Consider the following 111,843-nt stretch of genomic DNA (forward strand, 5'->3'; position numbering starts at 1 on the left):
TCCTGTGACCCACCACTCCTAACCAGGTCACCTCACTGCAGAGAACAGCTCGTTCTAACCCACACCCTCCATCTACACACCCTAGCCCACAAAGCTCCTGTCAGGTCAGCATCTGCCAGCATGGGAGACACTCGGCTGTGTAAGAGGCTATGTTGACATCACCCCTCCCTTGGGTCAGCAAAATACCATTGTGTGAAAAACTCCCCAGATCAGCCAAACACAAATGGAGGAGGCACCCCAATGGCAGTAAAATGCCAGTAGAGGAGGCATACTCTGCACCCCAAGTCAGCAGAATGCTGACAGGAGAGATACTGCCACAGTCAGCAAAAGGCCAGGGTGAGAGACACTTTTCTACACCTCCTCTGCCTGGGCCTATCACATGGGTGGGGTGTACAGAGAGTCTTCCCAGGTGGGGCCCCTGGGATGGGAGGAACTCCTTGGGCTGCTGTTGCCTGGGGGAGAAGCCTGTGGCTAGGGAGTGGGGGCAGACTCAGGTGAGAGTTCTCACATGGCACTAATGAAATCAACCACCAGCCTGCCCCCCCCCCCCCTTCCCCAGGGACCCTCCAGGCTCCAGCTGATGCAATGCCCAGGCTGGGTAATTGTTTTCTTCACTCCTTAAAGGGCCAGCTGCTGTTACAACTGCAGACATAACCCAGACCCCCAGACAGACAGACAGACAGACAGGCAGGGAGACAGGCACACACACACACCCTCAACCCCCAGAGCTCAGCACCTGGGCAGAGAAAGGTGGAGCCCAGAGAGTAGCAACGTCCAGTGTAGGCTCTGCAGAGTAAAATCCAATTAATGTTCGGCAAGCAAGGAGGGAGAGAGAATAGTAAAGACAGTGACACAGACCACATGCCCCAAGGGAAGAGAACATAGTCCCTGCTGGGTCCTCAGCTCCTGGTTCCTGCAACCCTTCCTCAGCAAGCACTTGGCATATGGCTATTTGTAGTTCAGCAGTTATCCACTGAGCTCTCCTGCATGCCTGACACTGGCTAAGCAGCTCAAATCCATCATTTCATTTACTCCTAGTAGGTAGGTCTGTTTTATTAAGAGAGGCTCAGAGAGGGGAAGCGATTTCTTTAATAGCACACAGCCAGAAAGTGGCAGAACCTGGATTTGAAGCAAGGTTTAGTAGACTCTGGGCTTCATAACCTGCAAAGGGTGGGATAAGTGTAGATCCTCAGGAAGTCTGTGAGTCAGGCAGAAGTAGGAAAACGACCCATTATCCCTAAATAAACTCCAAAGGGCCTGGTGTTTGGTTTAGGCACATGTTGTGTGGACCTCCTCCCCAGAAGACCCCTACCCAATCAGAGAATGCCCCATTAGCTGCCCATAAACCCAAGGGACAGTTGGCAGTTACACGATCACAGACTAATTGGTGGTTGGCAGCAATAATGGAGATGGCTTTTAACTCACTGATGACCAGGCCCAACCCAGAAAGGCCCCTCTCCCACCTTGGCCCCAAACGCAGAGATCTTGGGAAGTCATCATGGGTAGAGGCCAGGATCTAAGGGTAAAGGAATAGCTTTCCTCCTCATTTTCAAACAGCATCTCTGGGTCCAAGGTTAGATGTAACATTCACCCATGCTCCAGGCCCTGAAGGACTACATTCGAATTGCCCCTGGCTAGGGCTGCCAGCCAGGGCCCCTGGTTCTCTTGCCTTAGGTTAAGTTATTGCCCACCTCAGTCAAGGGCCATAGGAGCCATGGACTCTTGTTGAACTTACAGGCCCAGTACACTGAAAAGAGACACACATGCCCCAGGACTGGGCTATCCCGAGGTGGTGATGGTCCTCACACCAGGAGGCTAGCCCCATGAATAGGAGGATGCCCAAGTTGCCCATGAAGAATCTTGCCAAGCCTCCCTGAACGCTGGACTCTCCACCATGCTATCCACCAACTATCTTTTCCAGCTTCCCAGAAGCCCCCTCTTTCCAACCTAAGGCTGGAGTGAGCACCACCCTTTCCTTTCACGGAGTGGAGGGGGTGGTGGGGGAATCTCTAGGTACCACAATGGTGGGTGTCACGTTGGAAGGAAGGAAAAAGTGGCCACTTCTCAGCCAGGGCACAGGCAGGAAGGGAGAAAGGCAGGCTGCTTTCCAGCTCCCTTTCCAGGAGGGATGTTAAGCACTTTCCAAAAATGCCATGCGAGGTAATGCTGTTGAAGACAAGGGCCCCAGGTGCTGGGAGCATCAGCGAAGAACTCAAGACTCTGGGGCTCCTACCCCATTTTCCAAGCTTTCCTCAAGCACCCCATGTCCCCCCCCCCCGTACGAGCCCCCGCCCCAGAGCGACCACACGCCCCGAGCTCATCCTTGGGCCCCCGCCCCCCAGATCCCGCACGTTCGCATCCCTACGTGGCTTCTTCACCGCCCGAACCCCTCTGGCTCCGCTATCCCCCCCGACCGCAGCCCCCTCCCCACGCCCACTCCCGGGCCAGCAAGGCCTTCCGACTTACCTGGAGGTGGGGCCGGGGTCCCGGCAGGGTGGGGGGCTCGGCAGGCCTCCGCAAGGCGGGGCAGGTGCTGCCCCGGGATCCCGCCCCGCGGACTCGGCGGTAGGCGCGGCCCGGCCGCAGGCGGGCACCGACTCCGAGGGGGTAGGAACGAGGGGCGGGGAGGGGCGGCGACACACTCACGGGGGCATCGCCCACCCCCGGGCCGGGCAGCGCTCTCCGCCCGCCTGCGTTGCCAGCTCCGCAGCCGCCACCGTTCTCAGTCGCCGCCGGGTGCAAAGCCCAAGCCCCGGCTGGCGGGAGGCGAAGAAGGAGGCGGGGCCTGTGGGGCGGGGCCTCTGACCTGAGGGCGGGGCTACTGTGATAGGGCGGGGCACACGGGGGCCGGGTCTGGGCAGTGGGCGGAGCCTCGGCAATCCAGCCTCGTTGGGGCGACCTAGGTGGAGGAGGCCTCAAAAAGGTACGCCTGTAAGAAGCAGGGACTGGAGACCCTTCAAGCCTCTCCCTGTGCCTACGGCGCTCCTGCCTTACCTAGCCACCTTCCACGATCACTCCTGCCGTTTGATCTCTCTGATCCTTCCTTGTCTTTGGGGCACCTCCCACGACCCAACTGGCATTATTGTGCCCCCTGCTCTTTTCCTGGACCAGGCCTAGAAACCTCAGAAGATGAGAGAAAGGGAAACAACTGACAACATGTCCATCTTAAAGAAGACAAAATGGAAGCTCGAAGAGAAGAAAAGATTTGCCCATGTGCTGCTGGGAAAAGGAAGAATTACTTTTACAAGATCCCCTTCAGAGAGTAAGGGAGTCGAGTTTTGCCCTGTGACCTAAGTTAACCTACTCTCCCCCTCTTCACCCCCCCCACACACACACCTAAAGTTTATCAACCCTCCCCCCCACACACACACCTAAAGTTTATCAACCCTGGGGCTATTTTGCTCCCAGGGGACATTTCACAATGGCAAGAGACATTTTTTGGTTTTTCTTCACCTGAGGAGTTTTTCCTGGCATCCAGTGAGAAGAGATCCTAGAGGATGAACAAGCCAACCCCCACCCTAAAGAATGATCAATTTCAAAATATCAATGCACAGGAGGCCCTGCCATGTGCAGAGCCTAGTGCTGGGTCCCATAGCTGGGCACCAGTAAAGCTGGGGCTCCTAAATTTATTTACGTATGAATTAAAATGTTATCATCCAATCTACAACAGAGGCAGATCTGAGGCCTGTATGGTAGAACAGTTACTTTGGGAGAATTCTTTTTTTTTTTTGGGGGGGGGGGGGTCCGGTCTTGGGACCTGAACTCTGGACCTGGGCACTGTCCCTCAGCTCTTCAGCTCAAGGCTAGCGCTCTACCACGTGAGCCACAGTGCCACTTCCAGCTTTTTTTCTTTTTGCTTATGTGGTGCTGAGGAATCGAACCCAGGGCCTCATGCATGCAAGGCAAGCGCTCTACCACTGAGCCACCTTCCCAGCCCTAGAACAGTTACTTTGGATCAACTAGTGGAGTTACATTAGGGGAGACAAGATAAGGACCAGGAGGGTATCTGGAACAGTGGTGGGAATGAAGGGTTAGGAGGACTGGCAGAGCCTGGGACTATTGGGATTGAAGGAGAGAATTGGGTTTCTTCCTTGCCCTGCCCTTGCCAACACACACATTAGCCAGGAATTCCCGTTAGTATCGTGGGCTTTCTCTCTGTAGAAATACATAAATGTACCTATCATTTTAGAGACTAAAGATCCCTATTTGTTTACAAAAGGATGAGGTAGATAAAGAGTTGGTTTTAAATTTGCAAGACTAGAAATATTTTAGAAAAAAATTATAGCAGGTTCATCTTCCCTAATATTAACGTGTATTATCACATCAATGTAAGCTGAGAATGTGGCTCAGTGGTAAAGTGCTTGCCTAGCATGCCTGAAGCCCTGGGTTTGATTTCTCAGTACCACACACACAGAGAAAAAGTCAAGTCAATGTAGTTAAGGCAATATGGTATTGAAGCAGGACTAGATAAATTAGTGGAACAGACTGGAGGACAGAAACCACTTGTGGTAGTTCCACACTTACAGTTCTACCTACCCAGAAGGTAAATATTAGGACTGTAGTTCCAGGCCAGCCCCCAGGCAAAAAGTTCAAGAGATCTGCATCTCAGTCAATGAAAGCTAGGCATGGTGGCAAGTGCTTCTCATTTCCAGTTATGTGAGAGACATATATAAAAGGATCACAGTTAAGTCCAACCTTGACATAAATATAGGACTCTGCTAAAAAGAATAACTTATGCAAAAAAGAAAAAAAGGAAGGAGAGAGAGAGAGAGAGGAGTAGACTCAAGTGACAGAGCACCTGACTCAAGTGACAGAGCACCTGCCTAGCAAATGCAAAGCTCTGAATTCAAAACCCTAATACACAAAAACAAAAACATAAATGGAGGTTTCGATGATACTGGAAATGGAAAATGCTTTTTATAGGCATGATGAAACCCAAAAACCATAATGGAAAACATCCAGAAGTTTGACTATTAGCGCTCTCTCTCTCTCTCTCTCTCTCTCTCTCTCTCTCTCTCTCTCTCTCTCTCTCTCTCTCTCTCTCTCTCTCTCTCTCTGATCGATTTGAAAGACAAATCACAATCTGGAAGAGATAGATTAAGCAGGGAAGGAAATCGCTGGAGGGACTGATGGAACTGAGAGTCGAGACAGAGCACGAAGCAGAGGCTCCCTGGTCTGCGCCAACCTGTTCAAGTACTGGAAAGACCCGGAAATCCCAGCCTTGCCATCTGGGTCCTCAGCAGGTGACAGCATCCCGGAGCCAGTCTGCCTGCAAGTTGCTCACCACTTCCCTCTCATGGCCATCCTTGGAACTGCAATCTTCGGTTCCTGCACACGCCAATGACGTTAGAGAATTTTTTTTTTCTTAAAATAAATAAAAGCTATTTTCTGAAGGTGCTAACCATGTTCCAGACATGTGCTAAAACCACTTGCGCCACAGCTCCACTTTCGGTTTTTTTGGTGGTTAGTTGGAGATCAAGAGTCCCACAAACTTTCCTGCCCCTGCTGGCTTTGAACTGTGAGCTACAGATCTCACCCTCCTGAGTAGTTAGGATTACAGAAGTGAGCCACTGGTGCCCAGCTGACATTCCTCCAGCTTCAGTGAGGAGCGTGGATCAGTACCAAAGAGCAGACTTGGAGAAACTAATGAGGTGATTTTTACCAGGGTCCTTTAGATGCTGTAGACTTAATAGAGATTGGATTTGGGCAGTAGAAAGAAAATGGAGACAGTTTGTGATTTTAGTGATCCACAGACACTTCCGGACTTGATATTTTACTAGTGGTTGGAGCTTATATGGGATGGAAAGAGGATTTCCCAGTTGTTGTTGTTGTTGTTGTTTTAAATCTCAACAGCAGTGTGGGTGATAACTTTCTTCATCAAGACCAGTGAGCCTAGAGAAACAGTCCTGGGGAGATGCTAAGTCCAGTCCTGACATGTCTAGATGCAAATTCTTTAGAACACCCCAAATGATGGCTGTGTAGGCAGCTGATTAGATGTGAAGCTCAGTGGAGGAGTTGTGGCTAGGTACCTATGTAATTCAAGCTATAAAACTGGGATTGTTAATGAAAATAAGTGATAGCTGGGGTCTGGAGACTGTGGCTCACACCTGTAATTTCAACTACTTGGTAGGCAGACATCAAAAGGATCAAGGTTTGAGTTCATCCCAGGCAAAAAGTTAGAAAGACTCTCATCTCAACAAACAAGCCAGGTATGGTGGTGTTTGTCTATAGAATCCCAGCTACATGGGGGGCATAGGTAGAAGGATGTCTGTCAGAGGCCAGCCCAGGCAAAAAAAAAAAAAACCCTTGAAACCCCATCTGAAAACAAAAAAAAAATAATAAAGCAAAAATAGCTAGCCACTTGGGGTTCAAACTCAGCAATGCAAAAACAAAATTTCTAGCTGGATCTGAATTACCCTATTTGCTAAGTAAGAGAGAGGAGATAGCCTGAAGTTTTCATTAAAGTTTGAGGTGAGTTCAGTAGTACCCGATAGCCAGAAAAATCCATCTGGCCTGGAAGACTTAGCAGAATCCCTGGAGACTAATTATCCTTTCATTTGTCTTTTACTGAGCAGCTACTGAGAGCCACATGCTCTACTAGGAATGACAAAGTGAACAAGATCCAGCTCCAGTGCCATAATCTCAGCTGTGCTGGAGGTGGAGATGGGAGGGTCACCTTTCAAGGCTGGCCTGGGCAAAAGCCAGAGACCCTATCTGAAAAATAAAAACGCTGGGGGTGTAACTCAGGTGACAGAGTACCTGCCTAACTATGAAAAAGCCCTGGCCTGGGAAGGTGGCTCAGTGGTAGAGCGCTTGCCTTGCATGCATGAGGCCCTGGGTTTGATTCCTCAGTACTACATAAGCAAAAAGAAAAAAGCTGGAAGTGGCGCTGTGGCTCAAGTGGTAGAGTGCTAGCCTTGAGCTGAAGAGCTGAGGGACAGCGCCCAGGCCCAGAGTTCAGGCCCCATGACTGGACCCCAAAAAAAAAAAAAAAAAAAAGAAAAGAAAAAGAAAAAGCCCTGAGTTCAAAACCTAGAACCACCAAAATAACTACATAGAAAAACAACAACTTGGGCTGGGAAGGTGGCTCAGTGGTAGAGCGCTTGTCTTGCATGCATGAGGCCCTGGGTTCGATTCCTCAGCACCACATAAGCAGAAAAAAATAAAGCCACAAGTGGCGCTGTGGCTGAAGTGGTAGAGCGCTAGCCTTGAGCTGAAGAGCTGAGGGATAGCACCCAGACCCAGAGTTCAGGCCCCACGACCGGACCAAAAAAAAAAAAAGAAAAGAAAAGAAAAACAACAACTTACAGCAAATTCTTCAAAGAATTTACAACTGGGTGAGGACACAGAGAAGGCCAAGGGCAATTCTAATCAGTTTCCCAAGTTCCCTAGACTGAGGAAGCCTTCCTGAAGGAAGTAACACCTAAGGCAAGACTTAAACGTCAGTGGCAGAACAAAGGGAAGTGGGTACAGGAAATGTTGGGCACAGAGGGTTGTTAGTATTGATTTCACACACACACACACACACACACACACACACACACACTCACACTCAGGACTTTGTGTCTGCTAGGCAGGTGCCATGCCTCCAGCCCTAGTATTGATATTTGAAAGATCCTTCTTCACTTTGGACTCTATCCATGTACCCTTGAAAGTCCATTCCAAGGTCAAGGTCCAAGCAATAACAATTGATCCCTTGAGGTCTGTTGAGTTTGTAGTCCTCTCTTCCACACTACCCTAGCCTCATCTTCACCTTCCCTGTGGGGCAATCTGAGTCTGATAGATAGAGAGTTCATAGGGAAGTTGGCAAGGTGAAACAGGAAAACATATGTCCTCCACAGGGACTGGTGCACAGAACTTAGTAAGCAGTAGTTGTTGGTGCCAGTCCTGGGCTTGAACTCAGGGTCTGGGCACTGTTCCTGAGTGTTTTCTGTTTGTTTTGCTTAAGGCTGGCACACTACCATTTGAGCCACAGCTCTACTTCTGGGTTTTTTTTTGGTGGGATTTTTATTTTTTTTGGCAGTTTATTGGAGCTAAGAGTCTCACAGACTTTCCTACCCGAGCTGGTTTGGAACCGCAATCTTCATATCTCAGGTAGCTAGAACCACAGGCATGAGTAACCAGGGTCCAGCCCTTCTAATGCAATCTTGTGTCCTAATTCTTTTGCTGGATTTTTCTTCTCTACCTCATAGATTCCAGAGGATAAGGGACAGTAGGAGATCCATAATGGTATTTACCATAGCATTGACAACTTTTTTGAGGTGCTAGTGGCTTATACCTGCAGTCTAGCTACATAGGATGCTGAGATCTGAAGATTGTGGTTTGAAGCCAGACTGGTTGGAAAATTCCATGAGACTCCATCTCCGATGAACCTGTAAAAAGTCAGAGATGTGGCTCCAGTGGTAGAGAACCTGCCATGAGCAAGAAAGCTGAGCGAATGGCTTAAGTTTAAGCTCCAGAAAAAGAAACAAACCAATAACCCTCACCTCTGAGGAACTGTCTGCTATATAAATAAATAATGAGCCATGACAATTCCATGGAAGTTCCAGGCAGGAAATTTGGACTTTGGATTTCAATCATGGCCCCAGTGATAGTGAGGTTTCAAGCCCAATCAGGAAAAGCTGCCCAGCTCATAAATGTTGGCATGCTTTCTATCACTTGGCCCCTTCTGCTTCTAGACTTGAGCAATGGGGCCAACACCTGAAGTGAAGATCACCATTTCTTATCTAAGCTGCTGACCGCTAACCAATTGGCCTCATCAGCCACCTGAGACACACCAATCAGACCTCTCTAGGACCATGGGGCCGAAGGAAATTGCCATGTAACTAAGAGAGCCAGGCAATTGGGCCTTGGTCAGGAAAACCACTTGATAGCCAATAAAAGAGAGAAGAGAACCACCAGCACATTAGCATACCCCTGAAGTCCTAGCCACTTAGGAAAGTAACACAGGAGGATCACAAGTTCTAGCTAAGCTTGGGCAACATAATGAGACTGTCTAAACAGGAGAAGGAAGAGGAGAAATAAGAAAAGAAAGAGGACCTAAAGACAGAGAAAGCATGGCTGGGAATGTGGCTTAGTGGTAGAGTGCTTGCCTAGCAAGAATGAAGCCCTGGGTTCGATGCCTCGGTACCACATAAACAGAAAAAAACAGAAATGGCGCTATGGCTCAAGTGGTAGAGTGCTATCCTTGAGCAAAAAAGAAGCTCAGGGACAGTGCCCAGGCCCTGAGTTCAAGTCTTAGGATTGGTTAAAAAAAAAAAAAAAGGATAACAGAGCTCTGAGTTTAGGTAGTGGAGAAAGGAACAATCTTGTCCAAAGATGGATAGAGCAAGCAAGACTGAGCAAGAACAGAGCAAGAGAATGGCTAGAACAGTGAGTCTTTTTATGGGCCTAAATTCTGGGCCTGTGGGCTGACCCTCAGCTCTCCAACATAGTGCTCTACCATTTGAGCCACAGCGCCACTTCCAGCTCTTTCTGCCTATGTGGTGCTGAGGAATCGAATCCAGGGCCTCATGCAAGCAAGGCAAGCACTCTACCACTAAGTCACTTTCCCAGCCCTAGAACATTGAGTCTTAGAGCTGCCTTCTCCCTTGCTGGCCTTTCTAGTTCCAGCTCTCACAAAACATTTTTTGTAGGGGAACATGATTGCATGGGTTTCCATATCTTGCAGTCCAATGGTTCTGACTCATCTGTATTATCTTAGCAAGTTTCTGCCTCTCTCTGGGCCTCAAGCCTCTGCCCTGTGACTGGATTATCTCTAAAGCCCCTTCCAGATCAAAGTTCTTTTTAAACCTTCTACATCAAGAATGTTGTTTTTTAGGTGGTTGGCAAGTGAATTCAGTCTTAGTGTGCTCTTGACATCATTGCTCCCAAAATAGCTTAGTGACTGGTTAAAGAGCTTGTTAAAGAATCCAGTACATACCTGGCTTTCAACCTGAGCCCTGCTGATGTAACCTACCTCCCTCTTCCATTGTATCCTTTTGTTGACTCCCAAAAGGAACGGAAGATCCAAGGCTGCAGTTTCTCCAGTGTCATCTGGCTGCAAAATGCTCTCTCTGCCCCCTAAACACCTTCCTGTATCCACTTCAGCATCTCAGAAGGTTTCAGTGCCAGCTCTGCTACAATGAAAGTGCCACTTCAGGAGGAATTAGAACAAAGAAAGTTTTCTTCTTTAGTATTAAGATTTCCAGCCTACCCTCCAGCTGTTTGGCTCTGGGCCTGTGCCCTGCCTTTATTATCTTAGGCTAAAAACTATGTTGATTATAATACTTCCTTCCTTTTGTAAGGTGCTTTGTACATCCCACCTCATTTGCATACCTATTATCCTATTTGTACTCATAAAACCCCAGGCATGATGGGCAAAGACGTGAGGTAGAGGAAAATACTGATCATTTCTCCCAACCCACCACCCCCTTGAAACAATTTATTCTAAAATATTTTAATTACCTTTGTGTGTGCTATTTTTTAAAGCAGATGGAAATATTGAGATTGAGCTTGTTAAGTGACTTGAAGATCATGAACAAGTTAATAGCTGGGTAGGATCTAGAAAGGTTTCAGGGGTTGGAGGTTATGGCTCAGGTAGTAAAGCATCACCCAATGAGCAAAAGCATCAGATTAAAAGTTAGAATCCGGGCTGGGAAGGTGGCTCAGTGGTAGAGCGCTTGCCTTGCATGCATGAGGCCCTGGGTTCAATTCCTCAGCACCACATAAGCAGAAAAAAAAAAACAAAAAACCGGAAGTGGTTCTGTGGCTCAAGTGGAGTGCTAGCCTTGAGCTGAAGAGCTGAGGGACAGTGCCCAGGCCAAGTGCAGGCCCACGACCGGACCAAAAAAATAAAAAATAAAAGTTAGAATCCAAGTCTTAGACAAAGAAAGAAAAAGAAAGAGAAAAAGGCAGGCAGGAAGGCAGGCAGGCAGACAGGCAGAAAGGAAGGAAGGAAGGAAGAAAGAAATGCAGGCTGGGATGGTGGCTCAGTGGTAGAGCGCTTGCCTTGCATGCATGAGGTCCTGGGTTTGATTCCCCAGCACCACATAAGCAAAAAGAAAAAAAAAAAACGGAAGTGGCCCTATGGCTCAAGTGGTAGAGTACTAGCTTTGAGCTGAAGAGCTGAGGGACAGCGCCCAGGCCCAGAGTTCAGGCCCCATGACTGGACCCCCCTCCCCCCCCCAAAAAAAAAGAAAGAAGGAAAGGAAGGAAGGGAAAGAGAGAAAAGAGATAGTTTCCAATCATGGTCTTATTTAAATGTATAGTTCTACTCCTTGGGACATAACCAAAATGTACTCTCTGACTTGGTTAGAGACTGCTAAGAGAAGGTTATTGCCACTGATATACCTTTGGGGCCAGTCATGGTCATTCACAGTCATTTCCTACAGAGACTTAGTAATCTCACAGAGGCTTGGGTAGCACCGAGAGGCTATAGAGGTAAAGTTTGTTAGTCTTTTCTTTCTTTGTTTTTTTTTGGTGGTACTGGGGTTTGAATTCAGGGCCTTGTGCTTACAATTCTGCCACTTGAGCCACATGCCCAGCCCTTTTTTATTAAGATTATTATTGTTATAAGGGTTTTGTGTTTTTACCTGGAACTGTCTTGGACCACAACCCTCCTACTGATGGCATTTCATGTAGCTGCAACTACAGATGTGAACCATGATGCCCCACAGTGCCCAGTTTGCTTGTTAAGATGGGGGGTCTCAGTACTTTTTTTCCTGTACTGAACTCAAACCATGATCTGCCTGATCGCTACCTTATATGTAGCTGGGATTACAGGTATATGTACCGCACTTGGCTGAAGTAAAGGTTTTGTAATAATTCTATGGTGTTCGCATAGATAAATGCTATTAGAATGCTTTTTTCTTGTTTTGCTTGCAGGGAAATTGGGTCAAAGGATGACAGAATTTGGAGAACCATCTATCTATCCCTCCAATAACAGCCCTGAAAATATGACCTGACTTTGTAGCCAGAACATCCTTCCCTTTTTTTTTATCAGTCATGGGGCTTGAACTCAGGGCCTGGGTGCTGTCCTTGAGATTTTTCTGGTCAAGTTTAGTGCTCTACCACTTCGAGCCACAGTTCCACTTCTGGTTTACTGGTGGCTAATTGGAGATAAGTGTCTCATGGACTTTCCTGCCCAGACTCGCTCTGAACCTCAATCCTCAGCTCTCAGCCTTCTGAGTAGTTAGACATGAGCTACGTGTCTGGCAGGACACCCTATTTTGTACCTTCTGTTTTGGAGCCCTCTTGCCAATTTATTCTCATTGCTGTCCTCCCACCTATACTAGAGTTCAGGCCTTTGACTGGCAATAGAGTCAAGGTGTCTTAGGAGAAAAGCAATAAGCTCTCCATCAGAAAGCTCAGATAGGGGCTGGGAATGTGGCTTAGTGGTAGAGTGCTTGCCTACCATGCATGAAGCCCTGGGTTCGATTCCTGAGTACCACATGAACAGAAAAAGCCAGAAGTGGCGCTGTGGCTCAAGTGGTAGAGCACTAGCCTTGAGCACAGAGAGGTTCCCAAGGACAGTGCCTAGACTCTGAGTTCAAGCTCCAGGACTGACAAAAAGCAAGCAAGGAAGGAGGGAAGGAAGGAAGGAAGGAAAGAAGCAAGCAAGCAAGCTCAGGTAGTTAGGGGGAGGTACAAGGCATGGGCAATGCCTTGTAGGAGTGCTTAGAATTTTATTTTATTTTTTAATTAATTTACTTTATTGTTACTATAAAGGTGATATACAAAGGGATTACAATTACATGAGTCAGGTAATTACATTTCCTTCTGTACAGTGTCTTCTGCTCCTTCACTCACTCCCAGTCCCTTCCTCCACCTATGAGTTGTATAGTTCACTTTCATCAGTGCCCAGTGAGCTCTATTGCTACACTTCTTCACCTTTTTTTTCCTTTATGCTTGGAATTTTAAATGAAGGAAAACTATTTCAGAGAACAGTTAGAAATGTGCTAGAAGGCATGAAGGAGTGGAAGGGTAAGTGGAATACGCTAGAGATTGTCCCGCTCCAAGGCCTGGACAATCCAATGGGAGGGGATGATTAGATGCTGAAGTACTTTTGTTGCAGACACTACTAGAACATTGTTTTCATAATGCTGGTGCAGGCAGAACTGCCAGCGGTCCCTGGAGCCTACGGGTAGCCACTGCTGCCCCTCCCCTCTGTGTGACCAACACTGCCTGTGGCAGTGGTCCAATGCCACCACTGCTAGAGACACTGAAGGTCTCCAAATCCTAACTGCTAGCTGATGGCAGTCTCTAGCAGGTTCAAGAGAATAATGGCTTCTCTCTTTCTCCAGTCACACAATTTCCTACCTGTATTTTATACTTCCATTAAGTCCAATCTGACTGGAAGCCAGAAGAGTCTGGGAAATGTAGGTTTGGCAGTCTAGTGCTGTTTAGTACAAAACAGCATAGGAAGTCTTGAGTAGAGCTCATAGGAAACAGACAAATGAATAACAGGACAAATTCTTAAACTTTCAACTCATCATTTTTTTTTTTGTTGATTATGGGGCCTGAACTGGGGCCTGGGCGCTGTCCCTCAGCTCTTCAGCTCAAGGTGAGCGCTCTACCTCTTGAGCCACAGCACCACTTCCGGTTTTCTAGTAGCTTATTGGAGATCAGAGTCTCCTGGACTTTTCTAGGCTGGCTTTGAACTGTGATCCTCAGATCTTAGCCTCCTGAGTAGCTAGGATTACAGGCGTGAGCGACCAGTGCCCGGCTTCTACTTCCGGCTTTTTCTGCTTATGTGGTGCTGAGGAATTGAACCCAGGGCTTCATGCATGCAAGGCAAGCACTCTACCACTGAGCCACCTTCCCAGCCCCTGGCATCATTATTAAAGGCCATATATATTGGATATTAATCATTTCTTCATTTCTCCCTTTTAAGCAGGCATTCTACCACTTGAAAGAACAACTCCCACCCTATTCAATCCTAATAGCCCCTCTGTCAGGTAGAGCAGGGTTGAACTTACCACGAACCAAGGCATTCAATTCCATTAGCCACAATGATTGGTCAAGCAGTCATGTGAACTCAGGTAATCCAATCACAGTGATTCTAAGGATATGCGATGGGAAGTCTGCCACAGAGATTTTTTTTTTTTTTGTCAGTCATGGACTTGAACTCTGGGCCTGAGTGCTGTCCCTCAGCTCTTCAACTCAAGGCTAGCACTCTACCACTTGAGCTACAGCACCATTTCTAGTTTTCTTGTGGTTTATTGGAGGTAAGAGTTTCACGGACTTTTTTGCTCTGGCTGGCTTTGAACCGTGATCCTCAGATCTCAGCCTCCTGAGTAGATAGGATTACAGGCATGAGCCACCGAGGCATGGCTTGCCACAGAGATTCTTATCCTTACTAATTGTAAATAGGAAAATGTAATTCCCAGGAGCCATTGGCAGTCATCTTAGGAAAATAAGCGGGAACAAGGGAGGAAGAGTAGCCCTGAACACCAGGAGATTAATTTTTGGCACATGTGTAAACCACATGCTATAACTACTACTTTAGGAGTATTGGCAGTGTTGATTAGTAGGCAAATGCTGGATCACTGAGCTTAAAGCCCTTGGTCTTTAGGAAGGCAGGGTCTTGTTGTGTAGTTCAAGCTGGCCTCACCTATAGAGTGCTAGGAATACAGACTTGTACCGCTGCACTAGGCTAGATTTAAATGAAATGACATGGCTTTAAAAAGCTCTGGTGTAAAATTCTGTCTTCTGATCTCTTTACACAAAGAGAGACAAATTTCCCTTTATTCTCCAGTTGTGGAGAGATATTGGTCTGCCCAACCTCTACTAATTTTCTGGAAAGTGTTACTCTATCCTCTTCCTCTCAGTACACTTTAATTCATAGAATGGCAGCCTTGCCACACTTGGCCAAAGCTAACCTAAGCAATTCCTCCCTTTAGGAATTTGAAAATGATCCTAAGAATCTAGTCATCTGGACCATCATTTTTTATAGTTTTTTTTTTTGGGGGGGGGGTTATCACTATGTGGCCTAGGAACTCATGATCTTTCTGCTTCAATCCCCCAAGTACTGGTAGTATAGTTGTATACCACAACACCTGGCTTTAGGATGGTCTTTGGAGTATAAGTGACCTGGGCTTCATGAATGGCAAGTTTTTATATGGTAAGAATTGGGGAAACTGGTCTTCAGAGAGATCAAAAAGTGACCAAACAGATACAGGTACTTTGACTCTGTCTCCTGAGCTCTGCCTTCCTCAGATGCCTTCATGCTCAGTCAAGGCTTTGTCAATGAAGTAGAAATGATAGCTACCCTCAGCTCCTCATGGCTCAAGATATCCAGAAGAAAAAATCCTGTCTCTCTAACATCTATATTTCAAATTTTAGGAAAGCTTTGCTTTGCTCAGTTGGGTCTTGTAGCCATCTGTCCAGAAGAGGTTACCTGGTAAGGTTAGTTTCCTAGAAAACCAAGGCTGAAGGAATTAAGTCCTTCAGCCTCCTGTGGGAGCTACATGAAGGAACAAGGGAAAACTAGAAGTGATGGAAAGCAAGGTAATGAAATGTTTGCTGGTTTCTTTACAATGAGCCGTGAAGAGACAGTTTTGGCAGGTACACCCTTGTGGCCATATGGACAGTCTCTGGACAGGTTATATGTAGAATTAAGCCTTGAAACATCAGAGTCCATCAAAAGAAGAAAAGGAGAGTAGGTTGTTCTGTCTTGCTTCCCAGTAATCAATTTGTTCTGTACATAGATGACTCTCTTGACTTAGGTGGCTCCATTGACTCTATTGTCTCCTTTGCTTAGGAAGCCCAGTACCATGGTCTATGAGGTGGCATGCCCATTAGGTCAGGAAGTTGCAGGTGAAGGCATAAATACATATCTCTCACCAGCTGGGCCCAGGCAGCAGCATTGCAAGCCTGTGCTCACTTTGTCAGTCCTGTCTATGGTGCAAGTTGATCAAGTGGCTAATGTTCTAGGAGCTAAATGATGCTGAGACCTCATGAGGAGCCACTTAGACAAGGTGTGGGGCTCATTTATTGGCCAGGTGGGGTCATGTACCTATTCCTGTGGCTGACAGGGAACACTAGAAGTACTATGGTAGGAATCATCCCATCCTTCCTACATTCATGTCAGCTTTACATCCTCAGAAAATCAGACACCACAAGACAAGGTGAAATGCAAGGAATTTATTGTTAAAAGGCCCTGTGAGAGAAAACAGGCACCAACTAAGTGGTAGTAATATCATTTTTTCCACCCTCCCCCCTTTCTTTTGGTACCTGACTTGGGCTTGAACTTGGATGTTATCCCTGAGCTTTTGTGCTAAAGGCTAGCACTCCACCACTTGAGTCACAGCTCCACTTCTGGCTTTTTGGTGGTTAAGTGGAAATAAGAGACATAAGGACTTTCCTGCCACAGCTGGCTCAAACTGTGATGCTCAGATCTCAGCCTCCTGGGTAACTAGGATTATAGGTAAGAGCCACTAGTACTTGGCCATCTTTACTTTGACCTCCAAACTAGGATTATAGGTAAGAGCCACTAGTACTTGGCCATCTCTATTTTGACCTCCAGCAGCACAAGACCTTTGGCACTAGTGGTTTTTCTTTTTTTGTCAAAGGCAGCACATAGTAAGGTAAAAGGCACATGGCTTCAGGAAGTCTGGCTGGCTATTGTCCCCACAAGTCTATTGTGCTGTAATCTAGAGTTTATCATAGTGATCATTAAAGTAATTTTTTTTTTGTCGGTCATGGTGCTTGAACTCTGGGCCTGGGCACTGTCCCTCAGCTCTTCAGCTCAAGGCTAGCACTCTACCACATGAGCCACAGCATTACTTCTGGCTTTTTCCGCTTATGTGGTGCATGCAAGACAAGCACTCTACCATTGAGCCACCTTCCCAGCCCTCCATTAAAGTACTTTTTTTTTTGTCGGTCATGGGGCTTGAACTCTGGGCCTGGGCACTGACCCTCAGCTCTTCAGCTCAAGGCAAGTGCTCTACCATTTGAGCTACAGCGCCACTTCCAGTTTTCTGGTGGTTTATTGGAGATAGGAGTCTCATGGTCTTTCCTGCCAGGGCTGGCTTTGAACCGCGATCCTCAGATCTCAGCCTCCTGAGTAGCTAGGATTACAGGCGTGAGCCACCAGCACCCGGCTAAAGTACTTTTAATAGAAGGCAGAATGGAAAAACGGGCTTGGCGCAAGGGTGTGTGTGTGTGTGTGTGTGTGTGTGTTCACTAAACACACAGAAACATATAAACTAGAATCTGATTTACAATGAAAAATACAATTACTGGGAAAATTGGTGGGCTAAGGTGGTCCTAGCTACTTTGGAGGCTGACATGAGACAATAACTTGAATCTAGGAGTTTGAAGACCAGCCTTTACAATAGAGTAAGGCTATATATCAAACATTAATTGGGTGAGCATGCACATGCAATCACATCAGGAAAGCGTACTGAGCCAGGTGCTGGTGGCTCATGCCTGTAATCCTAGCTATTCAGGAGGCTGAGCTCTGGCTCTGAGGATAGCAGTTCAAAGCCAGCCTGGGTAGGAAAGTCAGTAAGACTCTTATCTCCAATAAACTACTCAGAAAAAGCCAGAAGTGGAGATGTGGCTCAAGTGGTAGAGCGCTAGCCTTGAGCTGAAGAGCTCAGGGACAGCACCCAGGCCCAGAGTTCAAGCCCCACGAACAAAAAAAAAAAAAAAAGAAAGAATACCATTTGAGCTGGGCACTGGTGGCTCACACCTGTAATCCTAGCTACTCAGGAGGCTCAGATCTGAGGATGGAGCTTCAAAAGCTAGCCTAGGCAGGAAAATCTGTAAGACTCTTATCTCCAATAAACCACCAGAAAAACCGGAAGTGGCGCCATGACTCAAGTGGCAGAGTGATAGCCTTGGGCTGAAGTGTTTAGGGACAGCTCCCAGGTCCAGATTTCAAGCCCCAGGCTGGGAGGTGGGGGAAAGGGAAGCCATTTGAGCTAGATGAAGAACCAACCATCAAACCTTAGTACTGGGGGAAAAAAATTCATTATCTGAGGCAGTTTGAGATAATCTCACTTATCACACAGGTGACAGAGACACAAGGATGAATATTTAGTGTGGCTTCACTGAGACAAGGCCCTGAAGGGCAGTGTTAGTGCCAAGGTCAAGCCTACAATCCTAGTTACTCAGGAGGCTGAGATCTGTGGATTGTAGTTTGAAATCAGATGGGGCAGGAAAATCTTTGAGACTCTTATCTCCAATTAACTACCAAAAAGCTGAAGGTGTGGCTCAACTGGTAGAGTAGCAGCCTTGATCACAAAAGCTCAGGGATAGTACCCAGGCTCTGAGTTGAAAGCCCCAGAACGGGCACAAAAACAACAAAAAAAAATCTCTCTCAAAGAAATAGTGATGGGTTGACAAGAATGATTATTTGGCTTCCATTTATTAAATTATAGTCACATTTGCCTTTTAATTTTTTTTTTAAGAGTCTTGCTATGTAGACAAAGTTAATCTGGAACTTACCTGGTTACATAGTATTTTCTTCCTCAGCCCCTGGAATTTTGAGATTACCGGAGTGTGTGACTTCACTGAACTTTCTTATCTGACTACTTAACATTTCTCCTAGTAGAATCAGGACTAGTGGGTTTATCCCCCTCACCCATGTGGATTAACTCCAAGGCTTTGGGTATGCTAAGAAAGGGCTCTACCTTTTGACAGATGCTCTACCTTGCTGATCTCTTGTTTTTTGATCCTGTTTATAGACAAGTTCTAGGTTTATTCTCAGGGACAACTAATTTTAGGACTATATTAGATTAGGCTAGTTAGGTTGTACTGTGGTAACAACCAAATATGTTGTAGCAGTTTACAATAAAGGTTTATTTTCTGCTCATGTTACATGTTATGTAGAGCTGTGGTTCTATGTATCTTCATTTTGGAAAAGTGGCTTTTTGGGGGGACATACTGCTCTCCCAGCAGAGAAAAAAAAACAATATGGTGAATCATGGGATGGCTCATAAACTGTTGCTCAACAGTTGCTCTTAACATTTCTATTCATATTTCTTGGTCAAAATAAGGCCAAACTTGATGAGAATAAGATGTGGAAGGTAATTCCCTAGGGAAAGGATTCTGGAAAGGGAAAATATTGATAAAAATCCATTGTACAACAAACACTAATGCTCAGCTTGTATGCACCAGAATATTAATATACTATCAAAATACTGGCCTTGTGCATGGGATGCACATGCTCTAGAAGCTCACTCTAGGCTACATCATCAGTTCTTGAGCAATACAAAATTGGAGTTTCAGGCCACAGTTTCAAACTTCAGGAGTTCCATGTCAGGTATGGGCACTCACCCCTATATTCCAAATCGAAGGACAGAGAAAAGATTATATTGCAATCATGGGAAGACAGCACTTCAGTCAGTACATCTTCATCTGTCTTTTGGGTTACAGACGTGAGATATACACTTAGACAAGAAACTGGGAATGGGGGAAGAAATATATATATATATATATATATATATATATGTATATATTAAACCATGCAGTCAAAGAATGACCTGGTAGATCATTTCAGTCCTTGTTTTAGGAGGGATCCATAGAAGTTATCACGGTCAGAATAAAAAAGTGCCTGAGGAAGCTCTATTACTCCTTAGGGGTAGTTTTGTCCCCTATAAAGATGTTATTGATCAGTGATAAAATCCTGGATTCCAAGGTGATTCTATAGTAACCACACAATGGTTTAAAGCAGAGACACATACAAAATGAAAGCAGACATATCAATCTTTTCTCTTGCTTTTAATTTATGTGCCCAGCAAAAGTATCTTTTTTTTTTTTGGTCCGGTCATGGGTCTTGAACTCTGGGCCTGGACACTGTCCCTCAGCTCTTCAGCTCAAGGCTAGCACTCTACCACTTGAGCCTAGCGCCACGTCCGGCTTTTTTTTTTTTTGCTTATGTGGTGCTGAGGAATTGAACCCAGGGCCTCAGGTATGCAAGGCAAATGCTCTACCACTGAGCCACCTTCCCAGCCCCCAGCAAAAGTATCTTTTAAGCACCTCTTATATTTAGTTTTCTCTACTATATAGATTTGTATTTAATTTTGAGGGCAATCTATTTTCAGGCTCTTGAAGAAAGCAATGGCTGTTCCTATATGTTGTTATTTATTATAGTGCAACAATATCACTTCTTCCTTTTTGTTTGTGGTTCTAGGGATTGCGCCCTCTACCACGGAGACAAGTCCTTGGCCCTAACAATAATCACGTTTAGCCAGGTGCTGGCAGGTCACGCCTAAAACCCTAGCTACTCAGGAGGCTGAGATCTGAGGATCACAATTCAAAGCCAGCCTGGGCAGAAAAGTCCATGAGACTTTTTGTGTGTGTGTGTGTGCCAGTTCTGGGGCTTGACTCAAGGCCAGGGCACTGTCCCTGACCTTTTGCTCAAGGCTAGCACTCTACCACTTGAACCACAGTGCCACTTCCAGCTTTCTCTGTTTATGTTGTATTCAGGAATCAAACTCAGGGCTTCATGCATGGTAGGCAAGCACTCTACCACTAAGCCACATGCCCAGCCCACCCACGAGTGTCTCATCTCCAATAAACCCTCAGAAAAAGCTAGAAAAGGTGCTGTGGCTCCAGTGATAGAATGCTAACCTTGAGCACAAAAAGGCTTAGTGACAGTGCTTAGGCCCTGAGTTCAAGCCCCAGGACTGGCAAAACAAAAACAAGAAAAACCAATAATCACTTTTAATACTAATTTGAGCTGTTTTTTTTCTTTTTTTTGGGTCCGGTAGTGGGGCCTGAACTCTGGGGCCTAGATGCTGTCCCTCAGCTCTTCAGCTCAAGGTTAGCGCTCTACCACTTGAGCCACAGCGCCACTTCTGGCTTTTTTTTTGTTTTTTCTTTTTTGCTTATGTGGTGCTGAGGAATCGAACCCAGGGCCTCATGCATTGCAAGGCAAGCGCTCTACCACTGAGCCACCTTCCCAGCCCCTTACATCTTTTTTTTTTTACTTCTTTCACAAACAAATCTTTTCACATACCAATGTAATAATTCTCCAGTAAATACGTATACAAAGTCTTACCTAGCTAGGTTAATTTCTCTGAGATCTCAATATACTATTTTTTCGCCCAGTGTTGGGGATTGAACCCAGGGCATCTGAAATGCAAATCATTGACTATGCCACAGAGATGTCTAGAGACTCTCAATATACATTTTGAAATTACTTTATAATGCCAACATTCTTGACATGAAGGCTGAATAGTGAGTTCAAGGACAGCGTGAAGTACGTAGCAAAACCCTGTCTCAAAAACCAAACAAATAAAAAATGTTCTGTTTATTTGTAAAAGTCAAGGTTACTGTCAGTAAGAGCAGTCCCATTCCTTTCTGCACTACTACTGTTGTCTTGCTGTAGATGTCTGTCTAGTACATATTTGATGAATGTGACTATAGGTTTTGAAGTCCAAATTTTGGTGTGACACTTAGTAGTTGTGGAGTTTTGATCAAGTTGCTATACCCTTTTGCATTTCAGTCTTCCTACCTGTGAAATGGAAATACTACTAATGCTGCTTTATATTAGGAGAACATGGAGAGACAGAAGGATGAAAAAGTAGATGGCTACTTTAACCGTGGTTTCCAATTGTCTTCATTTATGTTTTTCACTCTGCATTCATTCAAATGACAAAAACTAATGTCCGTAAGTCGTCATTCTTGACAATTTTTTTTCCTTGCAAATCCTGGGACTTGAACTCAGGGCCTGGGCACTGTCCCTGAGCTTCTTTTTGCTCAAGGATAGCACTCTACCACTTGAGCCACAGTGCCCCTTCTGGCCTTTTCTGTTTATGTGGTACTGAGGAATCAAACCCAGGGCTGGCTTTTTTTTTTTTTTATTTTTAGTTGGTCATGGGGCTTGAACTCTGGGCTTGGGCACTGTCCCTGAGCTCTTTAGCTCAAGGCAAGCAAGCACTCTACCACTTATGCCATAGCACCACTTCCAGTTTTCTGGTGGTTATTTGGAGATAAGAGTCTCATGGACTTTCCTGCCCAGGCTGGCTTTGAACCGAGATCCTCAGATCTCAGCCTCCTGAGTAGTTAGGATTATAGGCATAAGCCACTGGCGCCCCACTTCATTTTTTTTTTTTAAAGACAAGAGTCATGTTATATAGCTCAGGCTGGCCTCAAACTCATGATCCTTCTGGCTCAGCCTCTCCAGTGCTTGAGTTACAGATGTATACCACCATTCTCTTGTCCTAGTAGTAATATATATATATATGTATATGTATATATATATATTTTTTGAGGGGGTGGGTTGGGGATTTAGCTCAGTGGAAGAGCACTTGAGGGAACAGATGACACTGTAGAAAACGAAATGTACTCATTACCTGATGCATGTAAATGTATCTCCTGTGTATATCACCTGTATAATAATACATTTTAAAAAAATTGTGGGGCTGGGATTTAGCTCAGTACAAGAGCACTTGGTTGGCAAGTGCAAGGCCCTAAGTTCTTTTTTTAATTGTGAAAATACCGTATAGAGGGGTTACAATTACATGGGCAAGATAATGAGTACATTTCTTATCAAGCATTGTTGCCTCCTCCTGTTTCCCTTCCCATCCCTCCTCATCTACCCCCCTCTTCCCCCCAAGGCCCTAAGTTCTGTCCTCAGCTCTGCCAAGAAAAAAAATTACATATCATTACGTTTTGGTGTTAAGGGCTCTGAATTCATAGTTTATGGTTTTGTGTGTGCCAGTATCAAGGTTTGAACTCAAGGCCTCAGGCTCAAAGCTGGAACTTTACCACTTGAGTGAGGCCTCCTATCCAGCTTTTAGGTTGGTTAACCAGAGGTGGAGTCCCACAGGCTTTTGTGCAAGGGCTGGCATGGAAGCACCATCTCCACATCTTAATTTCCCAGGCAGCTAGAATTTTGGGTACTAACCATCTAGTAGTACTAGCTGGCTGTAGCTTTTTTATTTTTTGGTGCTAGTCCTGGGGCTTGAACTTGGGGGCTGGGTTGTCCCTGAGCTTTTCTGCTCAAGCACTCCACCACTTGAGCCACAACTCCACTTTAGGCGGCTTTTTGGTAGTTAACTGGTGGTGAGAGTCTCACGGACTTTCCTGTTTCCTGCGGGCTGGTAAGGGAAGTGGGGGAGGTGAGCTGGCTTCAAACCACGATCCTAAATTCTCAGCTTCCTGAGTAGCCAGGGTAACTGGCGCGAGCCACAGGCGCCCGGCGGTAGCAATCATTTTATTTTTTAAATTTTTTTATTGTGGTTAAGTAGTTACATAATTTCCCAAATTTCAGATAGCAATCTTTCTAAACAACAAGTTCAACAGGGCAACCGAGGTCTTCCTTCGTTCCTCCTCATCCTTCTTCCTCTCCAAACTGAAAAGAAAAAAAACAAAACTATAATCACTTATTCTCTAAAATTCAAAATCGAGCGCTCTGCAGAAATCCCCGGGGCAGAACGCCCGCAGAGGTCACCAGGCAACGCCTCCGGATGCCCGCGAGAAAGGGGCGGAGCCAGGAGACTCAAAGCAATCCTTTCACTCCGGCCTACAGTCGTTCCTCCCCAATTCTCGCGAGACCTCGGGCCACTCAGCTTCTGCGCACCACACAATACTGGAAGTCAAGGAGCCCGGGGAGGGGGAGGGGAGAGGAGAGACGGTGCGAACGGCGTGGCCGCCATCTTGTTTGTGACCCCACTCCGCGCGCTCCGTTCTCCGTGACACACGCTTCCCCGCCCCTCGGCCGTGCCCGGGCCTCTGCGCTGCCGGACACCGCAGGAGAGCGGGGGCGGCTCCTGCTCCTCCCTAGACCCCGGAGCTGAGGTGTGAGTGCGCGGGAGCTTGGGGACGGAGGGCGAAGGGGGCGCGGCGGGGGGAGGGGAGGGGAAGCGTTTCCCGCCTTTGGCGGAGACCTCACTTCCCTCCGCGGCCGCCGCTGCAGTTCGCTCCGCACTGCTGCCGCCATGTTGTGTTGTCGCCGAGCCCTCCTCAGTCGCCTCCGCCGCCGCCGCCGCGCTCCCGGGGCCGGTGCGCCTGGTCGACCGGGCCCGCGGGCTTTCTCCCATTGGCGGAAGGCGATGGCGGGGGGGCTCGCTCGTGATTGGTCGGTGGCGGGGAGGCCGCGGACCTGACACCTTATTGGTCGCGACGGCTGCGGCCTTGGGGGTGATGCTGGATGGGCTGCTGTGGGGACGGGCCGGGCTTGGGTTGGGGTAGTTAGTGGGGGTCATGGCACTTGTGGTGGAGGCGTGAGGAGGAGGCTGGAGGCGAAGCTGGAAATCCCAGGAGAGGGTGGTGGCCTGGCAGGCCCTTTGGCGGTGACCTGGGTAATGGCCTGCAGTGGGGTGTGCTTCTAATCCTAGAGGCGCTCTCCCTGGTACATATATGTACAGGATAGGGACATGCAAGACTCTGAGGTTCCTCCCAGGCGTGGAAATCCTGGCACCTGATTTAAGGATGGAGAAAGGATTTCCAGATCAAGGGGTGGCAGGCATGGAGTGTCACCTCATTTGTAGTGATTCTGAAATCTCTGGTTGTAGTACTGGATATGGGAAGAGAAGGGCATTTGAGCTCCAGGGACCAAAACAGATTAGGGATTTTGTGGTAGAGTGTGAGCTTCAAAAACAGACAAAAAAACCCAAAACAAAAAAAACCCATAGGTTTTGACAGAGCCCTGGAGTCCACTTACCACACCTGGGATATGATGCTAGGATCCAGGTAATTGGGGAGAGAGGGATTCTAGATACTGTTTGGTCCACGAGTGCTGGGTCGTAGTGACTGGTGCCAAGCTTAAGCACAGTGTTAAGTACTATCAGCTATAAGTGAGAAAATCTGATGCAGACTTTCTAGCATTTTGGGGAAAGTTTGCATACTTGAGATATATGTCAAGAGCAGTTAGAGATCTTGGATCTTAAGACCATCCCAGTTTTGATATGTGAATGAAAGTTTTCTGTTCTAGGAAGGATACATATAGGTCAGTGCTGTATTTTCCAGCTCTGTTTATGTACTTGACTGTTAGTGGATATTGTTCTTTTCCCCCTTAGGAGGAAGAGCTAACCAGGGATTATGGATCTTGTTTTTTTTCCTTTTATATATGCCTAAAGAAATTCTCATATGTATTCAATTCTTTTTGGTCCTGGGGATTGAACTGAAGACCTCATCCTTGCTAGGCAAGGTTCTGTACCATCTGAGCAATGTTCTCAGTCCTGTACTTTGAACTTTGATTATGTAACCCCCCCCTCGCCCCCCCCCCCAAATAAAATAAACCAATGCATACCATCTTGCATCTTGCCTGAAGAGGATTTATCAACACTTTCTGGTTCCTATTTCAAAAAGCTTTTGTTTCAGTCAAGTTTGTTAGAGTTGGCTTGTTAAGGGGCTCATTCCTTTTCCATTGAACTGTTGCTTGTATTGGTATACATTTGCTCCTCCTCAAGATTTGGGGTTCGTGGAAACATTTGTTGTAAACTTCTTTTTCTAGTCTTTAAATGGTTCTTTTTAGCTTTAGATAGATGTTGCACTTACATTTTCATAACAATTTCAAGAAACAGCTGTGTTTTTCAAAATTTGGTCACTTATGTGAATATGCAACTCAATTTCAAGAGTAAAGGGGAAGTTAGTAGAGAATGAGAATTGCAGATACATGTCCAGTTTCTCTCAGTAAGTACTTAAGCTGGAATTGAAACCTATTTCCTAGTGCCAAAGCACATAGTTCTACCTAAACTTTGAATGTAAGTCTTCTAGTCAAATTCCCAGAGAGCTTGTTTCTAAGGGACTGTCTCCTGTTTTTTGTTTTTGTTTTTTGTCGGTCATGGGGCTTGAACTCTGGGCCTGGGCGCTGTCCCTCAGCTCTTCAGCTCAAGGCTAGTGCTCTACCACTTGTGCCACAGACTCCTTCTGGTTTTCTGGTGGTTTATTGGAGATAAGAGTCTTACAGACTTTCCTGCCCAGGCTGGCTTTGAGCTGCGATCCTCAGATCTCAGCCTCCTGAGTAGCTAGGATTATAGGTGTGAGCCACTGGCACCTGGCTTTTTTTTTTTTTTTTTTTTTAATTTGGCAGTACTGGCATTTTGAATTCAGTCTTGTGCTAGTGGTACTCTGTCACTTGAGCCATCCCTCAGGTACATGGCATTCCAAGTAGACTATCTTATTTCTTTTTCCTTTGTTTCTTTCTTTTGCTCTTGGGGCTTGAAATCAGGTCTGGGCTCTATTCTTCAGCTTTTGTGCTCAAGGCTAGTGCACTACCACTTTGATCCATTTGTGGCATTTTGGTGGTTAATTGGAGGTAAGAGTGGCAAGGACTTATCTGCTTGGGCTAGATTTAAATTGTGATAATCAAATACCAACCTCGGGAGTGGCTAATATTATAGGCAGGTGTGAGCCAGCAAGGCCTGAATGAGTGTTGTTTATTAAGTGTCCAGGCATGGTCACTCAAGCTTGTAATCCTTACTACTTGGGAGGTAGAGGTCAGGAGATTATGGTTTGAGGCCAGCCTGGGCACTAAAGTTTATGAGACTCCATCTCTGCGAATGAATGGCTTGGTGCAATGTTGAACCTATTATTGTAGCTCCAGGGGAAGCACAGTGACTGGGTGAAATGGTGTGCACCTGGTGACACAGGGAAAAAAGATGGTAAGGATTGGTTATTTTCTAGGTAGAGTGACCTGGAAAATAACCAGTAAAAAGCAAACTCCAGGAAATGGAAACAAGAAGATTTTTTCTTTGTCGTTTTGTTTACTTTTTTGTCTTTAGCTGTCTTGGGAGGATAAAAGGGGCAGAGAAATAGAGGGACAAAGGGTAGAAAAATGCAGTAATGGTACTCAGTAGACACTGTTGAAAATGAACTATACAACTTGTGGATGAGGATGGGAGGGAAAAACTTCCTTCCCTTCCTTTCCTTCCTTCCCTTCCTTCCCTTCCTTCCTTCCCTCCTTCCCTCCCTCCCTCTCTCTCTCTCTTTCTTTCTTTTTTTCTTCCCTCCCTCCCTCTCTCTCTTTCTTTCTTGTGATACTGGAGTTTGAATTTAGGCCCTTGTGCAGTAGGATCTCACATTTATGTCTAGGCCAATTGGACCAAGATCTCCCTGTTTATATTTCCTATTTATGCTTCTCATGTAGCTGGGTGGCAGGCATGTACCACCACATACTGTTAAAAAATACTGGTTGAGATGGAGGTCTAAGTTTTTGCTTGGGCTGGCTTTTTTTTTTTTTTGGTGTATGTGTGTATGCTGGAAGGGTCTCACTTAGCTTTTTTACTTATGCATGGTGTCCTATGGTTTGAGGCCAGCCTGGGCATTAAAGTTGATGAGACTCCATCTCAGCCAATGAATGGCTTGGTGCAATGTTGAGCCTATTATTCTAGCTCCAGGGGAAGCACAGTGACTGGGTGAAATGGTGTGCACCTGGTGACACAGGGAAACTAGATGGTAAGGAACCATGCTTCTAGCCTACCATTTGCTGGTTAATTGAAGATGGAGTCTCACAGACCTTTCCGCCACAGCTGGCTTTGAATATCTATCATCGGATCTCAGCCACCTGAGTAGCTAGGATTACAGGCATGAACTATCAGCACCCTATTTGTTCTTAAATCTTATTCCTCCTTATTTCCCACCTCCTAAATAGCTAGGATTACAAGTAGTCATGCTGACCTCTGTGAGAAAAGGCTTCTTTTCTATCAAAGTGGATTGCTTTGACCTGGTGGCTTAGCTCTTTTTGTTTATCCTGCTGAGACAGTGTCAGCAAGTAAAGAAAGGAAAATAACTGCTTTGGGATAATAAGGAAGTATTTTTGAAATAATAAGGCTTTAACTTGTTCCAAGCTAGAATTGACACGTCTCAGAAGACATACCTCAGATTGTTCAAGAAACTGAGAATGTGGTTATGCTTTGAGTACTGTTCATCTTTTTTCTAAGTCTTTTAATGATCACCTTATATAAATGCACCTTACCCTCTTCAAACTAGCTAATCACGAACAGGTTGTGAACCTGAGTCCAATCAATCAAAGCAGAGGGGTAAGCCTGTTGTGTTAGAGATAAATAGGGAGCAGCCTGCCTGCCCCTGTGAGCTTTCTTACTGATTTTTGTAAATTTTGCCTTGTTGAGACAATTCTTTGTTTTCGTGTCTGTTGTGACAAGGGTGGTTCTTAGAGAGTACATCACCTCCAATTTGTGATCCTCCCAAGTCTTAGGATTAAGGCGTGTATTGCCAGAGGTGACTAACAAAGTTACCTCTAGAGGCTACCAGAGTGATAAAGGCAGAGAACATTATTAGGATTACAGATAACCTTGAGGTTTACTCTAGCCTCAGGCATATGTAAAATTGAGGAAGAATATTCTTTAGCCAGCAAGTTGTTAAATTTTATTTCTTGTTCTCAGAGGAAACTGATTGTGAGTTATTTGATGTCTTTTTATTGTTTACTCAGTTTTTCATGTATGAACTGCAACAAGTTAGGAAGGTTACAGGTCATTTGAGTGTTTGCCCACAGAGACTCAAAGCACCCAACATAATTCAAGTAGGTGAATTGCGGGAGGAAATGGATGTCAAAAACTTTGACCACAAAGTGCCTTTGGGAGGGGTGGTTTCTGTTTTGTAATCAAAACTAAGAAGGAGTTCTGTCTCTTCAGGGCATTTGCCTTGTGTATGTGCCGGAGTATTTTCTGTCTGTGCCTTAGTTTCTTTCTTTTTTGGGTCAGGTTGTGGGGCCTGAACTCTGGGCCTGGGCGCTGTCCTTCAGCTCTTCAGCTTAAGGCTAGCGCTCTACCACTTGAGCCACAGCGCCACTTCCAGCTTTTTTCTTTTTTCTTATGTGGTACTGAGGAATTGAACCCAGGGCCTCATGCATGCAAGACAAGCGCTCTACCACTGAGCCACCTTCCCAGCCCCGCCTTAGTTTCTTAAACCTATGTAGAGGCAATAATACCTACCTAACACATGAATACAGTAGTGTGTGGTAGGTACCTATTACTGAGTGGACCTAATAGATGAGAGAACACATATTTTCTGTTTGGAACAGCATAAAATCTGTTCTGACTGCCAGAGAAGATCTTTTGCAATTACCTGCTGTTACATGCATCAAGATTTCCCCATTGAAATGAAAGAAATAACCTAATTTAGTTATGCTATTGTGTCTTAGGAACTGATTTTCAGTTGGCCAATGAAAAAGTCAGTCTTAAACTTTTAAACTCCCAAGTTAGTAGGATGGTTTGTTTCAGGGAACAGTTGTCTCATGATCTGTTAATCTCCATTTGCTGATTGATAATGATGTTGATGAAATGAAAGCTTTTTCATATTTGCTAAAAGCAGTGCCTTTTAAAATTAGAACAACCAAGTTGGGTGCGGGTGGCTCACACCTGTAATCCTAGCTTCTCAGGAGACAGATCTGAGGATTGCAGTTTGAAGTCAGACTGGGCAGAAAAGTCCCTGTGAGACTCTTTATCTCCAGTTAGCCACTCAAAAACCAGAAGTGAGCTGTGGCTCAGGTGATAGAGCTCTAGCCTTCAGCACGGAGAGGCTCAGGGACAATGCCCAGGCCCTGAATTCAAGCCCACGACTGATACCTGCCTCTCCCCCCCACCAAAAAAATTTTTAGAACCACCAGTATTATCCTTCTATCCAGAAGGAGAGATTTGCATATAGTAGTTTAGTTTTTCTAACTGTAGAAATTGTCAGTTGCAGTATAACTTAGTTTGGTGTATGTGAACTGTAGTTACCTGGGCAATGTTTTCTTTGAAGTAAGCTGGAAGAAATCTCTGGCTGAAAAATTCTTGCCAGGTTGCAAGATGTGTGGCCCCTTTTCACACTTTGTGTTGTAGCAGTGTTGTGCCTGGTACAATGAGGCAGCACCTAAACCTGTTTTCAGTATGGGGTATATATTTCCATTTTGAGACTTCCCAATCTCCACAGATTAGTTCTAAATCCATTGTTGCTTTTTAGAAAGTCAGAACTTTCTCATGGATAGACCTTCAGTTGCAGTTTAGAGTGAGAGATGAAATAGTTTAACCTTTGCATTTGAATATTTTCAATCTAGGTTTAAATTTGAATCTTCATGTTTATTTATTTATTTATTTGGGTCCGGTCGTGGGGCCTGAACTTTTGGCCTGGGCGCTGTCCCTCAGCTCTTCAGCTGAAGGCTAGCACTCTACCACTTGAGCCACAGAGCCACTTCAGGTTTTTTTTCTTTTTGCTTATGTGGTGCTGAGGAATCGAACCCAAGGCCTCAGGCATACAAGGCAAGCACTCTACCACTGAGCCACCTTCCCAGCCCCTTCATGTTTAAGGTATATAAATGTGTCCTCTTTAAATGGATAGTCACCAGTTAGAGTAGATCTGTATCCTTAAAAATAAGGATTCCAGGATAGCCTGTTCCTTAAGTAGTTAGTTCATGGGTTTGAAACATAGTTCTTGAGAGTGGAAAGAGGAGGAATAGGATAACTCCTAAGAAATGATACTAGGGTAGAATTTATTTTGTGTCATGTCATAGGCTTAAAAAATAGGAGTTTTGAAGGTTTTTCACAATACCTAATTATTGTTATCTCTAAACTCAGAAGCCATAAATTGTCCGGGGTTCTGAAGGAAGAGTCTTTGCCCAGTATTAGGAAAACCTTCCTCCAACACTAGCATATTGTGTCTATTTGAAAACCAAAAGAGCTAGTAAATTAAGTATATGCCCTTGAACAGGAAAAATTATTCAAAACAAGCGAAGGTCAGCAGGCCCAGAAGACAGGAAGTTACTAGTTGTACCAGTGATAAACCTAGGACCCATTTCAAAAGCCCCACTTTGGCTAGCGATAACCAGCCATTTCTGCTTCTGTAAATAGACTTCCCACAAGCTTCTCATTGCCCTATCCCCTGTTCCCACTTAAGCAACCTTTAATTTAAACCTACCTATTAGTAGCCCTTGTGACCTGACCCCTTGTACTGCCCTATAAAAACCCTGTAACACTGCTACTTGGGACCCAGAAGTTCCAGCGTGAGCTCATGTGGGTCTGCAAATAAGCCAGACTTCTACTTCTCTGAGTGTAGCTTGGTTTCACTCTAGTCTATCTTTCTGCAACATCTCTGGAGGTCCCAGTGAAATTTTTTTTTTTTTTGCCAGTCCTGGGGCTTGAACTCAGGGCCTGGGCACTGTCCCTGTGCTTCTTTTGCTCAAGGCTAGCACTCTATCACTTGAGACACAGCAGTGCCACTTCCAGTTTTTCTGTTTATGTGGCACTAAGGAATTGAACCTAGGGCTTCATTCATGCTAGGCAAGCACTCTCCTGCTAAGCCACAATCCCAGTTCAGTCCCAGAGAGATTCTAATCCTTCTGGCCCAACTGCTCAGGAGTAGAAAGGGACTCTGGATTGAAAGAGGAGACACTCCATCTGATGGTATTCTGGATCCTCCTTCACCCTGGAGTTCCAACCCTCTGGGTAGTCTTGCCCTAGTTGGACTCCAAGAAGTGGACCAACTTGCCTGGCAACTTGTCTCAGTAAGCCCCCAGGGAAAGTTAGTCTTTGGGTCCCATCAAAGGGAGTTTGATCATTACCCAGGAAATTCTGAAAAGAATTCCAGTGGCCAGGGACTTCCAAATGGGGGTGGAACTGTAATAACCTCTTATGGGTGAATGTGCATGTGAATGAGGCCTGACTTTGCTTGTGCCTGTTTCTGGATCCATGGCCAAAAGCTGTGGCATCTGGATAGGTCTGTTCTGCTATCCCATTGTGATTCTCCTATAGCTTAAGGTGTTGTTGGAGCATTCCTATCCAGAGTCACAGGCTGATCCTACCATTGATGCCAAGAGGCACCTGAGCTCCTTCTGGATATGGCCATGCAGACATCTGATTGGTTTCTTCTCTGAAGGGGCATCCAATCTTGTCTTTGTGCTATTGCTGCAAGGAGGTAGGGGAAGACACATAGAGTAGGACATAGGGAGTACTTTTGACCACCATGGCAGAAGTTTTTCAAAACCTACAGTCCTAGAGTATATGCTTTAACATGTCAGAAAGGGATTTTCTGCAGTCTGTGGGACCAGAATGTCTCTAGGAAAATAGTGCATGTGATGTGAATTGGAATGGCCTGCTTTGGGGATTAGGTGGCCCTCTATAGGTACCCTGGAGGTACCTACTGTCAGGGCTATCCATCAGGTTTTAATAGGAACCCCTGGACTCCCAGATCAATTTCCCTGTATTAACCCTGGCTCCTGATAGCCTAGACCTTGTTCCCCACTGGGTCCAGTTCTGTGCCAATGAAAAGGGACAGAGCACAGTTTTTATGACCCAGACAAAGAATCCCAAAGACCAAAGTCTGTTTTGCAAGGGGACCCAGAAGATGAACCACTTATGCCCTGCTGTATGCCCCCAGAGCATAATGCCACAGAGCCACTAATACTGACATCCCGCTGCCTTCATTGAGCCCCCCTCAACCCTTCAACAGCATCCCAACCTGGATGGCTTCCCAAGCCTCCCCCGTCCCAAAGCCCAAGTCTGCATGAGCCAGTGCCTTTGCTCATACCAAGCACCAGCCCCTCTGACCATAGCCCTTCAGATGCCTCTTTGGGAATTGCAGGGACCACAGCAGATCAGTGCTGATGGCATGGTCCAGCACAGGTGCTCTATCCTTTACTTACCACTGACCTTCTAAACTTGAGAAATCATACCCTGTCATATTCAGAGAAGCCCCAGGCTATGATTGACCACCTAGAGTTCATATTCCAGACCTACCAGTTTACTTGAGATGATTGCTACCAGATCCTTCTGACATTCTTCAACATGGAACAGTGACGATGAAGTCCTGACGGAAGCTTGCCACTGGTTTGAAGGAACCCAGGCAGGAACCCTCGATGCCAAGGCTTGAGTGACAGAGGTGTCTCCCAATGCTCAGCTTGCCTGGGACATCAATACAGCAGATGGATGAGGTGCCCTCTACCTCTATCACACTGCCCTCCTACATGGGAGCTAAGAAGCCAACCACAAGTCCAAAACCATAGCAGTCCAGAAATTAGAGGAGTCACCAACTGACTTCTATTAGAGACTGTGTAAGGCCTTCTGGGTGTACACTCTTTTTGACTCAGAAGTACCAGAAAACCAGTGAATGATCAATACATTCTACATGGCCAATCATATTCTGTAGTTTCTGGAAACTATAGAAACTTGAAGACTTACCTAGGATGAATACCACCTAACTGGTAGAAAAGGCAAACAAGGTTTTTGTAAATTGAAACTATGAGGCCAAGTGGGAAGTCAATAGAAGAATGAAATCCAAGGTTATTGGCTGCAGCACTGAGAAGACCAGACCTGACCAAGCTGCCAGCCCCACCACCAAAGGGGAGACCCAATAGAAGGACCCTTCTCTAACATGACCAATGTGTGTATTGCAAGGAGACAGGCACCTGGAAGAATGAATTCCTCACTGTAAGGGATCAACACGAGGACCTAACAAAATTGCTTTAGGGAAGAAGACAAAATGGCAACAGGAATGAGGGACCTAGAACCTCACTGGTATAGCTGGAATCGAGTCAGATTGGGAAGATCCAGCTCCTTACTAACAGGTCCCAGAGAGACCTTGGTCAAAATGAAAGTAGGAGGCCCATCAGTGACTTATGGCAGGTACAGGTGTTGGAACATTCCGTGGTCACCAGACCTTTGATCCCACTTACTAAGCTCAGGGTCATAGTCAGTGCTACCGTCATCCTAACTACCTGGCAGTTCTGTTGACCCTGGACATGCCAGCTAGGAGGACACATGGTAACTCATGAATTCTTGGATATGCCAGAATGCCCAATTCCCCTGCTGGAAAGAGAAGTACTAACAAAACTTGGAGCCCAAGTCACCTTCATGGGGCCTAAGGGGTAGCGGGCAGGCATAAGCCTTACATTGAGAGAACCAAACACCTTCATCATGGCAGTGCCTGTGCTAACAGAAGATAAATGGCAACTCCACCACCAGGAGGAGTGGGACCTGGTGAAGCCCACCTGCATGTTGGAGATTACTGATGTCTGGGTTGAGGAGCTCTCCCCTCTGCCCACCATCTAGGTCTGGCTTGCCACCATGCACCCATAATGGTAGATCTCAAACCTGGTGCTGTCTGCTTTTCCTGTTGGGCAGAGACAATATCCAGTGCAGAGGGAAACATATCTTGGGATTCAGGCCCACTTGGAGCAACGTTAAGGATGCAAGAATACTGATTGAATGACATTTATGGAACATCCCACAGTTGCCTGTCAAGAAGGCAGGAAGAAAAGACTACTGACCTGTCGTAGGACCTATGAGCTGTCAGCAGTGCCATCCTGTTTACTCTGCTGAGCTTTCTACTACCACAAGCAAAGTAGTTTACCTGTTTAGATTTGAAGGATGTTTTTTTTCTGCTTCTGTGTGGCTCCAGCTAGCCAACCACTGTTTGCCTTTGAATGGGAAGATTCTTACACTGGGAGAAAGACATAGATGAACTTGTCTCAGCTGCTGGTTTCTGGTGGTTAATTGGAGATAAGAGTCTCACGGTCTTTCTGGGCTGGCTTTGAACCACAATCCTCACATCTCTGCTTCTTTAATTTTTTTTTTTTTTTTTTGTCGGTTGTGGGGCTTGAACTCTGGGCCTGAGTGCTGTCCCTCAGCTCTTCAGCTCAAGGCTAGCCCTCTACCAATCTGCTTCTTGAGTAGCTAGGATTACAGGCATGAACCACCAGTGTTCAGCCCCAGAATACATTTTAAAAGCCCTGCTTGAGCAAGCGATAACCAGCCATTTCTGCTTCTGTAAACAGGTGTCCTTCCACAAGCTTCCTTCACTGCTCTAACTCTTGTTCCCTCTTGAGCAATCCCCATTTAAACCCTATTAGCTAGCAGTGACCAGACACCTTACACTGCCCTATAAAAATCCTGTAAGCCACGAATGCCTGGCTGGAAATGTATTTCTTTACTCAACAGTTGTTGAAAAGTAAATGAACAGGAAGCCAGGTATGCATTTATAATCCTGGCAGTCAGAGGCTATGACAAGAGGATCAAGAGTTAAGGTCAGTCTGAGCTACATAGCAAGACTATGTCAAGAAGGGAAAAGAGCCTTTGTGCTCATGTGCCATATGACCCTTTAAGGAGGAGGAGAATAGATATTATGTAGTGTTATCAGCCTTACTTAGCCATGGAAGCTTGTTTGTGAGACCATCTCATGTTATGTATGGTGTCCAGTGGAGCCCAGATGAGCAGTTCTTTTGTAGTCTATGAATTTAAAAAGAACCAAGCTCTGTAGGATAGCTTGACATATAATAGGAAAGGACTCCTTGGAGCAAGTTTAAATGTCCCAAAAATGACTCTTAGGACTAATATGACTTCAAAAGTTACTTGATTCAGTTAGTAGTAGTAGTAGTAGTAGTAGTAATAATAATAGCAGCTGTCATTGTTTATTAAGCAGTGTTGTTATCTTACACGTGTATTAATCACTGAGTTGTACTGCCTTTTTTTTTAAGCCATCTTCCTAATATTTTGTTTCCTTTTTTTCCTATCCTTTTCTTCCCTCTTCCCCTTCTGTATTCCTTCTTTCCCTGAGCTTTCTTTCTCATTCCTTTCCTTTTCCCTTCTTGACATGGTCTTGCTATATAGCTGAAACCTTAACTCTTGATCCTCTTGTCTCAGCCTCTGACTGCTGGGATTATAGGTGTATGCCATCATACCTGGCTTCCTGTTCATTTGCTTTTCAACTTTTAGTATGGTGTATTTAGTATTTCAACTTTTTTTTTTTTTTCTGGTCGTGGGGCCTGAACTCTGGTGCTGGGCACTGTCCCTCAGCTCTTCAGCTCAAGGCTAGCACTCTATCACTTGAGCCTCAGTCCCACTTCCGGCTTGCTCTGCTTATGTAGTGCTGAGGAATCGAACCCAGGGCCTCATGCATGCAAGGCAAGCACTCTACCACTGAGCCACCTTCTCAGACCCTAGTATTTCAACTTTTAATAGAGTGTTGCCACCATACTAAATTTCAGCCTTCCCAAGCCTTTTGGCATATAGTTGATTTGTTTTAGTAGGCTCCTATTCTTAGGATTTAAAATAGCCAGCCTTACATTTAGATAGGACTAAGGCGAGGTCCTCCACTTATGTTTGTCTATACCATTATATATTTGCGTCTGTCTTGTAAATCTTTTTTTATTTCTTTGTGGTACTTAGATTTGTACTCAGGGCCTATACACACGCTAGATAAGTACTCTACTACTTGAGCCATGATGCCCCCTATACCTTTTTGCTTCTATTTTCTGAATAAGGCATCACTTTTTGCTTGGGTAGGCCTGGACTGTGATCCTCCTGTTTATAGTTCTCATGTAGCTAGGATGAGAAGTGTGAAGTCCTGTGCCTAGCTTTTTATTAAGATGGGAAACTTTTTATTGAGATGGCAAATCTCAAAAGTTTTTTTCTAGGATACCTTGATCTCTGCCTTCTGAGTAGCTAGAATTACAGGTGGGTGCCACTGCACCCAGCTGTGTTGTAACTCTTAAAACATCTCTGTGGATACCTATTTTTAACTGTCTTCCTTACAAGACTTTAACCTTTTCCTTGAGAATGACAGGGATTATGTCTTGTTTAGGATCAAGGGCTTAATTATATTGTCTAGATTATAAGTGTTTATTGAACAAATTAAGTTATCCTACTCTTTTTTTTTTTTTTTGTCGGTCGTGGGGCTTGAACTCTGGGCCTGGGTGCTGTCCCTCAGCTCTTCAGCTCAAGGCGAGCGCTCTACCACTTGAGCTACAGCGCCACTTCCGGTTTTCTGGTGGTTTATTGGAGATAGGAGTCTCACGGTCTCTCCTGCTTGGGCTGGCTTTGAACCGCGATCCTCAGATCTCAGCCTCCTGAGTAGCTAGGATTACAGGCGTGAGCCACCAGCGCCCGGCAGTTATCCTACTCTTTACAACCTTGTATGATATTTTACAGTATAGGAGGCTGGCCCCAGTGGGGTTTTAAATAACTAGTATGTTGTTGCTCAGCTCAAAAGTAGTGAGGAGGAGGGATTAGAATATAAATACATTTAACTGAAAAGACATAGCTGCTCTTTCTCTTTCTGTCTTTATGTATCCTTGTCAAGTATTGAAGCAGCCCGTGCCTAACAATCCCATTCAGAGCTTTCTAGGCAGCTTGTCTTATTCTTATCTTTGGACAGATCTGAGAGCGGAAGTAGGTCCTGCTAGAATAAATTTCCATTCATTGGTCTTTATGCTGTGAAGAATATAATTTATTTTTAAAAAAAAATTTGGAATTGTCATCTACATATAGTGCCATTTACTGGTTTACTTCACGCATTACTTGAGCACCATTTACTAAGCACCAATGTTGAATTAATTCCTTTATTCTAATGATGTTCATTGCTCACAATATTTCTAGGTGTTCTTTGGGGATTATCTTCAGAACTGTCAGATTCTTCTTTTCTCTCTCTCTCTCTTTTTTTGCCAGTCCTGGGTCTTATACTCAGGGCCTGGGTACTGTTCCTGAGCTTCTTTTGCTCAAGGCTAGCACTCTACCACTTGAGCCACAGTGCTACTTCCAGCTTTTTCTGTTTATGTGGTACTGATGAATTGAATCCAGGGCTTCATGCATGCTAGGCAAGCAGTCTACTACTAGTACCTTCCTAAGCCTGCCAGATTCTTTTTTTTTTTTGTCGGTCATGGGGATTGACTTGAACTCTGGTCCTGAATGCTGTCCCTCAGCTCTTCAGCTCAAGGCTAGCACTCTACTACTTGAGCCACTGCACCACTTCCCAGTTTTCTGAGTGGTTTATTGGAGATAAGAGTCTCACATACTTTCCTGCCCTACCCGGGCAGGCTTTGAACCATAATCCTAAAATCTCAGCCTCCTGGGTAGCTAGGATTACAAGTGTGAGCCACTGGCCCCAGCTCACCTTCTTTTGAAAATGTACTGATACTTTTTTTTTTTTTTTACTTTGAGATGGGTTTAGTTTGGGAAGTTGTTTAGGAGTAAATGAAAACAAGCCTGTAATCTGGTAGACCTTTTAAAAAATGTATTTTTGACTTATTAAAAAAAAAAACACAGGGCTAGGAGGGTGGCTCAGTGGTAGAGCACTTGCCTTGCATGCCTGAGGCCCTGGGTTCGATTCCTCGGCACCACATAAGCAAAAAGAAAAAAGCCAGAAGTGGTACTGTGGCTCAAGTGGTAGAGCTCTAGCCTTGAGCTGAAGAGCTGAGGGACAGTGCCCAGGCCCAGAGTTCAGGCCCCACAACCGGACCCAAAAACAACAACAACAACAAAAACAAAAAAATTCCACAGATTTGAAACAGGGCACAGATTGTTCATGCCTGTAATCCTAGCTGCTCAGGTGTTTCTGAGAATCATGGTTCTAAGCCAGCCTGGGCAGGAAAGTCTATGAGACTCGTATCTCCACTAAACTACCAAAAAGAAAGCCAGAAGTGGAGCTGTGGATCAAGTGGTGGAGTACTAACCTTTAGCAAAAAAGAAGCTCAGGGATAGTTCAAGCCCCAGGATTGATACCAAGAAACAAAACACAAATAAAAAGAAAAGAGTGCTTCATGCCTGTAATCCTGCTCAGGAGGTTGCTATATGAAGACTGTGGTTCAAAGCCAGCAGGGGCAGACAAATCCAAGAGACTCTTTATCTCCAGTTAGCTTGTAAAAAGTCAGAATTAGAGGTATGGCTCAAGTAGTAAAGCACCAGCCTTGAACCAAAAGCTAAGCAAGAGCATGAGACCCTGAGTTCAAGCCATAGTGCTGACACACAGAAATACTCTCCCCACCCCCAATAAACAAAACAACAGCCTTGAGCCAGGAGCTTATGTCTCACACCTTTGAAGGCTGAGGTTGGATTGTGATTAGAAGTAAACAGGCCTACACATAAGACCGTTGCTTAACCTATAGCTGTGTGCGGTGGTGGGTAATTGTCATACTCAGCTAAGGCTGAGATAAGGAGGGAAGGATCATAGTTCCAGGCCAGCCTGGGCAGAAAAGTACATGAGACTCATTCTCAACAGAAGCTTGGTAATGGCTATGCGTTCCTGTAATCCTAGCTATGATGGGAAGCCTAAAATACAGTAGTGGATCATGGTTCAGTCATGCTCCTTGACAGCCGTTGTGGCCCTCCCTAAAAAGTAAGTAACATGTGCACTGGGCACTGGTGGCTCATGCCTGTAATCATAGCTACTCAGGAGGCTGAGATCTGAGGATCACGGTTCAAAGCCATCCCCCCCATGGGACTCATTATCTCCAATAAACCACTCAGAAAACCGGGAAGTGGTGCAGTGGCTCAAGTGGTAGAGTGCTAGCCTTGAGGTGAAGAGCTGAGGGACAGCGCCCAGGCACAAACTGGTAGATCACTAACCTTGAGCAAAAGAGCTCAGGGACAGTGCCCAAGTCCCAAGTAGAAGCCCCGCGACCGTTGACAAAAAAAACAAACAAACAAAAAACTAATGTGCAGATGGCTCAGAAAAAGGAGTGTCTAGTGAACTTGAGTCCCTGAATATGGATACCAGTACTGTTAGATAAAGAAAACCAGTTGCTTTGATGCTTTCTTTCTTTATTTTTGTTATTATAAAGGTGATGTACAGAATGGTTAAGTTACACAAGTCAGGTAAAGAGTATATTTCTTTTTGGACAATGTCACACCTTCCCTAGCTCTCACAGTTTTTTCCTCCTGTCCCCACCTGCAAGTTGTATAGTTCATTTTCAAGGTAGTGTCTAGTGAATACCACTGCTGCATTTGTTCACCCTTCGCCCCTCCATTTCTGTGCCCTCCCTACCCTCCCAAACATAGACAAACAAGACAAACAACAACAAAGAAAATAGGTCCTGTTTCCATTTCCTAGAGTTCATTTTATAAGTATTATGTGGTCCGAGGCACACAGACATTGCACCTTTGTGTTCCTTCCCTAATAGTATCTTCCTTTGGTCTCACTGTATGTCAATGCCTAGAGTCCTGTACAATTGATCATGTCCCAGTGTATTTTAGATCTAGCTTCTGCATATGAGAGAAAATATGCACCATTTGTGTGTCTGAGCTTGGCTTACCTCACTTACCATGATTTGTTCTAGGTCTGATGCTTCTTTTAAAGAATGAAGTACTTACTGCAACAGACTGGTATTCTTTTTTTTTAATTTTTTAATTTTTTTCATGTTTAGATTGTTTTTATTGGGAAAATACTGTACAGAGGGGTTACAATTACATGGGCAAGATAATGAGTACATTTCTTATCAATCATTGTAGCCTCCTCCTCTGTTTCCCTTTCCCATCCTCCTCCCACCCCCCATTCACCCCTCCTCCCCCCACCAAAGTTGTAAAGTTCGTTTTCAACATAACGACTTGTACGTCTCATTGTTGCAATGGGTCCACCTGTATCCCTATTTAAACGATTTGTTTTTTCCCTTCCCCTCCACAAATTATAACAACATCAAATACAGTGAAAGCAGAGGTTATACTGTGGGGGAGGGACATACAAAGCAACAAAGAAATCATCTTATAAATGTGTTAGAAACAATTGCATGAAAGAAAAAAACATTTGAATACATATCTAAGGGTTCATTTCCCTAACATCAACTTAACTGACCTTTTCTGCTTGACTCAGGCATGTACTAGTTATTGCAAATAAGGGAAACCATGGGACCTATGTTTCTTTGGGCCTGGCTTACTTCACTTAATATAATTTTTTCCAAGTCTTTCCATTTCCTCACAAATGGAGCAATATTATTCTTTCTGATTGAAGCATAGAATTCCATTGTGTATATATACCACATTTTCTTGATCCCTTCATCTACTAAGGGGCATCTGGGTTGGTTCCATATCTTAGCTATGGTAAATAAGGCTGCAATAAACATAGTCATGCTGGTAGCTTTAGTGTAGTCTTGTTTGTGAGTATTTGGGTAAGTGCCCAAAAGTGGGATTGCTGGGTCATAGGAGAGCTCTATGTGGAGTCTTTTGAGGAACCTCCATACTGCTTTCCAAAGTGGTTGAACAAGTTTACACTCCCGCCAACAATACAGTAAGGTTCCCTTCTGTCCACATCCCCTCCAGCATCTGTTGTTATTGAAGTTCTTGATTATAGCCATTCTAACTGGGGTGAGGTGGTATCTCAATGTTGTTTTGATTTGCATTTCTTTTATGGCTAGAGAGGTTGAGCATTTCTTCATGTGTCTATTGGTCATCCTTCTTTCCTCTTCAGAGAAGTTTCTCTGTAAGCCCTTTTTTTTTTTTTTTTTGGTCCAGTTGTGGGGCTGGAACTCTGGGCCTGGGCGCTGTCCCTCAGCTCTTCAGCTCAAGGCTAGCGATCTACCACTTGAGCCACAGCGCCACTTCCAGTTTTTTTCTTTTTGCTTTTGTGGTGCTGAGGAATCGAACCCAGGGCCTCATTCATGCAAGGCAAGCGCTCTACCACTGAGCCACCTTCCCAGCCCTCTCTGTAAGTCTTTAGCCCACTTATTTATTGGGCAGTTGTTTCTTTGAGGATTTGTTGTTGGGGGATTTAATTTTTTGAGTTCCAGGTATATTTTAGATATGAGACCCTTGTCTGTTGTATGGCTAGTGAAGATCTTCTCCCAATCCGAGGGCTTTCTATTGATTTTGCTAGCTATGTCCTTCGCCATGCAGAAGCTCTGCAATTTCATGCAATCCCATTTGTCCAACCTTTTTTGGTTTGTTGTGTTTCTGAGTCTCTATTAAGAAAATTTCGGCCTGTGCCAAGGAGACTTGGGGTTTCTCCTATTCCATCCCGTAATGTTTTCAGAGTGTCTGCTTTGACTCCGAGGTCTTTGATCCATTTGGAGTTGATTCTGGTGCAGGGTGATATATAAGGATCTAGCTTTAGTTTTCTACAAGTAGTTAACCAATTTTGCCAGCACCATTTACTGAAGAGGCTGTCTTTCTTCCATTCTATTTTTTTAGCTCCCTTATCAAGGATTAGATGGCTCTAGGTCTGTAGGTTCATTTCTGGGTTTTCAATTCTATTCCATTGGTCCTAAGGTCTGTTCTTGTGCCAGTACCAAGCTGTTTTGATTACTATGGCTTTGTAGTAGAGTTTGAAATTTGGTATTGATATTGAGGATCGTTTTTGCTATTCGGGGTCTTTTATTGTTCCATATGAATTTTTGGATTGCCTCTTCTATTTCCTTGAAGAATGAGGTTGGAATATTGATAGGTATTGCATTGAATTTGTAGATAGCCTTGGGAAGTATTGCCATTTTCACGATGTTGATCTTTCCAATCCAGTTGCATGGGAGTTTTTGATTTCCTGTTTTGATTTCCTTTTTCAAGTTTTTAAAGTTTTCATCATAGAGGTCCTTCACTTTCTTTGGTTAAGTTAATTCCTAGGTATTTTATTTTTTTTGTGGGGCTTTTACGAATGGAGTTGCTTTTCTAATTTCAGCCACACTTTTCTCATTGTTGGCATACAGAAAACCATTGATTTTTTTAGGGTTAATTTTATACCCTGCTACTTTGCCAAAGTTTTGAATCAGCTTGAGTAATTTAGGAGTGGAGTCTATGGGATTTTTTTTTTTTGGGGGGGGGGGTCTGGTTCGTGGGGCCTGAACTCTGGGCCTGGGCACTGTCCCTCAGCTCTTTAGCTCAAGGCTAGCGCTCTACCACTTGACCCACAGCGCCACTTCCGGCTTTTTTCTTTTTGCTTATGTGGTACTGAGGAATCGAACCCAGGGCTTCATGCATGCAAGGCAAGTGCTCTACCACTCAGCCACCTTCCCAGCCCCTCTATGGGATTCTTTAAATACAAGATCATGTCATCTGCAAAGAGGGAGAGTTTTACTTCTTCTTTCCCTATTTGGATCCCCTTTATGTTTGCATCTTGTCTTATTGCTGTAGCTAGGCATTCTAATACTAGATTGAAGAGAAGTGGAGAGAGTGGACATCCTTGTCTCGTTCCTGAGTTAAGAGGAAATGGCTTTAGTTTTTCACCATTAAGTATAATGCTGGCTGTCGGTTTGTAATATACAGCCTTTATTGTATTGAGGAATGTTCCATGGATTCCTATTTTTTCCAGAACCTTCATCATAAAGGGGTGTTGGATCTTGTCAAATGCATTTTCTGCATCTATTGAGATAACCATGTGGTTCTTATCCTTGCTCCTGTTGATGTGATGAATTATGTTAATTGATTTGCGTATATTGAACCAGCTTTGATATGAATCCTGTTTGATCATGGTGTATGATTTTTTGGATGAATTGTTGAAGTCGATTGGCCAGAATTTTGTTGAGAAGTTTTGCATCAATGTTCATCAAAGAAATGGGTCTATAGTTCTCTTTCTTTGATGAGTCCCTGCCTGGTTTTGGGATGAGGGTTATGATTGCTTCATAGAATGAGTTCGGTAGTGAACTTTCTCTTTCAATTTCATTGAAGAGTTGGAGGAGTATTGTTGTGAGCTCTGCTTTGAAGGCCTTGTAGAATTCCGCTGTAAAGCCATCTGGTCCTGGGCTTTTCTTAGATGGGAGGTCTCTTATTGCTGTTTCTATTTCAATGCTTGATATGGGCCTGTTAAGATGGTTTAGCTCATCTTGGTTTAGTTTTGGCATGTCAATAGGAAAAGGTCCATTTCTGCCAAGTTCTCAAACTTATTAGCATAGAGTTTTGAGGAGTATTCCCTTATAATGTTCTGAATCTTGGTTGTTTCTGTGGTGATGTTTCCATTCTCATCTCTGAGTTTATTTATTTGGGTGTGTTCTCTTCTTTTTCTGATAAGATTTGCTAAGGGTCTGTCAATTTTGTTAATTTTTTCGAAGAACCAACTCTTTGTTTTGTTGATTCTTTCTATAGTTTTTTTGGATTCTAATTCATTTAATTCTGATTTAATTTTAATTATTTCTTTCCATCTACTGGATTGGGGTTTATCTTGCTGCTCTTTTTCAAGGAGGTTCAGATGTCTCATTAAATTGTTGGTTTCAAATCTCTCCAATTTGTTGATGTAGGAACTCAGAGCTATAAACTTGCCCCTGAGTACTGCCTTTGCTGTGTCCAGAGGAGCTGGTAATTTGTGTGCTCATTTTTGTTGAATATCATGAACATTTGAATTTCCTTTCTAATCTCTCCCATGACCCACTCATGATTCAGCAGTGTGTTGTTCAGCCTCCATGTGTTACAGGACTTTCTTTGGTGGCTTTTGGTATTGAGTTCTAATTTTATTCCCTTGAACAAACTGGTATTCTTAACCATGGCCCTTTTCATGTACTGATGGTGGTTATCCATTTAGAAAGGACATCTCTCTAGTTTTCCTCAATTCCCAATACTGTGATTTCATTGTCACTGTGGCTAAAATTGGGTTTGATTTATGTCTTTGTGTGATCCCTGGGATATCTATCTTTGTCTGTCTATAGAGATATAGACATAAAGTAAGACAATTGCTAACTTCAATAAATCCTCTGATAATAAAGATGTGTTACAAAGTAATTATAATCTTTGTGAGGGCTACAGTAGAGGCTGTATTTAGATATTTATTGAGCATCTGCTACATTCCAGGTATACTAAATGCTTTTACTTGCCTCAGCACTACTGTAAATCAGTTTTTTTTTTTTCATTTTATACATGAACTTAAGAATGGTTAAATAACTGGTCAAGATCATACAGTTGGTAAGTAGGTAGGTAGCTAAGATAAAAGAATCAGCCTTCGGCCTGGGAAGGTGGCTCAGTAGTAGAGCGCTTGCCTTGCATGCATGAGGCCCTGGGTTCGATTCCTCAGCACCACATTAAAAAAAAAAGAGGGAAGTGGCGTTGTGGCTCAAGGGGTAGAGCGCTAGCCTTGAGCTGAAGAGCTGAGGGACAGTGCCCGGGCCCAGAGTTCAGGCCCCACGACCCGACCCCCCTCCCCCCCAAAAAAAAGGCATGTGCACATGTGTACTCACCAGTATTGGGGTTTGAAGTATGTTCCTCCACTTTGAATCTGAAAGTTTTTCTTTCTTTCTTTTTTTTTTTTTTTTTTTGGTCCTGTTGTGGGGCCTGAACTCTGGGCCTGCGCGCTGTCCCTCAGCTCTTCCGCTCAAGGCTAGCGCTCTACCCCTTGAGCCACAGCGCCACTTCCCGCTTTTTTTTTTTAATGTGGTGCTGAGGAATCGAACCCAGGGCCTCAGGCATGCAAGGCAAGCGCTCTACCACTGAGCCACCTTCTCAGCCCCACAATCTGAAAGTTTTTAGGGTGACAAGATACTTTTGTCTGTTGTAGAGGGCTGTTGAGATCCGGAAAAGGGAAGGACGGGAATTAGGGTCCCATAGATTGAAGCCCTGGTCCACAGTAATGACAGCTAGAAAAGAGAAAGCTACAGTAACCGAATGGGTCAGCCTGCCAAATGGAAATTCATGAATAATTTGAATTCTTTTCCCACTGGTTTGAATTCTACTATGGTAACTGTTCATGAGAAATAGGAAATGAAATGTTTTTCTTGCAAACAGCTAAGAACTAATGAAAACTTCGTGGAAGACCTTTACAGGGGAGCAAAGGACATGATTGATTTAGTTTGCTACATCAAAAAAGCAAGATTAGCCAGGCACTGGTGGCACACACCTGTAATACTAGGTATTCAAGAGGCTGAGATCTGAGGATCATGGTTTGAAGCCAGCCTCGGCAGGAAAGTCAGCGAGACTCTTATCTCCAATTAACCTCTAGAAAACCAGAAAGTGGTGCTGTGGCTAAAGTGGTAGAATTCTAGCCTTGAGCTGTAGAGCTCAGGGACAGCACACAGGTCCTGAGTTCAAGCCCCACGACCAAAAACAACAACAACAACAAAAAAAAAAGCAAGAGTTGAAGGGCACACTTTGGAACAATAACAGACTTCAGCTGGGATTGGTGATGAAAGACATGGATTTCTGGCATAAAAACTGTAGATTTTTAGTGCCAGCTAGAAGTCTTCCCCTACTTCCTCTCATAGGGAGGAATTGTTTGCCACCAAATTTCAGGGTATGCTGGTGATAGAAAAGACATTCCATCAAAGTAGCTTTTGTGCCTTAATGAAGGTCATGTCTCTTTTCTGTATCTCAGCAACTCTGTAAAACGAGGATGCAGGACTAAATGATACTTAGCACTCCCTCTTTTTTTCTCCTTCATTTCCTCCCTCCTTCCCTCCCTCCCCTCTCTACTTCCCTACCTACCTGTTTCTACTTCTGTGTGATTGAGGTTTAAACTCAGGGCTTGCTAGGCAGGTAGTCTGCTGCTTGAGCCATACCCCTAGCTTTTTTTTTTTCCTTTGCCAATCCTGGGGTTTGAACTCAGGGTGTGGGCACTGACCCTGAGCTTCTTTTGCTCAAGGCGTCATGCATGTTAGACAAGCATTCTACCACTAAGCATATTCCCAGCCAAACCCTAGCCTTTATAAAGGTTTAGTTATTTTTCAGGTAGGCTGTTGTGTTTTTGCCTGGGACCTGGGTTAAGGGAAAAATTCTACTACCAATGTTCCTAAGTAATTGAGACCATAGGCACACCCAGCTACATATGACTTAGTTGAAGAAAGAGTCTTGCTTAGTTTTTTCCCAGGCTTGCCTAAATATATATATATATATATATAATTTTTTTTGGGGGGGGGGTCCGGTCATGGGGCCTGAACTCTGGGCCTGGGCGCTGTCCCTCAACTCTTCAGCTCAAGGCTAGCGCTCTACCACTTGAGACACAGCGCCACTTCCGGCTTTTTTCTTTTTGCTTATGTGGTGCTGGGGAATCGAATCCAGGGCCTCAGGCATGCAAGGCAAGCACTCTACCACTGAGCCACCTTCCCAGCCCCGCCTAAATATATTTTTAAGTGCTTATTCTAGCACAGTAAAAATATTTTTCATATATTAGTTAATGTAATCCTACTATTACTCAGTAATATAGTTGGTAATATCTGTATATTACAGATAAGCAAACTGAGACTCAGGTTTAGTTCAGTGTTTTACAATTAGTACAAGAACTAGAGTTTGAAATTAGCTCTGATTTTAACTCTGCTTAGTTGTTTTGCAGCTGTGTATAGTATAGTTGTGAGCATGTTTTCTTTATTCTTCTGCCCTTATCCCAGAAATGAACTATCTTCTTGCAGCTGATTTGTCCCTTGCTGGTTTGGGATTGAGAGGCTCTAGGCTGGGCATGGTGGTACAGGTCTGAAATCCTAGCACTCCAGGGTCTGAGGGAGGAGAATGGAAAGTTCAAGGCTAGCCTGGGAACTATATAGTGAGGCCTTGTCTCAAAAAGCCAAGGGGTCGGGGTTGTACCTCAGTAGAGTGTTTGGTTATCATAAGTATAGTTCTAGGTTTGATCCCCAACATGAAGAAGATGGGGTAGAGAAAGAAGAGGGTTTGGTAGGTCTTCTCTTGGGAATGGCTATTCCAAATTGGTGGGCTAAACTTTTGAGAAAAAATTTTTACCTGTAACTTTGAGGCTTCAGGAACTGTCCAGTAACACATCCTGTTAGCATAATCAAATTCTTCTTTGAATGCCATAGTGAAATTGCCTCACAAAATCCCTTAATATTTTAATATATACTGTTGTTAACAATTTAGTTGTTCCAAGTCTAGATAAACTGCAAGTATCAGTAACAACTGACTCTTAATAATTTAGCAATAAAATTTGCATCAACTTATAGGATCCTATTTTGTCAGATACTTAACTAGGTCTCTAATGGGAAAATCAAATTTAACATAAACTAGATTTCTATTTTTTCAATTAGTGAAGTTGGATAATGGTCTGTGGTATTTACACACACACACACACACACACACACACACACACACACACACACACACACACACACACACACACACACACACACACACACACACACACACACACACACACACACACACACACACACACACACACACACACGGCCCCCTAAGAATTTTTTGTGGCATATCCTGATGTGTTCCATGTCCTAGTAGTCAGTGTGATGGAGTGGAGAGCACTCTCGATGGGGCCTGAGTTTACATGTACATACATGGCCAGGGGCCAGTTAATTTACTTCTCTGAACCTCTTTCATTCTCACAAGTAAATGAGAGTTGTGAAAATTAGAGAGGTAAAGCTTATAAAGAACATACCATAGAACTTGATGTTAGTTCATATTCAGAAATTACTTCATTTAATAGTGGAAGATGAATGGAGGTGTGAAGAGTATGGCAAAGTCATAAGCAGGATAAATCACCCTTGCTTCTATTCCAGCCCTCTGCTGAAATCACTACATATTACAAGGAGTGCTAAGGTAAAGTCAAACTAGGAATTTCTGTAAAAGATCTCTCACCTGCCTGGCAAAACAACTGTACATTTTAGCTTAGACTTAGGATATTAGCTTTGACAGGAAGAAGCATATTTAAGGAGATTGTTAAATGCCTCAGATAGTGGTGACTCCCTTCCTTCCTGCCAGCCTGCCTTCCTGCCTTTCAGCCTTTCTTCCTTTCTTCCTCTTTACTTCTTCCTTCTTTCTTTTCATACTGGATCTGGGTCTTGAACTCTGGGCCTTGAGTTTTTGTTTGACATTTCTGCTCATAGTTGTATTCTACCATGTGAGCCACATCTCCAACTCCGGCTTTTTTGCTAATAAATTGGAGATGGAGGCTCATGGACTTTTCTTCCCATGAACCATGATCCTTAGATCTCACCCTCCTGAGTAACAAAAATTACAGGGGTGAGCCATGGTGTTGGGCTGGATCCCACTTTTTTTTGTTGTTGTTGTTGTGGGGCTTGAGCTCTGGGCCTGAACACTGTCTCTCAGCTCTTAAGCTCAAGGCAAGCACTCTACCAGTCGAGCCACAGTGCCACTTGTGGTTTTCTGGTGGTTTATTAGAGATGAGTCTTATGGACTTTCCTGCCAGGGCTGTCTTTGAACTGCAATCCTCAGATCTCAGCCTCCTGAGTAGCTAGAATTACAGGCGTGAGCCATCAGTGCCTGACAGTTTGTGTTTTTAAAACAGAGCAAAATGCCTTTTCTTGAATATTAGACCAAAAACTAAAAAACTTAAGGAAAGCAGTGACAGCAACTTAGCAACCTTGTGCACATTTGCTCCTGTAGTTTATTGCCATAGAATACTGTAGCAGTATCTTACAGACATCTCTGGTGGCCAATGAAAAGCAGTTAAATTATCTTAAAAATTTTCAATGGAACTCTGACAGCCAATAAAAAATATTTTGGGTGGAAACTATAACAACCTTTCGTTTGGTTTTAAGAACAGTTCTAAATTTGTAGTGCCGGGTTTTGGAAGCACGTGAGGCTCATTGAATTTGCTAGGTGTATTTGCTGGGCATTTCCAACCCTTAAATTTTCTGTACTTTGAAGTGTAGAATCTGACCCCTGTTCTGCTTCTCAAGGTAACTTTAAAACAGGAAGTGTACAAAGGAGGTAACTGATGACGTGAACAGCCAATCATGGCTTTGTGTTCTTAGCTGATAAAGCAGCTCAGCCAATAGGACTGTGCTGGAGGCAAGGTTTGGTGTCAAATAGCAGGCTAGATTGAATGCCTTTGACTGTTAAAGTGGAAGGAGGCTGCAGGGCTTCATTGGAGCCTCGGAGTTTTTCACTGAGGCAGGGGTCAGCTGAAAGACAAAGAAAAATGGCGAATAGTTTGCTGGGGGGTGGGAGGACAGCTGTTCGGGTTTTCACTGGAGTGGACATTCCAGACTCAGGTTTCTGCATCTCCTGCTGTCTTTTGTTTCCTCCATCCTTTGGTGGGGGGAGGGATAGGAGTGACTTAAATTCTCCTTGTCCGAGGAGGTATAAATAACTACATGTAAAATTAATGCAGTTCCCGGTAAGTTTAATTCTTTGTTTTGTGTTGAAATGGTAGAAACTGTTTAGTTTCAGAGTGTGGACAAGTTGCACTGTTTGAGAAAATGGCCACTTTACATTCCATGCATACCTTTTGGTGCACCTAGAATACCTTGCTCTGTTTAGATTTTGCATGTCCTTTTATCTAGGATTTCTTTTCCTTGTTGAACATCGGCAAGATCAGATACATGGAGGGCAAATCATTTTTCAGGGCACACAGAAGCAGAGCACTTTCTCTTTTCGTTGGGTAAACTTAACTGTTTTCCAAATAATTTTCCTTTGTTCAAGTGCACTGAAGCTTTCCTACAGAATAAGCTGAGTTGTTCTAGGAGTTTTTCTATTTTCATGCAATTTGATGACATCTGCATTTTCAGAGATAGAAGCCACACAGTTGCTATTTGAAATTTGTGTAAAAATATGATTTGCAACTGGTGCAGGTTCTAATGGTGAAGGCCCGCATACTAATGTGAATTTCTCCCATAACTTTCTTGATCTACCTGTCTCATTCAGAATTCTAGTAAGTATTAAGGACAGTTTTTGTTTTAAAATGAACATTTTAATTTATAATGCTGATTAGTAACACAGTTATATTGGCAGTGACAAAAGCAAATCTGTTTCTACAATTTCAAATGTTTTGTCAGGTGTTGATTTGGTTCTTTAAAAGGATATGAGAAAAATGCTTTTCATTTTCAGTATGAAATATTAAAATACTAATTTACATCCAGTCTGCAGAAAGTTAAGAGTATAGGCACCCTATCTTTTGCCCTTGATACCCTCCCCCCCCACTCCCTGGGGATATGTATCTAATATAGATTGCTAATCAGTAACTAGTCAGTTCTTCCTAATAGTGAAATTGTCAATGCCAAGGACTAAGATCTGTAATAGGCTTGGTTTTTAAAAAAACACTTCTTTGTTTTCTTTTTTGCAAATAAGAGAATGAAGGTCATTGGAACATTTCTGCAGCAGACTGTAGAGCAGCGAGGCAGCAGCATTCAGCCTCGGGATAGGGAAAAGGAGCAGGCCCTGTGTTAGAGGAGAACTTTGGAGGGTGTTGATTTGCTTTCCCTTGAGTAAAAGATTTACTTGAAAGGATCCATTAGGGGCTTAGATTTTGGGCTCTCTGAATTGGAATGGTGTAGCAGCCAAAGTTCCTGGATGCAGGCCTCTGTCGTTGCTCAGAAAAGTGACCTTGAAAAGCTGCTGAGGAGTTGAAAGATTGAAGGACAAAGTTTATTTATATAGATTTGAACTGAAAAGCTCTGTTTAAGATGAAAAGAAACTGTACTTCTGATGTTCAAGTCCAGTAGTTACTGGAATCTATTACAGATTCATATTCAGAGTTTTTAAGCTGCAAGACAATAGGGCTGCATTCATTCTCTCTCCTACTCTTCTTTCCTCCCTCTCCTCAGCAGAAAAAATTAAATCCTGGTATGATAGTTGAGTGAACTGCCCATGAGATTCAGAATTCCTTGCACAGATTCCTTAGTGAATACCATTATTAGTGAAGAATGGTATTTTACAAGTTCAAAGTAGTTATGTTTGTGAAACTCCATTTGGGAGACTAAAATGCTAACAGTAAGAAAATGTTCATTCTGACAGTTTGAGTGTGAAAAAAAAGGGGTATGAGTTAAGCATTACAATTTGAGGGAGAATTATTTAAGTTTAAATTTATAGACTTGAATTATATGTTATTTGTGGTTTCAAGTCATTTATGATGTAAAAAACTGTTGTAGACACTGACTCCATTGGTTCCAGAAGAGGACCCTGGAACAGCGGAGGTAAAAGTTTGAGGCCCAGATAAAACTCTTCATAAACTTGAGACTTTGTGGATTTACCTGCTTAGAAAGACATCTAATCAACTCTTCATCTTTTAGGGGTCATTGACTGTTATAGCATCTGCCCCTCTATCTGGAAAAATGCACATAGGTGTCCTATACAAAGTCTAGTGAGTCTTCTGTTTATTGAATATCATTTATATGATCCTGTCACTAACACTTTAGACAGGTAAATATTTTCCAGAGAAATAATACAAACTTATTTTAAGAAAGAATATAGAAAGGCCTTCTAGAACAAATTGTTAATTTAGATTGGGGGATAACTGGATATTGGGAGGAGGCTTAGATGTAGTCTGAGATTTGGTAACAGTAATTTGAGTCAGCACAGCACAAGCCATTTAAAGTCAAGCGTTCTGTGTTCAAGTTTCACTCAGCTCTGTTGCCCAGCTTTGTCAGTGTGGGCAAGTCAACCATTTAGTGTCAGCCTCCTCACATGTAAAATGGGACCTAAAAATAGCACCTTCTTATTTTGTGGTGAATCTTGAAAGAGGTGTTATGTATGTCAATGTGCTTTTGCACTTTATGAATTACTGTATAAAATATTAGTTATTGATCCAAATTAATTGAGACAGTTTATGTTTATGGAGATACGTGTGGTATCAAACAAAAAATGCTGATATTTTAATATATTGACAAAGGAGTTTGTTTGCCACACATGGCTTCACCTGCCTATTCCTATCTGTTAATAAGGATCCTATGTATTTAATGCGTATGTTGAGAGCATCAAACTATCTTTCAAGATTCCTTTTTTGTATGTATATGCTAGTATGGTGGCTTAAGCTCAGGGCCTCACAATGACTAATTGGAGGAAGTCAATCTCCCAGACTTTTCAAAGTTCTATCCTCTGTTCTCAGCCTCTTGAGTAGCAGGTGTAAGTCACTGATACCTAGTGCCATCAAAATTCTTCTTCCTTTCCATTCCCTTTCCCCTACCCTTTTCCCCTTCCTTTTCCCTTTCACTTCTTTCCCTCTTTTCCTCCTTTCTCCCTTCTTTTTTTCCTTCCTCCCTTCTTGAATGTGTGTGTGTGTGTGTGTGTGTGTGTGTGTGCATCCTTTCTCCCTTCTTTTTTTCCTTCCTCCCTTCTTGAGTGTGTGTGTGTGTGTGTGTGTGTGTGTGTGTGTTCCTGTCCCTGAGTGCTGTCCCCAAGCTATTTTGCTCATGGCTAGCACACTCCCACTTGAGCCAGAGCTCCACTTCCAGCTTTTTGGTGGTTAATTGGAGATAAGAGTCTCAGATTTTCCTGCCTAGACTGGCTTTGAGCCATCATTCTCAGATCTCAGCCTCCTGAGTAGCTAGGATTACAGGCAGGAGCTACTGGTGCCAACTTCCATCAAAGTTCTTCAGAGAAGTATTTTAATCCCTTCATTCAAATTTAAGGGCATCCAAATAAGATAAAGTCAGAATGCTTAGAGTTAGGAACCTTTAAGAATAAAAACTGGAAGCCTGTTCTGATTAGATACTGAGATTTGCATTTTATATAATGCTAGTAAGTTATAATGGTTGCTGGTTTTTATCTAGCAGGGTAGGGTGGGGAGAAGGTGTGTGTTAGGGCACTAAGTATTTATTGGAGCTGTTTTTAGTTTACTTTGTGGTCTTACCTCCCTTCTGTCAGTGTTCAGGAGGAAGGCAGTCATAGCTAGGAGTAGTAGCAAGTAAGTAAATGTTGGAGTGAAGACTTTTTTTTAAAAAAGGCCTCTCATTGAATTCTAAGCAGTAGCATGGATTTTGCACAGTTGAGACTATGAGATACATCTTTAAAATAAACAATGGAAACCTATGGAGATTTCTTACCCATGATAATTCTTTCGCACCCATTTTATTTGCCTAATGTTATTTATTTTTAGGACTTCTTGGCTTCTGTGCACCGTCCATACCTCCTCCCCCATAGTTTGTGATTCTGTCCTATTAAATCACTTCCTCTTTGGTATTGTCAGTCTGCATTGATGTTTTATGTATTGTCATATTCAGACAGAAGAGTTTTTGCAAAGTTAGCACTAATCTTCCAAATAAAAGGCCAGTTCCAGGGATGCATATGTTTGGGAAAAGCAATCAAAAGAAGCTGTGTACTTTTGCATGGGTTTAATTAACCTAAAAAACATTCTTTATAGCCCCCCCCCTTTTTTTCTTTTTTTCTTTCTTTCTTTTTTTTTTTTTCAGTACTTGGGGTAGTACTCAGACCCTGGCATGCTAGCAAGCACTGTAACACTAAGCTACACTCCTAGCCCCTAAAAAGCATTCTTGAAGGTAATCATGCTCATCTTCAATTATTTTTGTTAATCCCTATTATACTATCCTAATTAGGCTGATAGAAATCATCCGTGGTCTACCACGGAGCCATCTCTTTAAACATTTGGAATCATTTAGGGATCTAGTCTAGTTCCTTTCTTATAAAACAGAAATGGAGGCTCAGAGAGATCTGGTATTCTTGTTAAGATCTTTCAGCTTTTTAGTGACTGGCCTGTCCAAGATGAGAGATTCACCTTCCACGGAATTAATTGTATGTTTCTTTTATTCTGAGTTGTTTTTACTTTTTTTTTGGGGGGGGAGGGGTTGGTCATGGAGCTTGAACTCTGGGCCTTGGTGCTGTCCCTGAGCTTTTCAACTCAAGGTGAGTGATCTGCACTTGAGCCACAACATCACTTCTGGCTTTCTGTTGGTTAATTGGAGATAAGAGTCTTATGGACTTTTCCTGCCTGGGCTGGCTGTGAACTGTGATCCTCAGATCTCAGCCTCCTAAGTAGCTAGGATTAGAGGCGTGAGCCACCAGCACCTGGCTATTGTTTTTACTTTTCATTTTGATGTTTCTCTTTCTTTTAGGGCATCTGTACAGATTTGCTATTTGGACACTGAGGAAAGGAGAGAAAATAGGCCATGAGGAGGATCAGAAGTCTACATGTAGAATCTTGTTGGTTAGAAATTTTGCTGTGACAGCAGACTTGGTGTCTCTTTTGGGATCTGAGGAACTCTTGCCTCAGCCAATTACTTATTCAGAAACATGAGAATCAGCAAGGAAGTTAATAGTGCCCACCTGGCTGAGGTGTCCCAGAGAGCTGGGTTACTTTTATGCATTACAAAGAAATAAATGATTATATAAAAACACCACCTGCACTCCAGCTAGTAATTTTTTTATTTATTCAAGTTATTTATATAACTTGTGTAATATGTATATTGTGATTGAAAATTCTATAGACACAACTGGCTAGAATATACTTCATTTATGCTGGATGTTGGTGGATGATGCCTATAATCCTAGCTACTGAGGATGCTGAGATCTGAGGATCACAGTTTGAAGCCAGCCCGGGCAGAAATGTCCTTGTGATAGGATAGACTCTTATCTTCAATTAACTACTTAAAAGCTGGAAGTGGCACTGTGGCTAAAGTTTGTAGAGCGCTAGCCTTGAGCACAAAAAAGCTCAGAGACAGCACCTAGGCCCTCAGTTCAAGCCCAAAATTGACCCCCAAAAAAGAATATACTTCATTTCTACATAGTGCAAAGGTTAGTTTCCTTTTAAATCTTCTTTCTGCAGTTTCAGTATTGGGGTCAGTTCTTCAAGATTTGGTCAGTTCTTTTGGTATTATTACCCTTATCTTTATATCTCTTCCTTGGTATCTCAAAGACATTCAATAATTGATCAAAGTTTTTCTCTACTTAGAATATTACAAATTGAATTGAGTTTAGCACCCTAAAGTGAAAAAGTAAGTAAATTCTACTGTAAAAGAAGGGGTAAGGGCTGGGAAGGTGGCTCAGTGGTAGAGCACCTGCCTTGCATGCCTGAGGCCCTGGGCTCGATTCCTCAGCACCACATAAGCAAAATGAAAAAAAACAGAAGTGGTGCTGTGGCTCAAGTGGTAGAGCGCGCTAGCCTTGAGCTGAAGAGCTGAGGGACAGTGCCCAAGCCCAGAGTTCAGGCCCCACAACCGGACACCCTCCCCCCCCCCCCCCAAAAAAAAAAGAAGGGGTAAAAAAAAGTCTTGTAAATGCTTAAAGTAGCATAGCATGGTTTGTGAACTTGTGAAGAAAGAAGACTAAAATATCCTCAGGCAACTAAGGTACTGATTCACTTACACTTACAAATCCTTTTTCTCTTGGAAGTATTATTATTTTCACCTTTGTCCATCATTTCAATTATTGTTTGACTAGAAATACTCAGATAAAGCTGGTTTTTCACTTATTTATCTAAGCTGTGTACTTTCTTTACCTTTGAGTAAATTCTAAAGTTGTTTGCTTTATAGTTCCTTCACCAGTTTATGACCCATGCATGTCTTTCATGTGGAGACCTTAAAAAGGAACTGAACAGGTCATGATTCAAAAGTACAGCTTGAATGAACTAATACACTTCAAGTAACTGTGCCACTCTACTTGGAACATAAGGAGATGGGTAAGAGCAAGAAGGAGTGGTAAAAGAAAGAAATGTAGAGAGGTTGGAATAAGAAGTTAGAAGGCCTTGCCTGGCAGACTAAGAAGTGTGAATAGATTTTTTTGTTTGTTTTTTTGGGTCTGGTCATGGGGCCTGAACTCTGGGCCTGGGTGCTGTCCCTCAACTCTTCAGCTCAAGGCTGGTGCTCTACCACTTGAGCCACAGCGCCACTTCCGGCTTTTTTCTTTTTGCTTATGTGGTGCTGAGGAATCGAACCCAGGGCCTCTGGCATGCAAGGCATGCGCTCTACCACTGAGCCACCTTCCCAGCCCCAGTGTGAATAGATTTTTAACATTGGTGATCATCCAAAATTTAGTGTAAAGCCAGGCGCCAGTGGCTCATGCCTGTAATCCTAGCTACCCAGGAGGCTGAGATCTGAGGATCATGGTTCAGAGCCAGCCCAGGCAGGAAAGTCTGTGAGACTCTTATCTCCAATAAACCACCAGAAAACTATGGCTCAAATGTTAGAGTGCTAGCCTTGAGCTGAAGAGCTGAGGGACAGCGCCCAGAGTTCAAGCCCCACAACCGAATCCCCCCCCCCCCAAAAAAAAAAGATTTAGTGTAGTTGACTGAAGCAGTTTTATTAGAGCTGTACTTTTATAAAATGTAAGTATGCTAAATGAATATGAAAGATATGTGTGTGTATGTATGCACACACTCATATGTGCCAGTACTGGGGCTTGAACTCAAAGCCTTGTGCTCTTGCTTGACTTTTTTGCCAAGGATGGTGTTCTACCATTGGACCACACCTTTGGAGGATCCAGGCAATGGGGACTCTTGCCTATATAATCCTGGCTACTTAAGAGGCTAAGGTCTGAGGAACAAGATTCCAAGCCAGCCCGGGCATACAAATTCAAGAAACTCTTAACTGCAATTAATCAGCAAAAAACTGCAAGTGGAACTCTAGCTCAAATGGTTAAAGCACCAGCTATGAGTAGAAAAAGCTAAGCAAGACCCTGAATTCAAGCCCTAGTACACACACACAAACACAGACACACACACACACCAGTGAATAAAATAAAATGAATATGAGTAGAAGGCACTAGAAATTTCTAACAACATAGTCCTTTAGAAGATTGTGTGCAAGATTAAAGTAGTAATGTAAAGGACTTGGAACTGTACCTCATGCACAGTTATCATTAAATGGATTTTAGTAATTATCATCATCATTATCATTTTTATTGTTGCAGGAAGGTAATGAGGATCTAAACAAAGATAATGGCAGTATAAAGATAAGCCAGGAGATGTACACTGTTATTATAGAATTTAGCAGTTGATTAGAATTGAGGAATAGGAGAGAAGAGTCTGGGAGATTATAAGCTTGCGTGACTGGCAGAAACAAAATTTAGAAGGAGCAGATTGAAGAAGAAGATAAATTGGAGTTTGTATATAGTGTTTTCTAGTTAATTTCCAGTTGGACTGAAGCTTTGGAAAAATGTCAAAACTGTTGATGTATATGTGGAATTTAAACTCATTATGCTGAAGATAGGGGCTAGATGGGAAAGAGTCAGAAGGGTCAGAAAAAAAGCTTAATGTCAATAAAAGTTTAACACTACAGTTGATAAATCCAGAAACAAGGATGGTGGAAACCTCTAACTACATTGCTGTTGTCTAAGCTTTTTTTTTTTTTTTCTTTCTGTGTATCCTTGTTGCCTGTTCAGCTCACATGTGGAAAAATTACTCTCAAATGTTATTGTTTTGTGTGTGAGTGTGGGCCCTGGTCCTGGGGCTTGAATTTAGGGCCTTGAACTTAGGACTTTGGTGCTGTCCCTGAGTTTTTATGCTCAAGGCTAGTGCTCTGTCACTTGAGCCACAGCTCCACGTCTGGCTTTTTGATGGTGAACTGGAAATAAGAGTCTCATGGATTTTCATGCTTGGGAGCTGGCTTTGAATCACAATCCTTACAGCTCAGCCTCCTGAGTAGCTAGGGCTACAGGAGTGGGCCTCCAGCACCCTACTTGTTCATTTCTCAATATTAGTTTTACTAAAATTAGAGACTATTTCCTATTCAGGAATATACAACAGAGTAAAAGTATTATTGTTAGCCCACATTTCCTCAGGGTACTCTGAGAAATTGGGCACCAATATCAGCTTATATGTTAAATATACATAGGTTTAATGATGTTATTGTTTTCTCTGTATGCTTTAACATGTAAAAAATTAGAAATATTGCCCAAGAATCTGGTAGACATCACTTGAAGTTGTATTGGTATTTCCTTGAGATCTGTGTGCATGTGTGCAAACACATGACCAAAACATGTACATTTCTAACCAGTGCTATATTATATTACATTTGAGTTGCGTTGAATTTTATGTAACTGATATTAGTTTTGTGAAGTCTCAAATGGCAGCAACCTGGGCTGGGAATGTGGCTTAGAGGTAGAGTGCTTGCCTAGCATGCATGAAGCCCTGGGTTCGATTCCTCAGTACCACATATACAGAAAAGGCTACAAGTGGTAGACTGCTAGCCTTGACCAAAAGAAGCTCAGGGGCAGTGCCAAGGCCCTGAGTTCGAGCCCAGAACTGGCAAAAAAAAATAAAGACTCCCCCCCCCTCTCCAACAATGGCAAATCCAACCAGAAACATATATGTAGGAATTTAGCAGTATTTGCTTAGCGAGAATTTATAGCCACATGATCCTGGTAACACCAATCAATGAATAACATAAACAGTTTCAAGGGGTGAGACACACACACATCTATATTCTTTAGTATAAGACACCTATGTTTAATTTTTAGACTCTGTATGTTGTAATTATCCTTAATAAAAAATAAAGTCAATAAGAAACTGTTCACTAGAGAAATACTTGTAATTTTCTAGCCATTTTACATGGTTATTTATAGCCTGAACTTCATTTTTTTCTCTCCTGGTTGGCCAAATGTACATATAGCAACTATAGGTAAGCTATATAACAGTATGCAGAATTTATATGATGCACAGTACTTTACAGTTAATGAAGTGATTTTATAGTCATCCTCTTATTTGTAATTAGTTAATGTAGGTAGGACAGAAGGTTATCATCCCTGTTTTGATGATGGATGGGTGAAGGAGGCTGAGCCTAGGGAGACAAGCCCTTTGCTCTGCATGGCACCTTGCTAATTAATGCATGTAAAAAGAGTCTGTAGCTTTGTCTATTTTATGCAACTTACTCCTACCAGCTTTCCTTTTTCTGAGCTCACTCTTTGCACACATTAAATCAGGTGCTCCTGGCTCATGCCTATTATAATCCTAGCTACTCCAGAAGCTGAGATCTGAGGGCTGTGGTTTGAAGCCAGCCCTGGCAGGAAAGTCTCTTACCTCCAATAAACTACCAAAAAGCCAGAAGTGGAACTGTGGGCTCAAGTATTAGAGCACTAGCATTAAGCAAAAAGAAACTCAGGGATAGTGTATAAGGCCCGAGTTCAAGCCCTAGAATTGACACACCAAACAAAAAAGGCACACATTTAAAATAAAAGAAAAAATCTCCCCACAGTTCCCACAGCCATGTATATAAAACCATTTAACAGATTGACTATAGAATGGTCAAATACGTAGTACTGTAGAATTACTTTTGAAGTTTTGTCAAAAGAAGGGTGACCATAGCCACTCTTCAGAACAAAGCAATATACCAATTGATATTACAGAGCATTACCAATGCTTTAGGAATTGTCTTTCTCAAATCCTAAATTCACTTCAGTGAAATAGTTAAGTGACTTCCAAAATAGATACACTGCAAGAATTGTTTTAAGAATTTTGTAATATTCCTTGGCTATGCACATGCATGCTTTGGAAAGTTCCCCAATTTGTATTTAACGAGAAAGATTAGTATTTTTTAGATGCGTCATGGTATTCTTTTTTTTTTTTTTGGCCAGTCCTGGGGCTTGAACTCAGGGCCTGGGCACTGTCCCTGAGCTTCTTTTGCTCAAAGTTATCACTCTACCACTTGAGCCACAGTGCCACTTCTGGCTTTTTCTGTGTATGTGGCACTGAGGAATTAAACCAAGATCTTCATGCATGCTAGGCAAGCATTCTACTACTAAGCCACATTCCCATCCCTGAGTCATGGTATTCTTATTCAGTTGCTTTAGAGTTCTTAGTTGTGGTTTATAATCCTTCCTACCTACCTCTGGTGAGGTAGTTAAAGGAAATTTGATTACTTAGTGATGGCCACATAATTAAGATAACATTTTCACTATGTTTATGGTGTAGCAATAGTTGTAATTTTGGAACACTGTGTAGAACTTAGCCTGATGAAGTCCTGTAAGTGGGCAGCTATGGAACATCTCCAACAAGGGAATGGGGCAAAAGATATTTGGAGCTCTAACAAGCTCACCAGATCCCCATCATTATTTTCCATCACCACTATTAGTGGGTAATCTAGTGGTCTGGTTTCACTCCTTGGAGGAAATGGCAGTTTACCAGACTTAGAACTTTTCATCTTTCTTGTTCAAGTCTTCCATCTTGAAATGTGTAAGAATCTGGCATCTGTGCATTGTGGGGTTTCCATTTCTAGGAGAATGAGCAGGAAACGTAAAGGTAAAAAGTTTGGTGGGTTTGGTGGATTTATGTTCTAAATTGAGGTAATCCATAGGTTCTTAAATTACCAGTTCTAAAGGAGAGTATTTGGTGATAAAGCATCAAATTGAGAATTAGGGGACATAGGTTCAAATTTCAGCTCTGTCATATACTACCTTATGGCTGTGGTGGAGTCCTCCAATCGTTCTAGATAAAGTCTGCCATTTGAGAAACTTTATACCTCTGCTCACTGTTTATGTGTTTGTAGTGTGAATAAAATGAGATAACATGAAGCTGTTTAAAAAAGTGTAAAAAGTACATATAAATGTTAGGAATTGGCCCAGGCTCATGCCTATATTCGTAGCTACTCAAGAGGCTGAGATTTGAGGATCATGGTTCAAAGCCAGCCCAAGCAAGAAAGTCCCTGAGACTTCTATCTCCAATTAACCACCAGAAGTGGTGCTATGGATCAAGTGGTAGAGCGCTAGCCTTGAGCCGAAGAGCTGAGGGACAGGTTCCCAGGCCCAGTGTTCAAGACCCACGACCAACAAAAATAAATAAATTCTTAGGAATTAGTGTTGTTGTGCATGGAGGTGGGAAATCATAATATGTCTATGAATCAGCAGATTCTATACTCTAAAAAGTTCATATTGACAATTTATATACCACTTGGTAGCTTTTTAACTGAAGGTCTGCTTTCCCACAGGTTTTAGACTGATTAACTAACCATCACAGTCTTCCATTTTTCAGTGAAACCTTTGACTAGATAGTTGTCTATGTGTTTTCTAAAGTAGAACAGGGTTTCTCTCCATCATTTCTTTTTCTGTTTTCTTTTTCGGTGGCTCTAGGAAGTTGAACTCAGAGCCTTTTTAAAATTATTATTATTTTTATTTTTTGTCAGTCATGGGCTTGAACTCTGGGCCTGGATGCTATCCCTCAGCTCTTCAGACCACTTGAGCCACAGCTCCACTTCCAGTTTTCTGAGTGGTTTATTGGAGATAAGAATCTCACCGACTTTCCTGCCTGAGCTAGTTTTGATCCTCAGATCTCAGTCTCCTGAGTAGCTAGGATTACAGGCATGAGCCAGTGTGACAGCACCCAGCCAGAGTCTTGTTCTTTCTAGGCAGGTACTCTGGTATTTGAGCCATACCCCATCTCTTTTTTGCTTTATTTTTTAAAATAGGGTCTTGTGTTCACTGGCCTCCTGAGTATCTGGGGTGATAGGCATATGCCACGCACAGAACTCTTGGTTGCCGTAGTGGTAGTGGGATGTCTCCACTGTCTTTTGCATGGACTAGCTTTAAGCCTCCTCACAGGTAGCTGAAATTATAGACCTAAGCTACAGCACCCAGACTGTTATCATCACTCTTAATTTTACTTTTCCATTGGATTATTGCACAAAAGATTGCTGTACAGCTGAATATAAATACTGAAGAAGGGATGTCTTCATGTACAAGTTTCAGGAATGAGGCCAGGGATACTTGAAATATTACAACAGTTCTTGAGCTTGTTTTTGGCTATTCAGTAGATATATATTGAACCCCACTTTCTGCAAGGCATATTTGCCTTGAGGATATGCTAGCAACAAAGATGGTAATTAATATAAAAACTAGGGAGAAAATAGGAGTTTGGAAATTTTAGGCCTAAAAAATAAAGTGTCAAAAAAATAACTAGCCTGGCTCATGCTTGTAATTCTGAGTACTAAAGAGGCTGATATTTGAGGATGGAGTTTTGAATACAGCCTGGGTAAAAAGGTACACGAGACACTATCTCCAATTAACCAGCAAAATGTCAAACTGCAGGTGCAGCTCAACTGGTAGAATACTAGCTTTGAGCAGAATGTTGAGTGAGAACGCAAAGCCCTAGTTCAAGCCCCAGTGCTGCTACAAAAATAAACATTGATAATAGTAATATGGCATATAATTATAAAAACACTACTTATAGAAATAGATTTGTTTTGTGCCAGGAATGGTTTCTTGTGGAGAAAAAAATATTATGGAAGCTCATGAATGTGTATATTTAATTTTCTTAGCAAATTTCTTGCTAAAATGCTGTCCTAAAATACCTTTAAGTGTTCCTTATAATCCATCAGATAGTCTCAAAAATTAATACTTTCTGGAATGTTTCCTTTACCCAGTATCTTAGAGATAGAACCAGCTAGAGCTCTCTCCAGAGCTCAAACCGAATCTTTAAGCAATGGGGCTAGGTAGGACAGGGTAGAGTAGGAAGCTGCCCTGGGCTCCAGGTTTTGATTCCTTCCTCAAGATAAACAGCCATATATTCCTACTTCATAGAAGACTGAGATGTTAAGAGAGACATGGTTTAAGTAAGAATTTATATGTTTTTGAATCAGAGTCTAGAGGGAAAACTTGCATAGCCTGATCGTTGATATTCACAAAGGATTTAAACTTGAAGCATTCCTAGTCATTGTTAACTTTAATTCTTTGCTTATTTGAAACTAGAACATTTGTTCTAACTTTAAGACAAATTAGGTTGAAAGGGATTTAAAGTTTATTTCATGTTTATAAAAGCCAAAAGACAGGAGAAGTCTTTTCTCTATTTTTAATAGGTATTTTTATACATCTGCAGCTGGACTTTTTTTTGTCTTTTGGTATTGGGGATGGAACTCAGAATGTTGCACTTGCTAGGCAAGTGCTTTGCCACTGAGGTACATCCCAGCCCTGAAGCTGGGCTTTTAAAGAAACTTTTTTTTTTTTTTTGTCGGTAGTGGGGCCTGAACTCTGGGCCTAGGCGCTGTCCCTCAGCTCTTCAGTTGTAGGCTAGCACTCTACCACTTGAGTGTCAGCCCCACTTCCAGCTTATTTCTACTTATGTGGTGCTGAGGAATGGAACCCAGGGCCTCATGCATGCAACGCAAGCACTCTACCACTGAGCCACCTTCCCAGCCCCTTAAGGAAACATTTTAAAAACAAAGTAAGTAGTCTAAATAAAAAAGGAAAAGCAGTTCCTTATGTTGTTGCTACAGTACTTTTTTTTATTGTCAAGGTGATGTACAGAGGGGTTACAGTTACATAAGTAAGGTGATGAGAACAGTTCTTGTCAAACTTGTTATCCCTTCCCTCAGTTTTCTCCCCAACACTCCCCCCCCCTCCCCGCAGTTGTACAGATCATTTCCAACATATTGTCTTGTGTGTATCATTGTTGTATTGGATCCTCCCTTGTCTTTTGTCTCACCATTCTGTTATTCCCCTTCTCTTCCCTAATTCAGTACTTTATTTTTATAGCTTAGTTTCTTTTTTAAAGATTTATTGTTAGTACAAAAGTGATGTGCCCTGGGGCTGGGAAGGTGGCTCAGTGGTAGACTGCTTGCCTTGCATGCATGAGGCCCTGGGTTCGATTCCTCAGTACCACATAAGCAGAAAAAGCTGGAAGTGGTGCTGTGGCTCAAGTGGTAGAGCACCAGCCTTGAGCTGAAGAGCTCAAGTGCCCAGGCCCAGAGTTCAGGCACCATGACTGGCAAAAAAAAAAAGTGATGTGCACTTACATAAGTCAGATAAAGAGTATGTTTCTTTTAGGAAAATGTCACCCTTCCCTCACTCTCAGTTTTTCCCTCCCATCCCCACCCACATGTTGTATAGTTCATTTTCAACATACTGTCCAGTGAGTACCATTGTTGTATTGTTTACCAGCTGTAGTACTTTAAAGAGAATTGTTGGTCCTTAGGTTTGGTACTGCTTCTGGGAATGTTCTGGCAAGGAATTAGGACTTGAGGTGTCTTGTCCAGCTCTAAGCAGTGATAATGATATGATACCATCTGGCACTGAGCTGAGAAGCTGGATGCTTTTTGAGGCTGTCCAACTATATTTTTCTATTTGTTGTAAATGATGAATAGTGGCCCTAGAAAGTAATTTGCCCAAGATCCCAGCAAGTTAGCTGAAGCCCCTGGGTCCAATACATTTTCTTTTCCTTGTACTTTACTGCCCTCCACTGTTCACATCTAAGTATTCATAGGTGCTATTGACCAGCCTAGAATCATGGGAAGGGGAAGGTTAAAGCAAAAAATGGACAGAGAGATAGGGAATGTAGGCCTGGGGGGTTATGCCTATAGATCTAACACTAGCAGGCTGAGATGGGAGGATCACTGATCCCATTAAGTTCAAAACCATCCCTGGACATAAGATGACTTACCTTCATGGAAGGAAGAGGAGAAAATGAATATGAATGAATCAGAAGAGAGATGCTTATGGGATATGATATAGTGCTTCCATCATCTCTCTTCTATGTTGGCTACAGAGATGATGGAAACAAGTAGATAAAAATAATTCATTTAGCCGGGCGCTGGTGGCTCACGCCTGTAATCCTAGCTACTAAGGAGGCTGAGATCTGAGGATCGCGGTTCAAAGCCAGCCCGGGCAGGAGAGACCGTGAGACTATAAACCACCAGAAAACCGGAAGTGGCGCTGTAGCTCAAGTGGTAGAGCTCTCGCCTTGAGCGGAAGAGCTGAGGGACAGCACTCAGGCCCAGAGTTCAAGCCCCATGACCGACCAAAAAAAAAAAAAAAAAAAAATTCATTTGGACCAAGGAATTGAGTCATTGATCCAAGCTGAGAATACACATCTCTGAACAGTTTGAATGTACAGTAACAAAAAGCGAAAATGAACAAGTAATATTGAGTAACACAATTTCAGAGCTTTTGCATTCTTACTCTACTATTTAATGAATTGTGACCTGAAGCAAGTAACTTCAAAGTACCCTAGCCTCGAATCTTATGTATTAAATCAGAATGATACTCTTGATTATAAAATTATCACTGAGCTCAGTAAAAACCAAAGTGAGTCTTTACAGTGAGTATAATATATATGGCAAATACTTTTTTTGGGGGGGGGTCCGGTCGTGGGGCCTGAACTCTGGGCCTGGGCACTGTCCCTCAGCTCTTCAGCTCAAGGCTAGTGCTCTACCACTTGAGCCACAGCACCACTTCTGGCTTTTTTCTTTTTTGCTTATGTGGTGCTGAGGAATCAAACCCAGGGCCTCAGGCATGCAAGGCAAGCACTCTACCACTGAGCTACCTTCCCAGCCCCAAAAATGTCCTAGTCCTTTTTTCTTTTTTTTTTTTGGTTGGTCATGGGGCTTGAACTCTGGGCTTGGGCGCTGTCCCTGCACTCTGCTCTTCAGCTCAAGGTGAGCGCTCTACTGCTTGAGCCACAGCGCCACTTCCTATGACAAATAATTTTTAAAGCTCTTAAGTTGTCATCTTTGACATATTCTTTAGAATTATACTTCTCCCTTCTAAACACTGAAAGACATCCTGCCAGAAACTGGGCAAGATGTTGTTTGTAAGTCTTAGAAGGGACCATGAAGCAAAATGGCTGTTTGTTCTAGGACACAACTTAACCTAGGCCACAACTCAGTTTCTTCCAGCTTACCTTAGAATTCCCTTTCAGTTTCAGGGCCTGAAAAACTAGTTACTCTCCATTCTTCCTGAAAAACTATTTATTGTCATTTGGCTGGAGGGTCAAAGATACTGAAATTTCTTGTTGTGGGGCAGAGAAGATGGCCTAACTCACTATTTTATGTGTTTGCCAGTCCTGGGGCTTGAACTTAATGCCTGGGCCCTGTCCCTTAGGTTTTCTACTCAAAGCTAGACCACCTGAGCCACACCTCCATTTCTTTCTTTTTGATGGCTTATTGGAGATAAGAGTCTCAGGGACTTTCATTCCCCAGCTGGCTTCAAACTGTAATCCTTAGATTTCAGCCTCCTGAGTAGCTAGGATTACAGCTGTGAGCCACTAGTTCCCAGGTCCCAACTTACTCTTAATTTAGGCAAGCTTCACAACTTTTGGTGTTTACTTTCCCTTTTCGTAAATGAAACAGGATTCTAAATAATATTTTTTTTTTTCCACTATGGAGTAAAATCATACTTATGGCTTCGTCTGTTATGTGGTTTATGTTGTAATGCAGCAACATAAATAAATGAGAGTTGTTATCTTCTAGGGAAATTTCATTCACAAAAACATTCCAGAGCTTTATTTCTCTAGTGGACTATAGTTTTGGGGCTCAAGCTTTTAACATTCTTAACTATCTATACTTTTTTGGATCCAGTCGTGGGGCCTGAGCTCTGGGCCTGGGCACTGTCCCTCAGCTCTTCAGTTCAAGGCTAGTGCGCTACCACTTGAGCCATATCTCCACTTCTGGCTTTTTTTCCCTGCTTATGTGGTGCTGAGGAATCGAACCTAGGACTTCATACATACAAGGCAAGCACTCTACCCCTGAGCCACCTTCCCAGCCTCTATACTTTTTTTTTGGTTGGTCATGAATTCAGCCTTGAGTACTGTCCTTCATCTCTTTAACTCAAGGCTAGCACTCTATCACTTGAGCCACACCCACTTCCAGCTTTTTCTGCTTATGTGTTGCTGAGGAATTGAACCCATGGCCTCATGCATGCAAGACAAACACTACCACTGAGCCATCTTCCCAGCTCTATTTATACCTTTTATATCATCCTACAAAATGCTAATAGTATTTTACTGCTGTCATAAATGCAAAATCGTTTATTCATGAAGGGATGAGAAAGTTGTGGTAAATAGATGCCTTTTTTTACTCCACAGAAACAAAATTTGAAATGTTCTATCTATACCTTTTTCTATCACTTGAATTACTTATATTGGTTATTGTGCCTTATTATTTCCTGTGATAATACAATTGTATATCTGTTTTAGAGAGCATCTTGTAGTGATAGCAAACAAATGTTTTTGAAGGAAAAGTGGCTTTGTTGCCAGTTTGAAAATATGTTTTGAAAATATGTCCCTGTGAGCAGATCTTTTTTTTTTTTTTTTCAAGTCTTGGGGCTTGAACTCTGGGCCTGGATGCTGTTCCTGAGCAATTAAGCTCAAGGCTAGCCTCTACCACTTGAGCCACAGTGCCACTTCTGGTTTTCTGATCGTTTATTGGAGATAAGAGTCTCATGGACTTTCCTGCCCAGGCTGGCTTTGAACTGCAATCCTCAAATCTCAGCCTCCTGAGTAGTTAGGATTACAGGCATGAGCCACTGGCACCCGGCTTGTGAGCAGATCTGTAAGAAGAGTTTGTTGGCAGTTCCAACCCCTTATCTTTTGTGAAGCCTGGCTATTCATTAGATTTTTTTTTTTCTAGTCTTGAGGCTTGAACACAGCACCTGGGTACTGTCCCTAAGCTGCTTTTTTGCTCAAGGCTAGCACTGTGCCACTTGAGCCCACAGTGCCATTTCCAACCTTTTCTGTTTATGTGGTACTGAAGAATTCAACCCAGGGCTTCATGAATGTAAGGCAAGCACTCTACCACTAAGCCACATTCTCAGCCCTTCATAAGATATATATATATTTTTTTTTTTTGGCCAGTCGCTGGTGGATCATACCTGTAATCCTAGCTACTTAGGAGGCTGAGATCTGAGGATTGTGGTTCAAATCCAGCCTGGGCAGGAAAAGTCTGTGAGATTCTTATCTCCAATAAACCACTCAGAAAACCAGAAGTGGCACTGTGGTTCAAGTGGAAGAGCGCTAACTTTGAGCTGAAGATCTGAGGGACAGTGCCTAAGTTCAGAGTTCAACCCCACAACTGACAAAAATAAATAAATAAATTAATTAATTAATTAAATTTAAATACATATATAATAGCATTTTCATACTTAGCTTCATGTAACAGAGACATACCCTCAGATGTTGAATTTGATGTTAGAATTGGGGAAAGTAAGACTTCAGGAGAGAGAGAGAGAGAGAGAGAGAGAGAGAGAGAGAGAGGCTAGTCATCTCTACAAAGATACTAGAAAACATGTTCCAAACTTTTTTCTTTTTCCTGGGGAGAAGATCTGGTGTCCCAAATAGCAATAGTACCTAGTACCTTTGTCTTTTGTAATCAATTAAATAAAAAAAATAGAGGTTGCTGGATGGCAAAATCATAAAAGGCTTTTCAAAAATCTAAAGTTCAGCTGGAACTTCATTTGTAAACTAAACTTAATGTAAAGAATAGTTAGAACTGTCTGAAGATGGAAAAAAGATAGAGTTGTGGAAGCTAGCCACCAGTGGCTACCTATAATCCTAGCTACTCAGAACCTGCGGGACTCAGTAGGAAGCCATAGATAAATCTGTGAAACTCTTATTCTCCAATAAGCCATCAAGAAGCTGGAACTCTACCACTTTGAGCCACCTTTCCACTTCCAGTTTTCTAGAGGTTAATTGGAGATGAGTCTTAAGAACTTTCCTGCCAGGGCTGTCTTTGAAGAGTCATCCTCAGATCTCAGTCTCTGAGTAGCTAGCATTACAACAGCACCTGGCTTATTTTGAACTTTTTGATAACTGTTTTTGTTTCTAGGAAGATTTTTTTTCTCCATTTAAAAAAAGAGGAGTCTCAACTAGGCACTGGTGGTGCACCTCTGTAATCCTAGCTACTCAGGAGGCTGAGATCTAAAGATCTCGGTTTAAAGCCAGCCCAGGTAGGAAAGTCCGTGAGACTCTTGGCTCCAGGTAACCACCAGAAAACAGGAAGTGGGGCTGTGACTCAAAGTGGTATAACCTTGAGCAAAAGAGCTCAGGGACAGCACCCAGACCACAACCCACGACCAACTCCACTCCCACCAAAAAAAAAAAAAAAGAGTCTCATTTTTCTTTATCTTTTAGGAAACTAGTAATAAAATTCTTTAGATTGCCTTGATTTTTATATTTTGACTACAACTATTATAGTGTATATAGGCCATGTGCAAGTAGTGATAGGTAAAAATATCATTAGAGCTGATTTGAGGGGATTTCACCAGGTTATTTGGGACTTAAGGTTTTATGTAGTGATTCAACACTTCCCTTTAACTCCCACTAGAAATTCCAAGATCAAATTACTTCCCAGATACTTAAAAGAGTTCTGTTGATGTGTGGAACTGTTTATAGGCCTCAGACACTAGAAGTTGGCTCCAAACCTTTTCCCATTACATCATTACTAACCAATGTAATTTACATCAGAGTGAAAATCTGCTTTAAAGATTGTACTTCCCTTTTCCTTCCATTTCTTTTGAAGAAAAAAAGAAAAAAATTAGAGACTAAGACAATCCCAGACAGAACAGTCAAGAGTGAATCAAACATTCTCAGTCTAAACATGTTTCTTAGCCCTCATTCCACTACAGATGAAGAGTGATCTGCCAGGCATGCATATGTACATAGAGCCTGGAAGGTTATACATTTGATCATTTGACATTTAGTTTTGGTACTTGCAGCACTTCAGAATTAGTTCTAAATGACTTACACAACTCTCTGCTAGCAGCCTGTCACTGGTATATTAAGCCTTTTAAATAATTTCCTAGAATAGGAATTCTTAGATCACTTAAGTTTCTTATGCATTGTGTTTAGCTAAACTGGTTCTCACATATTTTTATTTTTGGCCAGGTAAACAAAGCCTTTTGGAGTTTGTTGTTTTTTACTTTTTAACCTTCCCTCTAATTAAAGTCTTTTAAAGACATTACAATATTATCTCCACAGTTGTAGCTAATGTGGGGATCATTTTTGATCTTACCTCCTTCATCACAAAGCTGTTGGCCAATTGCAAGTTCTGACCCTCTTGTCATGATCTTAAGTTTACTACTTCCCCATTGTTTTTAGCTACCTTTAAGCCTCTTTTTGTTTTTATTTTTTCCTTTTTTGTTAGTATTGGGCCTTGGACTCCGGACCCTTTGCTCTTGCTTATTAGTTTTTTAGCTCAAGGGTGACACTACCACTTGAGCCATTCTTTCACTTACAGCTTTTTGCTGGTTAATTGGAGATAAGAGTTTTTCAGATTTGTCTTCTAAACCTTGACTGTCAGATCTCAGCCTCTGGAATAGCTAGGATTACAGCTAGTGCCTAGTCTGTCTTTTAAACTTCTAATTGTTGGTGTGTTGTGTGTGGGTTCAGACTAGGAAAGAATTTGGAAAGTGTGCAGTTTCAGTTTAGATACTTCAATCAGTAGGGATCCTTAGTCTGTCTGTTGCAAACTATAGAATGGAGAATGAGAACTCATATATAACTTGAAAAGGCTTTGGAGAAAATGACATTGAAAATTATGGACTAGCTGGTTACTTGTGGCTAGTACTAGTTATTCAGAAGGCCTGAGACCTGGAGGATCAAGGTTCATAGCTATCCTGGATAGAAAAGGCCACAAGATTCCATTTCCATTTCACCAGCACAATGCCAGTCTTGGAGGCATGGTTCAAATGGTAGAGTGCCAACTATGAGCAAGCAAGGAAGAATGAGAGCATGAGCTCCTGAGTTAAAACCATGGTACTGGCATGAAGGAAGAAAGAAAAGAGGGAGGGAGGAAAAAAAGGATGGAAGGACAGGTGGACTTTTTCTACCTTCACAGGAAGTGAAATTATATTAGGACTTGAAAAAACACTTTTGATTTTGTAGTTGGAGCTCCCTGATAGTCTGGTTGAAGCTGGGTTGAAGGGAAAATTTTCCTCTAAATGATTTGTGGAGATTTAAATATGTACCAAAAAGCTCTTGGACACAATTATATACCTTATCAGGCTAAAAAAACTGAACAGATTAGACAAAAGATGTGACTTTATTCCTTCCTTTTCTTCTTCCCTCCCTTCTTCTCCCTTGCTAGGCAGGGTCTCTGACGCTGGAGCTACAGCCCTAGCTCTTTATGCTTCAGTTATTTTTTGGAGTAGAGTCTTGCATTTTTCCCCACTCTAAACCTCTTATTTATGCCTCATTTGTAGGTGGGATGACAGGTACATGCCATCACTTGCAGCTTTATTGGTTAAGATGGTGTCTCAGGGTTGGTCTCAAACTCTGAATCCCTACTGCCTGAATAGCTGGGGTATCATGCCTGGCTATGACTTTATTCTAACATATTTCATGTCTTTGTGTGTTTTTAGTTGTCGAAATGTCCACAGAAGGAGGGTTTGGTGGCACTAGTAGCAGTGATGCCCAGCAAAGCCTTCAGTCCTTCTGGCCTCGGGTCATGGAAGAAATCCGGAACTTAACAGTGGTAAGGAAGTATGAAAAACAATAACAAAAGACTTAAACCCTATTTTAGATGGTACTGAGGATTGAACGCAGGATCTTGTGCTTGTGAGCCACTATATTAACTCATTCATTCATTGCCTGCCCTGGGGCTTAAACTCAAGGACTAGGCACTGTACCTGAGTTTATTTTGCTCAAGGCTAACAATCTACCAGTTGAGTCACAGCACTGCTTCTGGCTTTTTTTCTGTTTATGTGGTACTGAGGAATAGAACCCAAGGCTTCATGCATGCTAGGTAAGCACTCTACTACTAAGCCACATTTCCAGCCCTATTAACTCTTTTAATATTATTTTCAGGATAGGGTCTTTATGCTTGGTTCAGCCTGGACTTTGATCCTTCTTTTTATGTTTCCCTGTTGCTGGGATGACAGCACAGACTACCATGCACAGCTGTTGGTCAAAGGGACTCTCTTGAGCTTTTTTCCCTGGGCTGGCCTTTAGTTGAAACCCTCCTGATTGCTACATCCCAAGAAACTAGGGTTATAGGTTTGATCCATCTTGCCTAGCTCAAGGCTAAAACATTTTTAATTTCAAGCACATTTACAAAGGCATAGTATATAAGAAAATGAAAATATACAATTGATCTGAGATAAGGTAGTATAAGTATCCTTTATAGTTTAGTGGCTTTCTATAGACATGTGAGTATATAGTGGATACTTTAATTTGAAAATAGTTTAATTCAAGGCATATCTATTCAAAATTGGGGGAAAAAAATGAAGATTTTACCCTTTTGACCTGTTAGGCCTAATTTAGTGGCCCTACCAGATTTCTGCAGCTTGGTGAAGACTTTTGGGATATTTATTATGACCCAGGCACTCTTTGCCGGTGTTTTTTGTGTGTATATGTGTGCCATTCCTGGGACTTGAATTCAGGGCCTGGGCATTGCCTCTAGGCTTTTGTGCTCAAGGGTAGTGCTCTACCACTTTGAGCCACAGCATCATTTCTAGCTTTTTGATAGTTAATTGGAGCTAAGAGTCTCATGGGCTAGCTTTGAACTGTGATCCTCAGATCTTAGCTTCCTAAGTAGCTAGGATCACAGGCATGAGCCATTGATGCCTGGCTTGCAGGTGTTAAAAAGACAACTTGGCCACTGGTGGCTTATACCTGTAATCCCAGCTACTCAGGAGGCTGAGATCTGAGGATCACTGTTCAAAGCCAGTCCGGGCAGGAAAGTCTGTGAGGCTTATCTCCAATTAGCCACCAGAAAACTGGAAGTGGTACTGTGGCTGAAGTGGTAGAGTGTTTACCTTGAGCTGAAGAGCTCAAGGACGGTACCCAGGCCCAGAGTTCAAGCCCCATGACCAATTAAAAAAACAAACAAACAACAACAAAAGAAAACCAAAACCTGTTGTGACAACTGCTTGGAAAGTGGAGGCAGGAAGATTGAAAGTTTGAGGCCATCCTGAGCTGTATAGCAAGACCCTGTCTAGAGGAGTAAGGAGAGAATAGAAGAAAGATAAGGAAAAGAGTTTCTCACCAGCAACATAATTGACATTTTGGTCAGATAATTCACTGTTGTAAGGAGCTATCCTATGCCTTGTAGGATGTTTAGCAACATCCTTAGTCTCTACTCACTAGATACCAGTAACATCCTTCTCCAGTGTGACAGGTCATAGTGTCTCCAGATATTGGCAAATGCCTCTTTGGACTAAAATCATCCTCTGTTGAGAACCACTGACTTAGAAAAATCAAAGATAACTCTGGCCTTTGGGAAGCTTATTATCTTGTTTTTATTAATTACAACCAGTCGTTTTGTAAGTATTTACTAAGTATCTACTGACTTGGACACAGTGTTGAATCTTAAGGCAGTGAAAGGCAAAGTGTTTTAGGATCACAAGAGGACATAGTGCTTGTTTCTTTCTGGTTGAGTTAGGGAAGGCTTTACCTAAATGCAGCATGTTTGTTGGGTCTTGAAATATGAGTGAGCACTCACCGCATGGATGGGCTGGGAGAGTATATCTTACACAGCAAGAAAAGCATGTATGATGACTTGGAAACCCAGAGGAAAGGGTCTTATGTTTAGGGGAACAGCACATTCAGGGTTGGGTTGGGAGTACAGTTGAGTATGAAAGTGGTAAAAGGAAGAGAGGCAGGTTAGAACTAGAATATTTTCAGAATACAATGTGTCCTTGATGATGAATGTTTCCATATGGAGCAAGGAGCTCTGTATAATGAATATGTCATTCCTGCCTTGGAGGTATCAGTATACTAGTAGAGTAGATACTGGATTTCTTAGGTTAAATAACCTTTATCTTTTGATAAAGAAGAGCGGTGTATTCATTTTATTCAACACATATTTAATTTTCATCTACTTTAACTGTTCTGAATTCTGTGGATTCAGTAGTAAGTACACAAGACAGATTATTGTATGCCTGAAAAAATATTCTCATGAGATAGACAATGAATAACAAATGAAACAAAGCAGTTTCTCACTGTGATAAATGCTCACTGACTTTTGGAGTAATTCATATTCTGGATGTACCCTTGGTGGTATTTGTTTCCATGAAATGTTTTTTTAGCAGTTGAACAGTAGCTTTTGTGAGAGTTACTATGTCTCTTTCAGCAGTCTCAAAGTGGTAGCTATCTATAGTATATTTTGTACTAGCTCAGATAGAAAAGGGAACGAACAATGAAATTATAAAGTAAAAGAAATGGGGCCTTTTGCTCTTTTATTGGGAGATAATCTAAAGAAAAGCTTACTAAGTTTAGATGCTTGGGTCAGCCTGGTGTAAAACTGGTTTTAGGTGCTGGTACCCCTCTGAGATACAATAAGATTGGCTAGTACAGTAAGTCTGTGCTCCAGTTTGAGCTCTGAAAAGTAAATCCAGGATTAGTCAGGTGTCCAGAGACTGAAGATTTAAGGTCACAGGGCTGGGAAGGTGGCTCAGTGGTAGAGCGCTTGCCTTGCATGCATGAGGCCCTGGGTTCGATTCCTCAGCACCACATAAGCAAAAAGAAAAAAGCTGGAAGTGGCGCTGTGGCTCAAGTGGTAGAGCACTAGCCTTGAGCTGAAGAGCTGAGGGACAGCGCCCAGGCCCAGAGTTCAGAGTTCAGGCCCCACGATCGGACCACTCCCCCACCCCCTAAAAAAAAAAAAAAGATTTAAGGTCACCACTTACCTGTTCGGTATTGTGTGTGTGTGTGTGTGTGTGTGTGTGTAAACAACCAAATTTTTAGTTTAGTTTTATTAAATATATGCACATTGTTGTGAAACCTATCTTCTAACTTTTTTAGTTTGCAGAACTGAAATTATACCCATTAAAACAACTTCCCTTTCTCCAACCATTGGTAAGACAGAAAGCTTTCTGTATCTATGAATTTGACAGCTTTGGATACTTCATATAAGTGAAATCATAGTCTTTTTGTGACTGGCTTAGTTTACTTATTGTCTCCAAGGTTCATCTGTGTTGTAGATACATCAGTGTTTTCCTTTTAAGGCTGAATGATATCTCATATGTATTCACTATTTTGTTTGCTCATTCATCTGTCAGTAGATGACAGCTTGTGTTGCTTCAACCTATTTCCTTTTTTTTTTGGTCAGTCGTGGGGCTTGAACTCTGGGCTTGGGCGCTGTCCCTGCACTCTTCAGCTCAAGGCAAGCACTCTACTGCTTGAGCCACAGCGCCACTTTTGCCAACCTGTTTCCTTTTATGAATAGCTTCTATAAACATGGATATGAAAACATTTCTTTGAAACCATGGGCTTTGATATTATTTATTTTATTTTTTGTCAGTCGTGGGGCTTGAACTCCTGGGCTTAGTGCTGTCACTGAGCTCAAGACTAGTGCCCTACCACTTGAGCCATAGGACCACTTCTAGTTTTCTGGTGGTTTATTGGAGATAAGAGTCTCATGGACTGGGCTGGCTTTGAACTGCTATCCTCAGATCTCAGCCTCCTGAGTAGCTAAGATTACAGACATGAGTTACTAGCACCCAGCTGGGCTTTGATTTTTTTAACCTGTTTTGTTTAGTTTTCAAGTTTGCTTGCCAGCAAAGAAGACTGAGATGCTGATGGAAGTTTAGTACCTAGATATACAGTCTATTTGAAATTTAAATATGATTGATTATTTCAGGTTTTGTAGAGAAAGAAGCATGAAAGGGGAATTGTCTGTATCATTTCATCTCTTGATGATTTAACTAGAATCTTTCTCCTGTATGGCACTGAAAAGTACTGCTACAATGTTAGGACATTACATGCTGAGAAGTTTGGTTGGCATATATATAGTAGATGCACAATAAACGTTTGATTATCTCCAATTAAAACACCAAAAAGTGGGGCTGTGGCTCAAGAGGTAGAATGCTAGCCTTGAGGTAAAAAGTTCAGGGATAATGATTAGGTCCTGAGTTCAAGCCCCAGGGAACTGCACCCAAAAATAAGTAAAGTACAGCCTAAGACCCATTGACTTTTCCTTGATTCTCAACTCTTATTGAGTAAATTCTGATCTCTTAAAATTTGTCAGTTTCGCACAGAAATTTTTATCTGTCTGTCTAGCTGGTCTTGGGGCCTAGGCACTGTACATGAGCCTCTGTGTGCTGAAAAGGCTAGTGCTCTACCACTTGGCCACAGCACCAATTCCAGCCTTTTCTTTTTACATAGTACTGAGGAATCAAACCTAGGGCTTCATGCATGCTAGGCAAGCACTCTACCACTAAGCCACATTCCCATTTGTTAGGCTTGGGGCTTGAACTCTGGGCCGTGGTGCTGTCCCTGAGCTCTTTAGTTCAAGGCTGGTACTCTACCACTTGAGCCACAGAGCCACTTCTGGTTTTCTGGTGGTTTATTGGAGATAGGAGTCTCACGGTCTCTCCTGCCCGGGCTGGCTTTGAACCGCGATCCTCAGATCTCAGCCTCCTGAGTAGCTAGGATTACAGGTGTGAGCCACCAGCACCCAGTAGTTCTTTGATTGTAGTCAGGAACATGAGAATATTCTGAGAAGTAATCTGCTCCTTTTTTTTTTTTTTGTCGGTCGTGGGGCTTGAACTCTGGGCCTGGGCGCTGTCCCTCAGCTCTTCAGCTCAAGGCGAGCACTCTACCACTTGAGCTACAGCGCCACTTCCGGTTTTCTGGTGGTTTATTGGAGATAGGAGTCTCACGGTCTTTCCTGCCCGGGCTGGCTTTGAACCGCGATCCTCAGATCTCAGCCTCCTGAGTAGCTAGGATTACAGGCGTGAGCCACCAGCGCCCGGCTAGTAATCTGCTCTTTTACCTTACTGATGTTACTCCTAAGAGGAGAAGAAAAAAAAAAAGTCCCCGGAAGTGGCGCTGTAGCTCAAGTGGTAGAGCGCTCACCTTGAGTTGAAGAGCTGAGGGACAAATCCCAGGCCCAGAGTTCAAGCCCCACGACCGACAAAAAAAAAAGAAAGAAAAAAAAGTCCCTGTGTTTCAGTTCTTTCTGTTAGATCAATTTGAAGAGTAGGAGTTAAATGCTTTTCACATCAGCATATTACTGAATTGAAAGCCAAGTGGTCCTTAGGCTACTGATAGTGGATAGAGTCTGCTCCCCACAAGCCTATAGTGAACCCTTACATGTGACTGCCTAGCTAAGATAGAATTCTAGATAGCTAGCTATTGCTAGCAATGGTGAATACTGCCATCAGCACCACCACCACTACCATGCACACCTAAGATCTACTTACTTCTCACACCCTATTTCTTGAGACCTCAAGCTTTGGAGATCTTGGAAAAGTTGCTCAGAAAAGAAAAGCTTTGGGTGGGGTCTTGAAGCATTTTATAAATGTCTACCTCATTTTATATCTCTACAATATGGGGATGATTATGATATCTTTATCTGTGATAAGGGTTACTTTTGAAGAATAGTCTAACAGATTTTAAAAGTGATGTTTTACTTTCAAGTTGAGGAAGGAGGTCTTTTTTTTTTTTAATCAGTTTTGGAAATTAACAATGATACATACTGGCAAGAGAGCTAACTTACATGGTCTTAATCATGTGCAGTGTATTATCCTAGGAGACCTTCCAAAGGAGGAATAAACACCCTTGCCTTCTCTGGCATTTTTTTTTTTTTGGGGGGGGGTCCGATCGTGGGGCCTGAACTCTGGGCCTGGGCGCTGTCCCTCAGCTCTTCAGCTCAAGGCTAGCGCTCTACCCCTTGAGCCACAGCGCCACTTCCGGCTTTTTTCTTTTTGCTTATGTGGTGCTGAGGAATCGAACCCAGGGCCTCAGGCATGCAAGGCAAGCACTCTACCACTGAGCCACCTTCCCAGCCCCTTCTCTGGCATTTTGGGGTAGCATCATTATCTTGTGCAATATTCCACACAAGAAGGAAGACTCTAGGGACTGATTCTATGATGAAAACATGTTTTAAAGTCCTTTCAGATATGGGTCCCAATATAGAATCCTCTGTCCTCTTGCTCCCTTATGCACTGAGGCCATAAGGCTTAAACTTTAACAAGCCCTGTTTTGAGGTCTCTGTTTCTGTGCTTGTTGTTTCCTCTGTCTGAATAACATTCTCAGCAACCTTTAGACACAGTTATATTTTTTTGTGCTGGTCCTCAGGGCCTGGACACGGTCCTTGAACTTTTGTGCTCAAGGCTAGCACTCTACCACTTGAGCCACAGCTCCACTTTTGCTTTTTGTTGGTTAATTGGAGATGAGTCTCACGGACTTTCCTGCCCAGACTGTCTTTGAGCTGTGGTCCTCAGATCTCAGCCTCTTGACTAGCTAGGATTACAAACACTTAGTACTTTTGAACAGAAAAAATCATAGTTCTGCATGGCAGCCAACCAGCTTGTTGGCCTGCATAGAGAAATTAGGTGTCTTGGCATGTATTTTATCCTCATTGTATTTCTTCCTTCTATAATCATAAAATAGATAATAGGAAGCTTGGTAATGTTTTTCTAGAATGCCTTCTTTGACATACTCTTGAGGTTTTCTGTAGTCTCAGAAAGAAAGTTAACTTCTGCTTGTTAATTTTATTAAATTTCAAATAATAGCTCCTTCTTCCATAGCATGATAGTACAAATTGCTAGGTGATCATAGTGGATTTGATGCGTTACATTTCAGACCATTTAGAGAACAAATAGTTATTTAATACCTAGTTATAGAAGGTTTCGCTGATATTAGTCTTTTCTTTATATCTTTTTCTCCATTACAGCTCTGAAATTCAAAATTTAATTCTAGACTTGCATCCATCTGTGGACATGTGCTTAAATATCAGTAGTAATAAAATAAATAATTGGGGGCTGGGAAGGTGGCTCAGTGGTAGAGTGCTTGCCTTGCATGCATGAGGCCCTGGGTTTGATTCCTCAGCACCACATAAGCAGAAAAAGCCAGAAGTGGCACTGTGGCTCAAGTGGTAGAGTGCTATCCTTGAGCTGAAGAGCTGAGGGACAGCACCCAGGCCCAGAGTTCAGGCCCCACGACCGGACCCTAAAATAAAATAAAGTAAATAATTGTAAGGAGGAGGGTGTTTAAACTGAGTAATGCTGGTCAAAAAACCCTTTTCTAAATCACATCCAGTGAAAGGTGTTTATTTTCCTTACCCCCAGTCCTATTTGTTAAGAAAAAAGTGGCAGGGCTGTTACCAAAAGACAACCAGTAAATTCACCTCAACCTTTCTCTATACCCTTTTACCCACATCCTGAAATAAAATTTGGAGACAAGGCTTTTCTTTGTTGATGTAACGAAAAAGAAGCCTCTCCCTAGTTTGTCTTGTCAGGTTGGGTAAAGATCAGAAAGGGCCAATATTGAACTAGCGGAAAAGAGCCAAAGGTCACTTTGCTACTGTCCCTTGCTTTTCTAGTTCCTGGCCTAGAGAATGCTTTGGAAGCAGAGATTTCATCTTAATCTTCATATTGCAGACCTCAAACTTTACTGTAAAAGAAAAAGAAGAAGAATTTGTCCCTGGAGCTTGTTTTTCTTCATTTAATCAGTCCCTCTCTTGTGCCATATTTCCTGAAAGGAGCGTCTTACCAGTCAGTGTTTACAACTGCCTGTGGTGCAGTGCCACCTGGCTGATCATCCTCGTCGCTCACATTCCTTTTGTTGCTGTTGCAGAAAGATTTCCGGGTACAGGAGCTCCCACTGGCTCGAATTAAGAAGATTATGAAACTGGATGAAGATGTGAAGGTGAATTGACACTTTTTACCATTTATAATGAAGCTAAAATGATGCTAGGATAGTATTCATTTCTTTAGAGCTCAAAGTTTAATTACACAAAAATAAAAGCATTGTTATTGCCTGTAACTTTTTGATTTTATTTAGTTTCTGTCTAAAACTAATATGTGAGCTGAAACTGAACAGTTTTAATTGTCATATGCTATTTCTCTGAAAATTAAGAGACATCCTGGGTTTTTTTTTAAGTACTTAGAAGATGCTGAGTTTCTTTTTGAAATCAAGTAGTATCCCCAGTTCTTTTCACTCTGTGCTATAAATGACATTTCAGCATTTCAGTGCGGTTATCTTAGCATTATTATGCAAATTCTGTTTTATTTGTCTGAGCTGTAAGAAATTTTTCATGACCATATGTACCTGTTTTGACCTTTGTCTTACAAGTTTGTTTTCAGTGAGTGAATTGTACTTGTGAGAGGGTTTTCTTATGACTGGCCATTTCTATATTTCCTGGAGTTTACTTCCATTACAACTTTCAGAGAAAGAACAGCTATTTCTTCATCTCTCAAAATTAATAATCTCATGCATTTGCAAATAAAGCTGACAGTTTAAAGCTGACAGTTGATGGTGATTTCCCCCCCTTATTAGCTTCCTTCTTCACAGTATCCCCATAGGATAAAAAGTTTTAGCTGGGTGCCAGTGGCTCACTGTAATCCTAGCTACTCAAGAGGCTGAGATCTGAGGATCACGGTTCAAAGCCACCCCAGGCAGGAAAGGCTGTGAGACTCTCCAGTTAACTACCAGAAGACTGGAAACAGCCCTACCCTTGAGCAGAAAAAGCTCAGGGATAACATCCAAGCCTGAGTTCAAGTTCCATAACTGACACAAAGCAAACAAACAACAAAGAATTCTTGGTTCCATTTTACAGATATGGAAGTAGACAAAAGGAGTGGACTAATTTACCCTTATTAGGTGAAACTAGGTTCTTACTTCTCATTACCTGCTTCCTTAACTTGAAAGCTCTTTGTATGGGCCCTGTGACCAGGTTTTTCAGCCCTAGAGACAAACTCCAGGAGTTTCACTTGTCAGATCTGGCCGTTTTCTTCTAAAAGCCAAATTAAGAGACATGTGAATAATAGAGAAAGATTTATTATGTGGCAGCCCAGAAAGACAGTAGTTCAGTACTTCTTCGAACATCTTCAGGGATATAAGATTAAACAGGAAACTGGGGACAGAGGCTGTTCTCATACCCTTTTAAACAGTTGAAACAGCCCAAAGTCACAGGTGTGATCATTTTCTCTGTCTTCTTCTCTGGAGGAGTTCCAGAGAAGTTGTTACCACTTTACTGTTTGAGGGGTATAGGAACAGGTCAGTCACTGTTATCTGATTGGTGGTCTGCAGCTTTTGAAACAGTTTTGTCACATAATAAAAAGATAGCATGTCTGTGGGGCAGTGTGCCTTTTGTCACAAGATGCTTATAAGCAAATCCTATCCTTTATGGAGGTGATTATAAAGTGATAGGAGAAGATAGCTTACATCAAAGGGCAGTATGCAAAGTAGAGATGGAGTCTGGGTGCCCAGCTTTTAGTTAATTCATAGGCCCAGCAAAAGCCGCTTTTAACCTTTTATTCCCATACAGACCACCTCACCAAGAATTTAGAGCTTGAGAGCTTGAATTGAAAGTTCAAGCAGCTTATGTTGTATGAGCATTCACTATGTGCCAAGCCCTGAATGAGGTTCCTAAGTCAGGAAGTTCATTCTGTTTTTGTTTTGTTGCCAGTCCTGGGGTTTGAACTTAGCTTCATTTTGCTCAAAGCTAGCATGCAACCACATGTGCCACAGTGCCACTTCTGGCCTTTTCTGCTTATGTAGTGTTGAGGAATGGAACTCAGGCTTCTTGCATGCTAAGCGAACACTCTACTACTAAGCCATATTCCCAGTCCCTCTTTCTTTTTAGTGTGAGAAAAACAAGGCCCAGAGGTGACAGGTCTGAGATTTTTACCTAGACTCTTGGCTGTCAAGTTCGTTTTTCCTCACATTAACATAAACTGCCATGTACTGCCTCTGTGGCTATGGTAAGTCACTTCTCCTAAACCCTAGTTTCTTTGAAAGTCTATTATGAAAGAAAGTACCTTGCATAGGGCCTAGTGCAGGGTAAGTCCTAGATAATAAGCATTCTTTCTCAACAATACAGGTTTTGCCTGGATTTATTTTTCTCTTGGAGTTTCCAGAGGCTATTTCCTTCTTAGTTTTCAACTCTTGTCCAATGGTAGGCCACGAGGCAAGAGACAGACCTACTGGTCTGAACAACTCGCTAGTGATTAACAGGAAGGGTTGTATATCTGTTGCAGATGATCAGTGCTGAAGCCCCTGTGCTCTTTGCCAAGGCAGCCCAGATTTTTATAACAGAGCTGACTCTTCGAGCCTGGATCCACACAGAGGATAACAAACGCCGAACTCTTCAGGTAATATTACAGACTTACATTGGGGGAATATTAGGACAAGCAGCTGACATTGCCTACTATTCTTGCATGGCTTTGGACCACCAGTGGTTCCTTGTCCTGTTAGGCTGACTTGTAACTACTTGGACTCTTCCTTTGTGTTAGGATACCAACATACCTTGTAGCCCCTGTGATAATGTTTCTTTTCAAAACTTTTTTTTAGTCTTTAAGTAGTTGTACAAGCAGTTGTCATTCTAACAAAGCAGTTTGTGAATACAGTATATCTTGATCAGTGTTACCCCTTTCAGCAGTCTCATCCATCCCTCCTCTACCCACCCTTTCCTCTTTGAAAACTCTTAATTTCTAGTTCCTTGAATGGTTTTCACAGCTCAGTAATGGAACTCTTCAAGTGATAAACCCTCATCCAAACAAAGGCTCAAGTATTTTATCTGCTTCCAGATATAACATCATTTGGTTGGGAGTCTTGGAACACACCAGGAAAAGGATAATCCAGACTTCATTATCTTTCTTGTTCCTTATCTACTTTTTTAGAAATACCAATCTTTTTATTTTCTTTAATCTAGCAAATCAACATTTATATTGTATGTAAACCCTTGACTATAGAAACCTTCCCTCATCAGCTAGGCCCTTTCCTAGAGGAAAGCATTTCCAGAAAAGGATGTGATGGATATAAAACAGTGACAAAAAAGTAAATTCCGTCTTATCCTTTTTTCCCCTTCTTCCTACAGAATTGAAAATGCATGTGTTTATTTATTCTATAAGTGTTTATTAGTATTTACAGTATAGTAGGTACTCTTCTTGACAATAGGGACTAACAATTCACAGACAAAATCCCTACTCTCATAGAACCTGCATTGTACTGTAGCTAGACAGTGAAGCATAAAAGTAGAAGCAAAGGGAAAAAATACTGAACATGAGTGAATAATGTACAAGCCACCTTCCCAGCCCCAGGTGATTTTTCAGATGATGCCTGGCCCTTTTTTCCCAGGCCACTCTTGGGCTGGCCTTAAACCATGATCTTCCTATCTCAGTAGCTGGAATAACAGATATTAGCCTCTGCAGCCAGCCTGGAAAGCAACTTTCTTTATTCTTACACAAATTGTTAACCTACTTCGGTGTATACACTGATCAAATCCAACTGTTTTAGTAAAAATGAGCAACAATTCAGTAAAATATTAGTGTTTAAAAAAGGTCAGGAGCCGGGCGCCTGTGACTCACGCCTGTAATCCTAGCTACTCAGGAGGCTGAGTTCTGAGGATGGTGGGTCAAACCCAGCCCGGGAAGGAAAGAACGTGAGCCTCTATCTCCAATTAACCACCAGAAAACCGGAAGTGGTGCTGTAGCTCAAGTGGTAGAGCACTAGCCTTGAGCTGAAGTGCAGAGGGAGAGCGCCCAGGCCCAGAGTTCAAGTCCAGCGATTGACCAGGCGGGGGGGGGGGGGGGGGGGGGCGGGGGGGGGGGGAGGGGAAGGTCAGAAACAGTGGCTTACCTCTATAATCCTAGCCATTTGGAAAGTGGAGCTAGGAGAATTACAGTTTGAGGCCAGTCTGGGTAAAAGATTCTGTCTCAAAGAACAAGGTGGGCATGGTGGTAGTGGTATACATCTGTAATCTCAGTTACATAGGAGGAATAGGTAAGAGACAGCCTGAGTCTGACCAGGGCAAAAAGCACAAGATCTTATATGAAAAATACAAAAACAAAGAGAGCTTTGGCATGGATCAGATAATAGTGGCCCTGCCTAGCAAGCATGAGGCTGAATTTAAATGCCCCCCAGAAAGACAAAAAACTTAGATTATTATAAGGATATCAGTATTTCCAGAATGCTTTAGAACATTTTGGTGTATGTTCATTCCATCTGTAGATGATATATTTAAATATGATGAGTTGAGTATTGGTGGCTCTCATCTGTAATCCTAGCTACTCAGGAGGCTAGATCAGAGAGGATCAAGATTTGAAGCCTAGCCTGGACAGAAAGGTCCATGAGACTCCTCCTCCAATTAAGCAGAAAAGGTAGGGCTGGAGTTGTAGCTTAAGTGGTAGAGCACCAGCTGTGAGCAAAAAGTCCCAGTTCTGGAGTTGGAGGGGATAATGGGGGGAATAGGGAGGGGGAGAATGAGAGGAGAAGGGAAGGGGGGAGGAGGAGGAAGAAAGAGGATAGGGAGAAGAGAATATGTATCACTATGTTCTATGACTTTTTTGTGGTACTGAGTTTGGAACTCAGCCTCACACTTGGTGAATTAGTACTTTACCACTTGAGTCATACCCTTTATTGCATTGGTTATTTTTGACTTAGGGTCTTGCTTTATGCCTAGGCTGGCCTAGACTGGTCTTCTTATGTTTGTGCTTCCTTTTGTCTCTAGGAAGTTAGGCATGCCAGCGATAAATTAATGGAGTTTCCAACTTTTATTTCCTGGCTGGCCTCAAACTGTGGCCCCTCCCTCCTCATCTTCACCTCTCAAATAACTAGAATTACAGGCTTGAGCCATTGCATCCAGCTTCTATTGTACCTCCCCTTATCCTTTGTTAGTACCAGAGTTTGATCTCAGGGCCTTGAACTCACTTGACTTACTTGTGACTAGCATTCCCATTTGAGCCAGCCAGCCTTGCAAGTTATTTTGGAAGTGAAGTCTCACAAACCTTTCTTCCTCTGGTGGCTTTGAACTGAGAACCTCCATATCTCAGGACGGTGCCTGGTCATGGGGCTTGAACTCTGGGCCTGGGCATTGAGCTCTTCAGCTCAAGGCAAGCAACTCTGCCACTTGAGCCACAGTACCACCTCTGGTTTTCTGGTGGTTAATTGGAGATAAGAGTCTCATGGACTTTCCTGCCTAGGCTGGCTGTGAACTGTAATCCTCAGATCTCAGCCTCCTGAGTAGCTAGGATTACAGGCGTGAGCCACAGGTGCCCAGCTCTATTGTATTTCTTAAATTAGTCCTGGCATCTTCACGATGTGTCCTGCTTTGGTAGAGAGAGTTTTATTATCAAGTTGGTGATTGGCAAGAAGGGTATACTGGAGTTTTTGCATTTCAGTGGTTTCAAACCATCACAGATACCAGGGAAGGAAAAAACAGAAAAATTATTTTTTTTTTGGGGGGGGGGGGGTCCGGTTGTGGGGCCTGAACTCTGGGTCTGGGCGCTGTCCCTCAACTCTTCAGCTCAAGGCTAACGCTCTACCACTTGAGCCATAGCGCCATTTCCGGCTTTTTTCTTTTTGCTTATGTGGTGCTGGGGAATCGAACCCAGGGCCTCAGCCATGCAAGGCAAGCTTTCTACCACTGAGCCACCTTCCCAGCCCCAAAACAGAAAATTTCCATCTCCTATTTTGTCTGATTGGTTGCTTTTGCTTGAAGTGTGATGTATAAAGGATGCTAAGGACTTTTGTTCAGTGTATTGACTTTCCCCTCAGTACCCTGTTTTTTATGAAAAATTTCAAATATAAGCAGAATTTACAGTCAGTATCTGCATATTTTCTATCCCCGGGTTCTACTGTTAACTAGCACCTGGCTAGGTTTCGGTTTTAAAATGAAAATCAGTCCTGGTGCCCATGGCTCATGCCTGTAATCCTATCTTCTCATGAGGCTGAGATCTGAAGATCTTAGTTTACAGCCAGCAAAGGCAGGAAAGTCCCTGGAACTCATATCTCTAGTGACCCACCAAAAAGCTGGAAGTGGAGTTGTGGCTCAAGTGGTAGAGTGCTAGCCTTGGCAAAAAAGTTTAGGGACAGACAAGCTCCATAGCACACACAAAGAAATTATAGCCTTATGGGAGTAAACATGTTTAGATCTTCTATTCAGTTGTAACTACTGTGAACTAGAGACAAATATTACTTAGAGCTCTAAAAAGGTTTTGCAATTGAATGATAGGCTGACCTTGCCAACAATAGAATGACCAGGGAGACCTACCAGGTGAATTGCTGACTTTGTCCTAATTTAGCTGGAAAATAATACTTTGATAGCTGTGTGGAGGATCTTAGGATCAGATCAGGCAGGAATAGTAGTAGACAGAGGCTCAAGTGTCCAATTTTAGATCATGAACTACTTGTATCCCCTTCTTTTTTTGTAGATCTGTGTCCAGCAAGTCTGATAATATGGTGTTTGAGTTTGGCTCTATTTATTTCAGCTACAGACATGGCAGGAGTATTTAGTTTAGAGTTATCTCCTTCTTTTAACTTGGAGAGAGTATAAACCAGGTGAACTAGTCTCTCCTTGGGCTACTTTTTCATTCTACTTTCTTTGTTACAGAGGAATGATATCGCCATGGCAATTACAAAGTTTGATCAGTTTGACTTTCTCATCGATATTGTCCCAAGAGATGAACTGAAACCTCCAAAGCGTCAGGTGAGCTGGGAAGGCATGGCTATGCTGTTGACTGCAGAGCCTTGACACGCTGCTGTCAGTCAGATATGCTCCTTCCCACTTTCTGCACAAGACATTTGCTATATCTTTTCTCCTCTTCTCTTCTCTAGTCCAGATCCATCCTTAACATCTCCTCTTACTCATTTATGGATACTTTTAACTCAGTGCCTCTGAAGTGGTATTTTAGGAAAATAGACAAAATAATTAAAGCCTGTCATTACAAAGAGTAGAGTGAAGCTCATTTGAGTATCTTAAGAAATCTTACCAGAGTTCTTAATCTGGGGTGGGAGAACATGCTCAGTGAGTCATAGACATCCAATTTTCAGCACAGCTTCTCAGAGTACACAGTGATATTTCATGGACTTTATTTTCTCTTACTCTGCAATGTAGCTCTTGTAGGACCCAACACTTATTGGGGTTTAAGAAACTAGTACTGAGGCTCTATTCCCCATCAGCTGAATCAGAATCTGTGATGCCTTCTTGTTTTAGTGTGCAACCAAATTTAAGAACCACCACTTAAAATGTGTTTGCCTCCTCCTGCCAAAGGTCACACCAATAGTTTTTCAGTACTTGGATGCATATAGCTCTTAATTGCATTGTAATAGAACCTTGTCCTGTGAGTCTTATTTTAGGCATATGGTTTGCATAACTCACTAGGTAGTAGAAACACTTGGGAAATTGAGGCAGTCTCTCATAGGAGCAAAGCTATAATTTGTTCTGCTTGCTTATTTTAATAAGATTTCAAGTGTTTCTAACAAATTATTTTGTAGGGTAATTATCCTTAGAAACCGACATTTAGTGACAATTCGTCCCTATGCTGGCCTATATTAGCCCAGTCACTCAGAAAGAGTGTAGGGCAAGTGGGCATCCTAATGGACATTAATTCTGATCCCACATGAGGAATTAGCAAGCCCTGTGTCATCTCCCTACTGGAGCAGGGTGTACCTTATTGCAGCTCTTTTTCTGGGCAGTCTTTGCTACTGTAAACATCCTTGACTGGAAGCTGTAAGGTGTTCAGAGGAGCTTTCAGTCGGATGTTTACAGCGGCAGGCTGCCGCAGTCGTCCACAGCTGCACCACGGCTTTTAGACATTGTAGATTTGTGCCTACAGGCTCAATTGCTCCTCTTGCTTCCTCCTCTCTGAGAAGTACAAGAACACAGACCACTTCTGCCTTAATAGCAGTTAATAGCCATATGCCTACTTTCCTTGCTAGACCTTTTCCTTCTGTCTGTCCATCAGAAGCACCATCTAGAAACAAGGTGATGAGCTCTATGATGAAATCAAGCCTTGCTCATTCTCATAATGCTAACTCCTTGTTCTGTGGGTGCTTGCAGAATAGACTAGCTGGAGGGAAGTACCTTGTCCTAGCTCTTCCTCCAGAGTTCTCAGTGCTTCTGGCTCTCAGGGTGTCAGGCTTGAAATACTCTGATCTGTCCCTTTTTAAAGAGTATCTAGCTGAAACAGCTCATTGCTGCCTGGATTTAGTTCTTTGTAGGTGTTTGAGCTATTGATTGCCATCCTATTCAGGACAATTGCTGCCTAGCCATTGAAAGGTTGAGATTGCTGAAAGCCGGCCTGAAATTCTAAGATAGCACTTTTAATCCTCTGTAGACATGTTTTCCCAAGCTCCAAATTGGCTGGCACTTTCTAAAGTCCTTTAAAAGCGCCTACTCTCCCAAACTCACCCACTGAAGGAGGCAACAGAGCACTCTTGCCATGAAAGCAAATGCATTTTTTCTGTTCTGGGGCTGGCTGCACAATGCTGTAGTGATGACTCTTGTGCTACTGCTTTTCTATGGCATTGTCAGTCTCAGTCTCTGAAATGATTCTAAAGGCAAACCCTCTTGTAGAAGAGGCCACTGCTAAGATTGAGCAAGTGTTTCTTTCTGGATTGATCTAGTCATTCAAGGGTTATTTTAGTGCACAGGGTGATGTCCTACTGCTGGCAGAGGAACTAGCTAGAATGTTGAGTTGTGGTTCTAAGACCTCTGACTTCTCAAAGATGCTTAGAAATCTCACTTTTCTTCAGGGAAGCAAGTAAAGACTTTGAAAATAGAAGGTAGTTGAGGCCTGATTTCTGCCCCCACTAAGCTATGAGTTGAAAGTTCCTGCCCATTGAAATATCATTATCTTTTCACCCATTTCTTTAAATCCAGCATAATCATTGCTAGCTTGACCTCCATTAGCCAAATAATGAGTCTTCATAATGCAGAGGCTGTCCCAATGATTTGAGAACAGCTATGCTTTGTCTTGACAACACAGATGTAGTACCTCTCTGGGTCACTCAGTTTCCCAGACACTGCCTAGTTCATAAACCATCCAAGAGGATTTAGTAGGAAGCACAAAAGAAGGTACCTACTTACTGGCATAACTTTTGGCAAGGGTGTGTTCTGGAAAAGGGATATTTAAAGGATTTGCATTTTTGTCTGGTAAAGAGGTCATAGTCAGTGTTAGATCTGCTATGTTCATGAACATGTGGAAACCAACCAGAGGTCAAAGCCAAGAAGGGCCAGGAGTCTCTCTTGCCTGACTTCCTATAAACTGGTTCTGGTTGTTCCTCTTTCCCAAATTAGGTTTGGACTTTAGTGATTTCTGGATTTAAAAGGAAAATAACACATTGAGCCTATTTCACCAGTTTTGAAAAGAGCCTTTGTTTCATTGCTTAAAGTTAAGGGTATCCAGCCAAGACCTAGTTGCTGGGCTAGCATTTGCTAATGTAAGAAGTTAGGGTTGAGCTGGGCGCTGGTGGCTCATGCCTGTATTCTTAGCTACTTAGGAGCTGAGACATGAGAATCACAATTTGAAGCCAACCCAAGCTGAGATACGAGAATCACAATTTGAAGCCAACCCAAGCAGGAAAGTTGATAAGACTGTTATCTCCAATTAAATACTATAAAAGTCAGAAGTGGAGCTATGGCTTAAGTGGTAGAGTGCTAGCCTTGAGCAAAGCTCAGGTATAGTATCCAGGCCCTGAGTTCAAGCCCCAGAACTGGTACACACAAAAAAAAGAGTTGAAATGGACTTGGCTTTGTAATATAAGGTTGCTCTAGAAATTGAAACTAGATGAAAACAAAAAGGGATCTCCTCTTTATCCTGCCTCAGCATGATCATTTGGGGGATTATGTTAACCTGGAAGATCAGCTTATGGTTAAGAACTTACTTAGATACCCAGAATGTTGTTTAGTTCTTCCTCATCTGAGTGGCTGGCCATTAGCAAGCCAAGTTACTCTGAGGCTTTATATAGCAGTCCTACTTCTAGTATCCTGAGCCTCCTGTCGCCAGGCAAGCTCCATACTGTAAGAGACACTAGCTTTCTTATCACACCGGTCACAGAATCCTGTAGGAAACAAAACAGAGTTTAGGAACGTTTCTCTTTTTTGCTACACTGGGATCGAATCCAGAGCCTTATACTTACTAGGTAAGCTCTCTACCACGTAAGCCACACCCCATCTCAGGGACTCTTCTATTGATAACAGCTGTTGGAGTTAAGGAAATTTGTCCTACCACCAACTTGTATTCAAAAAAGTGCTTTCCTACCTCCAGCTTTCTGCTCATCTATATAAATCTGTTCATCATGCAGCAGAGGTACTGAGTACCTTTATGGGAATAGCAGGGGAAGGAGAGAGAGAGTTTATTTTCCCTCATAGAACTTATATTTGAGCAGAGCCAGGGGTTAATTTGACATGTAGATAAAATTGTAATGAGGACAGTATCTTGAAAATACATTTGGGTTACCTACCAGAGTCAGTACCAACTTTATAAATGTCACTTTTGGAAGCATTGCGTAGTCCACACAGTGTCTGTACCTCAATGAAGTTCCTTCTTTTCTGAAATATAACAAACTTAACTTAGAACAAGAAAATGGGTCAATTTAGCAAATATTTTCACTCAGCCAGCCATGTGGTTATATGTTTTTGTTGTCTAGGCAGTGGCACCATGTGTCACAGATCACTCCAAATCAGATGCCAATGCTGTCAGTGGTCAGGTTCCAGCCAACCACGGACCTTCTGGGCCATAACCATGTTGTAGTGTGTGTAAACATCCTACACTCTCAGCTGTGAGCTCAAGGTGGCTGGGAGAGGGTTGTTTACTCCTTCTGCCATGGAAAACATCAGCTGAAGAAGGAGCAGTCTCTTCACTTGGCAAAACGGACTGAACACGGCCTCACTAGCCAGCCAAGGCAGCAAGCAGCCCAGCGGAGAGCTGTCCATCAGGCCCCCCTGGGTAGTGCTTCTGTGGCTAAGTACAACCAGAACTGGATGTGACGCCAAATAGACATGCCCTCAGTGGCCACAAAGCTTCTGATGTGCTATGAAAAGCTGGGCACTTACCTACGGTGCTCTCAAACCTGACATTTGTTTCTGAAATTCCAGTCCAGGAAAAGCCCTGTTTCTCTTTTCTCTGCCATGCCCCTACTGAAGTGGTAGGAGCACAGTAAGAAGAGAGATGCCTGTTTGGGAGATTGGGGGCCAGTTTGAGCAGCATGTTTGGGTAGCGTCTTCCCAGTGTTGGCAATTGGTGCTGTTCTCAGATCATGGGCTTTGAGAGCCCTTACTGACAAGCATGCTGCTGGTGCACAGTTTTTAGTTACGGTAATTATTTGCTCACTTGCAACTCATCATGCAATGGGTGATTACTCAGTGCTTCAGAAAATTGGCTGTAAGTTTTGTGAAGCCTATGGAATCTGTTATTTTTAGTTTGATTTAGCACAACTGGTCTCTTCGAATTCCACTTTCTTTTGGCTTCAAATGTGGATAGCTCAGCATTCAGCAGGCAACTGCACATAGCCTGTTTGGGAAAGAGTGGAAATTCACTGGCGGTTGCTGAGTCGGTTCTTTTCCCCTTACCTGCCTCTCGTTCCACCCCACAGGAGGAGGTGCGCCAGTCCGTGACTCCTGCTGAGCCTGTCCAATACTATTTCACACTGGCTCAGCAACCCACTGCTGTCCAAGTCCAGGGGCAGCAGCAAGGCCAGCAGACCACCAGCTCCACGACTACTATCCAGCCTGGGCAGATCATCATTGCTCAACCTCAGCAGGGCCAGGTCTGTGACCTACTGCCTTGTAGGTTTGTATGGGGAAAACTTGTCTAGCATAGAGAGGCAGCCAAATCATTGAAGATCACTGGATTTGAAGCCTGGAAACCTGAGCTTTCCCCTAATTTAGTTACCAAGGCAAAGCATTGCTTTACTCCCCCCAGACTGTTAACTCATAGGTCAGATGATGAGGAAATTGCAATGGACAAAATATTCTCCAAGATCTCTATGAGCTCAGACAGTTTAGAAGGAAATTTTAAAAAGTTTCTTCAGTGTGCCTGTGAAGAGTGGTGGGATCTTTGTAGAAGGTCTTTTCAGCAGACTCTATGTCTGCCATGTGTCTAAGCCAGAACTGGAATTGGTGCCCTTAAGGGGGATATCAGACATCATTGCCAGCTTCCATACCTCTCCTCTCATCCAGGTCATTTCTCTGTCCCACCATGTTTGTGTCAGGTGACCTTCTCTTTTTACAATAGTAATCAGAGGATTTTTTTCTCTCCCCCATAGTACTGTTGAGAGCAGTACCATCCGTTGGGAGTCATGAGAGGCTGCAGAGGACTCAGTACTGTGAGCTCTGAATCCAAATTCTGTCAGTCATTACTTTATTTATTCATCAAACAGTGAGCATCCACTGTGAGTAAAGTCCTGTGCTAGGTATTGGGGACATAGCATAAATAAAAGTCGTGATTTTTAAGGAATTGACAATCTAGTTAGGATACAAATACTTAAAGGTTATACTATTTAGGAAGAGTAAGACAATCTTAAAATTACATAGAGTGCTGTGGAACACACCAAAAAGAGGAGCTAAGAAAGATGTGACGAGGTGGATAGGGAAGGCTCCTAAAGGAAATAATAAGAGTCTCCAAGGGAATACTGGAAGTTTAAATAAAACAGGAAAAGATGGTATTGATAGTCGATGGCCAAGCACAACAAAGGCTTAGAAGTGGGGCGGGCGGGGGGGGGGGGGGGGGGGAGAAATACAGGGAATAGAGCAAAGTACACTCAGCATGTGGGGACCATCTAGGCAAGTCCAGGAAACATATCCTGGATAATTTGTGGTAGTAAAAAAGCTGGATTTACCTAGAAGGACATTGCAATAAAGATAGAGACATTAAGACTTTACAATTTATTCCCTGTTCTTATTTGTTTGTTGTTTGTTCTAAATCAGACAGTGGCAATTAGGCAGGAGGGACTCAAAGTTGATCTTAGTCCAGTCCCTGCCCCAAGGCATTCACTGCCTTCTGAGGAGTCCTAAGGGACTGTCTTTGGCTCATTCTGGTGCTTCTGCAGTGGGGAGCACTTTACCTGCCAACCACTTTATCTCTTTACCAGATGAATTTTAAGTGAGACTGCTATGGGTTGGCTGTGATTGCCTCATCGTCCTAAGAAGCCTAGAGCTGTTGTGCCTTGACAGCAGGGCACACCGTACATGATTTGGCAGCTGCCATTGCTAACATAAGTACTCATTTTCCTGAAATGATATAGAAATACCTTGGAAATCCTCATGGGGAAATTGGGCTGATAAAGTACAGTGATGAGTTGGCAGCATTACATTTTTTTTTAAGTCAGCAAGAATTTTATCTGTCTTTTCTGCTAGCCCAGACCTACTCAGCCTGGAGCTAATAAGGCTTGGGAGGATGGAGAACTTGGTCCCTCCCAGCTGTTGTTTTCCCATCCTGCTGCTTCCGGGTGGCCTCTGCTGGGTCACGCCTCCCTGGACCATTAGCAGTGGCTGTTTCAAGTTGAATGCAAATATTCTTTGCAAAAGGATACAGATAAGCAAAGGTGAAAGTAATGCATACTGTGGTAAAATGAATTCTGCGTTTTCTGTTATCTTCTGGGGACTTTAGGAGGTTTGGGATAGGCTGAGTTGAAAATTTTGATATGAGAATAGAAGAAATGTCTCTGTTATCCAAGCCCACTGCAGGTACTTACATGGAAATCTCCTTCTTTTCTGTTTTCTAGTTTATAGTAATTTTTCCTTACCTAGTAATCACTTGAATCTTATCTGTGTTCCTAAATGTGACTTTAGACACACAGTCATAATTCTGGTAGGCCTCTGCATTCAGAATTAAGAACATCAAAATAGAAACATGACTTGAAGACCATGATTCATTGAGACCTCCACAGTCATTTTATTTTAGTGATTCTCCATTCAGAACTGAGGCAGACTATGTCCAAATCAGGGTGGGGATGAGAGCTTAGGAGTTGGGAGTATTAGGTTTAGTTTCAAGGACTCCAGATCTCTTTCGTGACTACTGCTGCCAGATATGTGGGTTTGTTTCTCTAGGTGATCTATAAAAATCACATTGAGGGAGAAGGTCTTGAAATTTGAAGGTGTGGTTGACCCTTTTGACAGTTACCTTTACCATCTCATAAAATAGCTTTGTATGATCATAAACCACTTAGTAAAAGAGATACAGAATCTGCCAATTCTCATATACATTGGGTAAAGTTTCTTAAATCCACGATTTTAATTCAGGTTGTTGTCTGGTGTTTTGACTCTCCTGTGGGAAACCACGCTCTAGTCCAGGGCAGCCATCTGTTTAACATGGGTAGGAGTTGTTCTGCAGCTTGAATGGGGATGAAAGCCAACATGTGCTAGGCCTAGCCTGGGAGATGAACTTGCAGGCTTCATTTTCCTTCCACTATCCTTCATGGCTAAGAAGGAGCCCAGAACACTGAATTTAATAAATTCATATGGGCCTCACTTTCTATTTTGTTTGGCTTTCCAAATTTACCTGGGCCAGGCTTGACTATGGCTATTTTTCAAGTTAACTGTCATGATTACTTATTACTTCCTTTCTTACTTAGGTTTGAATCTAGGATATTGTACTTGCTAGGCAGACATTCTACCTCTGAGCCATTCTTCTAACCCTGCTTTTGATTTGTGTGTGTGTGTGTGTGTGTGTGTGTGTGCGTACACATGCACGTGTGTATGCATCATACACATTATTGTCATTGAAGGACATTGAAAAGTTGTAACATTTGAAACATAAACAATTATATTTGGTCCCCCAGGCAAATTATTCTATACTCGGAGCCTAAAACTCAGTTTGACTTTCCCATCTTTCAGAGAGTTGATTTTTTAAAAAAAAACAACCTCAAAAGATTGTACAAGGTGATTTAACGTGTTCATCTGTCTAGTGCTTCTTGATCAGAGTTACCTTTTCCATCATTCTCCTCTGTCTCATCTCCCCCCCACCCCACCCCCAAAAGTTAATTTTAACAGCACTGTAAGATCCAAAAAACTCTGTAGGTTGAGTGTTGTTAGTATTGAGATGAGTTTAAGCATTAATGGAGAGTGTGTGCTCCTGGTTAACTTCTTGTTTTTAGCCACGTGGTAATCATAGGGGCTTTCAGCCAGAGCTCGAGCAACTTTCTTTTGACCTTTTCTTCCAGACTACACCTGTGACAATGCAGGTTGGAGAAGGCCAGCAGGTGCAGATTGTCCAAGCCCAGCCTCAGGGTCAAGCCCAGCAGGCTCAGAGTGGCACTGGACAGACCATGCAGGTGATGCAGCAAATCATCACTAACACAGGAGAGATCCAGCAGATCCCGGTAAGCCTGTCCCAGACCTAGATGGCGCTGTTTATGCTCAGCTTGTGATGGGAAATACGTCAAAAGATTTTATATGACCTATTTACACACAGAACTGTTCTGTTTAACCTGTGTTCATATTATACCCCGTGCCCTCCTCAGCAACCTCACTGTTTACTCTTCACGTTGTTTCAGTCCAGGATTTAGGTTTGCCGCTGTGATGCAGCCCTTCTTTATGTCTTCTCTACCTACTCAGATGATTATGGCACTACCCCCACCAGGCCCAAAGACCCTGCAAGTCAGGCCTGTCTTTTGATTAGCAGAGAATAAAAGGAAGGTATATAAGAAAGGCTATAAATACACTTGTTGCATATTTATAAGTTCCCAGTGGAGCTTTCATTAAAGCGTATTTTTGACTTTCATTTATCTTAGCCATGTCTCCACTGTTGACTGCTGTTTCTTATGTGCATTGAGGGATTTCATTTCTTAGATCTGATGGTGTGTGTGTGTGTGTACATATGTATGTATGTGTGTGCATGCATGCACACATGCTCGTAATTTGTTTTAATACTTGGAAACTATATGTTGGTCACTTTGCCATCAGAAGCTAGGAAGTGAATGTCACAGAGCATGCAGGCAGATGGAGAAACTCACTTGGACTTGGCTAGTCACTTCCTCTTTGAAAACTCACAGAGTATCCTCAGCTCCGCACCCACACCATCCTTTCCAGGTGCCTAGGCTCTGCCTTACCTCACTTACCAATCCCAGGACCTCCCCTTGAGTGGTTCTCCTTTGTGTATGTTTATGTCAAAATAAGGTCATTTACGCCAAAGAAGAATTCAGTAACTTTAATATTGCAGCACAAAACTTTAGCCTAGATGAGTTGCAGAATTTACAGTTTCATCTTCACTGGTTTCCAGACACCTCATGCCACTCAGCAGAGTGCTTCTAGCAGTGATGACCTTCAGGACAAAAAGGACTTCTCTTTTGAAAACCCAAGGGATAAGCTAGCTTGCTCTATAATTAGTGGAGGAAAAAAGAAAAAAGAAAGCTGTGACCTATCCAGTCTTGGAAGACTGAGGGGTAGTGTATCACCAGGTCTCTGAACTTAGACCTGAAGATCAAAACTCCCTGCTTCTCTTTCCAAAATGCTTGAAGCTATTTAACTCACAAATTTTGGTCATATTGGGTTTCTGCAAATGGTGCTTTCTAGTGAGGAAATATAAAATACCTACGATTGTCAGTATACCTTCCCTCACACCTGGGACACAGCTCTGGGTTTTCACCATGGGATCCTTGGCTTGCACCATCAGTCTCAGTATTTGAGGTTTCCCAAACCCCTTCCCAGATGCTTTCATTCCAGCAAGCAACTTATCACTGTTACATGGAAGTTGCATTTGCTAGGGAATTTAAGCATGGTACCAGCAGCTCTTACTGGCATAGTCTCAGGAAAGAAATGACTGCCAGTCACAACATTTTTGCCATATTTCCTTTGAACTAGATGCTTAATAGGTTTAGATTTTTGTATCCCTCTATCTTGCCTTAAGCAGACAATTCTAGAATGATCTTCCAAGAATGTGAATAACTTTTTGTTTTTGTTTTTTTGTGTGTGTGAGAGAGAGACAGAAAGAGAGTCAGAGAGAATGTGTGTGTGTATGAAGAGCCTGTGTGTGTGTGTGTATGTGTGTGTGTGTGTGTGTCTCTCTCTCTCTCTCTCTCTCTCTCCAAGGCCTTGTAGTCTTACTTGGCTTTTTTGCTCAATTCTCGCTGGTACTCCTTGCTTTTTGCTTGCTAATTGGAAATAAGGGGTTCACAGCCTTCTAAGTAGGCAGGATTACAGGTGTGAGTACTAGTGACCAACAGAATGAGTTTTTTCTTGGTGATTTCAACCCATTGAGGCCAGAAGTTTCAGAGAAACATTTGATTGAACACTGCAAGCAAGAATGTGGTTGTATTCTACAAGCATTTTCTTTATGGAGTCAGGTTCCTGCAGTAAAGTTAACTCTTGAAGGCAGGAGGAAGCTTGTGCTGGGCAGAGGCATGACAGTCATACAGAAGAAGCTCCCCTTGCAACAGAGGCAGGTTGGGCAGTCAAGAGGATGCTTTCTCAGAGATAGGTCAGATTGGCCTGGATTCCCAGTCATTTCAGTCCCTCCATCTTGGGTAAGAATGGCTGCTATCTTCTGCTGCCTGTTGTCTCTGCTGAGCCACAGATTGTCGCGTAACTGTACCATCTTCCCTGCACTGCCGTGTCCAGAGCACTAAGATTTCCATGGCACACTGGAGCGTTAAGAGCCTGAGTTAAGGCTTTTAGCACACAATTAAATGCAGCCTTTGGTATTATTGTATTATCTAAGACTTAATTGTAAGCATGAGGGACTCTTAAGGGCACTTTTGTAGCATTGGTTTCCCATGATGAGGTTTTCTCTGAGAGGTTTATTGATTCTGCTTCCCCTTGGGAGGTGTTTGGCCAGAAGCTAGTGCTGAACACTAAAGTTCCTCAAAGTCCCACAGACCCCCATTGGTCTTGGCTCTTGAGGACAGAGATAATAAGGCAGGCCAGCCTCTTCCTCTAAGTGTGCAGCATGGACCAGGCAGCACTAAGGCTATGATGCAGAATTACAGCCATCTGTACAGGCTCTTGGAGGATGGTAGAGCTCTTCACAGTATTGGGAAATGTGGAGATGGAAGAAAAGGAGGCCATGAGCATACTGACAATGTCAGAGATCTTTAGTACAAGTGCCTCAGGTAGGTCCTGATCAACAACCAATGGCCAGCAAATCCTGAACATGTAGCCATTCTGGGCTCACACATGACAAGAGCTGGGAATTTTTTCCATTGTCTACTTAGATTACTTCTCTTTTGTGTTATCTGACTTTTAGGGGAAGGGGTGGTGCTTATTTTGGCCTTTGTTTGGGCTTGAGGAGTTGTGGAAAGTTTACTTATATGAGATTGAACTCAATCTTCTTGGTCCCTTTATTTCTTTCCCTGTTCTAGGTGCAGCTGAATGCCGGCCAGCTGCAGTATATCCGCTTAGCCCAGCCTGTATCAGGCACCCAGGTTGTGCAGGGACAGATCCAGACACTTGCCACCAATGCCCAACAGGTATGTACCCCAGAGATGCAAGGCTTGAGTTACAGGCACAGAGCAGCTGCCGTTTCTGTTGAGAAAGGAGTACTCGTCACACAACTCCTCATTCTTCAGCAAGACCTGCCCCACTTCCTGCCCCCATCTGTGTGGCACCCAAGGGACAGATGGTAATCACAAGATTGATTCAGAGTGTTTCTAACAAAGGAACACAGGTAGAAGAGGCCTTGAGGGTACCTGAAAGAAATCCAGTGGGTGCATGTACACATCAGGGAAGAGTAAGCCTGGTCCTCAGGCTGTTCCCATCCTGGAATCTCAGTGGCAGCTGTATTTGGGCAGCTCCTGTGCCCTCTGGAAAGCATACTACCTCTGCACATGGCTCTTTCCCTATGATATTGAAGGCTGTGCGTCACAGGTGCTGAGGGGGCTCCCTTTTCCTGGCCTTGGGGACGTTGAGGGACCTGGGCATAGTTGGCAGAGGGTGGAGGATGCTGGTCAAGGGGAGGCATTGTTAATGGATTCTTCTGCCTCAGCCCCAAAAAAAGCAGCAATCGTTTAAGAGCTGGACCCGTCTGGCCCAGTTGCATTTCTGGTGATGTACTATTGACAATGGTGACAGAGCTGAGTTTGTAAAGCAGGTCTCCGAAGATCTCATTTGGGAAAATGTAAGGAAAGAGCCAAAAGCAAAACTTCTGAGCTCTGTATAGACTCTAGGATCCTTAAAGAGCCCTTTCCATACCTGCTACCTGCTTACCTACAGACATGTGGTTTTCCATAATTTTCTTAGGACCCAGTTGTACTTACTGATTTCTCAGCACTGGTCATGTTCTTGAGTCCATCTCCCTTTTGAAATTTTTTTTTAAAGCTTGTAAGATTCTTCTTGAGATCCAAAAACTTTACATGACATTGAGAATAGAGGAAATGAGTAAGGTTGTTGGTTCCTCAGAGATCAGTTTGGGGCATAGAACTCAAAACCAGAAATTGGGAAGAGAAGAGGGAGAAGCAAGAAGGGAGGTTCTACCCCTAGGGGCAGTTAAATCTCTATAATAACATGTTGTAGTTGTGATAGCTTAGCACATGGTAGTAGGTGCTCAGTAAAAGTTTGTCCAGTGAATGCCAAATCAACGTAAATGAAAATAAATGAAACTCTTCAATATTCATTTGAACAGTGGTTTTGCTGGCCAGGAGGCATAGATAATCTTATCTCTGAGAATCTATTGTTTATCTCAGGCTCATCTAGTTATTCTGCAGGCCATTTCTTGAATGCGTACTTGGCACATGATGTTGAAAGACAAAATACAGCTCCTGCCCTCAAATAGCTTACAAACTTGTGAGAGGAGAATGACCTAAGTTAAGGAGTATTAATGAAAAGTCTTTTGTCACCTGTCTGCGTTCATGCCCCTTATAGCGTCCTGGGTAAGATCACTAGTGTGGTGTTTGGCTGTCAAGAGGACACTTGAGAGGACAGGCCTTTCCTTGCAGGTTAGCTGGGACAATTCCAGGAGGTGGTACATAGGGGCCATTGCCAGTTAGATGTTCCAGAGACACGCATGCATGTGCATCCTCCAGTCTCCTTTCCAGTTTACCATGCTGCTCCCAGTACTTCCTACTATCTACATACCAGTGAATTCATTTTAAAATTCCCACAAAAGTTTGCTATACCCATCTCTCCCCAATTTGGCCCAGATGGGTGTATGTTGCCACTCGGAAAAAGTACTTCACAGGTTTGCCATGAACTCTGCCAATGCCAGGTCCACTGCTTGCCAGGGTGTTTCATATTCCCAGTCAGGTGATACGGGTTTGGTTTGGAGCCTACCATCCAGAAGGGAAAGGGACCACCTACCACCTTGCACAGCATTCTGCCCTTTCTGCAATCTGCCCTTTCTGGCTAAAAGATGACTTTTAGGCTTCTATCCAGACTATACTGAGTGCCTTGCACTAAGACTGGGAGCTGGGCATCCTCTTCAGCTGCTGATCTGGAGGCAAGGGGGTGGTGGAAAGCTATGTCTTGTGTGCCTACATGGTGTTAACTGTTTGGGTAGCCATTGGAGCTAGGAGATTGGGAGAGAAGCTTGCTTTCCAGCCCTTCATCGAACACCTGTTTTGTGGTAAACTTCCTTCTGGGCATTTTGATCTTTCTTTCTTTTTTTTTTTTTTTGGGTCCGGTCATGGGGCCTGAACTCTGGGCCTGGGCGCTGTCCCTCAGCTCAAGGCTAGCGCTCTACCACTTGAGCCACAGCGCCACTTCCGGCTTTTTTCTTTTTGCTTATGTGGTGCTGAGGAATTGAACCCAGGGCCTCAGGCTTGCAAGGCAAGCGCTCTACCACTGAGCCACCTTCCCAGCCCCATTTTGATCTTTCTTAGTGGTGTGCTGATAAGACCCTGCAGCTAACGTATCTACTCTGCCCTGTCCTTTTCCACAGATCACACAGACAGAGGTCCAGCAAGGACAGCAGCAGTTCAGCCAGTTTACAGATGGACAGGTAGGGTACCTACCCTGGGCAGAAGCAAAGGGCAAGGAGTTTGGGTGGGTGGGCAGGCTTGGGGGAGGTGTGCAGGTTTGGAGTTTGATGGTATTAGGACGATAGTCCTGCCCTCCACTAACAATGAGTGGACAGAAGTTGTTGACATATGTGCAGTCTTTAGGTGAGGGCACGTATCTTACAGTGTTTAGACTGTAAGAGCTAAAAATAACTTTTTTTTTTTTTTTGGTCATGGGGCTTGAACTCTGGGCTTGGGCGCCATCCCTCAGCTCTTCAGCTCAAGGCGAGTGCTCTACCATTTGAGCCACAGTGCCATTTCTGGTTTTCTATTGGTTTATTGGAGATAAAAATCTCATGGACTTTCCTGCCCAGGCCGGCTTTGAACCGTGATCCTCAGATCTCAGCCTCCTGAGTAGCTAGGATTACAGGTGTGAGCCACGGCGCCCATCCTAAAAATAACTTTAGATGTTCTGTCGCCCAAATTGCTATTTTACAGAAGAACAAACTAAGTCATAGGTTTGGAAAGTGCTTTGTCCATTTGTACTCAACTGTTCAGTGAAAAGCCAGGATTAGCATGCAGGTGTCCTATTTGCCCCTGCAGTAAACAGTAATGCCCCTGCAGTAAGCCATAATATTAGCCTTCCATCAGTGTGCCTTAGGAAACAGGGTGCCTTGTAAAGGCGCTGAAGGAAGGGACGTTCCTTCTTACCCCTGCTTTCCCCTTGTGGCATGGTCCCAGTGACTACTGAGTATATGACAGGATATGTCCAAACTTTTGATTTCTGATGCCCAGAAGGCATCAAGACCAGCTTCTGGCAGCATCAGGTACTAGACCTCCTATGTGGAAGGTCTTGGCTTTTTGGGCTTTTGAAGGCCCTGAGAAACCAAGAGGCCAGTAGGCCATTACTTTCCTAAATAGGCAAGGGAGTGCCTATTCCACCTCATAGGACTTAGTGGTAATAAGCCTTTACTACCTTTAACACTAGGTCGCCTCTTTCATAGGGCCATGTAGCAAGTGCAGGCTCAGCTTAACTTCAGCCTGAGCCAGATAACCTGAGGAAAGCAGAGGGAGTAATCCAACTGCCTCTGTCAGTAAGAATTGCCAAGAGTTGGGGAAAGCCTGACTTGCAAGCTGCTGGTACAGTATTCGAATTGCCTGTGTTTGTCACAGTGGAGCAGCATGCAACAAGCTTGAGGCTCTGAGCTACTAACTGAAGAGTCAGAGCCCAGAGAAGTGAAAGCCACAGGAAATGTAACTCTTAGCACCTCCTCCTTGCCCACCACACACCCCCTCTCCATCAGGCGGGTGCCTCATGTCTGCTGTTCCCAGAACACCCCCTCCCCCGCTTCCCCCTACACTTGCAGTGGGTAGTGGTTGAGGTATCACCAGGTCCCCCAGCCAGCTTGAAGCCCACAGGGAGCTGCCTGCTCCTCTCCCAGGAGTGACCTCACTCTTTCCTCTCCCCCCCTTGCAGCAGCTCTACCAGATCCAGCAAGTCACCATGCCTGCGGGCCAGGACCTCGCCCAGCCCATGTTCATCCAGTCAGCCAACCAGCCCACCGATGGGCAGACCCCCCAGGTGACCGGCGATTGAGGGCCTAAGCTGGCAAGGACACCAAACACAATTTTTGCCATACAGCCCTAAGTGATGGGCACAACCTCCCTCCCCGAGGACCAGCGACCTCAGCACCCCCTGCAGGCTAGGACATTGGTGCACTACGCTCCGCGCCTGGGGGCCGAGATTCTCCAACAGAAAGATGCAATATTTTTTATTTCATTTTTTTCTCCGAGGAATCAATATTTCCACATATTGAGCTGTGTGTCCAATGCTATGAAATGAGAATATTAAATAACATATTTATGGCATTTTCTTGAAGCACGTGGTTGAAGAAGTATTTCTCCGTTTGCTTTTCTTACTTTGGTTCCCACCACCACTTTATAGGAGCAGATCTTTCTCTCTAAGGGTGCACAGCATTTCCTGACTCTTGCAACAGCTGCAGCCCCGAGATTTGCTCCCTTGTTCTGCCCTCAGATTGAATCAGGTGGAGGGGGTGCAGCTCCTTTTTACCCATTGCGCCTCTCTGCTCCTGTCCCACCTGCTCCTCAGAGCTCTGTATTGGTATCCAGGGACCGTGGAAGTGTTTCTTGCATTTGGAGATGAAGTCATTCCTCATGGAAAGCAATGGTTTCATTCCCAGCCCTCCTTTCCCAGGAACTCAAGGAGACTAGAACTTTGTGCATTTGCTGCCCCCTCTTTTCTTTTTAAAAAAATGTGTTAAAAATTGTGCTAGTCTCCTTCGCTGCATGGACTTCAAACTGCATGAAATGCAATAAATCTCATTTTAGATACGTTAGAGTCAGTTTTTGTGTCTGGAAACATTCATGGGGCATCTTGATTGGGAAACGTTTCTTTATCCTCAGATTGGGTGTCTGAAAAGACAGGACACCCTTTTGAAGAGGACATGTCCAAAGCCCAAGGAAACTTGAATGTCACATCGAAAGTCCTTGGTCAGCCTTACCAGTGAACTTGACAGCATGTCTGCTGCAGGGAAGTGCCCTACTGCCTCACCTAACTGGACCTCTATATAGTATCCAGTAGAGTTGTGGCCTGCTTGGTTGAGGACCAAGAGGACAGTCTCTCTCCTGGAGAACACTGGCTCTACCCTGTAAACAAGGACTGCAGGAATTCCCTGCAGTCCCACATGGCATAGGCTGACCCTTGGTGCCTTGTGTGGCTCTGCTCATTATCAGAGGCCAGCATCTTCCAGCAGAGCAGCTCAGGCCCTTTGTCACCCAGCAGATAAGCGCTTCTGCAGCTGTGTCTACTCTATCCATTGAAGCAGGGACATAGAGCTGGTGGTGAGCTGGCCTTGGGGACCTTCACCATGCATCTTCACAACCAGAATAGGGCCTGTTGTCAGGAGCAGTGAAACCAAGTGCCAGGGAAAAACAGGTATCAGTTGTAAAACCATAGGCAACTCCCTTGTTTGGGGGACTTGCTCTGGTGAGGTAAGAACGGGACAGAGGCTATCAGGCAATTTTAAGCTGAAGCCTGATCTCTCAGGATTGCCTCACCAAATGTACCCGTAACTCAAGAATGACCAAATGAAGCCTAACAGCAAGCTTTCACTGCTCAAGCCTGCAAGGAGAGTACAAGAGAAAGGGAACATGCTGAGGAGCCCTGATAATAGAAAAGGCAAAGCTCCGCTGTCCTACTTCCTGTCTTAGCTTGCTGCTCTTCCAGTCATTCCTGAAAATCCAAAACCCAAGCAGAACTGCAGGCTAGTCCGCAGGTCCCATTTTCCCATAGACTCCCATTCTTGTGTTAAGAGATATTTCGATCAATGGTGATTGGCAAGCAGCTTCTCTGCTGAGTGCGTTCCCTTTAAATGGCCCTGCCAGCAGGGCCCATCCTGGTGTAAACAAACCCTTTAGTGCAGCTCAAGAGAGCCCCTATCTAATACCCAGCACGATCCCCTTACATCCGGAGCACTCTTTAAACATTTTTTCTAGCATTTGCAGCATCCGTCCTGATGATCTTCACAGTGACCCTGCAGAAGAGACAGGAAGAGGGATCATAATCTCTGTGTTACAGATGAAGTCAGAAGAGCTTAGTGAAGTGCAGTGACTTGCCCAAGGTCACTCCATGAATTATAGGTGTCATTAAACTGAAACATGGGTCTTCTGTACATACAGCAATTAATCTCTTGACCCAAGGTGGTACTTGTGTTTCATCTCATGCCTTGAACCCACTGGCCCAGCCCTGAGTATATGTGGGATAAATGAAGCCATCGGTGCTCTGTGACAGCAAGCTGGAGATTGTAGCAGTTTACTAGGATTAGGAGATGATTTGGCTGGCTCCTTTGCTGCTCAGATGTGGTGGCCACAAGGGGGCAGCATGCAGCCTTATGAGCCTCAAAGGTTCCTTGTGGAGCCCTTATTCCAACTGGAATTCTAGGAACTCCTGGGGGCAGGACTTGGTCTCTCTCAGTGGGTACTAGGTTTTTAGCCTTTCTAATAAGACGCACTCTCTGAACAGGGTGGCGTGGGGGGGCTGTCCATGGGTCAAGGATGCCTGGAAATTCTTTCCAGAATACTAAATCATCAAAGTAGATAGATTTAATAAGGACTTTCTAACAGCTCAAGTTCATTCAAGACTCTCCTTATCTCTCCAGCTTTATTTCTTATCATCTGTACTTCTGTCACACAATTCCTCTTGTTTCCTGAGCTGACCTCCATGTTTTCAGAATGCTGGCCCCAGTGCCTGGGATGCATTTTTATTCCCCCTCTTACTTAGAATCTCATATATCCATCAAGGTCCAGTTTAAATGGCCCTCACTGAAACTTACAGCTCCTGGGGCAGTCAACAAAGGCCTCTTTGATGCTTCCATATCAACTTTTACAAACTATTTTTAGGGCTTGCATACACAGTCATTCAGCAGATATTTCTTTGGCATCCTCTATATGTGTCAGGTATTGTTTTGGTCATTCTGAAACCAGCTGAAAACAGGCCAGATGAGGTTCCTGTGCTTATGGCTTCAGTATTAGGCACATCCCACCTCATCTGTGGTCTAGTACTGATGCTATGCTAGGCAGGACTGTCAGAGCTTATCCTTTTAAGTGATCTTTATGTAGGAAAATAGAACGAAAGTTTGATATCTAGATGGATTCTCATTTCATCTTAAGTAGGTATTCTCTCCGTTTTATAAGCAAGAGACTGAGGCTCAAAGAGGTTAAGAAATTGTTGAGGGGCACTGCTGATCTAATAAAGCTAGATATTTGAAAAAGCCAACTGTCTCAAGTCTCTCAACTGGGTTAGCCCTGACTTGTCTTCTCTGTTCATGATTGTTTTTGTAAAGCCAGTGGCTGCAGCCATCCATTGGCCTATAGGAGAGAAGCCTAGGATGGAGGTCAAATGCCCAGTCACGAGTAATTTGGGCATGGCCTCCTCAAAGCCAGGCTGGTGATATCACCCTTAGCTTGGATGTCATGCCACTACCCAGACCAGAAAGAGGGGACAGGAGGACAGCAAGGCTGCACTCAAAAGGGGAAAACCTGAGCTTGGCTCTACCTGAGCCAGGCTGCGCTGGGCTCCTCTGATTGGCTGGTGTTGAGGAGAGATCCAAAACAGAGCCTGGGCTTGCCCATAGCCCTAAACCATTTTTTTTGGGGGGGGGGGGGGGTCGGGTCGTGGGGCCTGAACTCTGGGACTGGGTGCTGTCCCTCAGCTCTTCAGCTCAAGGCTAGCACTCTACCACTTGAGCCACAGCACCACTTCCGGCTTTTTTCTTTTTGCTTATGTGGTGCTGAGGAATCGAACCCAGGGCCTCAGGCATGCAAGGCAAGCGCTCTACCACTGAGCCATCTTCTCAGCCCAGCCCTAAACCTTTTTGCCCCTCCCGGAGGCCTGGCCTTCACTAAACCCCGTGACATCTCTAAGCTCACAGCTCTTCCCCCAAGACCCTTTACCTCTTTTTTTCAATGAAGGTCTATCGGATAGAAACTTTCTAAGATTTCACACATAATCCAAATGTATTTTGCCCTTTGATTTAAATGACAGTTTGGCAAGGTGTGGAGGTGTAGGCTCACAATTATTTGCCCTCAGCACTCTGAAGATGCTCTTTTGTTGTCTCTTGGCATCTGTTGTTGCTGATGAGAAGTTTACTGTCAATTCAATTATTGGACCTTTGTTCAGAAGCTTTTTTCTCTTTGGTTGCTTTTAGAATTTCCTCTTTGTTCTTGATATTCTACACTTTTGACTATAAGGTGTCTAGGTGTAGTTTTGTTTTTCAAGATCTCTTACTAGGCAATCGGTGGGCCTTCTAAATCTAGCAATTCATGTCTTATTTCTGGAAAGAGCTTGGTCACTTTCCAGTATCTCAACCTAATAATATATATGCTAGAGTTTCTCATTCAGTCTTCTCTTATATGTTTCATTGCCTTATTATTCTGTGTTTCATTCTTGGTAAGCACCCAAGTTCTAGCTTCTAATTCACTAATTCTCCCTTTGGTTGTATTAAATAAATCCTCAGTTTGATTTTTTTAATGTCAGTTACTTTAATTTCTAAAATTTCTAGGTAGCTCTGTTTACTTCTCCATGTCCTTGTTGGATGTATTTCTTGTTGTAAAGATGCCAACAGCATTTACAAAATGCTATCTTAAAGATTTTTTTAACAATATCAAACATCCTTTCAGCTAGTTCCATGATCTCCAGATCTTCAGGGATGAATTCTTCCATGAAAGAGATATCTCTTGATATCTTCTATTATGCTGTCAAGTTTATCCTTGAGACAGTCTGTAGCAATTTTCCTGACTGCCCTTGCTTTAATCTTGTATACCTCTTTCCAAAAGAAATATTCCATCTTTTATCTTATATATCTAATAATTCCAGAAAGGATTCCTATAGATGTTTGAATCATCTTGGGATCAGATACAAGGGAATTTTCAGAAACTTTAGGTAGCTTGAAACCAACCTACCTTGGTCTGGAAGTCTCCCTCAGTCTCCCCATCTCACTGAACCCCTTTGCCTTTTCTGAGCTCCCTTATTCTTCCTGAACCTCTGTTTCTCTTACATTTTCTGAACACTTTTCACTACCATTTAGTCTCCAGTTCCTGCTCTTATCATCTCCCTCCTGGAGCTCTCAATCGAGTTTCTTTGGCCAAGAGAGTTGGGAATAGCTTTTCTACTCACTTAAGTGACTCAGAACAGACTTTCCTCTGTGTACCCAAACAGCTCCACTGACTGCCAGCATGGAGCCTACCAGCAGAACCCTGATCCCATTGCCTTCCTCATGGTCCTCCAGCAGTAAACAGGAATAATCCTCAAGGGAGAGGAGGCACAGTCCAAGAAGGAATGGCTTTGACCTTCATTTTCATACCTCCTCTTCCCTCTGTGTCTCCTCCAGGTGGGCCGGGCCCCCCTCCAGCCCGTTTAGGATCAATGGGGGTTCACTTTCACTGAGTTCACTGACACTGCTCTTTCACACTTCCTGTGGCTCAGAGCTGACTGGTCTGGCTAGCTTTTTCAAGGCTGGGTTAGGTCAATGGCACACTCAGAAGAGAAATTCCCCAGGTAGCACTATTCTCTCTCATTTGTTGATCTAATTCTTGTCCTTTGGGGGGAGGGGAAGGAAGAAGGGGATGCAGCCTTCTGTCTCCTTTATATCTCCTGCTCTTGGTGGATTTCCAGAGGTACTAATATCATGACATCACACCATGAACATACTCCTTATCAGTCCTCAACTGAGCAGTAATGTTTGTTCAGCTAGATGTGGTGTCTCATACCCATAATCTTAGCTATTCAGGGGGCTGAGATCTAAGAATCACATGTGGTTCAAAGCTAGCCTGCCAGGAAAATCCGTGAGATTCTTTTTCTTTTTTTTTAATCAGTTGTGGGGCTTGAACTCTAGGCCTGGGTGCTGTCCTTCAGCTCTTCAGCTCAAGGTAAGCATTCTACCACTTGAGCTACAGCACCACTTCTGGTTTTCTGAGTGGTTTATTGGAGATAAGAATCTCATGGACTTTTCTGCCCCGGCTGGCTTTGAACCATGATCCTCAGATCTCAGCCTCCTAACTAGCTAGCATTACAGGCATGAGCCACTGGTGCCTGGCTTTGTGAGATTCTTATCTCCAGTTAACTACCAAAAAGTCAGAAGTGGAGCTGTAGCTCAAGTGGTAGAGCACCAGCCTTGAATGGAAAAAGTGCTCAGGGCACTAAGGGACAGTGCCCAGACCCTGAATTCAAGCCCCAGAACTGGCACCAAAAAAATTTTTTAAAGGCACTGGTAGCTCATTCAAGATTTTGAGATCTGGGGATCGCAGCTTGAAGCCAGGGGTGAAAGGAAAGTCTGTGAGACTGTTATCTCCACTAACCTACCAAAAAAGCCAGGTGGAGCTGTATGTAGCTCGAATGGTAGTGCACTAGCCTTGAGCAAAAAGGGACAGCACCCAGGCCCTGAGTCCAAGTCCCAGGACTGGCACAAAGGAAAGAAAGAACAAGAAAAGGAAAAGAAAGAAAGACTGCTCAGAGGAGGACTGGCAAGGACTGTGATCAGTGGGTCTGGTTTGTGCATCCCTCTGCTGATTTGTGACTTTTCATGCAAACTGCATTCCACCCTCCTGAAATCTGGGGAAGTGGAGAAGAAATAGCTAGGTTTGGGAACCCAGCCATGACTTGAATTTCAAGGCTTTTCCTGCCCCCTGGTACTGTTGACTTCCATTATTGCCAGGATCTCCCACCACACCCCTCCTAGCTTATCTTCTGGGAAGCCTCAGCCTGTGCAGCAGGCCCAGGCCCAGACTCAGGCCCTGTATTTCCTATCCAAACTAGATGTTTCAGCCTGGCATTCAAGGCCTTGCATCTCCTGGCTGCACTTTGTGCTTCCTCTTTCCTGCTCAAGAGCACCCCCTCCTCCCCATCCCTGCATTTCACCTATACACATTGCAACCCAGAGGTCAGGAGCACTACTAGGCAAATCAGTTACTGAGTCTGTCTTCTGAAGTATAGATGGAGGTGTGAACAGCGATACAGACTTGTTGGAATGCTCCAAGAGACAAAGCAGAGAAAGTCTCCTGCAGAAGGGTCAGCATTTAACTCCAGCCTAAGTGATGTCAGCTGCAGGCTTTACTTGTACTTTTCTGCCCAAGTTTGCCCTACTCCTGTCCCCTAGAAGGTTCCTACTTAACATTGTCAGTGGAGACTTCTCCCTCCTTGGGCCTCCACCAATTCTTAGAGCAGTATGAAAATTCAGGGGTGTGTGTGTATGTGTGTGTGTGTGTGTGTGTGTGTGTGTGTGTGTGTGTGTGTGTGTGTGTGTGTGTCTGTCTGTCTGTCTGTCTGTCTGTCTAGGATCTAAGGAGGGAGGGGGAACCAAAGATCTTCCACTTGGATGCTTTCCCTGTTTCTGTGCCACCTTGATTCTGTCAGTAAGAAGGACTCTTGCTCTTAGGTCTGAAAACTGCCCATTTAAAGCACTCTTCCATTCCAGAAGATTCCAAACTCCTGATAACCTATGTCCATAATGAGAGTCAATAACAGGTGTGAACCTGGCCCCAAGGACCAAAGTCCTGGCCATTTCCAGATCTCAAACCTGTCAGGCCTGGGTATCCCACCTCCTGACAAAAGTGAGTTCTAGAAAACAGGCGTTGACCACATCTAGATCTCCTCAGTACCAGCACTGACCCAGTACCAGGTGCCAGCCAGAAGACAAGCCCACTGGCTGTATTTAGGTGAGTCCTGCTCCTCCCTGAGCCCCAACTTTCTCAGCAAATGACTGCTGTCTGTCCCTTAGGGATAGGGCCTGGCACATGGGTGGTACCTGGCAAATGAGAGCACTCTCCCTCCTCCCTTTCCCCTCAATCAATACCTGCTCCATTGATGGATGATGGGTACAGTGACGGATCACAGCCCATCAAAGAGCTGCCCCCTTTCTACTGGGGGGAAAACTGAAGGGCAGAGCTGGAGAGAGATTTGTGCCCAAGGGAGATGAATGAGTCTGGTCACTAGGAAGAAGTATAGGCCTGGGGATGGGGGCAGGGCCAAGAGAACAGGTGGAAGCTTCCCTCCAGCAGAGGCCAGTTGAGAGAGCCTGAGACAGCTGCCTGCTCAGAAAAGTGCCTTAGTCACTAAGGGCTGCCATGAGTCAAGTCCATCCTCCCAGTCATGTCCTGGGAATCCAGATGGGGGCAGGAAAGCCACTGCTAACACTCAGCGGCCACCTGTCCTCTCTGAACGACTTTCTCCTCTGCCTTCTCCACTTTCCCATGGACACACACACCGACTAAACTTTGCTAGGGCCTTCTGGAACTATTTCCCCTTCTTCTCCTGTGGAAGTGTTCCTGGTCTCTTCCATCTGCATAGCAGTAAACCTGTGCCTCCAATGCACTCGCACCTGCACTACAAAGGTGCTTCTCATGGTCTAACTTCTATCCCTCTAGCTGTAACTCATCTCCTTACTCTTCCTGCTGCCTTGGGGTGGGGGATGGTAATCTGAAGTTGGAGTTGGCTAAGATGATTTGAGATCCTCTCCCTGCAGGCCCTACATAAGGAGGGGAAGGGACCTTTGTCATCCCTCAAATGGAAAGAGATGCACTGGGCTCAGAGGTGATGCTGAGCTACAGGATCAGATTTCCCAAGACAGACCCAATTTTAGGTATTCAGGGTGCTGCTGATAAGGGCAACCTGAATTCGAGTTTCTTTTCTTTCTTTTTCTTTTTTGCCATAGAAGAGCTTTCAAAGGGCCCCGCGCCTCTGGTCGCCCTCTTCCTGCCTGGTTTATATCCAGACCAGGGCCTATGACCCCTGGGCTAGGATGGAGTGTGTGGATTGAGTTAAGACTTCGGGAGTCAGTGCTTCACGGGGTAGAGAAGGGAAGGGCCGGGCCATTATAGGAAGAGGATAGCTCAATCCAGACATCCTCTAGGTCCTGGAGTTTCTAGGGGTCTACAAACCTCTTGCTGCCAGCAGAAGATCAGAGTATAACCTGCCTAGAGCACAGGTTTTGGCCCTGAGCACCTCCGGAGCCAAGGAGCAATAGGAGAGATTCAGGTCAGACCTCACAAGGCACCCCAGCTGCGCAGAGAGGAAAACGTCCCTAGCGGGTTGGGGTGAGCCGGCTGCCCCTTGAGCTTGGGGGCCCTCTCTCAGGTGCCTGCAGCCCCTCCCACTCCGCCCACAGCCCTCCTCCCATCCTCCCCCACGGGCACTCAGCAGATCAATGCTGCCTTTGCTGACAGCTGAGTATCGAGCTCGCCTTCCCACCCCCTCCGCCGCCCCTCCCGCCCGCCCTCCCGCTCGCTCCCCGCTGCGTCCCCCGAGATCCTCCCGAAGGAACAGCGAAGAGTTTGCTGCGGAAGCGCTTCGCCCTGGGGCAGGGCCTGCGGGGCGGGGGGCTGGGGGCGGCGGCGGGGCCGAGGCTGGGGTGGCCACAGCTTTAGGCAGGGGAAGAGGGACGGAGCAACAAGAAATCCCAACTGTCACCCCGAGCCGGGCTGGGAGAGCTCTGGAGACAGAGGTCAGACAACTCAGAACTTCCAGCTGGGCGGGGAAGGAGGAGAACGTCTCTGCTTTCTGGGCGAGAGGCTGTGGGTCTTTGGGTCGGGGTTGTTGGGGACTCCCTGAATGCTGGGCCAGCGTCTCTGTCCCAACACCCCATCTGACCTCAGCCTGGTTCCCGGACTGGGCAGGGAGGGTTTCCCACGGGGTGGGCTGTGGGGAAAGCTCTTCTTGAGGGCAGAGTTGCCAGCCGGGCCCCGCCCACTACCCAGAAGGGAAGGGATGGGAGGAAGCAGACACACCTGGGGCCCGGTGCTCCTCGCACACGGATGCATCCGGCCGGTCCTGGGGCACCAAAGCCGGCAGGTGCCTAACGGCACCGCCGCGGCTGCTTCCCGGACCGCTCGCTCCGCCTGGGGCGCACTCGACACACCCGCGGTACACGTTGCACTGGAGGCTCGAGCGGACGGGGACGCCTCCTG

General features: G+C 43.6%; 1 protein-coding gene across 4 annotated transcripts; it reads left to right on the plus strand.

Annotated features, from left to right (window-relative positions):
- The first annotated feature begins 23,654 nt into the window (after positions 1–23,654).
- Positions 23,655–102,629, plus strand: Nfyc (nuclear transcription factor Y subunit gamma). 4 transcript variants are annotated; one of them, XM_042675950.1, is made up of 10 exons: positions 23,655–23,736; positions 71,190–71,302; positions 79,351–79,422; positions 81,756–81,869; positions 86,108–86,203; positions 91,093–91,266; positions 94,660–94,818; positions 97,795–97,902; positions 100,308–100,367; positions 101,843–102,629. In XM_042675950.1, exons 2-10 carry the CDS (start codon positions 71,198–71,200, stop codon positions 101,960–101,962), a joined length of 1,008 nt encoding a protein of 335 aa, XP_042531884.1. In that variant the 5' UTR covers positions 23,655–23,736; positions 71,190–71,197; the 3' UTR covers positions 101,963–102,629. The 4 variants fall into 4 exon arrangements, with proteins under 4 accessions (XP_042531884.1, XP_042531876.1, XP_042531866.1 ...); XM_042675942.1 differs by lacking the exon at positions 23,655–23,736 and adding an exon at positions 49,330–49,459 and having other exon boundaries at positions 101,846–102,629; XM_042675932.1 differs by lacking the exon at positions 23,655–23,736 and adding an exon at positions 49,331–49,459.
- The last annotated feature ends 9,214 nt before the right edge of the window (positions 102,630–111,843 follow it).

Source organism: Dipodomys spectabilis, unplaced genomic scaffold, assembly GCF_019054845.1.
Source record: "Dipodomys spectabilis isolate Male_0828 unplaced genomic scaffold, ASM1905484v1 ptg000002l, whole genome shotgun sequence".
Taxonomy (NCBI): Eukaryota; Metazoa; Chordata; class Mammalia; order Rodentia; family Heteromyidae; genus Dipodomys; species Dipodomys spectabilis.

What these genes read in the sequence shown, in the direction of transcription:
- Nfyc (XM_042675932.1), top strand. Translation starts at nt 49,387, where the DNA reads ATGGCGAATAGTTTGCTGGGGGGTGGGAGGACAGCTGTTCGGGTTTTC. An exon ending in ACAAACGCCGAACTCTTCAG is followed by an intron (nt 81,870 to 86,107) that starts GTAATATTACAG and finishes TCTTTGTTACAG; the next exon opens with AGGAATGATATCGCCATGGC. An exon ending in TTGCCACCAATGCCCAACAG is followed by an intron (nt 97,903 to 100,307) that starts GTATGTACCCCA and finishes CCTTTTCCACAG; the next exon opens with ATCACACAGACAGAGGTCCA.